At 37.0% G+C, this 144,179-nt stretch overlaps 1 long non-coding RNA gene across 1 annotated transcript; it reads left to right on the top strand.

The window, feature by feature from the left end:
• The first annotated feature begins 45,707 nt into the window (after positions 1–45,707).
• Positions 45,708–111,274, top strand: LOC126945313 (uncharacterized). The gene is made up of 6 exons (XR_007722399.1): positions 45,708–45,779; positions 60,354–60,423; positions 90,921–90,965; positions 98,583–98,628; positions 109,076–109,174; positions 111,116–111,274. It is a non-coding gene; the product is annotated as an uncharacterized LOC126945313 (long non-coding RNA).
• Positions 111,275–144,179: the final 32,905 nt, after the last annotated feature.

Genomic DNA, 144,179 nt, shown 5'->3' with positions numbered 1-144,179 from the left:
TGAGGGAGTGTGGTACAGAAATATGTGTCTAAGTATTTGTGTGTATATATGAAAATGTTACATTTGTTGGGCTGCTTTTTCTACACCAAGGGTGATAGATCACTACCTAGTGCAGCTGATGGTGCATGCAGCCGATGGTGCATGCAGCCTGGCACTTATGGAGTACTGGCATGAATTTGGTGCTCTCTCTTAAAGCTACAGTAACCATACTTCAAAGAACTGCAGGTGGCATCCACACAGACTGCTAGAATTTTTAAGTGAGAAAGGATGAGTCAGGAATTTGTTTATTTTAGTTTAATAACTTTGTTTTCAATTAAAATAAAGGACTTGAAGAGAATTACAGGGGCACAGAACGAACTGTCAATAAAATTATTCTACTTTTGTCACTATTAAATATTTTGTGATATTCTATTTTCTATTACTTTATGAAATTTGAATAAAAGTGGACTTAATGATCTGTAGGGCCTTGCCTAATTCTGGTACTTGGTGACTATTAGATAATTAGATCTATAATTATTAGTGTAATCATTAGCATTATCAATATTATAAATAGCAACCCCATTCAGATACATATACACAAAAAATTAATGGATTTGAATTATCCAGATTACACTCTTACCTCATCCTGGAAATGTGGAAATAGTTTTTGTATTTCAAATGGGTAAACAAGATCTTAGATATTATATTTTGAGTGACTATAATGGACAGTAGACAGTAAGAATTAAGACTCTGAAAATGACATTTACTACATATTGAAAATTATTTGTACACAATATTTCAATCATTTTATGTCAGCATTTAAAAATAAATTTTCTCTATAATAATCTAGATAGCATTTTAAAAATAAATCCTTCTCTGTGACTTTGCAGTAGATAATTCCCTTTTATTTTCTCCATAAACAGTTCAAGAAAAGGGCACTCTTCACTTAGGCTTTATGATAATAATCCAGGTCGAAATATTAGTTAACTACTCCTCTATCTTTTCTAATTCTATATAGTTTTCAATGTGTGTGGTGAATGATTAAAATTCTCCACTCAGTATCCACTGTTTATCTTTCTTAAATCCTATTTTGAGTAATCCTTTCTATAGGCAAAACTACTTTATTCCTTGGGTAAAGTTTACCATTTAAAACTTTCATTGGCATGACATTTTCCCCAGTTTAGGTTTTGCTCATCTATTACACAGAGCAAACTTTCTAATTTCAAAATAATCTACTCTTGTGATGCTTCTTCTTTAATACAAAGCTTTAATAACTGCTATTACTTTTTTGCATTCTCAGACTAGTGAGTCTTTCAAATCGTGTAAAACATTTGAGATGCATTTATATGTAAACTAACTTTGGGGGGGGCATGTGCAATCAAGTATATGTCACAGAGGCTTTACAACTAGACTTTGCATGTAGAAACAGAAAAAGAAAAAGTCCATTTAGTTTTCAAATAAGTTATAGAACTTTAAGAGTTAACTATGTACGAATACCTTTATAATGCAAAATACATGCTCACACAAGAGTGCAAATATTAGAATAAACATTTTCGTCTATTTGAAAACATATCCTTTCTACAAATGATCATGTGACAGCAAAAGCTGAGTGATAATATCTGGGGAATAATAGGCAAGGCAAATGTTATTTTTTCTCTAAAGTGTTAGACATTGGATTAGGTAGAGAACTATGTGGATGACTAATGATGTTTTTTAAAAGTTGTATGCACATGTTTTGATCATGTAGGCATTATTTCAGCAAATGCTCTACTTTTAAAGAAGGCAACATTTCCACTTTAAAATCAATAACAAACTTTAAAGTCTATTCAAATAAAAGGCTGAGGTATCAGTATATGAGCTGAAGTCAGTTTTCCACACTCAGCAGGAGACAATGTTATAAAAATGAAATAAACAAGAACTAAAAAAAAAATTGTCATGCCCTTTATTGTTCACTGTCAACTTAAGATCATTTTTAAACTTCCAGTTAAGAAACTTCCTTGGAATACATTGAATCACTAGGAAGAGTAACATGGAAAATACCAACCTCGGATGTTTGCTTGGGTTGATTTTAAGCCTCTTCCATTAACATGGAGGTACACTAAACTGCTGAAATTCACTTTAACTGGATGCTTATCTATTGACTAACACAACTACAGTTTTAAAAGGATCTGTTTATGTTCCTACAAAACATTGATAATATTGTTTTAATTTGTTAAGTATTTGTTAAGTTTGGTGTAGTCAGATACAGCACAGTAAGGGAAACTTGGACCAGAAAGGCAAAAAGACTAAGTGTGTTACTCACGAACTCCAGAGAGGAGAGGGAAGCATGCTTTGCAGGGTCAATGGGAATGAGTAGGGGGCATTCAGGAATTCAGGATGTGTACTCAGCCAGCAGGTAGACAGTAAGAGTGAGAGGGAGGGACCTGTGGGCCCATGCCTTTTTTGAGGTCTGGGTCCTTATCTATGTAGATTTTTTGTGACAGGTTGTATTGGTTAATTTGAAAGGAGCGAGAGGCTAAGCAAGGGAATTTGGGCTTAAATTGTCAGTTTCTCCAGGCTTGCTTACAAGCAGAAATAAGATGGTCAAGCACTTCAGTGTATGGAGCCTTATCTATCTGGAACACAAAAACAGGAACTGAGAGGACTGTCTCAAAATATGTAGGTCAAGGGTGACAAGCTAGGAACAAAGCAATAAGATGGATGTCAATGCAGCATTCATATTAATGAGATTTTTGACAATCACTATTTGTCATCAAATGTGTAGTATCACACTAATGAATTGGTTCATTTTGTTTGTATTTTCTATTTAATTTTTAAAAATATTATAATGTCTTGGTTTTTGTTTTTGATTGATAATATATACTTGAATTAAATATTCTGTTGTTTCCTAGCTTCTCTACTTTTTGTCTGAAGAAAATTTTATGTTCACAAAAAAATGCTTAACTTAAAAATCCTTAGTAATGATTTTAATGTCTTTACTTTTTGCTGAAAGAGAACTTGATGTTTAACAAAAGGTTTAAATTTTAGAAACTTACATTTGAGAAAGGTTCAAGATGACTGACTAGAAGCAGCTAGTGTGCACCACTCTCACAGAGGAGACAGAGTGGGGAATACACATTAGCTCTTAAAGTGGATTGTCCAGGAGACCACATTGGGATTCATTAAGGAACAGTGACAACCCATGGAGAGCAGAGAAGAGGAAAGCACCTACCCAGGATTGGCATGGAGCCAGGAGAGACGTCCTATCCCTATAAAATGGTGAGTGACGGTCCCTGGGGACCTACACTTCTGTCATGGACCTTTGCAACCTGAGAATGGGAGAGCCCACCTGACCACTGTGGGCCTCCAGAGTGACGCAGAAAGCTGCCTGGAGTCTGAGCAGAGCCAGCACTCAAGCCCACACTGAGCCCCATGGGCCTTGGATCCCTGAACACTTTGGCACCAGCTTCTGTAGCCCTGCCAGCAAGGGAAGCCTGACCCTTTCACATGCCCCTAGGACAGGGGCTGCATCCACAGTGCTAAGAAGTGGACAGATTTTAGGCCTCACATCTGCTGCTCATTGCCAGGCAAGGGCCACTGGCCTAGACCCCAGCATAGCCACCCTACCACAGCTGAGGACTCCAGATGGTCACAACTCTCCATTTCTCTGAGCCAGAACTCCCACTGTGATTGTCATTGTCAAGGTCCCTGCCTCTGCTTATCTCAGGCTGGGGAGGGAGCAAACAGCTTGAAAACTGTCACAAGGCCTCCAGCACTCTGCAGCTGCTGTATTGAAAGGAAGCCAAACTGTTTTCTATGTGGGTCCTTGCCCCTGCTGTTACTCACTGGGCAAGGCCTCCCAGCCTGGGACCCCAGCACAGCTACCCTATCCCCACCTAATCACTTTAGTCAGTGGCCCTGCTTTCTCTGGGGTGGAGCTCCCAAAGACAACAGAAAGGCCTTAGCATGTACCTGCACTTGCTGCCCTGCGGCTAAGGAGGAAACAAATAGGCTCATTTCTTTGCTCACACCTCTAGCATGCCACAGCTGCCCTATAGAGAGGAGGACAGTCTTCTCTGTGTGACCACACCCCTGCTCTTCTTCCAACAGGGTCCCCTGGCTTGGGCCTGCAGCGCAGCCACCCCACTCCTGTCTGATCATTCTAATTGTCAGTGGCACTGTGTTTCTCCTGGAACATCTAACAAAAGAAATGCAGGCATAGTGCCAGCGATCAGAGGGTGCTTCCCCAAAACCCAGGAGTGGACCTGATGAGGGAGTGACCTCTTTCACCATCACATCACAGAGCATGGCTGCAAATGTGAGGAAATACAAAGGAGCCACACAGCTGAGTAAGAGTCTACCTACTAGTCATTACTCTTAAGCACAATCTACTGTATCGCAGCCCAAACTACAAAACCAAAAATGCTTTGAAAGTATATACCCCTCTGAAAGCAAGGGCAATAATTCAGCCACAAATAAAGACCCTGCACAGAGCTTTGGCCCTCTGAAAACATCCAGAAATGAAGTCAACTGACACCACAATTAAAGAAACACCAACACTCCCAGATAAGAAAGAATCGACACAAGAACTCCGGCAATTAAAAAATCCAGACTGTCCCCATACCTCCAAATGAGTCCAACAATGGTTCTTATCCAATCAGAAATGACTGAAATGACAGGCGGAATTCAGAATCTGGATGGCAAGGAAGCTTACTGAGATTTAGGAGGAAGTTGAATCTTAGTCCAAGGAATCCAGTAAAATGATCCAAGAGCTGAAAGACAAACTAGCCATTTTAATGAAGAACCAAAATGAACTTCTGGAGCTAAAAAATTAACTACAATAATTTCGTAATAAAAATAGAAGTATTAACAGAATAGACCAAGCTGAGGAAAGAACCTGTGAGCTCAAAGATGTGTTATTTGAGTCAATTACATCAGATAAAAACAAAGATAAGATTTTTAAAAAATGAACAAAACTCTGAGAAATATAGAATTATTTAAAGAGAGCAAATCTATGACCCATTAGCATTGGCATTCTGAGAGAGAAAGAGGGTGAACAAACAACTTGGAAGATATATTTGAGGACATAGTCCATGACAATTTTCATAAACTTGCTATAGAGGTTGAAATGCAGAACCAAGAAATACAGAGAACCCTGACTATATACCATACAATACAACTATCCTCAATGCACACAGTCATCAGATTCACCAAGGTCAATGCAAAAACAAAACAAAACAAACAAAAAAACCAAAAATCCCAAAAATCTTAATGGCAGCTAGAGAGAAGGGACAGGTCATGTACTGAAGGATCCCCATCAGGCTAGCACCAGACCTTCCAACAGAAACCTTACAAGCCAGAAGTAATTGAAGGCCTATTTTCAGCATTTTTAAAGAAAAAACATTTTGAATTTTTAGGATTTTATGTCCTGCCAAACTAAACTTCATAAGTGAAAGATAAATCTTTCTCAAAAAAGCAAATGCTGGCCGGGCACATTGGCTCACGCCTGTAATCCCAGCACTTTGGGAGGCCTAGATGGGTGAATTATCTGAGGTCAGGAGTTTGAGACCAGCCTGACCAACATGGTGAAACCCAGTCTCTACTAAAAGTACAAAATTAGCCAGGCGTGGTGGTGCATACCTGTAATCCCAGCTACTTGGGAGGCTGAGGCAGGAGAATTGCTTGAACCCAGGAGGCGGAGGTTGCAGTGAGCCAAGACTGCACCATTGCACTCCAACCTGGGCGACAGAGCGAAACTCCATCTCAAAAAAAAAAAAAAATGCTCAGGGAATTAATTTCAACTAGACCAACCTTACAAGAGGTCCTTAGTGGAGTGCTAGACACAGAATCAAAAGAATGACACTGCTATCACAAAAACACACTTAAGCACATAGCCCCCAGGCACTATAAAGACTATCAGACAATCAACTCTACATAACCAGCTAGCAACATGATGACAGGATCAAAATCTCACATAATAACACTAGCCCTGAATGTAAATGAGCTAAACCTCCACTTAAAAGGCATAGAGTGGCAAGCTAGATAAAAAGCCAAGACTCAACCATCTTCTGTCTTCAGGTGATCCATCTCACATGTAATGGCACACACAAGCTCAAAGTAAAGGGATCGAGTAAGAGCTACAATGCAAACAGAAAACACGAAAGAGCAGGAGTTGCTATTCTTTTATCAGATAAAATGGATTTTAAACCAATAATAAGTAGGAAGAAGAAGGGCATTACATAATGATAAAGGGTTCAATGCAAAAAGACAATGTAATTATTCAAGGTATATATGCACCCAACAATGGAGCACCCAGATTCATAAAAACAAGTTCTTCTTGGCCTATGAAAAGACTTAGACAGCCACACAATAATAGTGAGTAGAATACTTCAACACCCCACTGACAGTATTAGATCATCAGGGAAAAAAATCTAACAAGGGAACTCTGGACTTAAACTTGACACTTGACCAATTTGACCTAATAGACATCTACAGAGCACTCAACAACTGCAGAAATACAGTATTCTTACGTGCACATGGAAGATAGTCTAAGATCAACCCCATTCTCAGTCAAAGCAAGTCTCAATAAGTTTTAAAAACCTGAAATTATACCAAGCATACTCTCAGACAACAGTGTAATATAGAAATTAACATCAACAGAACTGCTTAAAACTATACAAATACAGGGAAATTAAACAACGTACTCCTAAATAAACCCTAGATGGGCATTAAAATTAAGGCAGATATTTTGAAAAATGTCTTCTAAATTAATGACAATAGGAATACATCTTACCAAAATCTCTGGGATGCAGCTAAAGTAATGTTAACAGGAAAGTTTATAGTCCTAAACACCTTCATAGAAAAGGTAGAAAAACATCAAATTAACAATCTAACTTTGAACCTGAAGGAACTAGAAAATAAATAACAAACAAATCTCAAAGGGGAAAAGAAAGTAGAGATGAACTGAATGAAATTGAGATCCAAAAATCCATACAAAAGATAAATGAAACCAAAAGTTGGTTATTTGAAAAAATAAACAAGATTGATAGACCAGTAGCTAGATTCACAAAGTAAAATTTGTGAAGATATAAATAAGTAAAATCAGAAATGACACAGATGACATTACAATTGATCTCTCAGAAATACAAAAGATGCTCAGAGAATACTAAGAACTGTATGTATATGAATTAGAAATTCTAGAGGCATTGGATAAATTCCTGGAAAGACACAATCTCCCAGAATTTAATCATGAAGAGATTGAAATCCTGAGTAGACTAATATCGAGCTCTGAAATTGAATCAGTAATAAAAATCCCACCAACCAGAAAAAAAGCATGGACCAGATGGATTCACAGCTGAATTCTATCAAACATACAAATAAGATTTGATAGCAATCCTATGGAAACTATTCCAAAAACTTGAATAGAAGGGGCTCCTCCCTAATTCACTCTATGAAGCCAGCATCAGCCTAATACCAAAATCTGGCATAGACACAATGAAAAAAGAAAACTTTAGGCCAATATCTGTGATGAATATAGACACAAAAATCCTCAACAAAATACTAGCAAACCAAGTACTGCACTACATCAAAAATTAATACAGCACAATCAAGTAGGCTATAATCCTGGAATGCAAGGTTCAAAATACACAAATTAGTAAATTTAGTTCCTCACATAAACAGAATTAAAAGCAAAAATCATGTGATCATCTCAATAGATGCAGAAAAAGCTGTTGATAAAATCCAACAATCCTTCATAATAACCCTCAATAGACTAGGCATCAAAAGAACATACCAAAAATAATAAGAGCCATCTATGAAAAACCCACAGCCAACATCATACTGAATGGCAAAAAGCTGGAACCTTTTTCCTTGCAAACTGGAACAAGAAAAGGATGCTCTCTCTCACCACTCCTATTCAACATAGTACTGGAAGACCTAGCAGGAACAATCAGGGAAGAGAAAGAAAAGGAATCCAAATAGGAAATGAAGAAGCCAAAATGTGTCTTTTCGCAGATTATATGATTCTATACCTAGAAAATGCTAAACTCTGCCAAAAGGCTCCTAGAGCTGATAAACTATTTTAGTAAGGTTTCAGAATACAAAAATACATGTACAAAAATCAGTGGCATTTCTATACACCAATAATATCCAGACTGAGAGTCAAATCAGGAACATAATCCCATTTACAACAGTGACAAAGCAAATGAAATTCTGGAATTATATTTCACCAAGGAGGTGAAAGATCTCTACAAGGAGAACTACAAAACACTGCTAAAAGAAATCAGAGATGGCACAAATAAATGAAAAAATATTCCAGGCTCATGGAATAAATATATACGAATAAATATCATTAAAATGGCCTTACTGCCCAAAATTATCTATGAATTCAAAGGTATTCCTATCAAACTATGAGCATCAATTTTCACAGAATTAGAAAATAAAAACTATTTAAAATTTCATATGTAATTTAAAAAGACCCCAAATAGCCAAAGCAACCCTAGCAAAAGGAAAAAAAAAAAAAGCTTGAGGCATCACACTACCCGATTTCAAACTATACCGTAAGATTATAGTAACCAAAATAGCATGGGACTGTGTGCAAAAACAGACACATACACCAGTGGAACAAAATAGAAAACTCAGACATAAATCCATACATCTATAACCATCTGATCTTTAAAAAGGCCAACAAAAACAAGCAATGTGGAAATGACGCCCTATTCAATAAATGGTGCTGGGATAACTGGATAGTCATATTCAGAAAAATAAAACTAGACCTTTGCCTTTGCCCATATACAAAAATTAACTCAAAGTGAATTAAAAGTTTGAATACAAGACCTCAAAGTATAAAAATCCTAGAACAAAACATAGGAAATACCCTTTTAGACACTGGCCTTGGCAAAGAATTTTTGACTGAGTCCTCAAAAGCAATTGCAACCAAAACTAAAATTGACACGTGGTACCTAATTAAACTGGAGCCATTCGGCAAAGCAAAATAATCCAACAGAGTAAACAGATAACCTATTGAATGGGAGAAAAGGTTCAGAAACTCTATATCTGACAAAGGGCTAATATCCAGAATCTATAAGGATCTTAGACAAATTAAGAAGCAAAAAATAAAAACCCATTAAAAATAGGCCAAAGACATGAACAGATGCTTCTCAAGAGAAGACACACAAGTGTCCAACAAACATATGAAAAAGTGGTCCACATCAATTATCACTGGAGAAATGCGAATCAAAACCACAATGAGATAACATCTCACACCAGTTAGAAGGGCTATTACTAAAAAGTTAAAAAACAACAGATGCTAACATGGCTGTGGAGGAAAACGAATGCTTATACATTTTGGTGGGAATGTAAATGAGTTCAGTGATTGTGGAAAGCAGTTTGGATATTTCTCAAAGAAATTAAATCAGAGCTACCATTTAACACAGCAATCCTATTACTAAGTATATACCCGAAGGAAAATAGATCATTATACTAAAAGGACACATGTACTCGTATGTTCATTTCCACACTACTCACAATGGAAAGACATGACGCCTACCTAGGTGCCCATAATGGTAGATTGGATAAAGAAAATGTGGCACATATACACCAGGGAATACTACACAGCCATAAAAAAATGAAATCATGTCCTTTGCAGCAGCATAAATGGGTCTGAAGGCCATAATTCTAAGTGATTTAAAGCATAAGCAGAAAATCAAATACTACACGTTCTTACTTACAAGTGGGAGGTAAATATTGAGCACACATGGACATAAACATAGGAACAATAGACATTGCAGACTACTAAAGGAGGGAGGGAGATGAGGAGATGGGTGCAAAAACTACCTGTTGGGTACTGTGCTCATTACCTGGGTACCAAATACCCATTTAACAAACTTGCACATGTAGCCATGTATCCTTGTATCTAAAATAAAAGTTGAAATTAAAACTTACAACAATTTTAAAAACACAAAAACAGCGTCACAGATAATTTCTTTTCAGTCAAGTTCCACATTTGTTAATGTCTGTTTTTCTTTCAGTGTCTCTCGAATTCATCCCATGATCTGAATTTCAGTAGATCCCAGTCCACTGACTCTTTATGCAGATAATTTTACCTCGGAAAAAGTATGGCTTTTGTTCTGTTTTTCTCTGGATACAGTTTTCACTATCTTCTATTACTTAAAAAAACGTAGACAATGTCTTTTTCTGTTTCTTTTTACTTTGTATCTTTTTTATGGAACTAAGATTCACAGAATTGATTACATCATAATCATTTGTTGTTCCTGATACAACATTATTTTTCTATAAGTGTTTCTATTTTCTTCAACATTTTATTATTGTATTCATTTATATGTTTATGTAAAAATTTGGTTACTCAACGTCTCCTATGTGTCAGTCTGTTAAGGTCATTATTAACAAGGACTAATATTACATCTTCAAGGTTAATAGTCCTTGAGCCTGGGATGTTAAGACCAGTAATTCCCATTGAGAGAAACCTGGTTGGGGGTGGGGGCGAAGTATGCTGAGTAAAGAAAATAGAGTCAGGAAAGAAGGCATGACATGTACATAGAAAATGAGTAGTTTGTTTTGACTATAGCATAAAACAGGTTAAGGGAAGTAGGAAGAGGTCAGATTGTTAATGGCTTTGAATTCCAATCCAAAGAGTTCGTAGTTTATTACATGGGAAGAACTTTTGTGCAAATAAATAACTTGTCACTTTTGAAATTTAGAAGACTCTCATATCTGAAGCCAGGCCATGGTAGATGTATATGTGAGAGAGAAAAAAATAGGGATGGAGATCCTGGAAGTGGCAAGATCTTAGCTGTTCAGAATTTTAAACACACATCTTTTTATGTTAGCTTCTGTTACCGTTTATCCCATTGCCTGTAGAATACTTTTTTTATTTTTATCACAGTTATCCCAACACCTTCTTTTTTGATCTTTGTAAGCTCGTAGATATTTACTTAGGTAAGAGTAAACTTATTCCCCAGTGTTTGCTGATTATAAACATGTATCCGGAAGGGCAAGAACACACTGCATCTGCGTAAGTCTGCTGCAGCATCAGCAAGCTATTGGTATTCGGAATACTCTGCTAGAACATTTCAAATGAAGTTATTTGTCTGTTGCTGCTTTTTAATGTTTTAATTGTCTTAAAATGCTTAATAGTTTGAATACCAAACTGCCTGGAGAGCACTGGCAAGGATTGGTAAATATAACATACTTCCTTCCCTACCATGATTTATGGGAGTCAGGGCAAGTTTTTTGTTTGTTTATTATCAGAAAAAAATGGAGGTTATCCAAAAATGGATGCTATCAAGCAGCACCTGAAGATTATTATTTTGGTAAATCCAGCATGGAAAGGTAGTTATCAATCTTTTTATTAATAAAATTCTTTTTTGTAAAACAGAAATATATTTATTTCTGTAAATATTTATTTCTGTAAAACAGAAATATATAAGTATATTTATATAGGAACATCACATTGTGCATCAAATATATACAATTATTAAAATAAAATAAAAGTAGTTAAAATTAAATTAAATATTTTAATATTTTAATATTTTAATTTTAATAATTAATATTTAAATATTAAAAAATATTTAAAAGATTAAAAATAAATATAGTTTTGAAAGTTTAATGTTGGGTGCTGACAACTTAAACTTTCATATTTCTCACACTCTTACATGTTCAATTCTTTATTGTATTCTCTTCATTACTTAGAGAATATAACTAAGTTAATTAAGCAAGGAAGAAGAATTTTATATTAGTCATGATGGGGTAGGTCATGCTGTCGTAAGAACTCAAAGATCTCAGAGACTTAAACAAAAGTTTATTTATTGCTTCTGATACACAGATATCTTGACTTTATTGTGTGTTCAGCTTCCCTTTATCCTCACTTGGGAATCCTGGTTGATGGACTCTTTCTTCTTTGAAACATCGCTTCTTATTCTGGCCAGCAGGAAGGGAACATGGCGATTTGTTCATGATATCTTTAAAAAGGTGTTGGCACCTATGGCCTGTGGACCAAGTCGAGTTCACCATCTGCTTTATTAAAACACAGCCACACTTTTTCACTTATGTCTTGTCTGTGACTGTATTTTAACTGGAAGGGCACAATGGAATTTTTGTGAGAGAGACTATGTGTGGCTCAGAAAGCCTTCAATACTTATTATCTGGTCCGTCACAGAAAAATAAGTTTGCTAATCCCTTTCTTAAATGGTTCTTTCTAGAAGTAAAGACACCATATTTAATCACATTCCCACATACCACTGGCCAAATTAAGTCATGTGGCCAGGGCTCACTTCAATGAGGAAAGGAAGAACAATCATATTATGTGCCCTGCACAATGTGGACAGAACTGACTACTGTACATCCTTGCTTTCTATATTTCATTCTCTCATTTTCTACCCTTCACACACTCTCTCACCTTATTTCACTGGCAGTTAATTCTTGTGTTGCCCTACTTTAGAATTTATTATACAGTATTGGAGTGATCTATTTGCTTTCCTGTATTCCTTCACTGTATTACACTATAAACTCCATGAAGGCAGGACTCCTGTTTGCCTCATTTACCACCTGCCTTATTTCTCAGCACCTATAGAAGAGCATTGCATTAGGCCCTCTATCAGAGCACCTTATTCCATTTCTTCAGTTTTACTACAATTATTATCAGTGTAATAATTTTGTGTTTAGTATTTTAGAGGAAAATAAATTTTGGGACCCCCAAATCACTAAGCCAAAGGGAAAGTCAAACTGGGAACTGGGTCAGGCAAACCTGCCTCCCACCTTATTCCTAAGTAAGATAGCTACAAAGATAAAAAAGCTACATACCTTCCTCACAATTTGCCCACAAGGAAATTCCTTGCGGTCCTCAAGACCTTTACACTGAAACAGTTCTGTTTAATTTCACATTGGGAATGTAAATTAATAACTTACCTTTACAGGTGTGGGACAAAGGACAGAACTCAAAACCATCCGTCTGCTCACCTGAGACGAATGCATATCTGAATACTTCCTCTGCCCTATTGTTTATGTAAAAATGCAGATTCATTGAGCCAGACTAAGGTGTAAGTGACTATTCCTCTTTCCCTGACTCACATGCAAATTGTGTATTTACTGAAAAGCTGATCAAAGGCCTGAAAGAATGCCACATTTTGTCTCTTATCTACCTATGACCTGGAATCCCTCCCCCTACTTCAGGATGTCCTGCCCATCCAGACCCAACCAATGTACACGTTCCACATGTTGATAGATGTTTCATGTCTCCCTAAAGTGTATAAAACCAAGCTGTACCCCAACCACCTTGGGCGCATGTTGTCAGGACCTCCTGCGGCTATATCATGACATGTCCTTGACCTCGGCAAAATAAACATTCTAAAATGATTGAGACCTGTCTCAGATACTTCTGGGTTCATGAGTAATTGATATTTGTACCCCCCACTAAACTCTAAGCTTTCGGTGGACAGGAACCATATTTATCTTGCTTGCTATGCATACCCAGTACCCTGCATATTGCCTGGCATATAATAGGCACTAGACATTTTTTAAATGAATGAGTGAATCCCTCTATAAATGAATATCCTATGCTGCTTTTGATTTAAAGGTATGATGTTCTAATGAACCATTGAGGCAGGAGAATAGGGTCTGGAGGCAGGGAAACTAAAGACTTCCTAGAACTCAATCAAATGGAAAAATCCTAACTTTCTAAGACCAAGTAAATAACTTGGTAACTCTACTTCAGGTATGATAGGAAACATCCTCTTCATTTGCGTGGGGTGTACACCAAGTAAATAACTTTGAACTTTACTTTATCCTTGATATGGTTTGGATCTGTGTTCCCACCTAAATCTCATCTTGTAGCTGCCACAATTTCCACATGTTGTCAGAGGGACCTGGTGGGATATGATTGAATCATGGTGGCGGGTCTTTCCCGTGCCATTCTTGTGATAGTGAATGGGTCTCACGAGATCTGATGGTTTTGAAAACAGGAGTTTCTCTGCACAAGCTCTCTCTTTGCCTGACGCTATCCACGTAAGATGTGACTTGCTCCTCCTTGCCTTCCACCATGATTGTGAGGCCTCCCCACCCATGTGGAACTAAGTCCAATAAACCTCTTTCTTTTGTAAACTGCCCGGTCTTGGGTATATTTTTATCAGCTGCATGAAAATTGACTAATCCTCTTCATTTGCATAGGGTGTACACCAAGTAAATAACTTTGTAACTTCAGCCCCTTCATTTACATAGGACATATGCCATGTAACCAATGGGAAATATTTACAGGATATTTAAACCCTAGAAAATTCTGTAACCAGGCCGTTGAGCTGCCTGCTTGGGCCCTCTCCCACTCTGTGGAGTGTGCTTCCGTTTTCAACATTCACTGCTTTTGTTGCTTCATTCTTTCCTTGCTTTGTGTGTTTTGTCCAATTCTTTCTTCAAAATGCCAAGGACCTGGACACCTTCCACCAGTAACACTATGAGGCCCTGTGTCATGTTGTCCCTACCTACTTCTCAAGATCTGTTCAGCACATTTCCAGCCTACTTTCACTTTCCTGCCAAATAGTCTTTACAAATGATTTCCCTTTTGCTTATAATGCCACCACTTCAGATAGATAAATTATACCTATCCTTCTTTTCTCAGTTCCTATATCGCTTGCTCATGCAACCCAGTCATTGCTAATTAGGCCAAGTGTCTCTAAGGGCTTCTACAACATAATGTATTTCTTCTATACAAGGACTTATCACAATTGCATATTTTCTTCACATATTTTTTCACATAATTGTTCCTTTTATGGTTAATGCTTGTGTTCCTCCACTAAACTGTACTATGCCTCATTTTGCTAATCATTGCATCTATAGTATCTAGCAGAGAATTTTGCACATAGCACTTTTTCAATACCTTTTCTTAAATAAGTACATGTATGCAAATTTATAAAAGAATCTTACATGTTTTGAAAAACAGGAAGTTTTAATATTCCCCTCAGGGGAATAGTTGTGAGGATTATGAAAAATCTATGTTAGATACCTGGCACATAGTATGCATTCAGTTAATGATAGCTGCTTTACTATTACTGTTTTTCATTGTCCCTTTTACATATTCAATAATATTAGTTGGATATGAAACTCTGCAGAGTACAAATGAAGAGGAGGAGGAGGAACAGAAAAGGGGAGAGGAGGAAGAAGAAACAGTAAAATTTTCTGCAAAGTAAAGTAAAGAAAGCCTGGTCTTGATCACTCACAGAACACACCAGAATCTTCCAGTTCAGCTGAAGGGCATAGTTAGCTGTATTTTGCTCTCTTCATATTTAGGCAGGATAAACCTAAGAGATTTACCTATAGAATAAGGTATATGTATAATAAAATCTATTCTATCTATTCATTGGGTGCCATTGATGGAAGAAATTAAAATTTTTCTTGTAAATAGGCATGTGGGGAAAATGTATCATATTTGGGAGCAGTGGGTTTAAATCACAAATCTATGAGTTTCTGTTCTTGCTTTAACTCCAGTACTGATTAAGCTGTGTGTGGCAGACACTCTTGGCTGCCAACTCATGACCATTTCCCCCCACTCCCTTGCTACTAGAAGTCTGACTTTGTTATGACAGCACCTTTTCTCTTTCTCTGTGCTATTATTGCCTTACTGATTTGATCATTTTCCTGTGATGATGTGATATTTGGAGATAAAACAGCTATGTTGTGACCATTAGGTGACAAAGTTGAGGACAAAAAGCTCACACACTAAGAGGAACATGACAGAATCATGGAAATAATATGGGTTCCTAATGACATGATTGAATGGCCATACTAACCCTGCAATCACCAACCCTCAGACTTCTTGGTGAAAAAATTAAATGCTTCCCATGTATACACTTTCTTAAATTTGTGTTTTGTTCATTGTATCCCCTCAAATATGAATTTACAAATCCTGCTCTTGGCACATACAAGTATTAATCATTTTCTCTTTCAGGTCTTCTATTGGTAACAAAGAGATAATAATAGTATCTTCTTCTGAAGATTAATTTGTGCAATGTCTTTGTAGAGGAATGACTCCACCATGGCATGCTAGTGACCTTGCATTCTTCTACATAGCTCACGTAGGCAAAGCCAACTGCAGTTTAACCTGAGTCTTGGCAGAACAATCTGTAGTCCTCCCAGGAACATGGAGACATGGGCATCTTGTGAACGCTGTCCTAAGTTCATTTCTCGTCCTCCTCCGTTCTTGTGGGAGTCTGCAATAAGACAGCTTGTCATCTGTCTCTCTGGTTCCAATGAGGTATGGGACTTTCCACCTTGCTCTGCCTTCTTAGGGCACAGCTGCAAACTTCTGTGTAAGTTTAGAGAACTGCTTGCTTCCTTAATGATAGAGTGAACCATCCCTTGGGTCATCTGGCCCTTCAGGTTCAGTGTCATCTCATGGGTACAGGAATGTAATGCACTGAATCTATTTAGGCTCGTTGTATTCTTACTGTTCAGATCTATGGAAATGTGCAGGCCAACTAGCAGCAGTGCTTATGCTGCTGTTTTGGGGTGCTTGCCTGGCACAGAGTAAGAACTCAGTGTTAGCTAGGTGTAGAGCAGTACTAATAACATTATCGCTGTGTTACTGAAACTGTTTCTCATCTGTAAGTGAGGATCACACGGAAAGTGTCTTAAATTCTTAAGTGCCATATGCATATAAGATAGTAATATTTAATTAACTCTTAGGTTACTAGAGACATAGTTTTTTTTTGTTCGGTTTGTGACTTAAGGAAATGCTATATAATTTAAATATTAAACACTATCTGATTTTATCACTGAAGATAACTTCGTACCATTCCATAAAGTCCCACGTCATGTGCCTTATGATTGTAGTCACATTGAAAGCTTTTATTATAACTATTGACCTTTCTTCTGACATCAGCAATGCATAGGTGTTCTGGTTTGTTGAAATTGACTCAAGTTAAGAAACAATCCTATATGAGAAAGCAGTTGATCCTTCTAACCTGCGTTTCTAGTTCTAACACTGAATCCAAGTTTCAGGGGAAAAAAAAAAAATACATATATATATATATATATATATATATATATATATATAGTAGACTGTCTACACCAAGGCTATGTACAGAGCAGAAATTGAAAAATTCTTTCAAAGTAAGTGATTATTATGACAAAATTACCATGGAACATCTTTTAGATGAAAGTTCAGTGTCCTTTGAAACAAAACCTTGGTTTGAAAGATGATATTACCTATCAGAATATTGGGTTAAGAGTGTTTACTTTTTTCTTATTGGAACAAAGAATCTATAAATCTACTTTAAAGAACAATGTCTATTTTTTCTAATATTCAGAATGATACCTTTTATTTACATGTTTTGCATACTTATGCTTTTATTTAAAGTGGAAAGCTAACCTTGTAGGCAAGAATGAAGAGAGCAATGGATAAAAATAGAATAACAGGTGGCTGCTTTTTTGTACACTGCTCTGTGTTTTCTGGGAAATTTGTGTTAATCAGTTATTTCAGCAATGTGTTATCTTTATCAAATGTGTTTTACTTGGAGACAAATGTTTGTATCTTTAAGGATGTTTCTTTTCTTTGATTAAAAAGTCCCTTTCAGTCCAAGAATGAAAAAAAAATCTTATCACTAGGAATTTGATGTTCTGCAAAGAATACAGTTTTGTCAGCAATAAAATGGTGCATTTCATATAAGTGTATCTTTTGCAGCTCACAAAGCAAACACAATGGTTTTTTTCAGTGAGACCAAGGTGAGTGAGGTTCATAAATTTTTAATTCACTAATTCATTAACTATTATTTTTACACCACTAAGTGACTAACAGCAATTAGTCCAAATTTAATATTAATGGTGGGGAGAGGTATGAATACAGACAATAAAGCACCTGCTATGAAGTTAGAATCATATCTTTTTATGTCTGTGTGATTATTATTTGAGTTTTCTCTATTTATTAATACGGAGTATAATATTAACAGATTTTCTAATGTTACAACTATCCTTGTACTCTCTGGATATGTACAGCATGTGTGTGTGTGTATATATATAATTAGTTTAGAATTTTAAAGGTAACTTTCATTTAATATGTTTAATACATTATGTTTAGGTAAGAATTTTGTTTTTTTTTGTGTTGTTTTTTTTTTTTTGTTTTGTTTATTTTTTTTGTTTTTTGGTTGATTTTTTTTTTTTTTTTTTGTTTGTTTTTGTTTGTTGTTTGTTGTGTTTTTTTTTTTTATGTTTGTTGTTCTTCTATGTTTGAAAGATCGACCTGGGATCCTGTGATTTTTCTTCTGCTGTCTTGTTAGGTTTTGGTATTAAGTTTATGTTACCGTCATTAAATTGTTCCCCATTTTTGAGTTCTCTACAAAAGAAGTTATATAATATGGGAATCAAATGTTCTTTGAATATATATAGTTTACACCTGTATAACTATCCAAGTGTGTGTGAGCGTGTATGTGAAAGACACAGAAATAAAAAGAATATAATTTTTCAGGACTGATTCAATTTAATGCTTATAGGTATATTTAAGTTTTTGTCTTTTCTTGTCAGTGTTGAATTATATTGTTCAAGAAGATGGCCTATTTATATAAGGTTTTGACAGTTACAGGCCTACAGTTGATTATAATATCTGATCATTATTTTTTCAACAACTGCTGTATTTGTAGTCACATCTTCTTTACATGTTTAATACTGTTTTGTTAGTGATGGCAGAGATTTTTCTATTTCATTAGTCTTTCCAAAAAATCTGTTGTTGGCTTTCTTGATCCTATTTTATCATTTTTTCTATTTCATTATTTCTGTCCCCTTTGTTTCACTGCATTCTTTTGGGGATGATTTGATTGATATTTAATAAACCTTAAGTTAGATAAAAGGCTTGTGAGTCTTCAGCATTTCTTTCCTTTCAGATAATTAGTTAATATTTTCTCCTGGATATTTGCTTTAGCTTCATTCCTTTCCACAAGTTTTGAAATGTAGTATTTTCATTTGATGTGTAGTATTTTTATTAAGCTCTAATGATTATCTGATTTCCATTTTAATTTTTTTTTTTTTTTTTTTTTTTTTTTTGCACAGGAGGCATTTAGAAGCATATTTAAAAATTACCTAATGTCTTGAGTGTTTTATTAGGCCTTTTTTGTTGATCTTTAACCCAATTGCATTTTGATGAAGGAATGTGGTCTGTATAATGATCCATGAAAATTTGTTGGGACTTACTTTATTCCCTCTTGCCTGGTCAATTATTATATGTGCTCTATGTGTACAAGAGAACAATGTAGTTTGTCTAATATAATTGGGGCACAGTTTTACATATGTTCCTTGGTTTAACCTTTTAAACTCTTATTTCAAAACTGCACTCTTAATAAATACCAGACAATATCTAGTGTTGGTGTAAATTTGCACTGATGGGGATTCTCATATATGGCCCATGTGATTGTATAAACTGGTAAATCCATCTTGAACGACAGTTTATATATTCAGTAAAGTTGAAGAGATACATATGTGTGTGTGTGTGTGTGTGTGTGTGTGTGTGTGTGTATATATAGGAAGAGAGAGAGTTTAGAAATTTCACTCTAGAGAAATTTCACTGTACATAAATACATAAATATGTAATATGTGTATTTATGGGTGCAAATGAGTTTTGTTGCATACATAGAATGTGTAATGATCAAGCCAGGGTATTTAGGGTATCCATCACCTTGAGTGTTTATCATTTTTATATGTTGGCATCATTTCAAGTCCTTCCTTCTAGTTACTTTGAAATATACATAATATTGTGGATCAGGTAGTGCATGGCATGCCGTGCGGTCTTTCTTCCTGGAGCAATGCCTTTTTGTGGTCTCCAGACAGCTTCTTATGGTAGTCTTGGGACTCCTACGGATCTAGGACCTTTCCTGAGGCTAGAATGCAGGAGTCTGCAGCAGGAATGTAGACCACTGGAAATCACTCACTTACCTTTTCCTCATCGTGAGGAGCTCCCAGCTGATTCCAGCCCAAAAGGCTGTCTCACTTCCCCACTTCCCTTTTCTTCCTTGTTTTAGGTGCTCCCTGTCATTTCTCTGTTGAATTCCAGTGTTCACTCTTAGATGATCTATTTAACGTATGATTATCTGCTCACTATTTTGGTTCTTCTTTGTGGAGGAGGGAAGTGCCAGACACCTCTACTCAGCCATCTTGAAGCACCTCCAATTTGAATCATTCTTATAAATAAATAAATAAATAAATAAATATATTGAAAGAGAGAAACCAGATACAATACAAACATAGAATGTGATTAGGTTTATAAAAGATAGTACATGCAAAACTAAACTATTGTTTATTGAAATATATTTATGTTAAAAAGCTAAATAAAGGTAATAAGTAGGTTTTTGTAAGCATTAACATAGTTGTTAGTAAAGAGAAATTTGGAGAAATTTGAAAGGATTGTGATTTTTAAGAAATAGATGGAGTCTTCTGGGATACTGGTAAGGTTCTATGTATTGATTTGGGTGGTGATTACATTGATGTTTATACCATTTGCTTAATATTACATAGTATGCATCATTAGCATTTTGTTATATGTCACAGTATAATAAAATTAAATATATAATGAGACAGAGAATGAGATGTATGACAAAATTAAAGCAGTATGTGAGTAACATGAAGGACTGTGTATGTACATGTATACTATGTGACACAGAGTGGTCAACCCAGGTGTCTATTGATTGGTGAATAGGAAAACAAAATGCAGTCTACACCTTCAATTGGATATTACTGAGCATTAAAAAGAAACGAAATTTTTACACATGCCACAACACACATTAAGCTTGAATATATTAGCCAGTCACAGGAGCAAAAACATACGATTCCACTATGAAGTACCTACAGTAGTCAAATTCATACAGTAAGAAAGTAGAAGAATGGGGGCCTGGGGCTAGAGGGAGGAGGCTATGGGGGATTTAGTTTTTAATGGGTACAGAGTTTTTTTTGGAAGATAAAAATGTTCCGAAGATGGATGGTGGTGACAGTTGCACAGTAATGTGTATGTATTTAATGCCAAGAAAATGTAGACTTAAAAGTTTATTTCTTTTTTTTTTCTTTTTTCTTTTCTTTTCTATTTTTGCTTTTTTTTTTTTTTTTTTTTTTTTTTTGAGATGGAGTCTCGCTCCGTTGCCCAGGCTGGAGTGTAGTGACACGATCTCAGCTCACTGCAAGCTCTGCCTCCCGGGTTCAAGCAATTCTAGTGCCTCAGCCTCCCGAGTAGCCAGGACTACAGGCATGTGCCACCATGGCCAGCTAAGTTTTGTATTTTCAGTATTTTTAGTGAGTCACCATGCTTGGCTCACTTAAAATGTTTTAAATCATAAATTTTATGTTAGGTATATTTTACCACAATAAAAATAAGCAAACAAAAAAGGTGAGTTTTTATCAGAGACCTATAGAAAGTGAAGGATGGAACCAAGTGGATAGGTATAGAAAGGACATTTCAGGCAGAGAGAATTGTGAATATAAATACTGAGGAGAAGATGAGAGTGTGTTTGGCATATCCAAGAATAGATACCAAAGATATCACTGGAGCTGGAAAAGAGTAAAGAAAGGATAAAATGATATGGGATTAGGTCAGAGGGGTAACAAGGTGCAAGGACAAGCAGGGCCTTGATGGTCCTTGTAGATGAGAAGACATTGAAGGGTATCAGGTAAGGAATTGGTGTGACTTGACTTAATTTTTAGAAAGATTACCCTGGATGCATGTTGAGGAAAGATTATAGCAGGAAAGTCAGAAGCAGAAAGACCAGTGGTGATGGTCATTTTTTTTGTTGGTGGTGGTAGGTTGTTTTTTGTTTTGTATTGTAGACGATTATTACAGTGTTTTTATGTTGGTAAGGATGAGTGATATTCTGTGTAATTTATAATCCGTCTTCAGAAATCTTCCGTTTGTTTTAGTTCAGCTGTCCATTGAAACTTGGCCCTTTATTTTCAAAGATGTATAAGATGTAATTTCCTTCCTGTGTTATTCCTTTTTAATTTCTTCAAATAATTTAATTATACTACTTTTTGTGTTTGTTTTCTGACTCTTGTTCATGGTGGCTTTGTTATAAATATGCTTTGTAAATATGAGTTGTGATCTTATATTTAGCAGGGAGTTATAGCAACCCCAAGAGCACTGGCTTGAAGATGTTTTCATTCATGGAGAATTTGAATTTGCTTCTACTAACTACTCTAGTATCAAAAACAATCAATCTAGACTCCTTAAGTTGATTATTAGCTTGGAGTCTCCAAAACTGCAAGAATTTCCCATTTAAGTATCATAAATATAAAGGTTTCCCTTATTATATTTTTCCCTGCATATTTTGTTTGCCATATTGATTTTTATATAAATTTAAAATAAAGACTGGGCAATTAGTATAACCATCACCCAAATAGTATACATTGTACCTATTAAGTAATATCTCATGTGTCACTCCCTCCTACGCTCCTACTTTTCTGAGTCTCCAATGACTATTATTCAACTCTGTATGCCCATGCGTACACATTATTTAACTCACAGTTACAAGTGAGAACATATGGTAACTGACATTCTGAGTTGTTTCACTTCAGATAATGGCCTCCCCTTCCATTCATGTTGCTGCAAAAGACAGCATTTCCTTCTTTTTTTATGGCTAAATAGGACTCAATTGTGTATGTATACTGTATTTTCTTTATCCAATTTTCTATTGATGGATACTTAAGTTGATTCCATATCTTTGCTATTATGAATAGTACTGCTAAAAACATATGAGAGCAGGTATCTTTTTGATATATTAATTTTTATTCCTTTGGGTACATATCCAATAATGGTATTGCTAGATCAAATGGTAGTGCTATTTTTAGTTCTTTGAGACATTTTTATGCTGTTTTCCATAGAGGTTGTACTAATTTACATTCCCAGTAACAGTTTGTATGTGTTCTCACACTACTAATAAAGACATATCTGAGACTGGGTAATTTGTAAAGAATAAAAGGTTTAATGAACTCATAGTTCCATATGGCTGCCGAGGCCTCACAATCATGGCAGAAGGCAAAGGAGAAGCAAAATCACATCTTACATGGTAGCAGAGAAGAGAGAAAGTGAGAGCCAAGCGAAAAGGGAAACCCCTTATAAAATCATCAGACCTTGTGAGACTTATTCACTACCATGAGAATAGTATGGGGAAAACTATCCCTATGATTCAATTATCTCCCACCTGGTCCCTCCTACAACATGTGGGAATTATGGGAGCTACAATTCAAGATGAGATTTGGGTAGGGGCACAGTCAGATTATATCACAGTATATAATCATTCCCTTTTTCTCCGTATCCTCATCAATATCTGTTATTTTCATCTTTTTAATATTATCTATTCTGACTGGTATAAGATGCTATCTCACTGTGGCTTTAATTTGTATTTTACTAATCATTACTGGTGTGCATTTTCTCACATGCTTTTTGGGTGTTTGTATATCTTCTTTTGAAAAAATGTCTATTCATGTCCTTTTACCCACTTTGTAATGGAACTATTTGGTTTTTCTGTTGAGATGTTCGATTTCCTTTTAAATTGTGTATATCAATACCCAGTCAGATGCATAGTTTGCAGATATTTTTCTCATTCTGCCAGCTGTCTGTTTACTCTGTTAATTTTTTTGCTTTGCAGAAAATTTTTAGTTTAAGTACTATTTGTCCATTGTTATTTTTGTTCCTTGTGCTTTTGAGGTCTTAGTTATTAATTCTTTACCTATACCAGCGTCCAGAAGAGCTTTCTCTACATTTTCTTCTAGTATTCTTATAGTTTCTTATCTTATGTTTAAGTCTTTGATCCATCTTGAGTAGATTTTTGTATGTGGTGGGAGAGAGGAGTCCGTTCTTCTACATATGGCTATCCAATTTTCCTACAACCTTTTATTCAAAAGGGCATCCTTTCCCTAGTGTATGTTTTTGTCAACTTTGGCAAAGATCATGTGATTGTAGATATGTGGCTTTGTTTGTTTTTTCTCTATTCTTGTCCATTGATCTATATGTCTGTTTTTATACAAGTACCATGTTCTTTTGGTTACCATAGCATTGTAATGTAATTTGAAATCAGGTAATGTGATGCCACCAGCTTTGTTCTTTATGCTTAGGATCATTTTGGCTGTTCAGGCTCTTTCACACAGTTGCGTACTAATTTTAGGATTTTTTTTTCTAATCTTGTGAAAAATAATGTTGGTATATTAACAGGGAGTACAAAGAATCTCTATGTTACCTGGGACAATATGATCGTTTTGACAGTATTAATTCTTCCAATGCATACATATGAAACATTTTTTCATTTGTTTTATCTACAAATTTTTTCATCACTTTTGTGTAGTTTTCTTGTAGAGATCTTTCATTATCTTGGTTAAATATATTTCTAGGTATTTTTCATTGCTATTATAAATGATGTTACCTTCTTGATTTGCTTCTAAGCTTGATAGCTATTAGTGTATAGAAATGCCAAAAATTTTTGTACATTAATTTTGTATTCTGAAAGTTGACTGAATTCAATTTTTAAATTTTTATTTTAAGTTCCCGAGTACATATGCAGGATGTGCCAGTTTGTTATGTAGGTACACGTGTGCCATGGTGGTTTGCTGCACCTATCAACCCATCACCTAGGCATTAAGCCTGGCATGCATTAGCTAGTGTTTCTGATACTCTCCACCACCTCGGCCTCCCCCAACCAGCCCCAGTGTGTGTTGTTGCCCTCCCTGTGTCCATATGTTCTCGTTGTTCAGTTCCCATTTGTAAGTGAGAACTTGTGGTGTTTGATTTTCTGTTCCTGCATTAGTTTGCTGAAGATAATGGCTTCCATCTCCATTCATGTACATCCAAAGGACATAATCTCATTCCTTTTTATGGCTGCATAGTATTGCATGGTGTATATGTAGCACATTTTCTTTATCCAGTCTACCATTGATGAACATTTGGGTTGATTCCATGTCTTTGCTATTGTGAATAGTGCTGCAATGAACATACCCATGCATGCATTTTTATAAGAGAATGATTTATATTCCTTTGGGTATATACCCAGTCATAGGATTGCTGGGTCAAATGGTATTTCCAGTTCTAAGTCTTTGGGGAATCGCTACACTGTCTTCCACAATGGTTGAATTAATCTACATTCCCACCAACAGTGTAAAAGCACTCCTATTTCTCTGCAACCTCTCTAGCATCTGTTGTTTCTTGACTTTTTAATAATCACTGTTCTGACTGGTGTGAGATGGTATCTCATTGTGGTTTTGATTTGCATTTCTTTGATGAACGGTAATGCTGAGCTTTTTAAATGTTTGTTGGCTGCATGTATGTCTTCTTTTAAAAAGTGTCTGTTCATATTCTTTGCCCACTTTTTGATGGGGTTGTTTTTTTCTTACAAATTTGCTCAAGTTCCTTGTAGATTCTGGATATTAGACCTTTGTCAGATAGGTAGATTGCAAAAATTTTCTCCCATTCTGTAGGTTGTATGTTCACTCTCATGATAGTTTCTTTTGCTGTGCAGAAGCTCTTTAGTTTAATTAGATCCCATTTATCTATTTTTGCTTTTGTTATAATTGCTTTTGGTGATTTCATCATAAAGTCTTTGCACATGATCATGTCCTGAGTGGTATTGCCTAGATTTTTTTCTAGGGTTTTTGTAGTTTTGGGTTTTACACTTTCCTTAATCCATCTTGAGTGAATTTTTGTATAAAGTGTAAGGAAGGGGTCTAGTTTTAATTTTCTGCATATAGTTAGCCAGTTTTCCCAGCACCATTTGTTAAATAGGAAATCCTTTCCACATTGCTTGTTTTTGTCAGGTTTGTCGAAGATCAGATGGTTGTAGATGTGCAGTCTTATTTCTGAGTTCTCTATTCTGTTCCGTTGGTCTATGTGCCTGTTTTTTGTACCACTACCATGCTGTTTTGGTCACTGTAGACTTGTAATATAGTTGGGTAGTGTGATGCCTCCAGCTTTGTCCTTTTTTCTTAGGATTGTCCTGGCTATACAAGCTCTTTTTTTGCTCCATATGTATTTTAAAACAGTTATTTTCTAATTCTGCAAAGAATGTCAATGGTAGTTTAATGGGAATAGCATTGAATCTATAAGTAGCTTTGGGCAATATTGGCCATTTTACAATATTTATTCTTCCTATCTATGAGCATGGATTTTTTTCCATCTGTCTGTCCTCTCTGATTTCCTCAAGCAGTGGTTTGTAGCTCTCTTTGAACAGATCCTTCACTTCCCTAATTAGCTGTATTCCTAGGTATTTTATTCTGTTGGTAGCAATTGTGAATGAGAGTTAATTCATGATTTGGCCCTCTGCTTGTCTGTTGTTGGTGTATAGAAATGCTTGTAATTTTTGCACATTGATTTTGGATCCTTAGACTTTGCTGAAGTTGCTTATCAACTTAAAACACCTTTGGACTGAGTCTATGGGGATTTCTAGATATAGGATCATGTTATCTGCAAAGACAATTTGACTTCCTCTATTCCTATTTGAATACCCTTTATTTCTTTCTCTTGCCTGATTGTCCTTTCTAGAACTTCCAATACATTGTTGAATAAGAGCGGTGAGAGAGGGCATCCTAGTCTTGTGCCAGTTTTCCAAGAAGAATGCTTCTAGCTTTTGCCCATTCAATATAATATTGGCTGTCAGTTTGTCATAAATGTTTCTTATTATTTTGAGCTATGTTCCTTCAATACCTAGTTTATTGAGAGTTTTTAACATGAGGAAATGCTGAATTTTTTTGAAGGCCTTTTCTGCATTTATTGAGATAATCATGTGGCTTTTGTCTTTAGTTCGGATTAGGTGATGAATTATGTTTATTGATTTGCATATGTTGAACCAGTCTTGCATCTCCAGGATGAAGTTGACTTGATCATGGTGGATAAGCTTTTTGATGTGCTACTGAATTTGGTTTGCCAGTTTTTTATTGAGGATTTTCTCATCGATACTCATCAGGGATATTGACCTGAAGTTTTCTCTTTTTGTTGCATCTCTGCCAGATTTTGGTATCAGGATGACACTGGCCTTATAATATGAGTTAGGGAGGCGTCCCTCCTTTTCAATTGTTGGAATAGTTTCAGAAGAAATGGTCCTACTTCTCCTTGTACCTCTGGTAGAATTCAGGTGTAAACCCATCTGGTCCTGGGCTTTTTTTGGTTGGTAGGCTATTTATTATTGCCTCAATTTCAGAACTTGTTATTGTTCTATTCAGGGATTCAACTTCTTTCTGACTCAGTCCTGGGAGGGTGTATGTGTCCAGGAATTTATCATTTTTTTCCACATTTTTTGTTTATGTGCATAGAAGTGTTTATAATATTCTGTGATAGTTGCTTGTATTTCTGTGAGGTCAGTGGTGGTATCCCCCATTATCATTTCTTATTGTGGTGTTTTTTAACCTTCTCTCTTTTCTTCTTTATTCGTCTAGCAAGTAGTCCATGTATTTTATTGATATTTTTTTCACAAGAAAACAGCTCCTAGATTTGTTTTTTTTTTTTTTGAAGGATTTTTCATGTCTATATTCTTCAGTTTCGATCTGAGCTTAGTTATTTCTTGTCTTCTGATAACTCTGGAGTTTGTTTGCTTTTAGTTCTCTAGTTCTTTTAGTTATGATGTGAAGATATTGATTTGAGATCTTTCCAGCTTTCTGATTTGGGCATTTAGTGATATAAATTTTCCTCTTAACATTGTTTTAGCTGCATCCCAGAAATTCTGGTATGTTGTCGCTTTGTTCTCATTAGTTTCAAAGAACTTCTTGATTTCTGCCTTAATTTCATTATTCACCCAGAAGTCATTCAGGAGTAGGTTGTTCAATTTCCATGTCGTGGTGTGGTTTTGAGTGAGTTTCTTAATCTTGAGTTCTAATTTGATTGTGCTGTGGTCTGAGAGATGGTTTATTATAATTTCAGGTCTTTTTGCATTTGCTGAGGCATGTTTTAAGACAAGTAATGAGTATGCCTGCAGAGTTAGTGAAGGCAATACTAGGCAGAACTCTAAACCAGGCTCAACATTACAGCAGCAGGGCATGGATGGGAAAGAAGAATGTTGGATAGTTTGTGGGATCCAGATCCCAGTCTGTTAGTGCACTAGTGTGAACACTCAAAATGGGTCTCCAACACTACCTTTAACATTTTCTTGACCTAGACAACATTTGATGCTGTCCTCATTGGTTTTTATCATGGGCAGTCATTTCAGTTCGAAAATGGAAACACTATCCCAACTAACTAAAAGCTTCCAAAGCAACAAAGAAATTGCACACTTTATTCACGTTGAGGTCATAGCCTAGATATCACTTCCATGGAGTGGACTCTTTGACCTTTTGACCAACTATCAAGCGTCAGTGAAGAGGGTTAGATAAAAATATCAAGAACCCTAGTTCAGACCGGAAAACTGTGAGGTTTCACTTTTGCCTATCACTCCAGCCTCATATGCCACTACTCTTCCACTTGTTCATTGTGATGAGCCTTTGTGACTCCTTTCAGTTCCTTAAGCGTACCAAGTTGTTTCCCAACTCAGGACTTTCCTATGCTATTCTATCTGACTGAAGCACTCTTTCTTCCATTTTTGTTTTCCAAACTCTTCATCGTATAAGTCTCAACGTCAGTGTCATTTATTCACTAACGAATAACCTGACTACCTAATTTCAAGTGTGCTCCCCAATTCCATGATTCTCTGTCAGAGAACCCTGTCTCATTCATTTACAGCATGTCTAGCAATTCATAACAATCTGTTTGTGTAGATATTTGCTAAATGACCATCTCCTCTACTAGACTCTAAGCTTCCTGAGGGCAGTGGTAATATCTATTTTATCACTCTGCATCTAACACACACAGTGCCTGGTAGGTGCTGAATAAATATTTCTTTTTTTGTTTGTTTGTTTTGTTTCATTTTGCTTTGTTTCATTTTGTTTTGTTTTGTTTTGTTTCGTTTGAGATGGAGTTTCACTCTTGTTACCCAGGCTGGAGTGCAGTGGCATGATCTTGGCCCACAGCAACCTCTGCCTCCTGGATTCAAGCAATTCTCCTGCCTCAACCTACCAAGTAGCTGGGATTAGAGGCACCCACTACCATGCCTAGCTAATTTTTTGTATTTTAAGCAGAGACAGGGTTTCACCATGTTAGCCAGGCTGGTCTCGAACTCCTGACCTCAGGTGACCCACCCACCTCGGCCTCCCAAAGTGTTGGGATTACAGGCATGAGCCACTGTGCCCAGCAAATATTTGTTAAATGAGGGAACTTTTAATTTAGTTCAGTGATAAAGCTCATTGATGTTTGTTTGACTCCAACTGTTGCTCCTCTCCTACTTCCTAAAGAAAAGAGGCCCTCAGATTTGGAAAAATAAAATTATAATACAATAAATTAAAATGTATCCTTTTCCTTTGACCTAGATCCAATATATTGGAGAAAGTGCTCATAAAATCTGATACAGAATCTAGCACGAGAAATATTTCCCACCCCTTAAATTTGTCCCCTTAATTGAGAAGCTGACTTCATGGTGAATTACTCCAAATAGGTAAATGTCTAAAAGTTCTAATACTATTTAAACTGTCCTAAAGCATTAAAATTGGAAGGAGAGCTGCCAGTTTCTTTAGTAATTGTCAAAATGCTGAGAATCCCCCCAAAAAAGCTAACAACAAGAAAATCCCAGAAGATATTAATGTATAAATCCTAAATAAAGTATTAGTAGCACAATCCAGTGGTACATTAAAAGATTAATATACCACAACTAGGATTACTCAATTCTGAGAAAGCATTAACATATTTATATAATTTACCATACTAATAGATCAGTTCACATTTTTTTTCATTGGTGGTGACATAGAAATAGATGGACACTTCCTAATATGCTGAACTGTGCAATGTGAAATACTGGAAATGTTCTCACTAACATCAGAAATGAGACACTAATGACAGCTATCATGTTTTTGTAATAGCAAATAGATAAGAGAATTAAATAAATAGACATATTAAAAAGAGATTAGAAAACAATCATCATATACACATGATAGAAATATATACCATTGTAGGCTGGGTGTGGTGGCTCACGCCTGTAATCCCAGCACTTTGGGAGGTCAAGGCAGGTGGATCACCTGAGGTCGGGAGTTTGAGACCAGCCTGACCAACATCGAGAAACCCTGTCTCTACTAAAAATACAAAATTAGCCAGGTGTGGTGGCGCATGCCTGTAATCCCAGCTACTCGGAGGCTGAGGCAGGAGAATCACTTGAACCCGAGAGGCAAAGGTTGCAGTGAGCCGAGATTGTGCCATTGTATTCCAGCCTGGGCAACAAGAGCTAAAACTCCGTCTCAAAAATAAAAAATAATAAAAAAAAAGAAAACAAATATGTATCATGTATACATAAAAATCCAAAATAGAAACCAACTGGAAAGCTGAAAGAGAAAGAGAGAATTTTGTATGTTGATTGATTACAAAGTTAATATATGAAAATCTATGGCTTTGCTACATATAAATGGTAAGTATTTAGAAAATACAATGGATCAAAAAATGCTCATTCCCATAGCAGCAAAATGATAAAATAAAAAGGAATAAGCCCCCAAATAAACGCAGTGTACAGAAACTATAGAGAAAATGCAAGTAGCAACATATTTTCTAGTAAGAAATTGGCAAAAATTAAACAGTATCATTTGGAAATTTTGAAATGCTTTTTGTGTAATTCCTAGAATAAAGGAGTAACCCAAACTATTCTTTGACTTTGTAAGATACCACAAGAATTAATTACACTGCAGTTTAAAACATAAACCATTTCATATATTCTGTAGTTAGAGAGAAATCAATAGCTTTAAGTACTCTTATTTTAATACAAGAAGACATGAAAATAAACATCTAATTCAGGAAGCCAGGAAAAAATAAGGATAGCAGGAAGTAAGATTTGAAAAATACCAGAGCAATACATTAAATTGAATGATCAATAGGAAAAAACTGTGGCATCAGTAAATGGTAGGATTTGAGTTTTGCAAGGAGCAATAAAAACAAGTTAATGAATAAGTTTAAGCACTAACAGTGAAAGAATAGAGATATATAAGATTACGTATTTTTAAAGTTTGATTTTGTAGCCATAAATAAAATACAATAATAATTATACATTAATTATTCATCACTTTTTGAAGTGACATGATGGAAATTGGACATATAAACAGTTTAAGAGAATGTAACTGGTATTTGCTTACATTAAAATATCTTGATTTAAGGATAGAGAAAAAGTAAAGTGTTTGCCTTTCTGTGACTGGCTGATTTCACATCACATTATATATATATCTCCCATTTTCTTTATTCATTTAGGCTATTTACTTTTTGGCTATGTTGAATAATGCTGCAATGAATACAAGACAGCAGATATCTCTTTAAGATTTTGATTTCAAGTATTTTTGGTATATACTCATAAATGAAATTGCTGTGTCATATGTGATATGGTTTGGCTGTGTCCTCACCCAAATCTCATCTTGAATTCCCACGTGTTGTGGGAGGGACCCGGTGGGAGGTAATTGAATCATGGGGGCAGGTGTTTCCAGTGCTGTTCTCATGATAGTAAGTAAGTCTCGCAAGATCTGATGGTTTTAAAAATGGGAGTCTCCCTGCACAAGCTCTCTTCTCTTGTCTACCACCATGTGAGCCATGCCTTTCACCTTCCACCATGATAGTGAAGCCTTCCCAGCCACAGTGGAACTGTAAGTCCATTCAATCTCTTCTTTTGTAAATTGCCCAGTCTCGGGTATGTCTTTATCAGCAGCATGAAAATGGACAAATATAACATGGTAATTCTATTTTTAATTTTTTGAGAAACCTCCACACTGTTTTCTGTAGAGGACTGACAAATCATTGTGCTCTGACTCACCCCTTAATTCTTTCTTTTCTCAGACTCCCCCTCTCTTCCTCCACACAGACAAAAAGGCCATTTGTGGTCTGAATAAATGAAAGAATTGGACTGTTTGTTGTCACAGTCATCCATACCATATTGACATATCCATTCGAATATATAGATAATCTTACTTTAAATAATGTATCATTTGTTGGAAAAATTCATAAACATATAATACAGAGACTATGTGGTAGCCAGAATAATGACTTCCCAAAGATGTCTACACATAATACCTAGAACCTATAAATATGTTAATCTGTGTAGCAAAAGGGACTTCACAGATGTAATTAAGTTTACAAACATTAAAATAGAAAGGTTAGATAATCCTATTGGGTCTACGAACTTTCTCCCACTGGTGGCAGAAGACATGAGGCTAAAGAAGTCACAGAGATTCTAAGCAGGAGAAGGACTTAATCCACTTTAAAGATAGTGGAAGGGGGCCACAGCCAAGATGTACGGTTGACCTTTTGAAGCTGAAAGCCACTCCCGGCTAAGAGACAGCATTGAATTGGGGATTCAGTTCTATAAGCACAAATAACTAAATTCTGCCCATAGCCCCAAGGAATTTGGAAGCAGAATTTTCCCCATAGCCTCAAGTAGTGAACAGGGTTCTGTTGACATCTTAAATTTTTTTTTTTTTTAAGACAGAGTCTTACTATGTCCCCCAGGCTGGAGTGCAGTGGTGCCATCCTGGCTTACTGCAACCTTTGCCTTCTCAGTTCAGTTGCTTCTCATGCCTCAGCCTCTTGAGTAGCTTGTATTACAGGTGCGTGCCACCAAACTCGCCTAATTTTTTGTATTTTTAGTAGAGACAGGAGTTTCACCATGTTGGCCAGGCTGGTCTTGAACTCCTGGCCTCAAGTGATCTGCTCACCTCGGCCTCCCAAAGTGCCGGAATTACAGGTGTGAGCCACCGCACCTGGATGACATTTTGATTTTTAGCTCAGCGAGATTCCTATCAAACTTCTGTCCTACAGAATTGTCAATATAATAGCTGGATGTTATTTCAAGCTAATTTGTTACAGCAATAGAAAACTAATCTACACTGCATCCTATTACACTTCTGTGAATAACAACCAGACAAAAAAATATTGAACCTATTTGTGCACTCAATAAGGAATGCAGAACTTTGCTCTTTCTTCTTTTCCCAGAGTGGTTTGTGATGTTCATATGCTAGCAATTGCCCCAGTAGAAAAACCAGGAAGTGGGAGAAGGCTCTCAGAACAAGGGTAGAGGTGGTAGAGGCATTTTAGAGTTTACTAACACCTCATTTATAAAATATACTCAGAATAATAGTATATCTAGAGATGTTTTTGCCCCTGAGCCAGATATGTAGAATATCTAATGTTAGTTCTGTAATTAAGATGCCCCCCCCAACTTTTTTTTTTGTTGGGGGTGGGAGATGGAGTTTCGCTCTTGTTGTCCAGGCTGGAGTGCAATGACATGATCTCAGCTCACTGCAACCTCCACCTCCCGGGCTCAAGCAATTCTCCGCCTCAGCCTCCCAAGCAGCTGGGATTACAGGCACACACCACCACACCCAGTTATTTTTTGAATATTTAGTAGAGACGGGGTTTCACCATATTGACCAGGCTGGTCTCAAACTCCTGACCTCAGGTGATCCACCCACCTCGGCCTCCCTGTGTGCTGGGATTACAGGTATGAGCCACCGCACCCAGCCAAAATGCCCTTATCTTGAGTCATTGGATTAATTCACAAATTGCGCAATTTATAATTAGTAACAAGTTTATATTTGATATCCTTTTTGGTTCTCCTAATAACTTTGGGAGATAGGTCAGACATATAGAAACCCCCTTTTAGAGATAAAGTAACATGCAGATAGTTTAAATGTTTTAATTTTTATCCCTATTTATTTTTATTTTTATGACATAATAGTTGTACACATTTATGGGGCACATGTGTTTTTTTGATATATGCATGCAATCTGTAATGTTTTGTAGCTGGTCACATAAATAGTGTCAGGGCAAGGATTTAGACTGCCTTCTACCTCTATTCAATAGTCTTTATTTCCCTTAGAAAAGATTTGACAAGCACTAAAAAAGGCAGCTTGAATTTCTCAGTAATCTAGCTTGAAGCTGTTCTCTTGTTCCCCTCCTTTTCATTTTTGTACTTTACCCATTATTCTTTTATCAATCCATTTAATGGCAAGTTTAATCCCTTTCCAAATGCATAGCTCCACATTTTCTGAAAGAGAAACAATTGAAGTTCCAAAGGAATTAAAGTATTGTTTTCCAAATTTTCTAAAAATAAAAATTAAAATGTATTAAATTTTTTGTCACTCAGGCCGGGTGTGGTGGCTCATGCCTATAATCCCAGCATTTTGAGAGCCAAGGCAGGCAGATCACTTGAAGTCAGGAGTTCAAGACCAGACTGACTAATATGGTGAAACCCCATCTCGACCAAAAATACAAAAATTAGCTGGGCATGGTCGCATGCACCTGTAATCCCAGCTACTTGGGAGGCTGAGGCCGGAGAATCATTTGAACACAGGAGGCTGATGTTGCAGTGAGCCGAGATCACGCCACTGCACTCCTGCCTGGGCAACAGAGCAAGACTCCATCTCAAAAATAAAACATTGTTAATTAGTTTTGCAAAGTGATTTTGATCAGCAACGTGTGAGAGTTCCTATTTCTCCACTTTCAGCAGAGCTTGCTATTGTCAGTTTTTTTCAATTGTAGCCATTGTGAAGTAGTGTATTACTGTGGTTTACTTTGTATTTCCCTGAAAACTAATAATGTTTAGCATCTTTTCATGTGTTTATTGGCCATTTGTATTATCTTCTTTTGTGAAGCATCTGTTCAAATCTTTTCCCTGTTTTTATTCAGTTGCTTGTTTTTCCTTTATTGAGTCATAAAAATCTGTATTATATTTCTGATGTTTGCTTCAGGATTTAGGCTGAGACTTTTATGGGTGGTTCAGGTATAATTTCAGTTCTCTTTGCTTTTGCTTCATTGCTTTGGATTTATATTACACGTACATAATTTAGGGTTAATCATGACACTTGTGTGATTTCATGCACACAGTAAGGGTTCCCATTATTCTGACTCTCTCTCCCATATGTCTCCTTTATGGCCCTACTGTGTTGGGGCTCCTGTTCCTGGTTTCTCTAAGAAGTTCTTTTAGTTTGGAGTATCAGTTCCCAGCCCTGAATTACTCCATGAATGAGGTCCACATTTGACAGAATTTCCAGTTAAAGAGAGATATAAATAATATTTAGGAAATAAAATCAAATGTAAAATGCCTGTTTCTAAAGTCATATCTTATTGGTAAATTTTGCTGAAATAGAAAATACTGGAAGATTTCCAATTCTAAAGGGAGGCAGATCAAGAGTTCTATTTGTTTACTGATGTATTTTAATCTGTAAGACTATACCAGCTGGTTCTGACTAGGAATTATTACATCAAACTTTTTGTGTATAAATGTCATTATATTAATGAATTTTAGTTGTGTTTATTAGCATTTCGCATTTGTTTGTGAATATATTCTACATGATCACTGATATTTCAAACATTTCAAATATAAATTGAACAACTTACTAATTTAAAATATGACACTTTGGGAAAATTTGCTTCTTTTTATCTCTGAGGACTGAGGCAAATAGTGACTTTTATCTTGAACTATTAATCATTCCATTAAATTTTATTGAGCCAATATTAGAGTCATGTGCATAAAAAATTAGAACAGATATAGATTATATCCTCGAGGAAATTATTGTCCATCCCCCACCACACACCAGCTTTTAAGCTCCAGGAGGACAGGAACTGTGTTATGTTCACCATCTCCAGCACTTGGTACATTGTCAGGTACATTGTGCGTGATAAATAAATGTTGCATAAATGTATGAACAGTAGTGAAAATAATATGGAGGTATGTAGACTAGTGATTATTTATTGAATAATGTGTATTTCTTGAATAATGTGGTCTGTAACTTAACATAGGCACATATAATTTATCAATGAAGGCTTAGAGAGGCTGAAAGTATTTCAGAGTAGTAGAGTCAAAACATATTTTCTGAAGAGATAACATATAACCTTGAAATTGAAGGAAAAGGGTCATCTTCTCATCCATTTATTCATTCTTCCTTAAGGAAGGTGGGTGACTTACTAATGGGTTTTGGAATAAGAACAGGGTGTGTATAGGCTTTTCCTTCTCTTCTGATTCTTCTTCAGAGCCAGGCTGGTTATAGAGAAGGCAGTTTGTCCCACTTTCTTCCATGACATATATTTTTCATTATACCTCTTATAGGAAGAAGCCTATAATTGTCAGTGCTACCTGGGACTGGTTAAGTAAGTCTGCCTAATTCCAGAGTAGAGTATTAGAAAGCTCATTGTTGTCAAACATTTCAGCCACATTCTTCAATATTATTATTATCAGTAATAAGGGCTTTTTGTTACCCATCTTTTGACTCCTTAGTTTCTTTCAATGATTGGTTGAGTAATTGCATGTGAAAAGAAGTAGTGCTATATCCTGGCACCCTATGACACCATTGCTATTTATTAGACATCTATTATATGTGAGATATTGTGCTACATGATTAATTTATAGTCTTGCTCAGTCTTCATACCAATGCTAGAAAGGGGTACTAATAATAATTTTCATTTTACATGTGAAGATGTCAAAGCCAGGCATGGTGTCTTATGCCTATAATCCCAGCAGTTTGAGAGGCCAAGGCAAGAAGACTGCATGAGGTCAGGAGTTCAAGGCCAACTTGAGCAACATAGTGAGACTCTGTCCCTACAGAAAATAAAATAAAATAAAATAAAACAATTAACCAGGCATAGCGGCTTGAGTCTGTAGTCCCATCTACTTGGGGAATTGAGGCAAGAGAATTGCCTTAGCTCACGAGGTCAAGGCTGCAATGAGCCGTGATTGCACCACTGCACTCCAGCCTGAGCAACAGAGTGAGACCATGTCTCAAACAGAAAAGAAAAGGAAAGAAGGAAAGAAAGAGAGAGAAAGAGAGAAAGAGAAAGGGAGGGAGGGAGGAAGGGAAGGAGAGAGGGAGGAAGGAAGGAAGGAAGAAAAAGAAGAGAAGGAGAGAAAAAAAGGAAAAAGAGGAAGGAAATGAGGGAGGGAGGAAAGAAAGGGAAGGAAGGAGAAAAAGAGAAAGAGGACGAACTAAAAAGAAAAGAAAGAGTAATAGAGTTTATGGGAGAAAGGCCACTTGTGCAAGGTTACACATCTATGTAAGTGATAAAGCTGGGTCTCAAACATAAATCTGTCCGGGTCCATTCAGAACTGGAGTAGAGGTGAATGGCACAGGAAGTCACAAGCAAAGAGTCAGGAAAATGGACAGGGGAGAGAATGTACAGTAAGTCTTTCAATTTGTTGATGCACAGTATCTGAAAAGGTAGTCTGTGGACATATGGTTGAGTTCTCAGTGTAATGTGCACATATAGTTGAGCATAAAAGGATAAAATTACAAAAAAATGAAAATGATTGGTGCTATACATAGAACGGTTTGAGAGAGTTACTACTATTTGGTGAAGGGCGGGTTACATGTCATAGGGAGTAATCATAGTGTAAGTTATTTCAGGATAGAGACTGATTATTCAGTTTATCATTACAATTGGAAAATGTTAAATGTTATCTTTGTTGATAAAGGAACAGAGGTCTGTGAAATCTCTTCCACTGCAGCAGTACAAAAGAGAAGGTGATATATAGTAAGGCATCTCTGGACAATTAGAGGTAGCTGCTGCAAATATTTTACAGGATTGGAAAATAATTCATTTGTACATTGGGATGATAGTGAGGAATTTTCTATAATTTTCAAATAAATTTTCCTCTACGAGTTAAACTAGTCAAATTTCATATGATAGGAAAATGAAAATTTGTTGTTTTTGATTACTCAGTGAGAATGACATATCAAAAGACAATAAACTTAAATATGATAAAATGCAGAGGAAGTAAACCAGGATGAGCAAGGAAACATTTCCTATGCCTGTTCTGGCTAAGGAGTTTGTCCACACTGAGGAATGGAGAGCTTGGTGTTGAAAAACAGAAATTATACCTTCATCCTGATCACCTTTATTCTCATGATTGGGTGTGGATTCAGTTATTTTCAATTAATCTTTGATGTCTTAATGAATACAACAATAGAAAACAAATAACAAGAGCAATAAACTGCTAATACTACCCTAGGAGGGAAAATGGAATTGGATGAGTCTAGAAAACACTTGGACTTATTATCTCGCTGCCAAGCATGGACAAGCTAGGTGAGCTGAACCACTCCAGAGTGGCAACATAATAGGACTGCTTCATGTCAACTTAGCACAAAAGGTTTCAATTTTACAGAAAATCATCATCATTATAATGATAACTTACTAAGTAAAACTTGAGTATTTTTAAAGCATTATCATATGCATTATCTCATTTTATAATGAAGATTGCTTGTTCTTAAATATTTTTTTTAAATTTATTTATTATTATTATACTTTAAGTTGTAGGATACATGTGCATAACATGCAGGTTTGTTACATATGTATACTTGTGCCATGTTGGTGTGCTGCACCCATCGGAGGGGGGAGGGGGGAGGGATTGCATTGGGAGTTATACCTGATGTTCTTAAATATTTTAATTTGGTAAATAACATGGACAATAATGCAGTTTATACAGAACAGTTTCAATTTTAGTACAATACTACTTGATTTTAGTGAAAATCCAGGTTATTTCCACTCCAAAAGTGGGTCAAAAAGAGACATTGTGTCCTTTTAGAGGAGTGTGAACACATTTAATCCTCTTTTTTTTTATTCACTCATTGAATAAAATAAATACAAAATACATCCAATTACAGTACAATGGGATTAAATACAGAAAGTTGCTATGATGCAGGATTTCAAATATCAATCCTTTTAACTTTCAGTTTTCAAAACCATAATCCACATTACCTGAAAGAACTGTGAGCAGTATTATTTGGTCAAATGTATTATGAAGGGATTGAATTTTTGTGAGTGTATTATATTTATAAAATTCTTATGTTTAAATCCAGTACTTAATAAAAAGTTATATCATTCTTAAGAAAAAAACATATTTACTAAAATCATAATTGGAAATGTGTAAAATGACAAATGAAAATGCAGCTGAGAGGTCGAGACCCTATTACATTTCTGCAGTTTCCATTGACTTTAACATGGAGGCAGCTGGTGAATTTAGCAAGAGCTGTTTTAGTGGACTGATTGGGCAGAAATCATACTGAGTGGATTTAGGAATGAGGGAAAAGTCAAGAAGAAGAAGAAGCCATTGTAAACAGATTTTGAAAAGTTGTCAACAAAAGAGAAGAGAGAGAGAGGATACTAGCTAGATACAGCAAGGCAGTAAGGGAAGTTTATCTAAATTTTTATTTTTAATTCATCAAAGACCGAACTACGTTTCAATGTATATGAGAAGATGAAGGTAAAGAGGGAAGGGATGATTTTGTAGGGTGTTTTTTAAGGAGGTTACATTGAATGGGTACAGAGAATAAGCATGGGAATGAATCTTGGGCAAGAAAAGTGACAGTATGGGTGCAGTCAGTTAGCATGTGGAGTGGCAAAAGTTGAAAGTGCTTCATTTGATGACTTCTGTTTTTTTCAGGTGGGATGGGAGGTGTAAAGGTATGTTAAAGTTCTAATATTCAGAAGAATTGAAAAAGAGATCAAGAGCTTAGTTAAAGTTACATAAGAAACATTAGTAGAGATCACTGAAGATCAAGTTGTTGATAGAGAACATGTATTTGTAGCAGGAACAATTTGTGAGGTTGTGTGATTTTCTTCAGCCTTGGCACAAAAAATGTTGACAGTTGAATTAATAAAAGGTTGTAATATTGCTATAAGGGTGAAAAAAAGAATAGGCAAAGGAGTTAAAGGATAATATTAATATTAAAAGTGTATGTTATGAGACTTTGTTTGATAGATTTTATATTTAGACTACCATTTGAGTATAAAATTCTTGAATCACTTTTTCATTCCCTGGAACTTTGTAGCTATTGCTTGTCTTCTGTCGTTGTGTGATGTAGTGGAAAATTCTGGAACCTGCATGCTTTCTCTGTTTTGTAACTTTTTAGTGGTTGCTATAAGATTTTAAAATATGAATCTTTACAGATTACCTTAAATAATATACAGTTTCACATATAATGTAAGAACCTTACAGTTCTATCCTCCTATGTTCTGATTCTGTTTCTTTGTGCTACTCTTTTCATATGGTTTACTTCAATATGTTCTATTAGCCTCAATATAAACTTTTTTATTTATACTGTGAATTATTATTTTTCACTTTTGATCAGGTTTATGAAGGTAAAATTTGCATCCAGTAAAATTCACCTTTTTAAAGTATGTAGTTCAATAAATCTTCAAAATGCATACAGTCATTTAAGCATCACCAAAATCAAAATACAGGACATTTCCATTACACCAAAAACTTTCCATTTTTCCTTTACAGAGAATTCCCTCCTTCCATGTACAGACACAAATCTAATTTCCATCCCTATCAGTATTCATTATCCAGAATGTCATATAAATGGAATAATAATGTCTTGCATCTACCTTCTTTAGTAATATTCCATTATAAAGATAATTCACAATGTGTTTTCCATTTACCACCTGATAAACATTTTTCATGGTTTGTGGTGATTACAAATAACTGTAATAACATGCACATATATGACTTTATGTGAACATATGTTTTAATTTCAGTTGAGCAAATACCTACAATTATAATTGGGAGATCATGTGGTGAATGTATTTTTAGCTTTATAAAAATATACCAAACCATTTTCCAAAAATGCTGTGCCATGTTTGCATTCCTACATTCTACTTGCTATGCATTCTCACCAAAACTTTATATTGGCAGTCTTTTCAATTTATTAATTTCCATAGGTGTGTAGGGAAATCACACTGTGATTTTAATTTGATTTTTCCTAAAAATAAACTATTCTGAGAAGTGTTTCACATGCTTATTTGTCGCCTCTAGACCTTCTTTGGTAAAGTATTCAAATCTATTGTCCACTTCCATTTATTGCTTTTAAAAATAACAGCCTTATTGAGATGTAATTTACATAGCAAAGAAGTAACCAGCTTAAAGTTGGTTGTTAATATGTTCACAAAGGTATGCAAACATCATCACTAATTTCAGAACATTTTCATCACCTCAAAAAGAACCCCCCCAAAAAGAAACTTCATACCCATTATTAATCACTCCCTGTTCTAACCTTGTCCAGTCTCCATTATTTACTAATCTACTTTCTGTCTATATAGATTTATCTATCTTGAATATATCATATAAATAAAATTTTAAAACGCTTGTTTTCTGTGACTAGCTTTTTTCACTTGGCATGATGCTTTTGGGGTTCATTCATGTTGTGATATGAATCTGTACTTCATTCCTTTTTGTGGCTGCATACTGCATAGTATTCCACTGTATGAATATACCACATTTTACTAATACATTCATTGGTTGATGGAAATGTGAATTGTTTCCACTTTTTGGCTAATATCGTCAGTACTTTTATGAACATTCAAATAAAACTTTTTGTTTAGACACATTTTCAAATATCTTGGTTATATGCCTAGGAGTAGAATTGCTGGGCCATGTAGCATAAGGTTGGTGCAAAAGTAATTGTAGGTTTTGCCACTAAAAGTAATGGCAAAAGTGGTTGTTAATATGTTACACAGAGGTATATAACCTTTAAACCTTTTTGCCATTATGAGTAATGGCAAAAACTGCAATCACTTTTCCACCAGCCTAATACTTCTTTATACAACATTTTGAAGAACCGCAAAACTGCATTCCATACTGATCACAGTTCAATCTTGGCTCACTGCAACCTCCGCCTTCCAGGTTCAAGAGATTCCTATTTATTTATTTATTTATTTATTTTGATATGAAGTCTTGCCCTTGTCCCCTAGGCTGGAGTGCAATGGTGTGACCTTGGCTCACTGCCACCTCTGCCTCCCGGGTTCAAGTGATTCTCTTGCCTCAGTCTCCCCAATAGCTGGGATTACAGGTGTTCGCCATCACGCCTGGCTAATTTTTGTATTTTGGGTAGAGACGGGGTTTCACCATGTTGGCCAGGCTGGTCTCAAACTCCTGACCTCAGGTGATCCGCCCGCCTTGGCCTCCCAAAGTCCTGGGATTACAGGCATAAGTGACCACTCCTGGCCAGGTTCAAGAGATTCTTGTGCCTCAGCCTCCTGAGTAGCTGGGATTATGGGCACGTGCTACCATGCCCAGCGAATTTTTGTATTTTTTTAGTAGAAACAGGTTTTCACCATGTTGGCCCAGCTGGTCTCAAACTCCTGGCCTCAAGTGATCCACCCACTCTGGCCTCCCAAAGTGCTGGGATTAGAGGTGTGAGCCACTGCCCCTGGCCTGTTACTGGTTTATATCAATTTGACTGGGAAGTGCCTAGTTGTGGATTTCTTTGAGTTTATTCTACTTAGACATATTTTAGCTTCTTTAATGTGTAGATGCTTCATATATTCTTTATTAATTTTCTCTCTTTCTCTTCTCCTCTTCTGACACTCCCAGTACACATATATGTGTATGATTGATGGTGTCTCAGAGCTTTCTGAGACTATGTTATGTTTTCACCAGATTTTTTTCTGTTTCTTAGACTGGCTAATTGCAATTGATGCATCTTCAAAGTCACTGATTTATTATTTTGCGAGTTCAAATTTACTGTTGTGCCCATCTAGTATATTTTTATTTTAGTTATTGTAGTTATCAAACCCATAATTTCTATATTTTTCAAAATAATTTTTATCTTTTTGTAGTGTCTCTTTGGTGACACATTGATTATATATTTCAATTATTTATCCCTGGTTTTATTTAATTGTATTATATAATAGGTGATTTTAAGTCTGTCTAGTAGGTTTAATGTCTTAGCTTTCTCTGGGAGAGGTTCTATTCACTGATTTTATTTTCATATATATGGGGCTGTATTTTCTTTTTCTTTGTGAGTCTCATAATTTTTGGTTAAAACATAGACATTTCAATATTATAATATGTAAAAGCTGGAAATCATATTTTCCGTCCTTTGTTTTTGTTTGTTGTTATTTGTTGTTTTTGTTGTTGCTGTTTGTTTAGTGACTGTCCTTGACTAATTTTATAAAATCAGTATTCTTTGTCATATTCAAGCACTGAAGTCTCTGCTTGAATTGTTAGTGGTCAACTCATGATTGTGCAGAAAATTTATTTATTTGTTTATTTTGAGACAGGGTCTCCCTCTGTTGCCCAGGCTGGAGTACAGTGGTGCGATCTTGGATCACTGCAACCTCTGCCTCCTGGGCTCAAGCAATCCTCTCACCTCAGTCTCCCAAGTACCTGGGACTACAGGTACAAGCCACCATGGCTGGCTAATTTTTTTTTTTTTTTTTTCCATAGAGACGGAGTTTTGCCATGCTGCCCAGCCTGGTCTCGAACTCCTGAGCTCAAGCAATTCGCCCACCTCATCCTCCCAAAGTGCTGGGATTACAGGCATGAGCCAATGATTTGGCAAAAATTTTAAATGGCATGAACCAATAAGTCTCACTGCCCCTTCCTTGGGGATCACTATGGGTGCTGGAGCATGTGTTCAATGCACCGGTGTTTATAGTTCTCCCTATGCAAAACCTCAATGTCAGCCACAGGTAAATGACTCAGCTTTTTTCATGTCTTTTCTGGGGATTTACATGGCTCTGCACATGTACATGGCCTTCGAAATTCCCAGTAATATACTGGAGCTTTTCAGTGACCTCATATGGAACCTCATTCTGCAATTTTTACTTTTATTTGTTTTTGTCAGTCTTTTGTTAGCTCTAACGTGAATAGACATCCTAGCTCCTTGCAATGCCAAACAATTAATATAGATATTTTTAACACCTTAAGGTCACTATTATTTGCACTGAGTGAGCTCTAAAACAGGCCAAATAAGAATATATCCTGAAAATTGAGTTATTTAGGGAGCTGACAGACATGTGAAATAGTAAAAATTATCTGAGAACAGGGCTATCTTACAGCTCCAAGTGCATTCAGTTCCTTCTTGCAGCCTCGAGACTGCTGGTTCCCACAAAGACTGCTAGTTCTCATAGAGATCTTTTCAAGGCTACCATACAGCTGAGATAAGTGCTGTGGGAATAGAGCAAGTATAAATGCTAAAGATTGCTTATCTTACCAATATTATACTATGTTTTTTGAAGAATGTTCCTCAGATTTTTGCAAGCCTTTGGTTAATTTCCAGATTTATTCACAATTGAATTTGTCTGCTTTTTTATCAGTTTTTTTGGCCAGTGTCTATATTGTTTTTGTGAAGGAGTAGTCTTACAGAGTTTCAGAAATGTTTCTTTAATAAATGCTCCCCAGATTGCTGCAAATCTTTTATTAGTTTCCAGAGTTTGGGAAATGTTTATTCTGACATTATTTTTTTGGAACTTTTCTTACTCATTTTATGGAAAAGAACATTTTGCTAGGTTCTGATTCTACTATTTTTGCTAACGTCCCAGCCTTGACTTCTTTAATAAATTTTCTGACTCTAACCCTTAGTTAGATCGCGATCTACAATTATGCATATGTTAGAAATGCATATTTTTCTATACATTGTTGATATTTTCATAGTATTAACATTTTTTCAATCTGTAGTTTACATTCAATAGTTTTTATTGCCACCATATTGTTACTTTTTTTGTTGTTGTTGTTGTTGTGCAGTCTGTTGTTTTAAGTCCATTCTATGAGATTTTCATTTCAAGAATTATATTTATTGGGCTCTAGAAATTCAGTTTTGTTTATATTAATATATTTCTTGACTTGCTATATTTGTGCTTTTCTCGAAATACTTACAGTTTGTTGTAAGTGTTTCAATTAATTTTTCTGGTGTTTTCATTATGTTTTTAATTTCTGTGTGGATTTCTTCATGGTTTTTTGTTTTTGTTTTTGTTTTTTTGCTTCTCAGCATGCGTAGAAAGTTGTTCTTGTTACTAGACTTTGCCATTTTACATTGTTGTGTGTCTCGGTTTTGATGTCTTCCTAAAGGAGTGTTGATGTTAACGTGTTTATTTAGGACAGTAATTTGTAGTTGAAAACTTGCTCAATGTGTCAGAGATTGCTGTGCAGGCTTTCTTACACTATATTTGGAGTTAACTTTACTCTAGGGCTATTCTACATCTATTCAAAGCACAATCCTTCTGGGGCTTCTACTTAATGCTGTGAGTGTTTATCATAATCTCTCCATTCTGGCAGGTTAGAATTCAGAAGTGTTCATGTCTTTTGTAAACTCGAGAAGTTGTTAAATTTATCAATCTCCAGAATTTGTTATCTATTATCTTAAAGTTTCATGCAACACAGGTACAGTGTAATATTCAACCAAAAACTCAAGGGGATCCCTCTGAGGAAATCTGCAGTTCTTCTTCTGCATATCTCCTGTCTCTGTGGTTGTCTGCTTTATTATTTCTACATGCTTCATCTTTCCCAAACTCTGATACTTGCTTTCTTAACTCAGCAAGACCACTGTACAAGTTTCTTTGCTCCCTGCCTGTTCCGTGGTCCAGAAATGCCTCCAGGTATACTATAGTGGTCTTAGTGCTCCACTTAATTTTCTTTATTTGGTGGATCACAGTACTGAACTGTTTGTTGCCCATTGTCTGCAAACAATTATTTCTTATATTTTGTACAGTTTTCTAGTTTTCGGTTTTTGTTTCTATTTTGTTTCTTTTTTGGAACAGGAGAGGAACCTTAGCCTCAGTTAATCTGTCCTGGCAAGTAGAGAATAGAACCCTTTTTGTAAAAGACTTGTTCTTTCTTCCTGACTCCCCACATGTATCTTTATTTATCCTTGAAATTCAGCAACTTTTTCCAGATAGGTCCACATGCTGAAGGTTCTGTACCTTTTTTTCTTTTTTTCAGAGATACAATATCTCTTTTTATCCCTATATTAAAGACTTAACCTTCATGTAGTTTGCTTCATTCTTCTGGAACAGCAGTTCTGTGTGAGTTGAACATCTTTTGTCAAGGTTTCAGGTATTGCTTTTAATATTTTAATATCTTTTCCTTCTTTTGCTTTATTTTGTGTAATTTCTTCATGCCTTTCCATCAGGCCTTACAGTTTTCAGCAATGCTTATGTGTAATTTTGTTGCTTCTAATATGATCTTATATCTCTGCTGTTTAATTTTCTCTTTTCCACTTATTTTCTGAGTTCTGTTAGCTTTTATCTCCCTCTATCACCATGTAATCTAAGTTTCGAACCTCTGTTTTATCGTAGCTCTCCTTCATGCCATCCAACTCATGCCATTTGTAATTTTTTGAGACTATGGAGAAATAATTATCTGTTTTTTAACTCCTTGGAGAATTCTTGTGATACGTGCTGTTAATTGACCTTTTGTTCCTTTATTTTTTTTTAATTAAAGTAATGTTTGAAATTTATTTTGATAATTTAATATTTTCTGTTTTGAGATAATTACTCATCTTTTAATAATGCCAGCCGTATTTTGGGGTTGGGAAAAAATAATGATATGAGGATGTCAGTATCTTTAATTTGCGTTTATTTTCTGGGGCAAATTTTCAAAACAAATGTCTGTCCTTTTCACCTGGTGGCATGTCTTCTCTTAGTTATTGGCATTCAAGTTGTTGATCATTCACAGAGGTGAAGTGGAATAAACGACAGAGGGGAAACACATTTATTCCATTTCACCTCTGACAGTTCCAGCTGGATATAAGGTTAGATAATAGATAAACAAGTTGTATTAGTATGGTTTCTTCTTCAACGCCATCTCTCGGACCACTCTGTAGTGCCAAGCTGGGTTTCTGCACGGGTATTCTCTCCTTCTCTGGTTGTCTGCCCATTCCTCAAAAGTGTTGTTGAATTCAATACTAAACATAGTAGTAGTTATTTTGAAGCAACTGAATACTTCTTGAGGTGTAAAGTGTGTACTTTGAGTCTTCTGCCTTATTTTGTTTTATGTTTCATAGTGTTTTGTAGACATGTCTCAAAAATTTTGTATTATGGTTGTGGTCATTTTATTTTGCCTTTGAAGACACATCCACTTCCCACCCCCAGAACAAAACACACTACACAGTCTACTTTGCTCGTTCTGTGATACTGGTGAGTTTTGAGAGTGGGTAGTGTAAGGTCAGCCAAGAGAAAGGATGAGGAGACCCAAAGTCAGGCAAGCAAGCTTTATTGAGCTGCTTGGCTGCCTCACCACAATTAGAGGAGGCAGCACCGCTTACAGACTATAGCAGGGTTTTATAGGGCCAGAACTGGGTCAGGGTGGGGGAGCTGAGTTGGGGGTGCAGGAGGACTGGGTCGGGGTTGGGGAGCTGAGTCAGAGGTGTAGGTGTCCTGACCGCCTCCTGGAGATGGTTTTTTGCCAGCTTTGTTATGAGAGGTTAACAGACATGTTAACTCTATCCTGTAACTGTCTGGACAAACAGGGTCCGTGAAGTGGCTGGGGTGGGGGGTGTGTGTCTTTTGCCCTGGGGTAGCTGTGCGAAGAGTGGAAGTGACTCTATTGTAAGGCCTGTGGGAGGGGAAGGGAACAGTCTGGTCGGGGTGACCTTAACAGGCAGTAGAACAGTAGCATAAAATTTCTCTTTAATTTTTAGTAGAATAATTAGCTTATTATTTAGGGAGAATAAATTGTTGCCTATTTTGTTGAAGAAATAGAATATGCTTTGGTACTATTCTACTCCTAAAACAATGACTACAAATCATTTATGTCGACGTTTTCAAGAGCTTGGTTTCACCACCAATAACTAAAGAATTTTTTTTTTAAAAAGCAGCCTCCTCCGCCCGCTCCAAGAGGGCCTTATTCCGCTGAAGGAAATTAATTAGATGTACTATAGCTTCTTGCTACTCACGTGATACTTAGGCCAGCATAGGTGTCACTGGGGACAGTACAAAAAACAAATAATCCCAGGTCCCAATGTAGATTTATTGAATCAGGAATTTCATTTCAATGAATCTTCTGGTTATTTTTATGCACATTAAAGTGAGAAGCACTACCACTAGCAAAAGTGTTCCCAGATTTTAAAGAAAGCTTTGCCTACTGTCTCAATCCCAGTAAGGATGTGTATCTCCACATTTCTTCCCATAGCCATAGTGTGAGAAACTGTGGTCAAGAACTAATGATATGCTGATGACGCTCTGGAAATAAAAATCGTGATTTCTATAATTTTCCAATTTCCTTGGTGTGAATACTTCACCATGAATAATTTCAAGCTAACTGCATGATGTCACTGAATGTGGAATTGGGAAAAGATTTGCACAGTCTGTTCTCACATGACTATGCAAGCTGGCTCCAGCACATCACTGCTCAGAATCTACCTATTGTTGCTATTGCACAAACACAAGTTATCTTACCAACTTCTATGATATTTTGGGGTTTTCTGGATGCGATTTTTTTTTTTATTAACAAGTACATTTGTAAAATGAAATAAAATGCAATGTAAAGATAAACTTGAAACTTATAAAATTTTTCTTTATCTCCTCTCACCCCTTTAACATAAACTATATTTTCTTAAAAATTTGTTTTATAAACCAAACTCTTCATATATCTAGAGTTTTGCATCAGTTACATAATATATCTTATTTTGGTCTTCAAAATAACCTTTTTTCACAATGTATTTTATTATTTTATATAATAATTTGAATACAGTTGTGGTACAGTGTGGTCATTTTATAAAGAAAGTGGTTGACTTGGACAAGGTCACAAAATAAAGACAGAGATAAAACAAAATGAGACGCCAGTTTTCCTGCATCCCACTCTCAGTGTTTGTGTCAAATACATTTTACAGGGAGAATGGAATAAGGGGATTCCTAGAAACTGTACCTGACCTTCTCCTGGGTCTAAAATTTCTGAGCATTTTGAAAGAGAATGAATGGCAAGTAAGGCTATGCAATATTGGACCTGATTGAGAAAGATTTGGATGACCAAGCTTATCACTGACTTATCTGCCTTACTTAATAGACTAATTGATTCATGAAGATCACTTTGGGTATTTTCTCTTTTACAGTCATCAGCAACTTCATTCATTATGCAGATAATGAAAGAGACATTCAGAGAGGTTAAATAATTTGTTCATGTATACACAACCAGTAAATTGCAGAGCCAGGCGAAATCTAGTTCCACGTGAATTTCCAAACCCTCATTTTTCTTTATTCCATTACACTTGATATATTTAATTGTTCTTTGTTACTTGTATTATATTGAGTCTGAATTTGTTATTCTAGTGATATGATAGTATTAATATCCACATTCAGTTGAAAGTGTTGGTCAAACAGCAACCATGTATAATTAGTATCCAGAGCTGTATCAAGCAGTCTGTTTCCATCTTTATCTGTAAAAAATCCTCAGATAACTCTGATTGCAAAAACATTTCACACATAGAATAGACACATTCATAAAAACGAAGTAGATTAGAGGTTATCAGAGGCTGGAGGAAGGGAGAAGTGGTAAGTTATTGCTTCATTATTACATAGTTTGTTTAGGGTGATGAAAAAGTTTTGGAAATAAATAATGGTAGTAATTATATATCATTGTGCATATAGTTAAAATTCCACTCAATTGTACACTAAAAATTGTTAAAATGGAAAATCTTAAATTCTGTTTATTTTACCAAAATCTACTAAAAACAGACATGAGGCCTCAAAAAACAAAAATTCATATGCTGGCCATAGGTTTTTCAGTTGTAGAAAGTAATATTTTTGGGGAAAGCTCCAAATGACTTGTTCATAGCCTAGAGACTCTAAGAGAAAGTTTTTCACAAACACAGCCAATCATAATTAAAATTTCTATATTTGAATAGACTTTTTTAACCATAGAAAAATTAATTTACAATGGGAATTTTAACCAGATAGGGAGCCTTTTGACTAACATCAGTCAATGTATTCTTTTTCTGTGAGAAGCCAGAATGACTATTATCAAAAACACAAAAAGTAACAGATGCTGGCAAGGATGCAGAGAAAAGGGAACTTTTACACACTGTTGGTGGGAATGTAAATTGGCACACCTCTATGGAGAAGAGTATGGAGATTTCTGAAAAAACTTAAAATAGGACTACCATATGATCCAGCAATCTCACTACTGGGTATATATTTAAAAAGAAAGGAAATCAGTATGTCAAAGAGATATCGGTACTTGCATGTTTATTGCAGCACTATTCACAACAGCCAAGATATGAAATCCACCTAAGTGTTCATTAGTGAATGAATGAATTTAAAAAAGGTGGCCTACATACACAGGAGCATAGCCTAGAACTAAGCACACGGTTGACACAATAAACATATATTGCCTGTTTGTCTAGTTAGGATAATTTTTAGAAGAAAATGTGGATATAAGTGTTAAATAAAAGTGAAAACATAATATAGAAAGTCCATTTGCATAATGGTGATGATGTACATATGTGTGCGTATATATATGTTTATATATAAATTTCTTTGTCTGAATGGCATTCTGTAGACCTAGGCTAATAATAATTCCTATTTAAGTTTAAAATGAACTACAGCACATGGTCAAAAAAATGGTTCTCTAATGAGAAAATTTACTATATGCACCTTCCTACAATAGTGCTTTAAAAGTGTTGAAATATAGATATCAACATCATATTGCATTTTTCTAAAGACCAAGGACTCTTGAAGGTTTTGGAGCAACAAGTGGATACTCCTCTATTAGTCAATAAAATATTCTGGATATATGCATATGCATTAATTAATATTTTTTCTTTCTTATCGCTTTACATGTTCAGAGCCGATATGTTTTGCTCAAAGTATTGATTTTTGATTATATATTGCAAAAGGTTTACTTCTGATGTTGAGGTTTTCTACTTAAATCATTCATCCTTATCTCTAAGAGCTAAATAATATTTTAGAGTTTTTCCTGTAAGTGGCAATAAAATACACTTACTAAATGGAATCTTTTGTCTCCATGGAGTAGAGATTAAGTTTCAGGAAGCAGAGACACAGCTGCAGTGTGCTGAGCTCAGAGCTCGTTTTTCTAAGTCTTTGTCTTATAAGTTTGGTCAGATAAAATGTTTGATCTGAATAAACTGAAAATGAAAAAAAAATAAGATACATAAATGCATTTAGAGATTCGTTTTTCTGTAACAATCCCCTGCAGTTTCTAAGAAAGATATCTTAGAATCCTTAAAAGTTTAATATAATATGAATGGGAACAGAATAATTTTCTCTGAGGTGCTGTAAATGGAAGAGGTCCAACGCAATGATATGATAAATGTTTGAAGTGATGAATATCCAGTTACCCAGATTTGATCATTACACATTTATGCTTATATCAAAATTTCACATGTACCCCATAAATATGCACAACTACTTTGTATTCATAAAATGTTTTTAAAAGATGTTCAAATATGCCCATAATAGTATTTAGAACTTAAAAAATTCACAGAGCTCAATTCGTAAAACCCTTCGGCATACACAGAGGGGCAGGTAATTGCCTAAACTCATAGTGAGGGAACCAGCAGAGTCAGCCCTTGAATCCAGTAAACCTGATCTCCTCTATAGGCTCTCCCATTAAACATTCATATATAGGAAAAGTCCTCATTGCAGTTGTTCTATTTGAAACGGTAATATGTAATATAAGCCTGGGTAAAACATTTACAATTAAATTGGATGCTTTGAGCAATTAAAATCAACAACTGAGGTCCCAAGGTCATTTTAATCTTGAGTATGTTTTTCTTTCATTATCTATTCTTTGATAATTAAAATGTTCCAAAATAACGATAAGAACAAACATGCATACTTACTTTATCACACATTGAATACATGCTATTACGGGTTTTAAAAAACTTAAAAATGTTTCCACATGCTATAGATAATAGGTTGCTCATGTTTCCATGGTATTTTAGGTTTACAAAATGCTTTCATGTTCATCACCTCTATGCTGTCTGCAAGATAAATAACATCTATCTTCTTTTAGACATGATGGACTTGAAATTCCATAAGGATGTGATTTGTGTAAATAACTCAGCTTGGTGATGACAGAGGCAGGATTAAAACCTTTGTTCTCAAACTTTAATATACAACAGAATCCTCTTTTTAAAGCACCCTCATCTGGGTCAGAATTTCTGATTTAGTATGTCTAGGTGGACACCTAAGAATTTGCATTTCTAACAAGTTCTCCTGTGATACTGACTTTGCCAGTCGAAAGACCCAAACACTGATGTAGTTAATGCTGAGGCAGATATCCGTATTCTCATGTAGTCGCTGTTATAGAATTGGAAACATTTCAAGAACAAGTGGTTTGCCTAACCTCTTTTCTTAAATGTATTAGTAAGTCCTCTTTATATTTAGCAAGTTATTAAAGTAGTATCTTATATTTTTGGTTTGCCCATATCAATGACATTTTAAAATAAGAACTATATTTCAACATATATGTATCAAGTACATTGAAAGAAGTGTGAATCTATTACTAATTTTTTGCAGTTACAGTTATTCTTAATGTTTTTAAAATTATTATGTTAGGGTTATTGATAATATGCATACCACTATTGTGATGTTATATTGTTCTGTATTATTTGATCATATATTTACCTTTGCCTGTGAGATTTATACTTTGATATGCTTTCATATTGTTCTTCAGTGTGTTTCTTGAATGTGGAACCTTATGTCCTAAACTAGAAGCTTTGTGCTCAATGTGATTATAAAATCATTAGACATTGAATTTAAAATATAAGTCCATAAATAAAATTCTTATTATAAACTGTAAGACGAATGTTAAAAGATAACATCTAAGGATATAAGAGAAAAAGAAAAAATATAACATCTAATCAGTAATGTAACCATTATTTAATGTTTATTATTATTTTTACTTTTCTGCTTTTTAGTTTAAAGACATTTGCATGGGCAGCAGTTTCAAGTTGCAGGATAAAATATAGTATGTCCAGTTACATTTAAATTTCAAAGAAACAATAGCTGGTTTTGTATTAGTTTTCATTTTGTGTTTTTTGAGTATAAATATGCCCCAAATATTTCACAGAGCATACTTACACTAATAATTATTTGTTGTTCATTTGAACTTAAAATATAATTGAGAGTCTTTTCTGTTTCTTTTGCTGCTAAATCTGACAATTCTAGATTAATGACCAAAGTAGAGGATCACTGACTGCTAGGTGAAAATATAGAAAGTAAATATGAGCACCCCTATTTAATCCTTAGCAGTATGAAAAGTAAAATTTAGAGTTTCAGAATAAATGCATTACGTTGACATCATAAACTTATAACTAATGTTATTAGTATCTACCAATACATATAGTATACATGATATGTAAAAACATATATGTATATATATGTGTATATATATATACACACACACATAATATATGATATTTTATCAGTCATGATTTCAGGATAGTATATTTATATATTAAACTTCCTGTACCCTCAATATGGCAAGATCTTCAAATACAGTCATGCATGAAATACTTTCTGAGCACTCCATCTGAATCAGAATTCACTGTGTTCAGTCGAAAATGAGTTAAAGGCCGGGCGCGGTGGCTCAAGCCTGTAATCCCAGCACTTTGGGAGGCCGAGATGGGCGGATCACGAGGTCAGGAGATCGAGACCATCCTGGCTAACACAATGAAACCCCGTCTCTACTAAAAAATACAGAAAACTAGCCGGGCGAAGTGGCGGGCGCCTGTAGTCCCAGCTACTCGGGAGGCTGAGGCAGGAAAATGGCGTGAACCCGGGAGGAGGAGCTTGCAGTGAGCTGAGATCCGGCCACTGCACTCCAGCCTGGGCAAGAGAGCCAGACTCTGCCTCAAAAAAAAAAAAAAAAAAAAAAAAAACCAAAAAAAAGAAAATGAGTTAAAAAGGTCAACAAATAGTTGTCCTCTGTTCTCCTCTGATCTTAAGTGCAAAGAAAATCGCATGAAAAGGCACTAAAGCCAAAACAGTGATTCTCAACCCTCGCTTCCCATCAGAATTACCTAGAGAGCTTTAAATTCTATGCTTGGGTCCCACCCTCAGATATTTTTAATTAATTTGTTTGAAATCTATCTTGGACATTGAGGAGTTTTAAAAGCTTTCTCAATTATTTCTAATTTGCGGCCAACATTTCTTAAATTAATGGTTCTCAAACTTGTTTGCATATTTTAATGACACAGGGAGCTTTTACATAAGTATGTTCACGACCAGACTACATCCCACCTAAAAGGGGTTGGGTGGAGGAGGTGAGGTTGAACAGTCTTAAAGCTCCCCAACTATTACTGGAAAGGGGTCCAATCCACAGCCTAAGAGAGAGGGCTCTTGGGCCTCACAAAGAATTCACGGTGAGTCCACAGAGTAAAGTGAAAGCAAGTTTCTTAAGAAAGTAAAGGAATACAGAGTAGCTACTCCATAGGCAGGCCCACAGCATGGGCTGTTTGACGGAGTATACTTATAGTTATTTCTTGATTATATGCTAAACGGGGTGAATTATTCATGAGTTTTCTGGGAAAGGGGCAGGCAATTCCCTGAACTGAGGGTTCCTCCCCCTTTTAGACCATATAGGGTAACTTCTGAACGTTGCCATGGCATTTGCAAGCTGTCATGGCACTGGTGGGAGTGCCTTTTATCATGCTAATGATTATAATTAACATACAATGAGCAGTAAGGACAACTAAAGGTCACTTTCATCACCACGTTGATTTTGCTGGGTTTTGGCCAGCTTCTTTATTGATTCCTGTTTTATCAACTGGGTCTTTGTGACCTGTATTTTGTGCCAACCTCCTATCTTGTCCTGTGACTATGAATGTGTAGGGATGGGTGCAGTAGCTCACACCTGTAACCCTAGCACTTTGGGAGGCCAAGGTGGGTGGATTGCCTGAGGTCAGGAGTTCAAGACCAGCCTGGCCAACTTAGTGAAACCCCATTTCTACTAAAGATACAAAAAATTAGCTGGGCATGGTGGCAGGCGCCTGTAATCCTAGCTACTCGGGAGGCTGAGGCAGGAGAATCTCTTGAACCTGGGAGATGGAGGTTGCAGTGAGTTGAGATCACGCCATTGCACTCCAGCCTGGGAAACGAGAGTGAAACTCTGTCTCAAAAAAAATAATAATAATAAATAATAAAAAAAAAAAGAGAAGAAAGTGTAACCTACTGGGAATGCAGCTGAGCAAGTCTCAGCATTATTTCACTCAGCCCCTACTCAAGATGGAGTTGCTCTAGTTTAAATGCCTCTGATACAACTTATTTCAATATGCAGGTAAGCTGGAAGGTCATTATTCTGTAGGATTTGTATGCTCTTTACACAGCTGTTCATTCAGGTATGTACTAGACTTTGAATATTTGTCTTATTAGAACTTAAGAGAAATTAAAGGAAAAAACGGAGCTTTAGGAGGTATTGACAATATTGGTTCTCTTAAGGCTTGAGGAGGTATCTTTCATGAGATAATTATATGAATATCACATGTACTCCATAAGTATGTATAATTATTATATATTCATAACAATTAAAATTTTAAAGAAAAAAAAATACTAAAGACAATGACAATAAATCCAGCATGTACTTGATACTTCCCTGTGGAACACTCCACCATAGCTTGAAATCCTATTTCATACCTTGAAATAGGGCTTTTTAGTTTCTTTTTTTTATGTACAAGGGTAACTAAAAATTCCATACTGAGTCAACAACATCCAAAAAAGCTTTGGGAACACAAATGTAACAGCTTTTTACTATGCTGAGTACTGAAAACCCTGCTGTTAGTTGTTTTTTCTTCTGCATGCATGGATGAACATCCCATATGAATAAGTTGGGTATGCTTAATGAGTCATGGAAAAGCTTGGATGCCCTCAAGTGGAGCTTGGAATCTTCAGGATGCAGCAACTAGAATGGATGGCTTTGTTTTACCTTCAGCCATTATATCAGGTGTCATCAATTTCTTCATTCAATTAGTTCTCATTTATACATAGTAATGCCTATTGACTTCTTAATTCACTTCTTCCAGTGTGACCAGATAACAACTCCTTTTTTCCCCTTCCTTCTGGTGGTGGCTGTGATCAGGGTATCAGGGGTTGGAGTGGCAATGTGTGTAGAAGGGAATGAGGTCTGGGTAAAGATTCAAGAAAAGGCACTTAGTTCTTGCTCAGCCCCATATTGCCTACGTCACTTAATTTTCAGTGTTTTAGCTTCTTTATAGTTTCAATCAGCATAGTGTAACACCTGCCTGAAGGTCTCACAATATGGCTGTGAGGAACAACATTAGTTTAGTATGTCATCATATGTGAGACAGCTGAAAATGAAAGATTCATGGTAACAGTAGGGGCAAAGGAAGAACTCTGGAAATTAGACGTGTCTATTGAGGTGGTATAAGTGCTGTGGGTATTGGCCTAGGCTAAGGAACATTTTTTTCCATGATGTGGGAGAAGAACTTGTTCACTTGCAAGAGTTAGGGGCCAGGGGTTGCAGAAGGGTCTAAAGGTTTAAGGAAAGTGGAAATATTGAGTCATTTCTAGGAAGTTCTTGGATAGAGTTACCAGATAAATCACAGGATATAGGGTTAAATTTGAATTTGAGGTAAATCGTGAATAAAATGTTCATTATATGTATATCCCAACTATTGCACGTGAAATACACTAAAAATTATTTGTTGTTCATCTGAAATTTGTGTTTGTGCATTCTGTATTTTCATTTGTTGAATCTGCCAACACTAATCTTGGGAGAGTTGGGGATGTCAGCTTTGCCCCTTTCAGTTATTTTTGTGGAGGAGAAAGTTTCAGGTATTAGTAACTTGCTATGTGCCTTAATACATTGTTGATTGACACATGATATTTAAATATTGATAGCATTTTATAGTTTATGAAGCAGATTTGTATGTATTGTTTAGGAAGTGGATTTATATATATATATATATATATTATTTACAAAAATCTTATAAGTTAGGCATTATAATTCCCACTTTACAGATAAGAAAACTGAAAATTCGAGTTTTCAGGTTATGATGCTTGTTCAAGTTTATATGGCTATTTAGTGAAATATTTAGCAATTAGAAACAGTTCTTTGATTATATGTGCAATGTTATTTCAACTATGACCAAGCTGTCTCTTAGACTGATTAGATCTCAGGGTTTTACGTTTTACCAGAAGCAGATTCTCTTTTTGTTTTCCATTATCTAAAACTAGTCCCAGCAGGCATTACTTCTAATCCAGTTGTTTTGCTTGTATGATTCCATTGAAGATTTAGTATTAATGAGATCGCTGTGAGTAAAATATACAGCACATTGAATTTGTCACTGTAGCTTCTCTTAACAAATGAATTGAACAAATGTAGTGTTACAGGAATTTACATTTTCTGCCCAGTTGGAAACCCAACAATTTATTTGCTCCGCAATTTTAAATAGCTACTTTTTACAAACAGTGTCCCAAATTGACTTCAAATAACGTAATTATAGTACAATATGTTCTTCTAAAATCTTCTCTAGATTTGTATGAATGGTCATTGCATGGCGAATTGTAACTAAGTTTCTCCAGTGCAGCACATTTTCAAAGAGAACGTTAGCAAGGAAGTGTTTAATAGCAATAACACACATGTAGTGATACTATAGAGTAGTGGTTCTCAGAATGTGGTCTCCTCAACCAGCAGCACCAACATCCCCTGGGGACTTGTTATTGAGCTGGAAACTCCTAGATCTCAACCTAGACCTACAGAACCAGAAACTCTGAGGCAGGGTTCAGCAATTTGTATTTAACAAGCCCTTCAGGAGATTCTGATAGACGCAAAAGTGTGAGAACCATTACAGGACTAGCATCCTGCTGTACCTCCTGAGGGTGAAGAGTGAATCCTGGCTTGGAAAAGCTAATTGAGACACATTTCTGTTCTAAGAATACTTCTGTGGACAGCATTTGATGGTAAGTCCACCCCTTGGTTACCTAAAATCTTTACATGTCAGAACTTTCTCAGCAGATAGGGGAGTGGACACGGTCAAAATAATGGAGAGATAGTTATGAAATTCAGTGAACAGAATTAATTGTTAAATGCAACAGTAAGCATTCTTCCGTTGTTAGGGGAAAACAGACATTTACCAAACTATTGTTATATGTAGGGTACCATCATAAGCATTTTGCACACGTCTCATTTATTTCTCATAACCATCCTATAGTAGAGTCATTATTATGACCGTTTAATAGATGACAGAAATATCAAGTACTTTGTTCAAAGATGCACTGCTGGTGAGTGACCTTGGTTTGGTTTATAACTTAATTATAGTTCATCTCTTTAATGAGTGTCCCCGGCCTCTCCACAGTATAAGGGGCGTCTCCTGTTGCCACCTACCTTGAAATTGGTTCTCATCATCTTACAATGCAGTTTTCTATTAACTTGACAGATATCTTGAAACCAGAGGGTAAATACCAAAAGACACATCTAGAGGATTGTATGAAAGTGTTTCAGTTTCTCACTCTTGGCCCACCCAGGCCTTTTAAGAATTCCCTATAATAAAGCAGATCAATATGTTAATGTCGCAGTTTTATACTTTTAAAAGAAAATTCATCAGTAACACATATAAGGAAAGTTGGTGTGTATCAGAGTTAGTATTAGAGATTAGTAGAGAAACAAATGACTATTTAACATGTGGTGGTTTTGGATAATTGGTTACCAGAGAAGTGAAAAACAAAACCCTAAATTAAATCCCTGTTTCAAACCCACCATATATTTTTTAAAAAATTCCAAATGCATTAAAATCTAAATGTGAACCACAAAAGATGAAATATGTTTAAAATATGTATATGAAAGAGTTATCTTGTGAGTAAAGAGAGTTTATTTTAAAAGATTTCTTTAAAAAGATACTACATCAAAATTTAAAACATTAATATGACAAAAAGAAGATACCATGAAAAAGTTGAAAGACATATGACAGATTAGAAGATATTTCCAACATATGCAATGAAGATAGGACTAGAAACCAAAATATATGACAACATTCTACAAGTGAATAAGAAGAGTATGAACAATTTAGGAGAAAAATAGGCACTAAACACAAATAGGTAATTTATAATAGAGAAAATTGTGGAATAAGTATGTGAAAATATGCTATACCTGTATATTAATTAGGAAAAGGAAAATATAAGCATCAGTGAAACACTATTTTATAGTTTTCATGTTGGCAAAACTATAAAATCTGTCAATAACCAGTATATACTTCTAATAAGTGCATAAATTAGGCCAATTTTTTTGGCAGAGGACAATTTGGAAATAGCTAGAAAATCTAAATATGTGCATACACTAAAACCCAGCAATTCTACTTCTAGATATGATTTCTGTGGAAGTTTTCCTATTTGAGTGCAAAGAGGTACACATCATAAGTTCACTGCAGTGCAGTATGTACTAGTTAAAGATTGGATATGATTTAAATGTCCATCAATAGGAAAATGGACAGAGAAAGTTTGGTATATTTTTGAGGTATGATGTTATGTAGCAGTTAAAAATAATGAATTAGATCTATGCATCAACAATGATAGATTTCTAAAATCTAATTTGGGGGTAATAGGTAATTTGTAGGAAGATATACATAGTATGGAAGCATTTGTGTAATTTAAAAATATGTGTGACCGTTTTATATATATGTGTGTGTGTGTGTGTGTGTGTGTGTGTGTGTGTGTATGGATTGGTAGGATAAACATAAAATTCAGTTGTTTCCTCCAGGGAAAAGCTAAGGTAGGAGAATGGGATTGAGGAAGGAATTCTAGAGACAATTTTTATCAGGAATATTTAGTGGCTTATATTTTTAAAATATGACGTAAGTATGTAAGTACGGAAAAATATTAACCTAAGTCTTTGCTGTTATAGTCTCTGCATTTTTTGTATTATTAATCTTATTTTTTCCAAAATAGAAAAAAATGCCCTGAAGCTCAGGGAGGTATGTAAATTGCATGAGACAAACAAGGTAAAAAAATATATCGCTGTGTAAAGGCCAATTCAAATGTAATAGAAAGGCTAATTACATCAACAGAAAAGTGAAGTATTTCAAATGGGTCTAGAGATTTTTCAAGTCTTTTTTTAGTAAAACATTACTGACTAATCCCAGCCCTGTTGGGAAGGGTTTCAATAGATGTAATTGTTTTCACTAACTTTGTTATTTTTCTTTTTTCCTTTTTTTTTTTCTTTTAAGACGTAGTCTTGCTCTTTCACCCAGGCTAGAGTGCAGTGGCACAATCTCGGCTCACTGCAATCTCCATCTCCCGGGTTCAGATAGTTCTTCTGCCTCAGCCTCCGCAGTAGCTGGGATTACAGGCACGTACCACCATACCCTGCTGATTTTAGTATTTTTAGTAGAGATAGAGTTTCACCATGTTGGCCAGACTGGTCTCAAACTCCTGACCTCAAGTGATCTGCTCATCTTGGCCTCCCAAAGTGCTGGGATTACAGGCATAAGCCACTGTGCCAGGCCAATTTTTATTTTTCACGTTGGAATTACAAAATCTGTGTTGGAGCACTATCTCCTTGGTGTCTGTAGGTTGGTAACTATGTTAGAGCTGACACTAACACCTACTTTCACCATCTTGACAGTATCACCAGATGATACTCCCTGCTCAAAAAAAAAAAAAAAAAAAAAAAAAAGATGTAACGTGGTTAATTAATGTTTTCTCTTTTTATTTTTAGAATTGCTTTTTGTAATCCACTGCACCCTGGTCTTCTGGCTATCTGGTGTTATGAGATTTCAGATGATCTAGTAAGTATCTTTCTACTTCTTAAGGAGGGCTTTTTATGAAAGCCCTCTGTAGATTTAAATTAGCAGTGTTAAAAGTAGACATAATCATTCATATTGACTAAAGATTTTATAGTTTTGGATATATCAACTTGTTAATTCAAAACTTCTTAGGATGGAAAGCTGGTGGATTGAATACTGAAGATTAATGAGAAACAACAGCAGCTTGAGATCAGGATTAAGGTGACATGAGCGCTAACACTAGGCCTGCCTTTAGCTCTGAGATGCTGAAACGATTTCTTGCATTCTCGGGGGTTCAGTTTCTCCATCTGTACATTGGTGAGATGGACTAGTAGATTTTATTTGATGTAGGTATCAGTAGCATTTGTCATAGGTGGTGATTACTTCCTCCTCCTGGAAACATTTTCTTCCAGTAACTTCTAAGGCATTCTAAGGCATCTTACTCTCAATTTGCCCTTGTTTCACTAGCCCCCCTTCTTAGTTTTCTTTATTTGGAGTGACTCAAGATTACTCCTTGGATCTCTTATTAGCATACATTCCTTTTATCCCCTTGGTGATTTCATCTAGCATTATAATTTTAAAGCCATACATTTATTTACATTGCCCAAATATAGGTATATCTTCAGCCTTGATAGCTTCTCTGAATTTCATATCAGTTTTTAATTTGGTATCTCCACTTTTATGTCTAATGTATTGTTCAAAATTTATATGCCTAAATGTTCACTTCCAATCCCTGCCCCTCCTCCACTCTAACTTGCTCTTCAGTTCATCTCTCACACACTCATTAAAGGAAACGGTCTTTCCACTGCTCAGGACAAATCCCTTGGCATCTTCATTAATCCTCTCTTTCTTTTACACCCTATACCTAATGAGTAGTAAGTTTTTTAAAGAAGTTCCCAAATGGTAGTGTTTTATTTTTAATTATAATCTGTTTTTCCATTTTGCTCAAATAATTATTTCTGTATATTCCTACATTTGTAGTTTAAGATTTTTCTTCTGTTCATTATTAGCAAATCTTGCTGGATATAACTTAAAAATACATCCATAATGTATCAATCAGTCCAAAACCCTAGATTGAAGAGCAATCCCTGGGAGTGGTATCCCAATTCAGAAAAACAGGGACACCAGAGACAAAGGAAGCAGGTAGTTAATATAGCAGGGAAGAGAGTCAGGGAAGAGAGTCAGGAGATCATAGTAAGTATATGGTCATTTTTTTTGGAATACATTGCAAAAATCAAAGAAAGGGAACTTTATAGCCATGAAGCAAGGTAATCTAATCTACCACCTTCCTACAAGTTTAAGAAAATGAATTTCACATAAAAACAAACAGCAGATTATCATGAGAGAGTATTATAGAAATGTATTATTTAATAAACAGAGGCCAGGCGAAGTGGCTTACGCCTGTAATCCTAGCACTTTGGGAGGCCAAGGTGAGTGGATCACCTGAGGTCAGGGAATCGAGACCAGCCATGGCAAAACCCCATATCTACTAAAAATACTAAAATTAACTGAGTGTGAGAGCACATGCCTGTAATCCCAGCTACTTGGGAGGCTGAGGCAGGAGAATCGATTGAACCCAGGACTCGGAGGTTGCAGTGATCCGAGATGGTGCCACTGCACTCCAGCCTGGGCGACACAGAGAGACTCCGTCTCAAAAAACAATAATAATAATAATAATAGAATAATAAATTTATGTAATACATGAACAGAATAGTATCAGTATAGGCAATAAAAGCTTTCAGAGAAAGGCACAACCACAAAACAAATATGTTACCTAAGATTTCAAAACAAGGTAAAAGGAATTAACAAAATAATATAAGATATATAAAAATAATGTAAATGTGAATTGCACAAATTTAGGGTGATGTGATTATACCCTGAAAGTAATTAAGTAATTTTAGAAATAAAGACTATATTAAAAGGATTATAAGATTAATTAAACATGGAATAATGCTTCTTAAGGAAAATAAAATTTGAGAAGAATAAACTTTAAAAAGACGCAAAGAAAAAGATAAAGATTCAGAAGAAAGTTCAGCGGGTTAGTTTTGAGAGTTAATAGGACCCTGACTGCTTTATTCATTTCTGACCTTAAAACAAGCTCCTTGAACTTACCCACAAAGTGGACTGTGCAAAAATCCCTTCTAGTTTCAGCTGCTGTTTGCAAATAGACTCTGCATATTTCCCAAGCAACTTCAGGATTTGCCTTTTCTTAGGTATTAGGAAATATGCTTAGCAAAGAGCCCCTCACTTTCTTCCGTTTCCTTTGACTCAATATAAAATTCTTGATTCATATTTCTTGAGTTTTTAAAATTAGTTGCTCCATTGTGTTCTGATATAAAATTTTGCTACTGAAAATATACATACAACAAAATCCCAAAGGAAAAATTGATTAATAAGGTTAAATTGTAGGCCAGGTGAGATGGCTCATGCCTGTAATTCCAGCACTTTGGGAGGCTGAGGCAGGCGGGTCACGTAAGGTCAGGAGTTCAAGACCACTTATACTTACTAAGTAACATAAAAGACCTAAGCTATGTTATGAATAGAGTAGAAATTCATTTATATATAGCACTTAGAACTCCATTAACAGGAGTTCACTTTACTTTCAACTAATGTAGACATTGTCTACAACTGACTATATCTGAAGCCAAAAAACCCCCAATAAGTTAAAAAATATATATAAATTATATATCATAATTCTCTCACCATAATGCAATATAATTAGAAAATAACAAATCAGAAAATAATATAATCCATCTGGAAATTTTAAAACATATTCCTAAATTAAGTATCAAAACAATGTTAAATAGTAGTGTAGATAGTGGGCTTCTCATCTTGTTCCTGATGTTAGTGAAAAAGTTTCTGATTTTTCCCCCAATGGTAAGTAAGATGTTGGACAAATATGTATATGTATACGTATTATGTGAGTGTGTGCATGTGTGTGTGTATATACAAACATATATACATATATGTACACATACATATACATATATACATATATGCATATCTGTGTATGTATATATACACATAGGTATCATTAATATATATGAAAATATATAGGTTAATGTATAGGTTTCCCATCTATCTTATCTTTTTTATTGTAACCCCATCCATTGTTCTTTTATTGACAGTTTTCAGAATGAATGGGTGTATCAAAACCATTCATGTATATATGATGATTATATATTTTTTCATTAGCTGTTTTAAAATGCTGTGCTATCTTAATGCATTTTCTAATATTGAATTATTAATATATTTGCATATCTGCAATAATACCCATTTGGAAATGATGTATTTAATGTACAGTACTAGTGAATTCTTTGTTGTGTTATTTGCCTGGCTAATGTTAAAACACATCAGGAAACAAATCTGGAAGTTTTTCTTCTTTTATAAACTCTGGAATATTTTTAATAATGTTGGAATAATCTAATCATTACATGTTTGACAGAATTTCCCTGTAAAAACATCTTGTTTTCATGCCAGAGAAGCTCTTCTGATACTTTCTCTATTTCCTCTGTGGTAGTTGGTTTGTTTAGATTTTCTGTTCCTACTGAGACCAATTTTAAAAACTTTTATTTGCCTAGAAACATACCCACATAATCTAGTTTTTCAAATGATTTGCAGAGGGTTTTTCAAAGTAGCCTCTTAGGATCCTTAAACTGTCCTCCGTTTCAACCCCCTTGTAATTGTTCTCAGATGGAAAGTTGATGTGAATGAGCCATTACCAGATTCACAGCCAGTAGATGCTGTTTTCTAAAGGGAAGTGTAAAGGATGTAAATCAATACAACCCTTTTGGAAATTTGCACATTTCTCTTTAGGAAAGGGTTGTATTGATTTAAATAATTATAGTTATATAATGTATAACTATAATTATGCATGTAACTTAAAGTTATATAAAGTAACACGTATATAACTTCAAATTTTATTTTTATTATAGAACACTTTAAATATACACAGAAGTAAAGAGAATAATACAGTGAACTCAAATGCAACCATAACCCAGCTTCAACAGATAACAATTTATGACCAATCTTGTTTAATCTATAATCCCACCTATTTCTCTGCCCCACATATCATTTTGAGGAAAATTCTATAAATCATATAATGTTACCCATAAATGTCTCAATATATGCCTTTATGGAGATAAACCCTCCTTTTCTTAGTAAACTTTTATTTTGCAATAATTTTTGATTTACAGAAAAGATGACAAATAGTACACAGATTTTCCGTATACTAACTCGGTTTCTTACATTGTTAATATAATATATATGGTTATATATATAAATTATATATCATATTACCATATTATACAATAATTACCATATATTATATATATTATATTATATATATATGGTCATATATCTTACCATAATGCAGTTGTCAAAACTGAGAAGCTAACGTTAATACATCACTCCTAAACTCCAGACTTCGGATTCCACTAGATTTTTATTTTTGTGTTCCATGATACCACATCACATTTAGTTAATACTTTTTATAAACGTAACTGCAATACGATTAGCATGCTTTAAAATAATAATTCTTTAATATCATTAAATATCCACTTAGGATCCAAATTTAAACTTTTCTCACAAATGGCATGTGTTTTTGAAATGTTTATTTGAATCAGGATCCAAAGAAGATCCACAACTGTGGTTGGCTAATACCTCTTATGTGTGCTTTAATGTATAGGTTTCACTTCCATCTCATTTTTATTGCAATGGATTTATTTTATTTATTTTATTGCAATGTATTTAATTTAAAAATTGAGTCATATGTCCTGCAGAATTGCCTAAAATTTGAGTATTGCTGATGGATTCTTCATGGAGACATTTACAATATCCATCTGTCATACATGTTCACATACAGAAGTCTGATCAACAATTAAAAATACCCACACATTTGAGGGCAAAATTTTGAAATTAAAAAATGTAAAAAATCGGCCGGGCGTGGTGGCTCAAGCCTGTAATCCCAACACTTTGGGAGGCCGAGACGGGCGGATCACGAGGTCAGGAGATCGAGACCATCCTGTCTAACCCGGTGAAACCCCGTCTCTACTAAAAAAATACAAAAAACTAGCCGGGCAAGGTGGCGGGCGCCTGTAGTCCCAGCTACTCAGGAGGCTGAGGCAGGAGAATGGCGTGAACCCGGGAGGCGGAGCTTGCAGTGAGCTGAGATCCGGCCACTGCACTCCAGCCTGGGCGACAGAGCGAGACTCTGTCTCAAAAAATAAATAAATAAATAAATAAATAAATAAATAAATAAATAAATAAAAAATGTAAAAAATCAAGAGAAAACGAAAGACATTAGATCACTGGAGAATCCAGAGAAAAACTCAAAGATACTCCTCGCAATTGTCTGGCCACGTTTTCTTAGAGCATCTGTGATGTGCTGGGGCTCCATGTCAGCCCCCAGTTGCCTTGGAAACTCCGAAGCCAGAAGGCTATTATGGCTGAGTCGTACAAACAGCAAAGATGGCAGCCCACCCCTCCCTCTGGGAGCTCTGTTCCAGGGAGTCCTGAAACCTTTGTCAGCTGGTGAACACTGGTGGGGTTAGCTGGAGACCCCAGTTGGGATGCTCCACCCAGTGATGAGGAAGGAGATCAGGCACCTGCTTCAAAAAGCAGTCTGGCCACGTTTCATAGGGCAGCTTTGCTGTGCTGGGGTACCACTTCTGCCCCCAGTCTGCTTGGACTCTCCAGAGCCCAAAGGCTAGAACAGCTAAGGCACCCAAATAGCAAAGCTGGCAGCCTGCCATCCGATAAAATTCTGAGCTCTGTTCCAGGGAGATTTCAAATATCTGACAGATGGAGAACACTGGTAGGGTGGCTGGAGGCTCTGTTTGGGAGGTTCTGCCCAGTGAGGAGGAACGGGATCAGGGACTCACTTAAAGAAGTAGTCTGGCCACGTTTTTGTAGAGTAGTTGTGCTATGCTGGGGCATCGCTTTCACCCCCTGTTGGTTAGGACTCTCCCAAACAGCAGAGGTGGTGGCCTGCCCCTCTCCCCAGCAGCTTTGTCCCAGGTAGGTGCAACACTGCTACTGGTTGCTGGCTGGAATTCCAAGCCAGTGGTTCTTATCCTGTGAGGTGCCGCAAAAGTGGGGCCCACAGATCCTCACTATTCAGCCCTCTGGATTCAGCCTTTTTCCTAGGGGTATGAACAGGGATCTAACCTCCTGCTTTTCCAGAGTTGCAGTTGCTTTTGCTAGGACTCCCAGAAAGCCAGGGTATCTAAAGCTCCTGGATCTCTGTGCATTCCTGAGCGGCTGCTCTATGAAGACTCCATGTAGCTGTGTGTGTCAGACTGAACGCCCTCGTGGAATGGGTTCATGAGGCAATCTCCTGGCCCAAGGGCTGCAAAAATCTATTGGGAAAGTATGGGATCCTGGAGTCACACATTCTCTCACAGGTTCTCTGGGTGGAGGAGTTTCCCTTGGCTCCCTGTCACTCTTGGGTGGGCTGTCATCCTGCCTTTTCTCCTTTCTCCATGGTTTGAGTTGTTTCCTTGATTAGTCCAAATGTGAGTACCTGGATGTTTAATTGAAGGTGCTGTATTTACTTGCCTGTTCACTTCCTCTCTGTAAGAGCCATGCATATTAGCTGCTTCTAGTCAGCAATCTTGGCCACTCTTCACATGCTTAGTTTCAAAAGAAATTGCCAAACTGTTTTCCAGAGTCGCTGTAACATTTTCTATTTCCAGAAGCAATGTATGAGTGACTCAGTTATTCCACATCCTCGCTAGCATTTGGTATTTTCTCTATTTTTATAGCCATTCTGAAAAAATGTGTTATGATATATCATTGTAGTTTAATTTGAAATTCCCTGACAGCTAAAGATGTTGATCATCTTGTGTTTTTTGCCATCTCTATATATCTTCTTGGTGAAATGTTTGTTCGATGTATATGGCACATTTTCTAATATTCTTTTCTGTTGAATTATTTTTAATTTTTAATTATTATGGGTACATAGTAGATGTATATATTTATAGGGTACGTGAAATATTTTGGTAGTGGCATGGAAAGCATGATAATCACCTCATGGAAAATTGGGTATCCATTCCTTCAAGCACTTATCCTTTATGTTACAAACAACCCAATCTGGTTACTTGTTATTGGTCTGTTCAGGTTTTGGATTTATTTATGGTTCTATCTTGGTAGGTTGCATGTGTCTAGGAATTTATCTATTTCTTGTATGTTTTCCAGTTTATTGGCATGCTGTTTGTTGCTCATAGTAGCCGCTAATGATCTCTTCAATTTCTTCATTATCAGTTGTAATGTCTCTTTTTTAATTTCTGATTTTATTTATGTGAGTCTTCTTTTTTTTTCTTAGTCTAGCTAAGGGTTTGTCAATTTTGTTTATCTTATCAAAAAGCCAACTTCTCTTTCATTGATCTTTTGTATTGCTTTATTCATTTGAAATTTATTTGTGATCTGATCCTTATTATTTCTTTTCTTGTCTTAATGTTGGGTTCAGTTTGCTCTTGCTTTTCTGTTTCTTTAAGATGCATCATTAGGTCATTTATTTTAGGTTTTTCTTCTTTTATAATGTAGATAATAATAGCTATACATTTCCTTCTTAGTACTGCTTTCACTGTATACCACAAGTTTATACATATTGTGTTTTCATTATCATTTGTTTCAACTTGCTTTTCAATTTTCTTCTTGATTCTCTCATCGACCCTCTGCTTTTTGGTAGTCTTTTTGGGTTCAGCCTGCTTAATGTTCTATAACCTCCTTGAATGTTGATGCCTGAAGATGTTTGTTGGTATCTGGGCATTGAAGAGTTAAGTATTTATTATAGTTTTCACAGCCTGGGCTTGTTTGTGCCTGTCCTTCTTTAGAAGGCTTTCCAGGTATTTGAAGGGAGTTGGGCCTCAAGCCTAATATCTGTAGTTATTGCAGACTCATAGATGTACCACCTTGGTGGTCTCGAATTAAATCCAAAAGAATTATTTGAATTATCAGGCATATACTCTTGTTCTTTTCTCTTACTTCTCTTAAACAAATGAAGTATCTTTCTCTGTGCTGAGCCACCTGGAGTTGGAAGTGTGCTGACACAAGCAACACTGTAGCCACAACTGGGACTGTACTGGGTGAGACCTAAAGCCAACACAACACTGGGTCTTGCCCGAGGCCCTTCCCTTTAGGATGTCAATTTCCCTCAGTCCCCAGGCATGTCCAGAGATGCTGTCTGGGAGCCAGTGGTTGGAGTAAAAAAACCACAGCAGTTTACCTGATGTTCTATTCTACTGTGGCTAAGCTGACACCCGCACCACAATACAAAGGCCTTCCTGCTTTTCCCTCCACATTTCACAGGCAGAAGAACCTCTCTCTGTGGCAACTACCACCACCAGTCCACAGGTTTCTGACAGGCAACTTCCGATGTTCACTTAAAGTCCAAGGGTTCTTCTGTCAGCTTGTGGTGAATGCTGCCAGGCCTAGGACTTACCCTTTAAGGCAGTGTGCTCCCCTCTGGCCCGGGGCAGGTGCAGAAATGCCATCCAAGGGCCTAAGCCTGGACTCCTGGACCCTATGGGCCTGCTTGTTGCTCTACCCTACTGCAGTTGAGCTGTGATATAGTTTGGATATTTGTCCCCAGCCAAATACCATGTTGAATTGTAATCTCCAGTGTTGGAAGTGGGGCCTGATGGGGATGTGTTTGAGTCATGGGGGCAGATCCCTCATGGCTTGGTACTGTCTTTGATAGTGAGTGAGTTCTCATGATGTTACAGGACCCCACCACTTACCCATAGGTACCTGTTGGGTCAGGGTTTTCACACTATAGTCCTTTCTGTTGTTCGCCAGACATGTGTTACAGGAAAAGGAGTCCTGATCCAGACCCCAAGGGAAGGTTCTTGGATTTCACGCAAGAAAGAATTCAGGGAGAGTCTGCAGTGCAAAGTAAAAGCAAGTTTATTAAGAGTCAAGTAGTGCAACAATAGCTACTCCATAGACAGAGTAGGACGTTCCTGAAAGTAAGAGGAGGAACGCATCCGCCCTAGGTACCATGCTTGTACATATTGGGAGTTGTGCTCTGCTACAAGGGTTTGTGATAAAGGATAAATTTTCTTAATTACTGTATTTTGCAAGAATTGATATTATTATCTTTAAAGCAAAATTAGGAATGCCTTTGTTCTCCAGATATTGGAATATCTGGACACTCCCAAGTCTGGGTCTGTTGAGTAAACATTTTTCATTTGTTCCCTTAACCGTAAACATCTAGAGGCTAAGAGTGCCTGACTTTCTGAGAATGCAGCCAGGCAAGTCCCAGCCTCATTTTCCTACCCCTCACTCAAGATGGAGTTGCTCTGGTTCAAACACCTCTGACAATGAGCTTTGGTTGTTTAAAAGTGTGTGGCACCTCCCCTTCACCCAACTCTTTCTCTCACTTGCTCCTGCTTCCCTGCTTTCACCATGTAACATGGTTTTTCCCTCTTTGCCTTGCCCTGTGATTGAAAGCTCAATGAGGCTTCACCAGAAGCCAGGCAGATGCCAGCAACATGACTTCCTATAAAGTCTGAAGATCTGTGAGCCAGTTAAACCACCTATCTTTATAAATTACCCAATCTTAGGTATTTCTTTATAACAATGCAAAAATGGCCTAATATAAAAAAATTGGTACCAGTAGTGGAGTATTGCTATAAAGTTACCTGAAAATGAGGAAGCAACTTTGGAATCAGGTAATGAGCAGAGTTTGGAAGAGTTTGGAGGGCTCAGAAGCAGACATGAAGGTAAAGGAAAGTTTAGATCTTCTTCAAGACTGCTGCAGTGGTTGTGCCCCACATGCCCAAACTGATATAGACAGTGAAGTCCAGGCTGAAGAGATCTCAGATGGAAATAAGGGACCCAATGGGAACTGGAGCAAAGGCCATGTGTGTTATAGGGACAAAGAGCTTGGCTGCATTCTGTTCATGCCCTAGGGGTTTGAGGGCTTTGTGGAAGTATGAACTTTATAGCGTTAATTTAGAACATCTGGTGGAAGAAATTTCTAGGCAGTAAAGCATTGAAGATGTGGTCTGGCAACTTCTAACAGCCTGCACTCAGATGTGAGAGCAGAGGAATGACTTAAAGTTGGAACTTATCATTGAAAGAGGAGCAGAACGTAAAAGTTTGAAAAATTTGCAGCCTAGCCATGTGGCAGAGAAAGAAAAAGCGTTTTGGGGAGAGGAATTCAAGCAAGCTATGGAACAACCAGTTGCTAGATAAATTTGAATAATAAAAAAGAAGTAAGTGCTACTATCCAAGAGAATAGAGAAAAAGCCTCCTAGGCATTTCAGAGAGCTTCACAGCAGCCACTTCCATCACAGACCTGGAGGCCTATGAGGGAAGAATGGTTTCATGGCCCAGGCTTAGGTCCCCACTGTTCTGCTTCCCACATCCCAGCAACTCTGGCTCCAACCTCAGCTCAAGCGCCCCAGATACTGCTCATACCACCACATTGGCAGTCGCAAGCTGTAAGCCTTGGCAGCTTCCACATGGTGTTAAGCCTGTAGGTACACAGGAGACAAGAGTGAATGAGGCTTGGCAGCCAATGCCTAAATTTCAGAGGATATATGAGAAGGTCTGAGTTCCCAAGCAGAAGGGAACTCTCTTGCTTGTTTCTGCTTTCACTATGTGACGTGCCCGTTCTCTCTTCACTTTCTGTCATGACTGAAAGCTCCCTGATGCTTCCCCAGGGAAGGCTGTGAAGAAGGGATTTGTGGGTTTGGAGCCCCCACATAGAGTCCCCATTTGGAACAGTTCCTAATGGAGCTGTGAGAAGGGGGACACCATTCTCCAGACCCCAGAATGGTAGATCCACCAGACTTGCAACCTCAGTGTGGAAAAGCCACAAACTCTCAACCTGCAAGAGCAGCCATGGAACCTGAACCCTGAAAAGCCACAAGAGTGGAGTTGCCCAAGGCCTTGGGAGCCCACCCCTTGCACCAGTGTGTCCTGGATGTGGGACGTGGAAACAAAAGGGATTATATTTTGAAGATTTAATATGTAATGACTGCCCTGCTGAGATTCAGACATGCATGGGGCCTGTATCCTCCCACTTTTTTAAATCCAATTTATCCCTTTCAGAATGGGAATCCTTACCCAATGCAAATACTCCCATTGTAACTTGAAAGTAAATAACTTGTTTTGATTTTACAGGCTCATAGGTGAAAATAACTCATTTCCAGATAAGACTTCAGATTTGGAACTTGGGGCTTTCGAGTTAATGCTGGAATGAGTTAAGACTTTAAAGGGACTGTTGAGAAAGCATGATTGTATTTTTTTAATGTGAGAAGGAAATGAGATTTAGGAGCAGCCGGGGCAGAATGATGTAGTTTGGATATTTGTCCTCGCCCAAATGTCATGGTGAATTCTAATCCTCATTGTTGGAGGTGGGACTTGGTGGTAGATGTTTGGGTCATAGGGGAGGATCTCTAATGGTTTGGTACTCTTTTTGTGATAGTGAATGAGTTTTTGCAAGATTGGATCATTTAAAAGTGTGAGGCACCTTCCCCCTCAACTCTGCTTGTTTCTGCTTTCACTATGTGACGTGCCTGTTTTCTCTTCACTGTCTGCCATGACTGAAAACTCCCTGAGGCTTCCCCAGAAGCCAAGCAGACGCCAGCCCCATGCTTCCTGTAAAGTCTGCAGAACCATTAGCCAATTAAACTGTTTTTTCTTTATAAATTACCTAGTCTCACACATTTTTTTTTTTTTTTTTATAGCAACACAAGAACAGCCTAATACAAGCTGGTAACTAAGGTACAAGACAAATCCTCTTTACTTTTTCCTGTGCTTTTCTCAATCAGATGGAGTCTTTGGCCATAACTTCCTCAGCTGGGAATGTGCTTGGTCATACTTGAAGCTACCATCCTTCAGAGGCCAAAGTCCACAGCATGCTCCTTGGGTATCACTCCTGGTTATTAGGGCCTAAGGACTCTAATGATGGTGATGAATGCTGGCAGGACTGGGTCTTTTCTTTCAAGGCAGTAGGTTCCCTTCTGGCCCAGGGTGCGTCTAGAAATGTCATCTTGGAGGTAGAGCCCGGAATGGTGTCCTCACAACTCTGCCCAGTGTCCTATCCTACTGTGGCTGAGCTGGTATCCAAGATGCAAGACAAAGTCCTCTTTACTCTTCCCTCTCCTCTCTTCAAGTAGAAGGAAAGGGTCACTTTTTTATTGCTGTGGGCTTCACTGCCTGGGGTTGGGGAAAGGATGGCACAGTAACTCCCTCAGCTGCCTATCTGGTGTCTCCTTAGGTCAAATGCCACCCTGGCTCTTAGCCCAGCTCAGCACTAGGATTTTCCTAGGAGTTGCAATCCTTGTGTCCTAGGCTGTCTTTCAAGTTTAGCTAGAACCCAAGAACGCTTCAGCCCACTGTGGCAAGGCTTCCTGAGAAACTCGAGTTCTGACTGATGGGGTGGGCTATTCTCTGGCTAGGTCTGGTCCAAATGCTTCTTTTGTACATGGGCCGTGGTTGCATCCAGGATGGCTTTATTCTCGGTTGTGACAGGGAAGCACTGAGTTCAATGTAAAGTCCCCCAGTCACTGCACTGTCCTTCTCCAAGTGCACAGCTATTGTTGGGGTATGGGGGAGGGTTGGCATCAGCAATTCAAGACTGTCTCTTCTCCCCTCCTTAATGCCTTTTTCTGTGATACAGATTTAAAACTAGGTACTGTAATTGCTCATCTGATTTTTGGTTCTTGTGATGGTGCTTTCCTACATGCAGATAGTTGTTAAAATGAGGTGTTCGGCAGGGGCGATGAACAGTGTAAGCTTCTATTCCACCATCTTGCTCCACCTCCTTCTGTTGATTTTGATAATTCTTTATATATTCTATACACAGGTATTTGTTGAATATACAGTTTGCAAGTATTTTCTCCCAGTTTCTAGCTTGCTATTTCATCCTCTTCAAATAAACTTTCAGAGAGAAAAATATGCTTTTAAAAAAATGTTGGTAAGTTCCAATTTATTTACTTTGCATTTTATGAATTACTCTTTTGATATCAAGCCTATTAACTCTTTTGCCTTGTCTTAAATCTCAAAGATTTTCTCCTAAGAGATATATATATGCACGTATATATGTACGAATATATAAATATACCTAAGAGATATATATATATGTATATATATGTGTGTATATATACGTATATATACACATACATATATGTGTGTGTGTATATATGGTTTTGCATGGTATACTGAAGACTGTGATCTATTGTTGGTTAAATATGTGAGGTACTGCTCAGTTAATCCTTGGGAGGTGATTTATGGGTGTCCAATTACTCCAGCATTATTTGTTGAAAAGGTTTCCTCAGTTGAATTGCCCTTGCAACTTCATCCAAAATTTGTTGGGTATATTGTGTGAGCATACTTCTGGGTTCTCTATTCTGCTCTATTGATCTATGTGTCTATCCCTCTGCCCATACCACACTGTCTTGGTTAACGTATCTGTAAAATAATCTTTAATATGATAGATTGATTCTTCTTAGTTTATGCTTCTTTATTAGGATAGTAGGTGATAGCTGTTGGAGGACCTATGTCTTCTCATATTAAGTTTAGAATATGCTTATATATATCTACAACAGGGGTGTCCAATCTTTTGGCTTCCCTGGGCCACGTGGAAAGAATTGTCTTGGGCCACACATGAAATACACTAACACTAACAATAGCTAATGAACTAAAAAAAAAGAAAAAAAAAATCACCAAAAGTGTCTCATAATGTTTTTAAAAAGCTTAAGAATTTCTGTTGGGCCACATTCAAAGCTGTCCTGGGCTACCTGTGCCCTGGGGGCTGTGGGTTGGACAAGCTTGATCTACAGCAAACCTTACTTTGATTTGGATAGAAATTTAATTAAGCCTTTACGTAAATGTGGAGAAAGGTAACATCCTTACTATGTTGTCTTCCAATTCATAAACACAATGTACCACCTCTCTACTTGTTCATGTCTTCTTTGCTTTCTTTCATTAACATATGTAATTTTAAATATTCAGATGTGCATGTTTGCTAAATGTCAATGTAAAAGAGACCATGTTTTACATTTCAGTTTATAAATATTCCTTGTTAGTATATAGAAATATGATTGATTCTTAGGTGTTGAACTTGTATCTGCAACCCTGCTATAGTCTAAACTCTTCTAATGTTCTAAGATCTGATTGGTGTTGACCTAAAGCCATTTTGTTATTGTTAATATAAGTTTATTACCATATTTAGAGTTTGTGTCAAAAAAACTTGTAAATAATATTCCTGCTACCTTTGTATCTGGAAGTGCAGGAAAAAGAAAAAAACATCATTATTCTTGTGACTTTTCTCAGTGGCTTAAATATATGCTACGTAACAGGCACATGAGCCATATAATTGGTTAGGTTAAGTAAGCTTTCATTTAATCAAATCAACAAATATTTAGTGAGAGTCTGCCATGTGTAATGTACTGTAACAGCTTCGTGTAATTTTTTCTTCAATTATCTAATATTCTCCTCTCTTCTAAATGGTGTTGTAGTTTGATTTGGGGAAACTTAGCAGGACAAATAAGGCTTTATGTAAAGCTTTCAGGTAATCTGCATGTATCTACACCAGTGTTCCCATGACGTACCTCAAAAAGGATTTATAATCTCTTAAAACATTGGAAAAAATAAATTCCACCACGATATACATAATGTAAACCAGGTATCTAAATATAACGTATATTGCTATTACAAGTCTGCATAAAGTATACAACCAAACAAAAACAATTGCAGATGAAAATAAGTAAAAGGATAATTTTAGAATAGTAATATTTAGAGAATAATTCCTCAATTCAAATTGCTAGTATATTTTCTTGTCTGCATGTATGCACTGGCATTAACTATGTGTCCACTTTTATCAGTGAATTAGAACAGAAATGAATTTCAGATAATAAAGTCATAAACATCTGGGTTTTGCAGCACATGGTCTGCTGAAGTTTGAATATGAAATAATCTTGATTTGATTTCCAATAATAAAAGGAAACAGGATAGAACGAGATAATTTATGGTATTGTGCACTGAGAAATAGTCTCACTTACACAATTGCTTACAGTCTCCTTTATGGTCACATACTGTTCCATGTCTTCAGTGTCCTTGAGAACTGAGTTATATCAGTTTCTATAAGACAGTGCTTGGCACACAATAGGCACTCGATAATAGTTTTACGAATGAAAGAATAAATTGCAGTGTGCAACATTTCAGCATCAAATTTGAGAACCCACTTCAGGCAAATATTGAGAATTTATCAACATCATCTTAACATCATTTTAATAGTCACAGACTTGTAAAATAAGTAAAGTGACAAAACTGCTAACAGTACTTGCCCTCACCCACAGACAGATACAGACCAGCCAAAGATAAAAACTTACTAAATGTTTACAATTCTAGTGCCGGTGACTGAGACTGCAGATGAGTGAGAAGGCCCAGATCGTGGTGGTATAGCCTAGATCTAATTCACACAGCTGTTGAGTACTGGAATACTGGATGGCAGGATAGGAGAGATAGTATTCCTGCTCTTCCAAAGCTGCCAGCAATATCAATAAATAATTTCAAGAACCCTCCTTCTGTATGTAATTTGTATAGCCTTGCTGTATCATCAGTGTTTTGCATGCTGTAGGCAGTCAATGAAAATCTGCCAAGAAATACATAAATCAGAGGAGTTTGACAGAGTTATGAAGGCAAAGAGCAGCAATAACAGGAATCCTAGTTTTAAGTGATGACCAAAATGGCATGACACAATTGGTATGCAAAAACAGGTTCCAAAAGTCTATTGAAGGATGAAAGGACATAGGAAGTGGATTCCTGGCAAACGAAGGGGAAAGTTTCAGAGAGGACCAAAGTTGCTCCAATTACTGGGGTTCCCAGTGAGGTGAGGAGAGAATTAGGTTTGAATTGCAAAGGAATATTTAGTCTCAAATTTTGTTAGTGGATGATGATTTGCACATAGATACCACCTAGGAATTCCATGTCTATTTGCTGTCTACACGCTTAAGGCTGAATCGGTGTCATATATTATGTTAAAATTATAAAAATAACATCATAATTACAGTGTTTTTCCTATTTTACATATTGCTAGAGGTTTAAGAAATGAAAACATAACTCTTTAATGCAATTTACCTAAGAAAATTCGTGAAAATATGCACAAGGGGATATACTATACACATTCCCATTTTTTCTTTATTGCATTTTAATCTATAAACACTTATTTTCTGTCTATACGGAAAATCTTTTAGAATATTTCACTTTAATTAGTAGTAACTCTAATAAGTATATCTAAGAAAATATTCGATACTGGTGAAACCAGTAGAATTTTGACCACACAGACAAGGTTTTAAATCTTTTATGTGCCTCTTACTTTAATTGTACTATCTTTCCCTCTACTTGGAATACTCTACTCAGACTTTAGCACAGCTGTCCCCTTCAGGTCATTCAAATCTCAACTCAACCATTCACTCCTTAGGGAGATGTCCCTTGATCATCTTTATTTAAAGCATCTTATTTCCCCATAACTCAGTTTCATATAACTCTTATTATCGTTACACTATATCTTTATGTGGATGATGTTATGTATCATACACTTTATGTCTTCCCTCCACCAGAGTTTAAGTTTCTTGAATCTCAATTCAAATTCTTAGTATATTGTATTTTCCTGTCTGCATGTACAAAAGCATTGACAGGAAAAAAAAAAAAAAAAAAAAAGAGAGAGAGAGAGAGGACTCATGGAGGCATTGTAGGCCAGAGTTAGTGTTTTCAATTTTGTTCCATGTGTAAAAAAAAGTTGGTGAGGAGTGATATATGTTTTGATTTTTGTTTATAAAAGATTACTGTGTTTATTCTGTGGATATGACTAGAAAGAGGAAATGTGATAAGAAAGATACCTTGTTTGGAGGGTGTTGTAGAAGTGCAAGTAACAGACCACATCTCCTTGAATGAGAATGGTAGTGGTGGAGATGGAGAGAAGTGGATACATTGAGCTTTAATTTGGAAATAGAGATAAAAGAACTTGCTTATGGATTGGATATGTCTGTTAGTCAAGGTAACACAAATTGAAGATTCAAGAATGACTCCTAGTTTTTCTGACTTGAATGACTGAATAATGTTAGTGCCATTTACTGCAACTGGGAAAGTGGGTAGGGAATATGTTCTAGTAGAACGTGAGGTAGGAGAGATAGAATAAAAATTTTCTCTGGAAATAACTCCTACAGCAGACACCATGATGGAGATCTGGAAAAGGAACAAGAAAATAATGAAAGGAAGACAGCATATGGTATCTAAAGAGGATTTATAAAACATTTTTAAAATGCTAATAACCCCAAAAGTGATTGGAGGTTTCTTTTGTATGTGAAGAGCTATGGTCTCATAATAGTGGGTAATAGACCTCTCTTTCCCAATTTGTTCTGTATGTGTGTGTGTGTCTGTGTGTGTGTGTGTGTGTATAGTTTTTGAGAAAGGGTCTCACTGTCACCCAGGCTGGAGTGCGGTGGCACAATCATGGCTCACTGCAGCCTCAGCCTCCCTGGGTTCAGGTGATTCGCTCACCTCAACCTCCCAAGTAGCTGGGGCTATAGGCATGTGTTGCCACACCTGCCTAATTTTTTGCGCTGTGTGTGTGTGTGTGTGTGTGTGTGTGTGTGTGTGTGTGTAGAGATGGGATTTTACCATGTTGTCCAGGCTGGCCTCGAACTCCTGAGCCCAAGTGATTCTCCTGCTTCGACCTTCCAAAGTCCTGGGATTACAGGTATGAGCCACCACACCCAGCAGAATTAATATTTGAAATAGTAGTAGCAGACAAATGAAGTAACAAAGTCGAAAAATTTTACATAGGTATATACTTGGAGACAATAAAAAGCAAGACAGGTTTAACAAATATGGACGCTATGCATTCTGTGTCCTTTACAGGTGTAACTAATCAAAAAAGTACCTTTTTGAAGTCATTATATGAAAAAGCCACTTGCACGCATGTGTTTATAGCAGTCCAGTTCACAATTGCCCAGATGTGGAACCAACCTAAGTGCCCATCAACTAATGAGTGGATAAAGAAAATGTGGTGTGTATATACCATGGAATACTATTTATCCTTTAAAAGGAATACTATTTATCCTTTTGCAGCAACTTGGATGGAGCTGAAGGCCATTATTTTAAGTGAGGTAGCTCAGGAGTGTAAAACCAAAAGCTGTATTTTCTCACTTATAAGTGGGAGTTAAGCTATGAGTATGCAAAGGCATAGAGAATGATATACTAGACTTTAGAGACTTGGGGGGAGAGTGGGAGGGAGACTCTGGATAAAAAACTACACATTATATAAAATGTATACTACTCAGGTGACAGGTGCACTAAAATCTCAGAATTCACCACTATAGAATTCATTTATAACAAAAATCTACTTGTACCCCAAAAGCTATTGAAATAAGAATTTTAAAAATAAAAAATAAAAAGTACATTTTTTTCTTCTAAGTTTGAACACATCATCAGATATTTTGGACTGAACATTGCAGAGAAGCAGTTTAAAATCACTGGGGGACTTTGGAGTAAACAATTGTAGTGGAACTGTGTGGGACTAAACCTAATTGAAGTCAGTAGTTATGGATAAAATGGAGATAGCAAATATAGACAATGTTTTCAAGAAGTTTGGCTATCAAGGCTGGGAGAAATAGAGACATATACTGGAGGATGACTTGTGTTGTTTATCTCTAATTTGGTATTAAGGCCTCTCTCTGCGATGGGAGTATACATTCTAGCCCTTCCCTGACAGGACTCCAGAGGATTTGGTCGTAGATGCTTACACTGTGACTACCATGGAAAAATTGTTTATCCTGGTATATCATCTAATGCTTACGTGTCCAACTTGTTTCCTTCTTACAGGCAACTTGTTTACACTGGCAGATGCTCTTGTGCCTCTTGTCTGACACATGACCAGGTTAATCCTGACAAGATAGGCGCTCTCTTTGGGAGGAAAGTTAGGTCTGGGTGTGTCAGTTGCGTAAGTCACAAAAAAGACAGCATAACAAAAACACAGGAAATAACAGGAGCACTTCATTACTCATAGATCAAAAACAGGGGGGTACCCATGAGGGCTGATGTGCAGGTTGCAGGGGCTATGTGCTTAACCCACAGGTGGGCAACCAGAGAAAGGGATGGTCCTGTAGGCTCAGGCTTTGATTGGGGTCCAGGATGTTACCCAAGCAGGTTTCCCATGGGGAGTTCTAATTGATGGAGTTAGAGGAAGCAGGTGTGACTTCTGTTGGGTCACTCTGTGACTGAGAGGTGGTCACTGGAGCATATCTCAACCATATCTGCACCATCCATGCAGGATGACGGGGTCACTGGGGAGAGTCAAGTAGGTTGTATCTATATGTCCCAAAGAGAGCTCATCATCAGAATGCAGTTTTATAAGGCAGATACCTGGATTGACCACATTGAGAAACTTGGAGGAGATGGAGAACTGGAAACGGGGGCATAGGTAACTCAACCTTACTTCTGATATTGGAAAGTCAAATTTATATTCAAAAAGAACGGTGAGGCAACATAAAATTATAAGAATCACTACAACATTAGATCAATGAAAATTTTTCAGATGGGAAATTAGAATATACAAGTTTTCAGAAATGAGTCATTAAAACATGTAACAATTATTGAACGTTCACTCAGTGATAAGCACTGTCCTTGGTAGTTTATATATATGTGCTACTTAGTTCAACTCATAATAAGGGTATGAGCATCTTATTCCAGATGAGAAAAATGAGGAAGTTGGAACAGGACAAGAGGGTTATAGAATTTGTCCTAAATCATTCAGCTAGTAAATAGCTGAATGTGTGCAAGTTTATGAGTCCATCCTCTAAATCATTGTACTGTCATACTGGTTCTTACTAAGCATTGAGCTAAAGGGTGAAAATAGTGGAAAGAGAAAAGAGCATGTTGCTGAATGGTCTCTGATTATGAGAGCTTTAGTACATGGGAGAAAAAGTAGTTCCCATTGCAAAAGATACAGGGGTAAGATAATCCTTGGAGGAAAGCCAGGTGTCAGTTATTGTGGGAATAGAGGCAGTGTTTGGTAAAATGGAACCGGATCTAGAGAATTTTACTGCTAACAGAAGAAACAGAGGGCACAGTATTTAGGAAAGAGATGATAATCATCGGTTGGGTACAAGGAAAGGAATTGCAGATAATTATACTAATAAAAAAGTGCAAGAGGAATTACAGACAATTATACTAATAAAAATGTGCAAGAGGAAAGATAACCAATGTAATGTTCTTGGACCTGGGTGTTAGAACATGTGGCTTTGCGGCATGGTTAGACTAATGAGTGGTAAGTTGGTGGGGACTTACTTCTTAAGATACCAGCCATAAGACTAGGAGGTGGTACAGAGAAGGAGGTTTCAGCGTGCTGTCAATAATGTCCAAAACGTCTCCCAGAAGCTAGTTGTTGAAGAATTTCCTCATCCTGTATTTCTTTTGATTCTTATTCTGTTTTCTTTATGCTACCTGTGTCTTCACAGTGACCATAATTTATTGAACCCATGCTAGGTATCAACACTATACTAGGCAGTTTACATCTTATTGAATCCTATATATTATTTATTGAAATAATGATTCCCTGTATATTATGAGTTATATTATTTTCTTTTTCAGGAAGAGTTCTTTTCCTTTATTTTTATTATAATAAAAATACAAGTTATCCCATAACTTTTACCATGCTGTATTATTTTGTTTCATATTAATATAATATAAATGGTCATGACTTAAAGAGCTACTGTTATTCCCTCCTTCTTGACAAGTACTTTCCTTTTTCATTTGAATTAGAAATCTCTAACTTTATTGAAAGTCAACAGAGTTAAACGCAAAGAAAGCTGTCATTCACTGGCTTCTTTGATTTTTACTGTTTGGCAGACATTGTGGTAGGATCTACAAATACAGCAGTGAAGAAAATCAAGTCACTGCCTTCATGAGATTTACATTCTGCACACTATTAAATATTTCAGTAGAAAGCATCTCATCCACTCAAATCTTGGTGGCACAGACTTTTATGAAACATGAAAAAGTGTCCTATTTTATACATAATTATTTTCAGAATACTCTGTTCTGATATTTTGTTTTTAATTACTTTCCCATAGTATATTAATATTTATTCAAGGACCTTAACTCAGCTTACTCAGAAAGGTAAAACAATCCTATAAATATCGCTCTGGTAAACAAATGATTTCATAAACTTTCTTTGAGATGATAGAATTTCCTATAATTTTACATAAAAGTCATTAAAGAAGCATTTGAATTTCCATTTTTCTTGAGAGTATGAGTTCAAAGTCAGGTAAACACTATGCTTAGGTTTGAACCCCACTAAGTCTATACATATTAATAAATGTCAATAATTTTCATTTAATTGTCCTGAGGGTCAAAAACGTACTTCTTCTGACTAAAGGTTAGTGAAAGGCTTAGAAAGTAAAAAGTATGTGTAAGCCAATGTTTATAAGGCATGAGGTGTAAGCCAATGTTTATAAGGCATGAGGTTAACAACAAGTTTATATTTTTGTCAAATGTAAAGACATGAAAACTTCAAGATTAATCTCCTAGGAAAAGGTATAACAAAGGTATATCCCTATTTGAACTAAAATATAGTAGCTAAAGTAGCCTAAATAATGCCCATTTTGGGGTGCTATTGTAAGTGGCCTTATTTTTCACATTTTCAACTGTTCATTGCCAGCACAGAGGAATACAAGTGATTTTTCTATGCTTTCTATTCTGCCAACATGATAAAGTCACTTGCTAGTTCTAGTAACTTTTTGGTACATGCCCTAGGTTTTCCACATGGGCTATTAATGCCATCTCCAAATACAGCTTTACTTCCTCCTTAATCATTAATGTACCTTTATTAATACATTTATTTATTTTGAATTATTACTCTAGCTAAGACCTACAGTATCATATTAAATGTAATCAACCAGTCTGGCCAACATGGTGAAAACACATCTCTACTGAAAATACAAAAAATTAGCTGGGTGTGGTGGCATGCACCTGTAATCCCAGCTACTCAGGAAGCTGAGTCAGGAGAATCACTTGAACCCGGGAGGTGGAGGTTTCAGTGAGCCAAAATCGTGACACTGGACTCCAGCCTGGGCGACATAGTGAGACTCCATTTCAAAAAAATATAATAAATACATTAAAAAAAGTGTAATCAATGAGTGTAGATATCCTTATTTTCTCTCAAATACTAAGGAAGAGAACATTTTTTTCTACCACAAAGTATGATATTTGTATTGTTTTGTTGTCAGTTTTGTTTTTTGTTGTTCTCCTTTATCAGGAAGAAGTTACCTCTTATTCATAGTTTACTGAGGAATTTCTTCATAGGGAATGATTTTTTCAAATACTTTTCAGTACCATTCAAGATGATTCTCTGGCTTTTCTCATTTCTTTTATGAGTTAAACTGCATCAGTATTTGGATGTTATACCTGCCCTACATTCCTGGAACAAACCTCATCGGGCTGTAATGCATTATCCTTTTATATATTGCTTGATCGGTTTGCTATAAATTGTTTTTTAAAATATGTGTGCTGATGTTTCTGGAAAATATCAATTTATGGTTCACTTTTCTTTTCAGTCATTTGTCTGGTTTCAGAACCAAGATAATAGCAGCTTCAAAAATGAGTTGAAAATGTTATTTCTCTTTATTTTCTGTAAGAGATTGAGCAGATTTGATATTATTTCTTTAATGTGTGATAGAATATGCTAGTGGAGCTATATAGGTCCTTTAGGACATATATATTATATTAATAGAATTGTTTCAGGGAATATAAGTAGGGCGTGCACGTGTGTGTGTGTGTGTGTGTGTGTGTGTGTGTGTGTGTTGCAAAGAATTGACTTATGCAATTGTTGCAGATAACTAGACAAGTCTGAAATTCATAGGCCAAGTCATCAGGAAGGGCATGCTGTAACCCTTGGACCCAAGCTGAAGCTAATATCCACAGGTAGAATTTCTTCTTCTTCATGCAGTCATTGGCTCTGCTCTTAAAACATTCTGTTGATGAATCTAGTCCATCCAGATTACCTAGGATAATCTCCCTTACCTAAAGTCAACTCTTATAAACTTTAGTCACATCTACAAAATATTTTCAAACCAATGCCTGGATTAGCATATGAATATCTGGAACCTGTAACCTAGCCAAGTTTATACATCAAAAAGACCATCGTTTGTTTTGTTGGAAGGTTACCTTTTTCCCAAAGACTCTATACATTTAATAAAAAAGGAGTTATTCAGATTATCTTTTTTTCCTGATCTTTGGTAGTTTTTGTATTTCAAATAATTTGTATATTTTATGCAAGATGTCAAATTTAATAGTGTATTCATAAAATCATTGTATTATCTTTTTAAGTAAAAATATATGTGTACGCTAACCCATGTACATACAGGTATCTATATGTTGTTTACAATAGATCTTTTACTTTTTCTTATGAAGTTTAAAATCAGTTTGGTTATATATGCAAGATAGTTTCTATATGTGATTATCTCTTTCCGTGTTAAGCTAAACACAAGTTCATAGTGATATCTCCAACTGTGGAGATATGGAAAATGGACACCAACGCTGAGATGAGTCATATGTTGCCCGAGGGTTAATCGCTACTATGTATAATTTTACATGATGTTATGTCTGCTATTATATATCTGGTATTACTGTATTTTTTAAAATTTTATCATTACGTTGTGCTAGACAATCCTTATTACTTGAATCTCCATGTTCAGTTAATAATTCCTTTTATCAGATATTTCCTATTCAAATGACTGTGTTGTTTCTCTCCTCTGATTGGATCCTGCATACTATGGAAATGGAGAATAGTTGTGTTTTGGGGGCTTCTCTGAGCCCTTAGGTTCAGCACCCTCTTATATATACCGTGCTGTGGTCATGATTCCTTTGAAGTTAATCAAAAGAGGAGACGGGGAAGAGAAGAAGAAATAGCACTTGGGTTGGTGGTTGACAGATAGAGATATTTGTTTTATTATTGGGTATCTGGATTTCATTGGAGTGATTGATGTGGTAGTTGAAGGAAGAACTTTGGCATGTGAGAGATGTATACAGAAAGAGAAGGTAGTATATTTAAATGTTACGGTATAATGCAACTTTGATTCCTTTAATTAGTATTAAGGAATTCAACTGAAGGATTTGAGATATTTTGAATAATTTTATTGGCTAGACAATGTTTACTTGACAATGTTTTAATACTAAATGCTATGTTGAAGTTGTCAAAGCAACCTGCTTGACTGATGGAGTCTGGACATAGGAATGAATAGAAGAGAGAAACTTTCTTGCTCTCTTAAATGAAGTACATGGCCAGAGGATGCCCAAGTCAGGCCCATGTAATAGTATGAGGAATATTCAAGGTGGGAATAAGCAGATAATTCTGTTCTGCTGTCTTCCAGTAGAGCTTTTTCTGGCCTGCAATACATAGATGTGATGGGTGAGTTGAGAGGTTTGTTCTACTTAATAACTGACTTCTGGGAAATGCGAACTAGTTTTTCATGTGTCAGCTATATTAAGTTTAAACTTAACAGAATAATTTAGGTAGATACTGTAAGTACCAAAGGAAGAAGGAAGTTGAGGAAAGTTCATTCTCTTTAAGTCCTAAAATCTGTCCCATTACTTACACAGCATGTAGAAGGTACACACTCAGGAAATGGTGAAAGAAGGAAGTGGGATGATTGTTTTCCATGTGGTTTGAGTATATCCTGTGGATCCCTCGTACGTTGACAGTGTTGGGATATTGATTGAAACGGCATGGTGAAAAGTGTTGGAGTTTGGGTAGAACTGACACTTTGGCCATGCTGTATGCAGTACCTCATCCCAGCAAGTGCCATCTGTGTGGCTAAAAACATAATATGCACCTCTTAGAGTGAGGTAATATACAACAGGTACAACATCAGTAGTGGCCCTGGAGGAAGAAGTATGGCAATGTCCTCACAGCTGCCCTTCCTTGAGTCAAGGTGCCAAACTTTTAGTGCTGAGACACATCAGGGGACCCTACTAAGTGCCTTCTAAGGAAGTAGGTATAGAGAATGAAGGCCCATAGGAAAATTTTTACATACATGTTCTTCAGGAATTTATATAACTTTTTAAAAAGTGGTCTGAGCAGTTGAGACTACAGTATGAGGTGTGGTTAACATGCGTCTCTGTCTTCCTGTTGATTTTCCTCTGTTTAACACCAAAATTTCCTCTTTTTAAGACTCACCTTGAATCATATTTTCAGTTACCAAGTTATTAGGAGTTAAGCGTGGTTGAGCTAGATGATACTCTTACACAGTTTCAATTCCTATTTATTAATGTATTATTAGCATGTGTTACTTATTACTTACTTTTTAGTTATGTCAGTGATGCATGGGCAAGAAGAACCACAGTTTAGGACTTCGGGTAATGATAAAATATTATATTGCCTTTTCCCCCCCCTCTTATTTACCTTTGGCTTTTTATTCTTAACTCCGTACACTGAAGGACAGAGAGAAGATAGCCAACTCTTGAAGAATTTCTGAGGAACTGAAGCAGTGCATGGGAAGCAAGTTTTATATTCTTTTGTGGGAACTAGGCCACCAGGAAAGCCCCCTTTAACCAAATTATTGGTTATGGAAAATTAGGCTTTCTGGTATTCCTTCATCTCAAACCATGACAGATTACATCCCTACTTCAATCCTTGGCGAAAATTTCAGTTGTGATCAAAACAAAGGAAGTTTCTATTTTATCTCCAAACATTACTTATCATGAACAATCTGTGTCTACTGATAGGGTGTCTTCTCCCTTTCTTTATAAGCTTTAATGTTTGCACTGGACAAAAGCTCTCACTATGCCTGATATGCATAGCCAATAGCAGTGACATCATTAAAGATCGTTCTCAAATTTAATTGTATATTTATTTCTGAAAAGGTGGAGAGAGACAGAGAGAGAATGAGTGAGTGAGTGAGTGAGTGTAATTATTCTGGAATATGTAGAGATTCTGATTTGAGGCCAATGTGGCCTTAGATGGTTTTCGGGAGACTTTGTCTCATGGAAGATATGTGGAGAAAGCTGACACACATGATATACTCATTCCAAGCATGGCTACAGTACAGTTTCTAAATAGAATTATGCCCCAGGCAATGAGGAAAATTTACTGCTGAACATTGCTTTTGGATTTGATCATGGACCAAGATATCATAGAAATCATCTCAGTTTGATTGGAAATAGGTTCTGGAGGACATAACCCATTTTAAAGGACCCGTTGAGCAAAGGATCCAATTTTAATTATTTAAAACTATTTTAGAGACTTAGCTATTGAATGGCCTATGTGATTCATTTGGGGGCAGCAGAGGGAGCATTTGAGAGGAAGAGTAAGTGAGCATGTGGGGAATGGATCTCCCATGAGTGAAAGGGCAATGGGGATGTGTGTTTAGGGAAATGCTATTTAGTTCTACATTTACCATATCATAAAGACATTAAACCACAAGTGAGGGGTATAACAGACATAGTCTGGTTCTTGTGGACACCATTTCAGAAAAGTCAAAGATGAGAGCTAGCTAGGGTCAACAGTGGGTTTGAGAGGTACAGGTAGGCACCCTTTGACTCCACGAAGACAAGGGGAACAGTTAGTCCAGGGAATTAGAAACCTGTGAATATATTACTTTAGTCTTTCATCCCATGTCTTTAAAAGACCCCAAGCAACCAAGTCTATGATACAGTTGGGTTTAGTTCTTAACTGCCCACTTCAAGTAACCCTCTGAGTTCTTACTTTCCTTCCTAAAGGCAAACATGAAGAGATACAACTGTCTTTGTTCTCCAGGTGGGAGATTTCTCTCTCCCCCATTACACTTCCATACAATCGGCTGCAGGATACAGCTGAAGTAGAAATGAGTACCAGTCAGAAGACTGTCAGAGCTAAAAAAAAAAAAAAAAAAAAAAAAAAAAAAAAAGAGTATGAAGGTTTTGCCCATAACAAACTTCTTACAGATTAGATACTTCGGTCACAGGTGGCTCAGGCATACTTACTGAATTTGTGAAAGTTCTAACAGTTTTATGAGATGAGAACTTTACTCATTTTTTAGCCTATTGAAAGAAAAAAATGACTTAGGGAAGTCTGGTTTAAACGTTTCTACCTTGAGCCTTTCTTTCTCTCTCCATGGCAAATAACATAGCCAGACGTGTGTTTCCAAATCCTTTTTTTTTCTCTCTCTCTGCAGAGTGTTCCATAATCCTGTTCCTATTCTGCTTGACTATGACTGATTTGTAACCTCTGTCTCCTTCACACACTCTCTTTGATCTATCAGGTTCAGCTGGTCATAGGAAAGTTAGACTGTTGATGGCCAGTGGTGCAGAATGGAAAAACATATTGTCAACAGCTAGACTTCTGATCAAGGGCTGAGAGGAGAAAAATAAGACAACTCTTGGATTTAAGCTCATCTCTCTCTCTCTCTCTCTCTCTCTCTCTCTCTCTTCTCGGAATTGAACAGTTATAAATTTAAAAGTTAGTTTCCTTTCAGTAGATTCAGGAAATGGAGTTTATGCCCACTCAATATTTGCACCCTTTGACTAACCTTTTCTTCTTAAATGTCTTAGTGTGTTTTGATTACTTTTATGTAGATTTGAAATGAATGAATTTTTGGATACTGAGTATGGGAGTATATTGGAAATATTTTGTTGTTGCTGTTTTGTTTTCTTTTGGTTGAGTTTGGTTTACTTTGTGGTAAAGCAAATATTTTCAATGCTTACTTCCTAATAATATTGTAAAACAACAAGTTAGAGAGGAAGAATATATTTATTACATAAGGAAGAAAAAACAGAAAGAGGTTTATTCTTTCTTGGGCATGAAAATTGTACAAGAATTCAAAGAGCAAGCAAGGGGACTTTTACTCAGGGACAAGTGAAAGTGGGAGGGCAATAGAGTGGGTAATGCCATGTCTTATGAAAAAATGATGAATGTCATGCCATGGATTGGGGGGATTGGGTAGGAACAAGAAGTCTCACATTGTTGTAGGGTGGATTGGGCAGAGAAGCAACCTTGGTTATGCTGTGTGCAGTGTCCTAACTTAGGAAAGTACCATTCACATATACTGCATTACAAAATGTACTTTTCTGAGTATAGTAATGCTCAACAAGTACAACTTTTGTAGTGATTGAAGTCCTTAAGGAAAATTTGTCCCAAATAATACCTTTAGTGATTTGTAACACTTTAGTCTAAGGAGGTGTGGCCAAAGAGTGGCAGACTTGCACTGGAGATACAGCCTTTCTTAAATTCGATGAAGTGAAACTCCCCGATTTAGACAATATTGAGACTCTGTCAAGTTAGCACTTTCTATACGCAGCAAGTTGAATCCCATTTGCTTTGCAGGAGCATCAGAGTTCCCTGGTGGACTCTTTGTTGGGATTTCAACATGATTTTAGACTGGTCATCTGAAAACTCCAGATTATACATGAAACTAACAGCTGAGAGTAAATGAAATTATACACTGATTCGTTCAAGAGAAAATCATTAAGCACATCATATTGTATATCAGTGCTGCAAATACAGTAGTGTAACAGGAGAGGCAAAACTTTCTTCAAAAAGCTGATATGCTATTGGTACAAATATATAAAAAGTAAGAAATGAATAGAATGTTAACTATGTGTTATAGCTTTAAGCACTATAGAGAAACAGTAAAGTGAATTGAGGTTTGGGCATTATGGCAGAGAGGAAGAGGTATGCAATTTCAAATGGGGTGGTCAGAGAAGACTACTCTGGGAAAGCACTATGGAGCAAAGTTTTGTATTTATTAAGGAGTCTAACCAATCTCTAATCTCTCAATGCTTCTAAGACATTTCTTCTTCCCTAGCAATGAAAGGGAATCTCAGTTTTTCCTGTCTATCTTTTCTTGATGTCCATACCCATCTGCAGCCCACTACAGTTGCATCCTCTTCCAAGGGATTTTATGTCACAAATTCAGGGGACTGTTAAGACACTTTGGTTTTAGAGGTGAAAAGGAAAGAACAACATCCAAAGACTCTGTCAAGCTATGTAACATAGTCTCAAGGCACTGGAATATGAGGTGAAGAGAAGAAGAAGACAGTGACTGTTAGCATGATGTTTTAGGTGGAGGGGTTCTTCTCTCCCTGGAAGGTTTCAAAAAAATGCCAGTAAGAAATTCAAGACATGTTAATGTATTATTTTGCCAGTACTGATTATCCTTGACCATGAAGAAAACGGATCAGAGACTGAAACATGAGTTTCTTGTCTTAAAAAGTTGCAGCTGCCTGTTAAACTGATAGTGGCTGTACACAGGTATGTCTGAAAGAATGAATCTAAATTCCTATCCTCTACCAGCTTAAAGCCAGCACATGGCTATGATGACTGATGTATGTGCTTCTGCATGTTTGCTGGATGGAATAGAGAATGGCCCAGCACAAGACGACATGGTGGTAAGAGAGGAGAGAAAGGTGAATTGGACAGGCAGATTACAGTCAAGCTTTCTGATAACAAAACTAATCAGTGTCCACAGGAGATTGGGCCTTCCTCTACTATAACCTATTTTATCTCCCTTGAGAAATGGAGGAGAAGGTGGTGTTTCTTAATTTTGGGTAAGCTTCACAGAGAAAATAGAGGCAAAAAGTGGCCAGTGGGCCTTAAGGCATTCAGTTAAGATGAGGAATATGGGGGTTAATAATGCTGAGGAGAGTTGACGTCTTCTTAGAAATACTAGTACTTTTTAGAAAAATGTTGGGCCTCCTGCAACTATAAATATAGGCTTCGTGTTTTTCTTATTAAAGAAGGAAGATTTCAAGATGTTCAGGCATTGAGATGATTTCCTTTAGTATTCATTGTTGTTTCAATAAAAACTTTATAAACTAGAGATGATGTTTCTCAGACTTTCCCACTTCCATATTTAAAAATACATTCAGCCTGTAGCTACTAAGTTCTAAAACAAACTCCAGTTTAAGGCTGTGAATGTTTTTACTTGAATTTCCTTCTAACCCCTTAATGCCAATTACGTATATACATGTCATTAACATGTAAATACATATGCATATACATAATATATATGCAATTACATATATGTGTAATTAACATGCATGATACATATGCATATACATAATACAGCTGCTTTTTAGTGCACACTTCTGTGAGTTTAGATGAATATGAAATTTGTATAACAATAAAATTTCAATTTTTAATAAGCCTGTAAGATTTGTTGGAGTCAAAACTTCTTTCAGACCCCAGACTCTAGAAATATTTGTTCTTCTGTATTTTGTTGTACCAGGTTCAGTAGACCTAGGGAAATGCAGACACCAAATAGCATGTGTGTTAGATAAAAAATGCAAAAACATGCTCAAAACAACCTTGCTCCAGGAATAGACTAAGAAAATTTATGAACTGCGAGTTATATAAGGGCATCTCTGGACCACAAGCTCATATCTATCTTGTAGATCACTTCCAGTAAGTATAATGGGCTTCTTTTTACTCCCGAGTCTAAGGAAGAAAATCAATTTCTACTATCTCCACCACAGTAATCACAGATTATTTTCCTTCTTTTTGCTTTCAGGATCTTGTGTGTTTTCACCACTTACTTTGTGATTCCAGAGTAGAGGTAAGTAACTTATGTAAAGGGTCTCAGATCTTTTAAGACTGGAGTTAGGCATTTTCTGCTTAACTATTGGATCTGAGGACTGCATACTGCTGATTCTTTGCAAGAAAAGCACGCAAGGATGTTTCTTTCATGAGCAAGAGAACCTAGACCAAAAGGCGTAATGGTTCTAAGTTCTGAAAACTGCCATGTAAAACCCATGACACATGAGAAGATAGCACTCAAGAGGGATGAATGAAGAAAGACAAGTGGAGTGGGTATTGCATAGGTTATTTGTACAACTGCCAGCAGCTACTCACAGCCTGAAAACATTGAGAAGTTGTTTCAAAAGTACACAAATGGGTGCTTAGGGAGGGCTTCCATCCTTCAACATGTTGTCTGTGGTACCCTACTCTGGAGAGTGACAATCATGTATAATTAAATTTGATTGACACTTCTGTGAGTAGAGTAATGCATGACACGTGCGACAGACAATGGCACTGTGGGTGCATTGAAGGTGTTTTATTGCACACAGAGGGAAGCTTTCTCTAAAGTGCAGGTATAATACCTCTTCAAACCCCTAGTGCTGGCCTCCCTCAAGGGAAGCCTCTGAAGTGCCTTTCAGAGGCAAGTCTAGGAACTCCCATGGTTCTTCTCTGAGTCATATTCCTCTTCCCAGGTTGCTTGATGGAAATGAGAAAAAGACTTTCAGTGTGATGACAGTGAGACTCATTGCCTCTGTGGTAGTTTTTTTTTTTTTTTTTTTTTTCTTTTTGTAAAATCTTTTGCCTATGTTATCCCTCAAATCCTTTAACCTGTTCTTCCGTAACTGTTCCCCTCAGGATTTTAAAGGCTTCTCCTTTAGCCCTCCCCAAATGCCCTCCCACTTTTAAGTAATCTATTCTGCTGAAGCTCAGATTTTTTGGCTTTCTGATATTGAATGGGCTTTCTTCATTGGCCCAAAAGATGGTAGTTCTTTTGAAAATATCTTTGAATCCTCTACAAGTCATCAGTTTATTAGGGCTTATGCATAGTACCCAAATAATTTTACTGTTTGATATAATTTTATTTGTTTCTCCACAAAAAGTTCTATATCTTTTAGTTTTGTACAGAGGAGAGAGTTGGGGATGCTAAGCACCATATGTCAGGTGGACTGGAAAAGTGTCTAAGAAGCAAGACACAAATCTTACCTCTTCATGTTGGAAAAAAGGAAATAAGTTGGTGCATCTTTCCTTTAATTCTGATGAGAGTTGAGTTGGAAATGGCTCTTTGTGATATTTTGTCTGCATCAATAAGGCATATGTATCACCATACTTCAATCCTTTGTGATTGAAGTATGGTGATATTTACTTATCAAATCAGGATAAATTTCTCTTTTATTTCTTATCATGGCCACACTGCAAATATCTTCTCACAGTTCATTAATTGTGATCAGATTTTGTGTTGTTTTCTTTCATTTATTGTCTTCTGATTTATTTTTTGCTGCGCGTTATTGGGGACACAAAGTTTTTTGGATGTTTTATGATGGCTTTTGGTGAAATTTTTAAAATGCGTTTTTTTATTTAGTTGCTGTTGATTTCTCTGATCTTTAAAACATAAAATGTCCCATGCCCTGATGCTCTCCCTGAATTCCAGAGAGTGTCAGAGAGAAAATTGTGTTGTTGGGACATTGATTGTGAGAAATAAGCATTTAAAAAAAAATAAGACTCTTCAATGGTGGTGGAGTGTTCTATGGGTTTTAAAAAATACTTGTAGTTCTGTATATATTACTATGATCATTATAGAAAAAAGTTACATTGCCCCCAAAATTACCTCCTTCTGCCTTTTGGGTAGTAAATCCCGAGCGCAGCCTAACATCTGGCAACCACTGCTCTGTTTTCCACCTTTATCATCTTTTTCCACACTGCATAATTGCAGTCTCATGATATGTTGGTCTTTGGTCTGGTTCCTTTCACTTAAAATGCATTCAAAATTCATCCATGTTTCTATAAGAACTAATATTCTCTTGTAACTGCTAAATAGTATTACAGTCAAATGTGAATGAAATGAGTTGTTTCCAGTCGTTGGTGATTATGCATAAAACTACTGTAAAGTTTGCATACAGACATATGTGAGAAGACAAGTTTCATTTCACATTTATAAATAGCTAGAGTGGGATTGCTAGGTCTGTGAAAAGTTTGTTTAAATTGATTTTTTAAAAAAACCTAAAAAGACGAATTTCCAGAATGGCTTTACCATTTTGTGTTTCTATGAACAATGCATCATAATTACAGTTGCCTAAATCATCATCAAAACTTGGTATTGACAAATATTCATAACCATTCTCTATGGCTTATTGATTTATTATATTGTTGTTTAAACTTGCATTTTTTTAATTGACTAATGATGTTGATCAATTTTTCATGTACTTATTGGCCATCCACAATCTCCTATGATGAAGTGTCTATTGAGATTTTTTTTATTTTGTTGGATTTTTTGATTTCTTATTGTGGAATTTTTGGTTTATTATGTATTCTAATTACAAATCCTTTGGCAGAAATGTGATTTGTATATATTTTCTCCCAGTCTCTAATTTCTTATTTGAATTCTCTCAAGTTTGTCTTTATTTACAGAGCAAATATTTTCAATACTGATAGTGAAATGCTGTGTGTGGTACCTTGCTCTAGACAGTGATAATCATGCATAATTAAATATGATTGACACCTCTACAAGTGGAGTAACACATATCACGTACAACATATGTGATGACACTGTGGGTGAATTTAGAGGTATTTAGTTGCATGCAGAGAGATGGTTTCCCTAGAGTATATATATGCCACCCCATAACACCTCTCTGTCCCTCTTGCTGGCCTACTTTTGATAATCCAGTTAAGTGAATTCTCTGAGGCAAGTCTGAGGAATACAAGAAACTGAGAAAAAATTCTCCCGTTGAGGTTTCTTGTTTTTGTTCCCCCCCGCCCCCAGGATTTGTACACATTTTCCCAAAATTGCCTGACTAAAATACAAACAGTCTTTCAGTGTGGTTATGTGATTCTTCTCTTCATAAAGAGTATGATTAATTTTGCAGAACCTATTTCCTGCCCCTACATCCAGATCTGTTAACCCATTCTCACTTTTCAGTTGCCCTCATTATCTTCAAAGCTTCTCCATGGTTCTTCCCAAATTCCTTCCTGCTTCCCACGTCCTAATCTACTTGAAGCTCAGTGTCTCTTCTTTCTGTGGTATTGGAAGTCCTTCTTTTTCAGGGACCTGGAAAATGCTCATTCTTTTGAAAGCATGCTTTTGAATATAATGAAAATTACCAATTTATTACAGCTTGCGTATCATACTGAGAAATTTATACTCTTTGATATGATTTTGTCACTTTTTTTTTTTTTTAAAAAAAGGGATATAGTTTTATTTTCCTTTTGGTGTCCCTTCCTAATGCAGTGAGGTGAGAAAGAGAGAGAGTCAAACAGAGACAGAGAGACATACATAGAGTTACAAGGACATAGAGAAAGACAGAAAAACAGAGGGAGGAGTCAGGAAGAGAATCAATAGCCTGCTTATTTTTATTACTGAGTAGAATATTAGTCATAAGTGAAGGACATTTGGATTGTTTCCTATTGTTAGTGATTATGAATAATGCTAGGGTATATGTTTGCATACAGATATATGTGCAAACACAAGTTTTATTTTGTGTTAATAGCCCAAAGTGGGATTTATGTTAACTCTAAGTTAAATTTAAGAGAAATAGAAAAAAATTCTTCAAGAATGGCATTAATTACTATGTTGTACTGTCATGAACAATGTATCAGTGATCCACTTGCCCAAATACTTATCTGCACTTGGCATGAGCATGGGTTTTGAGTGTTTTTATTTTTATAGGCTATTCTAATACGGGTGTTTTGTCAATATAGTTTCAGCTTGCATCTCTTCGATGACTGAAATTTTAAGCATCTCTTCATATACTTATTTGCCATTCATATATCTGCTTTGTTGGATTGTCTGTTAAGGTATTTTCCTCATATTTATTGAGTTTGGAGTTTTATTCATTCTGAATTCAATTTATTTGTCAGATATTTGATTTTTTTTTTTTTTTTTTTTTTTTTTTGAGATGGAGTCTCACTCTGTCACCAGGCTGGAGTGCAGTGGCACAATCTCGGCTCACTGCAACCTCTGACTCCTGGGTTCAAGCAATTCTCCTGCCTCAGCCTCCTGAGTAGCTGGGATTACAGGCACGTGCCACCCTGCCCGGCTAATTTTTTGTATTTTTAGTAGAGAACGGGGTTTCACCATGTTGGCCAGGATGGTCTCAATCTCCTGACCTCATGATCCGCCCGCCTTGGCCTCCCAATGTGCTGGGATTACAGGCATGAGCCACCACGCCTAGCCCAGATATGTGATTTTCAAATATTTTTTTCTTAGTCTGTGGTTTACTTCTTCATTCCCTTAACCATGTGTTGTACAGAGCAAACTTTTTTTTCATAAAGGATGATTCACCATTTGTTATTTTATGAATTATATTTTAATGCCATATCTTAGAGTGTCTAAATTTAGGTATATGATTCTTGGTTGACTGTTTTCCTTTTAGCACTATAAATGTTATTCCAGTGTCTTCTGGCCTCTATGGTTTCTGATGAAAAGTCAGCAAAATATCTTGTAGAGGCTCTCTTGTATGCATTAAGTTTCTTTTTTCTAGTATATTTCAATATTCTCTTTTTTTGTTACCAAAAAGTAAATATGTCTCTCAGCTTGGATTTCTTTTGTTTTTGCTACCTGTAGTGTTTTGCACTATCTTTCACTTCTGCTGCCCTATTATGCATATTTTGGTGTCCATGCTAGTGTTCTGCCTTTCTCTGAGGCACTGTTCATTTTCTTCACTCATTTTATTCTTTTATTTTTATAGAATTATCACTTTCAAGCTGTCTTAAACTTTACTGATTCTTTTTTCTCCTAGTTGGTTTTTACTCTTGAGCCCTTCTAGTGAATTTTTCACTTCAATTATTTTACTTTTATACTCCATAAATTCCTTTTCTTTAAATATTTCTGCCTCTTTATTGATAGACTCTTTTGATGAGGCATTGTCAACATAGCTACCTTTACACTTCCCAGCGCTGTTTGTTTAGTGTTTTGAAAATACTTACAGTGGATGCTTCACGGTTGTTGTTTATTAAGTATAACATTAGGCTCTGTTGCAATCATTTTCTGTAATCTACTTTTGTCCTGTGTGTTATATTTTTATTTTCTCTGTATGTGTCAGAATGTCCAGTTGAGAACTGCATATTTTATTAATATATTAGAGAAATTTTGGATGCAGATCTTGCTTCTGGGGATTGTTGTTGTCTGATTTTTTCATTTGTTGATTTACTTGGCTGTGCTGTTTTAGTAAAATCTATATTCTTTTTATTGTGGAAAACCTAATGTTGTTCTTTGCAAGGCATAACTTTGTATATGTACATAGTCACTCTAAACTGTCATGGTTTTAGTAGAGTTCTTTGTTCTTTTGCTGATGTTTCTGTTAAGCTGCCTGCCTCTGCGGTATCACACACAGGTAATAAACTTCAGTGTTTGCAGATGGATTATTTTGTAGCTTTTGAGAATACCATGGGCAAAATTGCTTTAGAGTCTGATCCAAATACTTTGCAGATAGTTTTGGGGGCAGGTCTCTAAAGGCTGTTCTACCAGAAAGGCTCTTATTAACTGTCTGTTTCCTGATTCCAGTTCTATCTTAATTACTTGGCACCACAATCTACATTATTTGTGAGACCTTTCTCATCTTCCGTTAGAACTGAAGTCATTTTCTTTTTTGAGGAGGAAACCTTTAATGCTTTGTTCTCTTAGGGCTAGTCTCTCTCAATGGACAAATCCCTGAGCAATTGCCCCAAGCTGAGAATAAAGCAGTGTCCTGCTTCTTGTACACTGATACCACTGCTTTATAACCAGGGTGATGAGTAATAGCAGTGGATTCTGGTTTTCTGGTTTGCCTCTCCCAACGTGGAAGCTCCCCCTGATGACTGAGCTGAGATGAGGAATATTACGTACTTAATACTCTCAGCCAGCTGCACCTGGTATAGAGCCTAAACCCTGTGATGAGGAATGGCTATAGTAGCAGGCCTCTGACCTCTAACCTCACATGCCTAGTATTTAGCCTCTGAAACACTAAACTGGGTTTGTGGAGTGGATGAGAAATTCTGGAGGTTTCTTAAACCCACAAGTATATTGTTGCTCTTGATTAGGAGATAGGGGAACAGGTAATTTTGTAAGCCACAGTCACCTTAAATTCTCAGTTCTCAGTCTCTGAAATCCAGTCACCAAAATTGTGTCCATATTTTTTGGTGTGCTAATTTTAGTTTTGCAGGGAAACATAGTCACCTAGTAGCATGTGTCTCAGATTGGAAAAATGCAAACACATGCTAAAAAGAACCTTGCTCTAAGAAAACCCAGACACTGAAAAATCTCTAGGAGTGTCTGGGTGCCTAGCACAATTTCTGTTTTGTAGATCACTCCTGGTAAGTAAAATGAGATTTTTTTCTCACTTCAAAGTTTGATGAGGATAAAAGAAATTCTACTCTCTCCATCTCATCACCCACTGATTATTCTCTCTTCTTTGCTTCCAGGATCCTGTGTGATATCCTTGCTTATTCTGTAGTGAGGAGTTGTAGTAAGGCACTCAGGTAGAAGAACTCAGATCTTTGGATGATAGGCACAGATTGGTGAGATAAGTGTAATGTCTGGGTAGCTACTAAATCTGGGGAACGCAATTTACTTGTTAATGTTTTATATAAAACAATGGGAAAAGAAATAGAATAAGGCATCCAATGATATTTTTCCCATTAGCAGGAGAGCCTAGCAGGAAGGTTCTTGGTCCTGAAAACTGCCATGTGAAAACTCCAAACCATGAGTGGACAACACTCAAGGGGGAATAAGTGAATAAAAAATGGTGTAGGTTCTTCAGGGATCATTTAAATAAATGCCAATGGCCACTTACAGACTGAAAACATTTGAGGGGTTGTTTGAAAAGTATGTGATTGAATATTTAGGCTGTGCTCCCATTTTCAGGAATGCTGTGTGTGTGTGGTATCCTACTCCGGAGAGTGGCAATCACATATAATTAAGTGTGATTGAAACCTCTAAGAGTGGAGTAACACATGACATGTACTACAAATGAAATGATATTGCAGGTATTTAGTTGCATGCTGAGGCATGCTTTTCGTAGAGCATAGATAGTCCACCCGGCACCCTCCTCAGTACTAACCTAGCTCGGGAGTTTCTACATAAACTTCTGAAGACAAGACATAGGAAATAAATGTCTTGGGAAAAAGTGTTTCACTGAATTCTTATGGGCTTCATATCCTTCTTTACAAAATTGCAAGACTAAAATGGGAAAAAAAGCCTTTTAGTATGATCATTTTTTTTTTTTTTTATAACCCTTACCTGCCGAGTCTGTCCTGCAGACCGTGGCCAAGTGACGGATGAAAGGAGTACTCAGACACAGGCATGCAGTGTAAGAGCAATTCGGGGAATGCCTAGCACTACTGGCTGAAGAGTGAGCAGTCTCGAACAGCTGGAGCTGCTTGCTTTTATTCAGTACAGACAAAATAGTGAAAGCCCGAGCCAACACAATCTGTGGGTAATTAACATTATTATTTCCCCTTTCAGGAAGCAGTCTCCTGTGCTGATGGTCAAAAGTCGGTTTCCAGACAATGTAAGTAAACAAGCCTGTTTACACCAAATTCCCCTACACTTCCTTGTACCTACCCCTTGCCCTCTGCCTCAGGTTAAGAGAACAGCTGCCTTCAGCTTATTCATCCCCGAAGCTATCCAGAGCCTTCCGACCTTTCAGAAGGCCTCCTCCTTTCCCTATACCTTCTCCTACCACTCTAACCAATCTCCCACATCTCCCCCCTTTCTGTTTTTAGCATCAGGTTTTGTTGATTGAATAGTGCAGATGTGTGCAGCAACAGGTTTGACAGGCACAGCGGTTACAGCTCGTGTTCTGGCTTTGCATCCTAGAATCAGTAAATAACATAAGTCAAACATGAGTATAGTCAGTATTATTCTTTTCTAATCAAGGAGAGATATGTAGTGTTACTTGGCACCTCAGTTCAATGTGTGCCGTTACTAAGGAACCCCACTGGGGGTATGTTAACCCCTCCCAGCCAGGCGGTTACGTTATTAGAGGATGGGAAGGGGGTGTCTGCCAAGGTAACAGGTTGGAAGAAAGGCAAATCTAGAAGATGGGCCCAATAGAGTGTAGCAGGTATGGGTTGCAGGCAAAGTGAGAGAATAAGAAAGGTTAATACCCTATGAGAGTTGCAATGTACAACAGCGAGCATAGCAAGGAATAGATTATCTGGAGTGAATGGTGTCTGTGTCCGGAGAAGGATTCACTCGGCCTCCTGAGTTGTCTTCTTCAGCATCCCCCAGGTAATGTCCAGGGCCTGTGTCATTGGAGGAAGCCACATCATCTGGGGCTGCAGGTCCTGCAGTGTCATTTCCTTTATTTTTGATACCGGGTTGGGCCTTAGCCACGCCATGGTATGGTTTGATGTGTCTGTCACACTGGAATCCAAAGAGGACTTGAGTGGGGTGTGAACACAAGCATATTCTCTTCCCCAGGTTAGCAGATAATTTGGACCACACCATACATGACTATTAGCATCTTTCCATAACACCACCGGTTTTGTGCCTTGAGGGGCTTTTGCAAACTACTTTTCTATGGTTGATTGAAATTTATCATCTAAATTAAAAAAATTAAGAGTAAATAAGACTTGTGCTAGTAGTGTTGCAGCATCCTTACTCATATCCTCCCTTTTTTGTTTACTGAGCATATTTTTAAGGGTGGAATGGGCATGTTCTGTGGCTTGTCCTTGGGGTTTGTACAGGATGCCTATGGAATGTTGGACATTCCGTGTGTGACAAAATTGGTGAAACTGGGAGCTGGTGTAAGCCAGACCATTGTAAGTTTTAATTTTTGTGGGCCACCCCATAAATGCAAAAGTTAAGAGAAGACGTTTAATGACATACTGGGCAAACTCTCTGGGAAGAGCATGAGTGCTAATTAGGTGGGAATTGGTATCAATGTATATATGTACATATTTTAGTTTTCCAAATTCAGGGATGTGCATAACATCTGTTTGTCATAACTGATTAGGTTCTAGTCCTCTAGGGTTAACACCTGTTGATGGAGGGGACATGCCTCTGAGCTGGCCTTTCATTAATGATGGCTGGTATTGTAAACGCAAATTTTTCTCTTGAATATTGAAAGTATATTCATACTTTCAATCATTTTACAGAAATGTCAATTGCATATATTTTCACAGGTTGTCTTTGTTTTTCACTCTTATTAGTATTGTGCTACACAGAACAAAGGTTATGTTTATTTTGATATATTGTAATTGGTAATTCTTTTTCCTTTCTGAATTGTGCTTTTAATGTCCCAGCTAAGAGCTTTTAGTCTTAGATATAAGAATCTTGGTTGACATATTATTTTTTTGGCACTTTGAATATGTCATCTCACTGTCTTCTGGCCTCCATGGTTTCTGATGAAATGTTCATTGTTAATCTTAGTGAGGATTTATTTTATGCAATGAACTGTTTTTCTGTTATAGCTTTCAAAATTCCCTTTTATCATCACCTACAGATTAAATATAATATCTGTCCATTTGGACCTCCTTACATTTATTCTACTTTGAATTTGTTGCATGTCTTTGATGCGTAGGTTATTGCTTTTTACTACATTTGGGACATTTTTAGCCATTATTTTGAAGATTTTTCACTGCTCTTTTTCCTTTTCTCTCTCCTTCTGTTACTCTCAATACATATTTTATTGTGTCTTCTCCTGTTCCACTTTTATCTAACGCTCTGCTTTTTACTCTTATTCACTTTACTGTGTATTCTTTGTAAACAATAATCATTATCAATCTGTTTTCTAGTCTGTCTTCTGCTAGTTCAAATCTACTGTTGAACCTCTTTGTTGAATTTTTCATTTCAGATGTTATGCTTTTAAACTCCAGAATATTCTATTTAAAACATTTCTACCTCTTTTTTGATATGTGTGTCTGATGAGACATTGTCACAATAACTTCTATTGCTTCTCAAATAATGGTTTATTTCTTTGTAAGTATTTATACTTGCTTTAGCGTATTTATCCATGACAGTGATATTTGGACCTTCTCACAGGAATGCTTTGGATTCTAGTGTCTGTTTTTCTCCTGTGTATTGGATACATTTTCCTTTTCTTTTCATGTCTTAGAAATTTTATTGAAAGCTAGACATTTTAGATAATTTACTGAAGCAATTCCAGATAATGTTCTCCCCTTCCAGAGATTGTTTTGTTTTTGTCTTTTGTTTAATTGCATATTAAATTTAAAATACTATACTAGTAAAGATTTGTCTGCAGTATGAAGCCTCTTATGTTGTTCTTCATAGGGCATAGCCTTCAATATGCACTTAGTCATTCTAAGAAGACAGCAGGGGTTTTTCGTTTGCTTTTTTGTGTGTATTTGTTTTGTAGAGATGGGGCCTCACTGTGTTGCCCAGGCTTGTCTTGAACTCCTAGCCTCAAGCAATCCTCCCACCTCAGTCTCTCAATGTACTGGGATTATAGGTGAGAGCCACCATTCCCAGCCAAAGGCAGCAGTTTTATTGGGATTCTTTTTGAATGTTTTTGTTCCTGCTCTCTTTGTCAAGCTGTCTGCCTTTGAGTTTATTACACACAGCCCTTAGGCTCCCTAATTTTAGATAATTATTATATATTTCTTAAATGCTATGGACAAAAATTGTTCCAGAGTTTTATTCAAATAATTTAGATGCCTTTCCATAGGTAGTTTTGGAGAAACGTTTTTAAGGTTTTTGCGGATAGCAAGAGGGCTTTCATTATTTAGCTCTTTCCCCGGTTCACTCTGGTTTCTTGCTCTCAGGGAGCATCATCTTATTTACTAATCACCAAAATCTACATTGCTTTTGAGAATGCATTAGGATTGACCTTTCCCATGCTCTGTTACAAATAAAGTCAGATTCTTTAGGGCAGTGGTCCCCAACCTTCCTGGCACCAGGGACTGGTTTCGTGGAAGACAGTTTTTCCACAGACCAGGTTGGAGGGGATGGTTTTGGGATGAAACTGTTTCATCTCAGATCATCAGGCATTAGATTCTCATAAGCAGCATGCAATCTAGATCTTTCACATGGGCAGTTCACAATAGGGTCCTTGCTTCTATGAGAATCTAATGCTATCACTGAACTAACAGTAGGTAGAGCTCAGGCAGTAATGCTGGCTTGCTTGCCCATCACTCACCTCCTGCTGTGTGGCCTGGTTCCTAACAGGTCATGGACTGGTACTGGTCCACAACCTGGGGGTTGGGGACCCCTACTTTAGGGAGAGCTTTAATATTCTATATTAGGCCAGCATCTCACACTAGGCAAAATGTTAGAACCACTGAGCTGGAGCTGGCATTAAGGGCAGTGGCTTGCTTCCCTCACAGTGACATTTCTGCTTTATGAGCATGTTGCTTATCAGTGGTTGTAGACCATGTTTTCATATGCTTCATCTGCAGTACACTCTAGAATAGTGGTCTGAGCATTGGAACAGTGCCCCTGACTTCTTACCACATAGACATGGTGTTTTGTCTCCAAGCCATTAAGCTGGGTGTGTGGGATGGTTGAGAAATGCCAAAGGCCTATAACTTCCATGAATATACCATAGCAATTATTGGGTGCTACAGAGGAAATTCCTTTTGTAGGCCACAGTCACCTAAACTCCTCAGTCCTCATCCTCTGGCATTCATTCACCATATTTGTATACCTGTAGCTTGATGTACCAGGTTCAGTTTTTCCAGGGAGATGCATATGCTATATAGTATATCTCAGAATGGAAAAATACAACAGCATGCTCAAAACAAACTTGTTCCAAGAAAAGACCCTGAAAACCTAGGAAAGAATTTGAGGGCATCCTTAGGCAACAGGTATAGTTTTAATCTTGTAGATTACTCCTGATAAGTAAAATGGGCTTTTTATATATTACTGACTGAGGAAGAAAGGAAATTTCTGCTCTCTTTATCTTATCATTCACTGATTATTCTCCTATTCTTTAATTCTAGGATCATGTGTGTTTTTCTTGTTTATTCTGTATCTCAGGAGTTGAGGTGCATAACTCAAGACTTAGAGGGACTCATATCTTCAGGTGACAAGTATGGTGTATTAGTCAGTTTTCACACTGCTGATAAAGACATACCCAAGACTAAGCAATTTACAAAGGAAAGGGGTTTAATGGAGAACTCACAGTTCCATTAAACAGTTCCACAGAACTCACAGTGGCTGGGGGAACCTCACAATCATGTTAGAAGGCAAGGAGGAGCAAGTCACATCTTACGTGGATGGCAGCAGGCCAAGAGAGAGAGCTTGCACTAGAAAACTCCTTTTTTTTTTTTTTTTTTTTTGAGACAGAGTCTCGCTCTGTCACCCAGGCTGGAGTGCAGTGGCACGATCTCGGCTCACTGCAAGCTCCACCTCCTGGGTTCACGCCATTCTCCTTCCTCAGCCTCCTGAGTAGCTGGGACTACAGGCACCCTCCACCACGTCTGGCTAATTTTTTTGTATTTTTAGTAGAGACAGTGTTTCACTGTGTTAGGCAGGATGGTCTCGATCTCCTGACCTCATGATCTGCCCACCTTGGCCTCCCAAAGTGCTGGAATTACAGGCATGAGCCACCATGCCTGGCTGAAAACTCCCATTTTTAAAACCATCAAATCTTGTGAAACTTAGTCACAATCACAAGAACAGCACAGGGAAGACCCGCCCCCATGATTCAGTCTTCCACTGGGTCCTTCCCACAACACATGGGAATCAGGGGAGCTTCAAGATGAGATCTGGTTGGGGACACAGAGCCAAACCATGTCATTCCACCCCAGCCCCTCCCAAATCTCATGTTATCATATTTCAAAACACAATCATTCCTTCCCAACAGTCCCCCAAAGTCTTAACTCATTTCAGCATTAACTAAAAAGTCCACAATCCAAGGTTTTGTCTGAGACAAGGCAAGTCCCTTCAACCTATAAGCCTGTAAAATCAAAAGCAGGTTAGTTACTTCCTAGATATATTGGGGGTACAGGCATTGGAAAAATACAACAAATTCCAATGGAAGAAATTGGCCAAAACAAAGGGGTTACAGGCTCCATGCAAGTCCAAAATCCAGAGGGGCAGTCAAATCTTAAAGCTCCCAAATGATCTTCTTTGACTCCATTTCTCACATCTAGGTCATGCTGATGCAAGAGGTGGGTTTCCACAGCCTTGGGCAGCTCCACCCCTATGGCTTTGCAGGGTACAGCCTCCTTCTTGGTTGTCTTCATGGGCCAGTGTTGAGTGTCTGTCACTTTTCCAGGGACACAGTGCAAGCTGTCAGTGAATCTACCATTCTGGGGTCTGGAGGATGGTGGCCTTCCTCTCATAGCTCTACTAGGCAGTTCTCAGTAGGGACTCTGTGTCAGGGCTGTGATCCCACATTTCTCTTCTGCACTGCCATAGCAGAGGTTCTCTGTGAGAGGCCTGCCTCTGCAGCAAACTTCTGCCTGTAGATCCAGGCATTTCTATTCATCCTCTGAAATCTAGGTGGAGTTTCCCAAACCTCAATTCTTGACTTCTGTGAACCCACAGGCTCAACAGCTTATGGAAGCTGCCAAGGCTTGGGGCTTGCACCCTCCAAAGCCACGGCCTGATCTATACCTTGACCCCTTTTTGCCACGGTTGGAGTGGATGGGATGCAGGGCACCAAGTCGCTGGACTGCACATAGCATAGGAACCCTGGGCCTGGCCCACAAAACCACTTTTTCCCCTTAGGCCTCCAGGCCTGTGATGGGAGGGGCTGCCACAAAGACCTCTGACATGCCATGGAGATACTTCCCCCATTGTCTTGGGGATTAACATTTGGCTCCTCATTACTTATGCAATTATCTGCAGATGGCTTGGATTTTCCTCAGAAAGTGGGTTTTCCTTTTCTATTGCATTGTCTGGCTGCAAATTTTCCAAACTTTTATGCTCTGCCTCCCTTATAAAATGGAATGCCTTTAACTGTATGCAAGTTACCTCTTGAATGCTTTGCTGCTTAGAAATTTCTTCTGCCAGATACCCTAAATCATCTCTCTCAAGTTCAAAGTTCCACAGATCTCTAGGGCAGGTGCAAGATTCTGTCAGTCTCTTTGCTAAAACATAACAAGAGTCACCTTTGCTCCAGTTTCCAACAAGTTCCTCATCTCCATCTGAGACTACCTCAACCTGGATTTCATTGTCCATATCATTGTCAACATTTTGGGCAAAGCCATTCAACAAGTCTCTAGGGAGTTCCAAACTTTCCCACATTTTCCTGTCTTCTTAGCTCTCCAAAGTGTTTCAACCCATGCCTGTTACCCAGTTCGAAACTCGCTTCCACATTTTCAGGTATCTTTCCAGCTGTGTCCCACTCTACTGGTACGAATTTACTGTATTAGTCCGTTTTCACATTGCTGATAAAGACATATCCAACACTGGGCAATTTACAAAGGAAAGAGGTTTAATGGAGAGCTCACAGTTCCATGTGGGTGGGGAAGCCTCACAATCATGTTAGAAGGCAAGGAGGAGCATGTTACATCTTACGTGGATGGTTACAAGGAAAGATAAAGAGCTTGTGCAGGAAAACTCCCATATTTAAAACCATCAGATCTCATGAGACTTAGTCACTATTATGAGAACAGCACAGGAAAGACCTGCCCCCATGATTCAATCATCTTCCACTGGGTCCCTCCCACAACACCTGGGAATCATGGGAGCTACGAGATGAAATTTAGGTGGGGACACACCTGATATGAGATTGATGAGATGGAGGATTATTTACTACTTAATTAATGGATTTAAAGAATGCAAACTGGTAGTAAATGCTTTGCAAGTAGCAATGTGAAAAGGGACAGGATAAGACATGCAAGGATATTTCTTCTGTGGGTAACAGAACCTAGCAGAAATGTTTAATATTTCTCAGTTCTGAAAACTGTCAGGTGAAAGCTGCAGCATGGGAGTGGACGGCACTCAAAGCGGGAAATATAAGGAAAGATAGTGGATTGGATGCTATAGAAGTCCTTTGTCCAAATTCCAATGGCCACTCACAGCTTGTAAATACTGAATGGTTGTTTCAAAGGTGAATGGGTGGGTATTAAAGCAAAACTGCCATCCTCAGACATGCTGTGTGTGGTACCCTACTACAGGCAGTGGCAATCATGTATAGTTAAAAATGATTGGTATGTCTGTGGGTAGAGTAATGCATGACACATGCAACATACATGATGACACTGTGTGTGTGTTAGAGGCATTTAGTTGCATGCAGAGCGATGCTTTCCTTACAGTGCAGGTATTTTCCCCTCGCAAACCCTCCACTTCCATGCTGGACTACCTCAGAAAACTCTCTCAGGTGCCTGATCAGAGGCGTGATCTAGGAATTTAAGGTCCTCGCAAAAAGCCTCCCATTGAGTTCTTCTGAGATTGATTTCCATTTCTATAATGTTGCCTGATTGAATCAAGGTTTATCTTGCCATTATGTAGTTTCTTTCTGCCTTAAGAGTGTTATTCATTTTGCAGAAACTATTTCCTACTCCAACATCCCAATCTGTTAACTGTTAGCTTCCTTTCTCATTCAAGTCTTCTTAAGCCTTCCAAAATTCCCTCCTGCTTCTTAAACACTTAACCTTCAGAAAAACAAAATATTTTCTATCTCAGATATAAAAAGTCCTCTTTCCTCATGTGCTAATAAAGTACATATTCATTTTTTTGCAAATATATTTTAATCTATTGTAAGGAACAGGATAAGACATGCAAGGATATTTCTTCTGTAAGTAACAGACCTAACAGAAATGTTTACTATTTCTCAGTTCTGAAAACTGTCAGGTGAAAGCTGCAGCATGGGAGTGGACGGCACTCAAAGCGGGAAATATAAGGAAAGATAGTGGATTGGATGCTATAGAAGTCCTTTGTCCAAATTCCAATGGCCACTCACAGCTTGTAAATATTGAGTGGTTGTTTTAAAGGTGAATGGGTAGGTATTAAAGCAAAACTGCCATCCTCAGACATGTTGTGTGTGGTACCCTACTGCAGGCAGTGGCAATCATGTATAGTTAAAAATGATTGGTATGTCTGTGGGTAGAGTAATGCATGACACATGCAACATACATGACGACACTATGTGTGTGTTAGAGGCATTTAGTTGCATGCAGAGGGATGCTTTCCTTACAGTGCAGGTATTTTCCCCTCGCAAACCCTCCACTTCCATGCTGGACTACCTCAGAAAACTCTCTCAGGTGCCTGATCAGAGGCGTGATCTAGGAATTTAAGGTCCTCGCAAAAAGCCTCCCATTGAGTTCTTCTGAGATTGATTTCCATTTCTATAATGTTGCCTGATCGAATCAAGGTTTATCTTGCCATTATGTAGTTTCTTTCTGCCTTAAGAGTGTTATTCATTTTGCAGAAACTATTTCCTACTCCAACATCCCAATCTGTTAACTGTTAGCTTCCTTTCTCATTCAAGTCTTCTTAAGCCTTCCAAAATTCCCTCCTGCTTCTTAAACACTTAACCTTCTGAAAAACAAAATATTTTCTATCTCAGATATAAAATGTTCTGTTTCTTCATGTGCTAATAAAGTACATATTCGTTCTTTTGTAAATATATTTTAATCTATTATTAGTAACTAATATATCAGGAGTTGTGAATTATACTGAGAAATTTTTATTGTTTGATTTTTTTTTGCATTTAAAAACATTTTTGTATCTCTAGTTTTTAATTTACTTCCTTTATGGTATTTCTTTCTGATTCAGTGATGAGGGAGGGTAGATGGAAGCAGAAAATGGGGAAAGGAGAGAATGAGAGTCAGAATTAGGGTAAGATCAAGAACAAGAATAATCTTTTTTTTTTTTTTTTTTTTTTTTTTTAAATCAAGTAGGGTAGAAGTCACAGGTGGACATCTAGGTTTTATTCCAGTTATTCATGGCTATAAATAAAGCTACTTTTTATATTTGCATACAGATGTATATATGAACACAAGTTTCATTTTCCTTGTGTAAATTGCTACTAGTAGGATTTGAAGGTCATGTGGCAAGTGTAAGTTTAAATTTCTAATTAATTAAAAAATAATTTCCAGAATGGTTTTACCATTTTGTGCTGCTTTAAGCAATGTATTAGTGATCCAGTTACCCAACTCCTCGTCAGCATTTTGTATTGAGAAGCTTTTGTTTTTTATTAGCAGTTTTAATATGTGTATAGTTCCCTTGTCAGTTGTGGTTTTAATTTGCATCACCTTATCGACTGAAAATGTTGAGCACCTGTACATGTACTTACTTATCGTTCATGTATCTTCTTTGATGAAGTGCCTTTGGGACTTTTCTCACCTTTATTGAGTTGTTCACTTATTTTTCAGGTTTACTATATACATGTAGATAGAGATATATAGGTATACTGCATACAATTTCTTGGCCAGAATTATGATTTACATATATTATCTCTCAATCTGTTTTGTTTTTTTTTATTTTCAACAGTATTTTGTGCAGAGCAAATGTTTTCAATTTTGATAAAGTACAACTTATCAGTTTTTCAATTTATGTGTTATGCTTTTAATGCTGCATCTAACAACTTTTAGCCTTAGACGTGAGATTCATGGTTAACTATGTTTTTCTTTCAGCATTTTGAATATGTTCTACAACTGATTCTAGCTTCCATGGTTTCTCAAAAAAAGTCAGTGTTAAATCTTGGAAGAATCACTTGTATGACATATGCTCCCTTTCTCTTGCAGCTGTAAAGGTATTCTTTCTTGTACACATTCTCTTTCTCTCTCTGTCTCTCTCTCCATTAACAGATTGAATACAATGTCTTTAACTCTGGATATCTTCATGTTTATCTCACTTTTCTGATGTATAAATTTATGTTTTTATGAAAGTTGAAGTTTTTAGCATTATATCTTTCAACACTATTTTTTTCTGGTTTTCTCTCTCCTTTCCTGATGCTATTTCCATTAGGCATATTTTAGTATGACTCTGGCGTTTCACCTTTCTGAGGCCCTTCTCATGCTATGTTACTCAATGGAAAAGGGTAAAAAACCAAACAAACAAACAAACAAAAAAAACAACTGTAAACTATCTTGTTCCAGGAAAATGCTCAGAAAACTCAGGAACATAACAGGAACAAAAAGAAATATAAGAACATCCCAAGATACCAAGACCATTTTCTGTCTCGTTGATCACTCCTGGTATGTAAAATGAGCTTTTTCAATTCCCGAGTCTGGAAAGAAAAATGAATTTTTACTCTTTCCATTCCACTACCTACTGAACCTACTGATTATACTGATTATTATCTTGTTATTTACTTAGTTGATCTGGCTTTTTTTTTTTTTTTTTTTTTTGAGACGGAGTGTTACTCTGTCACCCAGGCTGGAGTGCAGTGGCATGATCTCGGCTCACTGCAAACTCCGCCTCCTGGATTCACACCATTCTCCTGCCTCAGCCTCCCCAGCAGCTGGGACTACAGGCGCCCGCCACCACACTAATTTTTTTGTATGTAGAGATGGGGTTTCACCATGTTAGCCAGTATGGTCTTGATCTCCTGACCTCATGATCCACCCGCCTCGGCCTCCCAAAGTGCTGGGATTACAGGCGTGAGCCACCGCGCCCAGCCAATCTGGTCTTTTTTATCTGCTCATTCTGTGATTCAGAAACTGAGGAACATAACGCGGATAAAAGGACTCAGATCTTTGGGTGACAAGGCAAGAGTGGTGAGATGGAGTATATTTACTGCTTAATTATTGGATCTAAAGAAGACAAATGATTTGTTAATGCTTTATATATAATAATGGAAAAAAAATCAGGACAAGACACTCAGGGGTACCTCTTATATATGCAAGAGAACATAAGAGAAAGGCTTAATGATTCCAGCACTTTGGGAGGCCAAGGCGGGTGGATCACTTGAGGTCAGGAGTTCGAAACCAGCCTAGCCAACATAGTGAAACCTAGTCTCTACTAAAAATACAAAAATTAGCTGGGTGTGGTGGTGGGTGCCTGTAATCCCAGCCACTCGGGAGGCTGAGGCAGGAGAATTGCTTGAACCTGGGAAGTGGAAGTTGCTGTGGGCCAAGATTGCACCACCACACTCGAGCCTGGGCAACAGAGTGAGACTTCATCTCAAACAAACAAACAAAAAAGAGGCTTATTGCTCCTCAGTTCTGAAAACTACCATGTGAAAACTTCAACACACGAGTGGATAACATTTCAGGGAAGAATGGATGAGGAAAAAAACAGTGGAGTGTTCACTGTAGAGGTACTTTGAACCAATACTGGTAGCCACTCACAGCCTGAAAACATTGAGTAGCTTTTAAAAAGGTACATGAATGGGTGTTTAAGCAGGACTTCCATCCTTAGACATGCTGTCTGTGGTACCTTACTCGAGAGAGTAGCAATCACATATGGTAATCACATATGATTGAAACCTCTACGAGTAGTGTAACGCATGACATATGCAGCACATGTAATATAACTATGGGTGCACTTGAGGGAAGATTAGTTGCATGCAGAGAGCTGTTTTCCATGGAGTACATCTATGCTGTTCACACACCTCCCCCACCTTGCTGGACTATCTCATGGAATCATCTTATGTAAATTTGCAGAGGCAAATCCTAGGAACTAAAGGTCCTGGAAAAACGCCTTTTCTTGTTTTTATTTTTTCCCGCGATATTTTATCCTGGCATTTCTATCTATTTTTGTGAAGTTGCCTGACGAAAATGAAAACCAGGTTTTCAGTGTGGCTATGTTTTTATTCTCTGCTACAGAGTATTAATTTTTACGGAACCTTTTTCTCTCTTGATGCTTATATCAGTTTACAAGTTATTATTTATCATTCCCCCTCCTCATTTTCAAGCCTTCTTTTTAGGCCTTTCCAAATCCCCTTCTACTACTCAGATCCCAACCTGCTGACAACATATTTTCTGTCTTAAATATAAAAGCTCATTTTTTTTCTTCATTGGCTGAAGAAGTACTCATTCTTTGAAAAGCATTTGAATCCTTTATAAGCCACCAATTTATAAGAGGTTGTACATAGCACACAGAAACTTGTACTCTCTGATTTATTTCATTTTGTTTTGCTGTTACTATTTATTTTAACTTACATGTCTTTCATTTTCCCTTTATTTTTCACACAGTGTCATTTCCTAACACTGTGATGAGTGAGAGTGATTGAAAAAAAAAGAGAGAGAGAAACGGGGAGAGAGAAAGCAAGAAAAAGCAACAAGACTCAATTGCGTCAGTGTTTTTATTACTGAGTTGGGTACAAGTCAGGTGATGGACAATCTTTTTTTCAACTTGTTGGACATTACAAATAATTGTACCATGCACAGTTGCACACAGATATGTGTGTAAATACAAGTTTTATTTTACTTGCACAAGTAGTCAGCAGTGTAACTTGCAGGTCTTATGGTAAATGTAATTTTAAATTTAAAAGCAGTAGAAAAATAACTTATTCCAGAACTGCTTTAACATTTTTTGCTGCCATGAAAAATGTCTAACATCTCCAGTTACTCATATTCTTATCAGTGTATTTTGTTGGCAATTTTTGTGTTGTTTTGTGTTTTTATTAGCCATTGTAATATTTGTATAGATTTTTGTCATTGTAGTTTTAATTTGCACATTCATATTGACCACAAGTATTGAGTGTCTCTTAATATATTTATTTGCCATTCATACATCTTCTTAATGAAGTATCCATTGAGGAATGTTTACAAATTTTATTGCACTGAGTTATTATTAATGATATTTAAGAGTTCTTATAGGTTCTGAATACAACTCCTTTAAAAATGTGATTTGCATACATATCTCAATCCACAATCTGGTTTTTCATTCTCTTAACTGTTTCATACAAAGCAAGCATTTTCAATTTTAATAAAATGCAATTTATTGATTTTTTATGTTACAAGTTGTGCTTTTAGTACCATAGTAAACAGCTGTTAGCCTTAAATATATTATTCTTGTTTGACTGTTTTTGTTTTAGCATGTTGAATATAACCTCCCACTGCTTTCTGGCCTGTATACTTTCTTGTGAAAAGTCAGCTATTAATCTTACAAAAATTACTGCATACAATGAGTTGCTCTTCTCCTGCAGCTGTCAATAATAACTATTTTTCATAGGTATCAACAGATTGCATATAATGTCTGTTAATCTGAGTTTCTTTGTATCTGTTGTACTTGAAATTTGTTTTACTTCTTCAATGTGTAACATTTTTCATCAAATTTAGGAAGTGTTCCTTCCTAAGAATATCTATTTGGGCAGATTTCTTTTTCCTTTACTCTCTCTTCTGATTCTGGTAATTCCATAACGAAGATCTTTTGCCCTTTCTGTTCTTTTACTTCCTTGATGCTCTGTTCATTTTTCCTTATTCATTTTCTTCTGCATTCTTCATAAGGCATTAGTACTATTAATGTGCAATTTGTTATATTATTTATTCTGATACTTGAAATATACTGTTGAGATTCTCTATTGATTTTTTATTTAAGCTGTTGTACTTTTAAAATCCATATTTTTCTTTTTAATAAATGTTTTCCCCAGCACTTTGGGAGGCCGAGGCAGGCAGATCACCTGAGGTCAGGAGTTCAAGACCAGCCTGGCCAACATAGCGAAACCCCCATCTCTACAAAAATACAAAAATTAGCTGGGTATGATGGTAGGTGCCTGTAGTCCTAGCTACTTGGGAGGCTGAGACAGGAGAATCACTGGAATCCGGGAGGTGGAGGTTGTAGTGAGTCGAGATTGCACCATTGCACTCCAGCCTGGGTGACAGAGGAGACACCATATCAAAAAAAGAAAAAAGTGTTTTCTACATTTTCATTATTGTAAACTTTCAGTGAGACATTGCCGTCATAACTTCCTTTACATCTAATTTTCTTTTTATTTCTTCGAAGTCTTTAATTGCTGCGATAAAGGCTTTATCTATTAGTATGACTTCTGTGCCCTCACATGGGCATTTTCTGTCACATATTTTTGTTGTCTGTAAAGATTACATTACCTTTTTTTTTTTTGCACATATTATGATTTTCTGTAAAACAGGACAGTTAAGATCAAATAGTGTATTCTGGATAATAACCATTTCCTCTGAGGAATTATATTTTTGTTTCTTTGTTTTATTTTTGAGATGGAGTCTTGCTCTGTTGCCCAGGTTGGAATGCAGTGGCGTGATCGCGGCTCACTGCAACCTCTGCCTCCTGGGTTCGAGCGATTCTCCTGCCTCAGCCTCCTGAGTAGCTGGGACTACAGGCGCCTGCCACCACGCCCGGCTAATTTTTATATTTTTAGTAGAGACGGGGTTTCACCGTGTTAGCCAGGATGGTCTCGATCTCCCGACCTCGTGATCTACCCACCTCAGCCTCCCAAAGTGCTGGGATTACAGACGTGAGCCACCACTCCCGGCTTTTATTGTTGTTGTTGTCTGTTTTTAATTTGTTTATTGAATTGGCTGGAGTTTATTTACTTATCTGCTGTGAATTTTCTTATACTGTTCTTTAGAGAGCACAGCCTATGTATGCACATAGTAACTCAAAGATGACAGTGGTTTCAGTAGCATTCTTTTTGTTTCTTTTCCTGATCTCTCTGTCCAGCTAGTGGTCTCTGTGTATCACACAGAGATGTTAGGTGTTCTCATTCAGTGCTGATTTTCTCTATCTTTTTTGGAATTTTAAAGGAAAAATGTATCAGAGTTTGATCAAAATAATTTGAGCCACTTTGAACACATTGTTTTAAAGGTAAGTCTTTCATGTTTGTTCTGATACAGGAAGGCTCTTATTAGCTGTCAGTTTATCGGATACTCTCTGGTAAATAAGCTGGCCTGTGGTTTAGCTTGTTGCTCTCATACAGCTGCCAAATCCATCTTATTTACTTACCTCCAAAATCTGTGTTGTTATCTGGACCACCGTGAAGCCTGAGCTTTCCCTGACTCTGCTATGAAGTCATATTATTTTTAGGAGAGCTATAATACCATCTTTTATTCAAACTCCTCACACTGGGAAAAAGAATTTCTGACTCACTGCTCTGAAGCTTTGGGTAGGTGCAGTGACCTGCTTCTTTCACAACACTCCTGCTTTATGTATAGAGTGAAGATTGGTAGTCGTACATTTTGGTCTTCTCAGCCTGCTCATTCCAGGGTTGAAACTCTGTCTTATAATCATTCTGGGATGAAGATGATCAGAGACCCCATATTCTCAACTTGCCAAAACCACAGTAAAGCCTCCACCCTACAAAAGTGAGCTGAGTGTAGAAACAGTGTCCCTAACAGCTGCACCTGTTGCTTAGCCACAGCAACACAACACAACATTTCAGGGGTAGGGTACATGAGAAAGGCTGGGAACTTGTTTCTTCCATTAAGATACCATAATTTTTGACTGGTAGCAACTTCACATTTTAGGCTACTTACAATCACCTCTTTCTTCCATCTCAATTCTCTGACATCCATTTACCATATTTGTGTTACTATATTTTGGTCTCCCAGATTTAGTTCATCCAGGAAAATGAAGACACACAGTTGCATGTTTCCAAATGGAGAAAAATGCAAACAAAAATGCTTGAAAAGGCCATGCTCAAGGGAAAGACTCAGAAATCTCACAAACTGGAAGAAGGTGAATGGCATCCATAGATGCCAAGAACGTTTTCTGTGTTGCAGTTCATTCCTGGTAAGTAAAATATTTTTATTTTTGCCCTAGGTTTAAGGAGAAACAGACATTACTCTCCATCACACCAACCAGTGATTACCATCCTATCCTAGAATGTTGTGTGTTTTCCCTGCTTATTCTGTGGTTCAGGAGTTGAGCGACGTAACTCAGGTAGAGGGACTCATCTTCAGGTGACAAGCATAGATGACATAGAGTATATTTTCCTGTTAACTACTAGACCTGAGGAATATAAACTGCTAACTCTTTATAATAATGGAAAAATAAACAGGATAAGATATGCAAGGATTTTTCTTCCATGCACATGAGAATCTAGCAGAAAAGCTTAATGGTTCATAGTTCTGAAAATTGCCATATCATAACTCCAAACCATGATTGGACAACACAGGAAAGGATGGATGAAGAAAGACAGGGTAGTGCATGCTACAGAGGCCCTTCGTATGCACACCAGTCACCATTCAGATTGAAAACAGTGACGTGTTTTTGAAAGATGCATGTTGGTCAAAGAGTACAAACTTTGAGTTATGTGATAAATAAGCTCTGACTATCTAATGTATAGCATGGTGACTATATTTAATAATGCTGTATTGTTTACTGGAAATTTGATAAGAGAGCAGATTTTAAGTGTCCTCACCACACCCCCACAACACACACAAATGGTAACTAAGGGTGGTGAATGATGTGTTAATTCATTTTACTATGGTAATCAGTACACAGTGTATATATATATAATCACCACATTGCACACCTTGAATACATACAAATTTTGTTTATCAATTACGTATTTTAAAATATAAAAAGAAAGGTGCATGAGTCAATGATCAGACTGAGCTGCCATCCTTAAATGTTCTATTCTTCATGTGGTACTCTTCTCAAGAGGGAGGCAATCATGTGTAATTAGATATGATTGACACCTCTGTGAGTAGAGTAACACATGGTATTTCCATCATCTGACATGGCACGGTGGATACATGGGGGATGTTAAGTTGCAGACAGTATAATACTTTCCCCAGAGTGCAGACATTTCTGCTGACACCCTCCCTGTTCTGGACTAGCTCAGGTAAATCTCTAAATTAATTATCAGATGTGAGACCTAGAAACTGAAAGTCTGAGGAAAAACTTTCTATTGAGTTTCTTCTGGGATTCAGATCCCTTTTGACAAAGTTGCTTGACCAAAATGGTAACAAGCCTTTCAGTGTCTTCATGGTGTTCCTGTCATCTATAAAGTATTTTTTTCTTTTGTAAGAACCTATTCCCAACCATAACCTGCAAATCTCTTAACGTATCACCTATTGACATTCCTCTTCAAGATTTTCCCCTTAGGCATCCAGCAGTTCCCTCCCTTCTCAGATCCTTACCCTGCTGAAGACCAAAGTATTTTATTCTCCCAGGTATTAAAGCTCCTTTTATTTCTTTCTTTTTTTTTTTTTTTTTTTTTTTTTTTTTTTTTTTTTTTTTAGTAATTATTTCTGGTCTTTTTTTTAAACTTTCATTAAAGTTCAGTTGTACATGTGCAGGATGTGCAGGTTTGTTATATAGGTAAACTTGGGTCATGCAGGGTTGTTGTACAGATTATTTTATCACCCAGGTATTAAGTCTAGCATCCATTAGTTATTTTTCCGGATCCTACCCTTCCTCCCACCTTCCACCCTTTGATAGGCTCCAGTGTGAGTTGTTCCCCTCTATGTGTCCATGTGTTCTCATCATTTAGCTCCCACTTATGCATGAGAACATACCATACTTGGTTGTCCGGTCCTGTGCTAGTTTGCTGAAGATAATAGTCTCCAGCTCCATCTATTTCACTGTAAAGGACATGATCTCATTCTTTGTTTATGGCTGAATAGTATTTCATGATGCATATGTACCACATTTTCTTTATCCAGTCTATCATTTATGGGCATTTAAGTGAATTCCATGTGTTTGCCATTGTGACTAGTGCTGCAGTGAACATACTCGTGCATGTATCTTTATAATAGAACAATTGATATTCTTTTGGGTATAATATACCCAGTAATGGGATTGCTTGGTTGAATGGTCTTTCTGTCTTTAGGTCTTTGAGGAATCGCCACACTGTCTTCCACAATGGTTGAACTAATTTATACTCCCACCAACAGTGTAGAAGCATTCATGTAGTTTTTGTTTTTATTCTGTTTATGTGATGAATTGTAAGCTCTTAATGCACAGGAATTCAGTGAATCTTTACAAGAACCTTATGAAGTAGGAGATGTTATATCCACTCTCATTTTACTAATGAGAAAAGAGAAGAAAAATAATTTTAATAAATGCCTTATGATCACACAGCTCTCAAGAAGCAGAGCTTGTATTTGAACCCAGGCAGCCACTCTCTAGTGTCCCTTCTTTACATCAACTCACTGCCCTCCCTTAGTTTCTTTTCTTCTAAATCCAGCACTAGAATGTATTAAACATTGGAGTCAGCTCACAGTTCCTTATGTAGGCTTTGATAATGGCCCTGATCACAAAACAAAGGGGCTCTGACAAAACACACAAGTACTCACATTGGAAGGGTGAAAAGGATCTGGACTGGAGTCCACTGCACTTGCATCCAGGATCTTCAGCCCTCATCAGAGGACATCACGATGTCTGGTTATGTTTGTCTACTAATGTCTCCTTGAGGTTGAACCATCGGGTATTATAAAATTAGATAGCAGGTTGAAATTTTTGAACATACATATAGATACTTAAATTATTTTCATTTACTGGACCACATCCAGGTTTGAGGCTAAAGTATATCCCATTTTTACATGGTTACGTTATTATGAGGGTTAAAACCAGAATAATGTTCTGGTTGTTGGTTGACACTAAGACAGTAGCAGTTCTCATATCAAAAAATAGGAAAACCCACCTTTCTCTGGATTGCTGTACAACATGTATCTACTTAGAGTGGTTTTATTTCGCTTCGTGGTTGTATTTTTTTGCTTTACTGCTGATTGTTTTAGTTTTGGTATCTGTTTTGGGGGTGGGTTCTTATATTTTCAGAAGTATTTGGAATTATTTGGAGGTTAATTTTTTTGAATTGTAAAATGTATATAACATAAAATTTACCATTTTAATCATTTTAAGTGTAAAATTCAGTGAAATTAAGTAAATTCACAGTGGTGTTCAATGATCACGACAATCCATCTCCAGAAATGATTCATTATCCCAAACTAAAACTCTGTAACCGTTAAACACTGACTCCCCCATTCCTAGCTTTTGGTAACCTTTATTCTACTTTCTGTCTCTACTAGTTTGCCTATTCCAGGGACTGAATAGAAGTAAAAATCATACAGTATTTGTCCTTTTGTGACTGGTTTATTTTACTCAGCATAATGTCTTCAAGGTTGATCCATGTTATAGCATGTGTCAGAATTTTATTTCTAAGCTGGACATGGAGGCACATGCCTGTAGTCCCAGCTACTCAGGAGGCTGAGGCGGGTAATTGCTTGAGTCCAAGAGTTAGATTCTAGCCTGAACAATATAAAGAGGCCCAGTTTAAAATAAAATTATTTCCTTTTGTAGGGCAAATAACATTTCCTTGTATGCATATATCACGTTTGCATATCACTTTATCTGTTGATGAACACTTGTATTGCTTCTACCTTCTGTCTATTATAAATAATGCTGCTTTGAACATGGGGGCACTGTGTCCCTTCGAAATACGGATTTCAGTTCTTTTGGGTATACACCCAGTACTGGAATTGCTGAAATATGGTAATTCTATCTTTAATTTTTTGAAGAACAACCATAGTGTTTTCTGTAGTGACTGCGCCATTTTACTTTCCTACCAGCAATGCACGGGGTTATAATTTCTTCACTTGTCAACACTTGTTATTTTCTGTTTGTTTGCTTGTTGATAATAATGATTCTAATGAATGTGAAGTGGTATCACATTATGGTTTTGGTTGCATTTCCCTAATGATTAGTGATATTGAGCATTGTTTCACTTATTTATGAGGTAGAATTGATTTTAGAAATATTTTTGTTTAAGGTTTGATTTATTGTGTATAGATGTAGACTTGGGCCATTTTGGACTATTGACACTTGTGGAGGTTCCTGAATGCTGGGAGACTTGGACATGTCCAGATTAAATGTCCCACACCATATTCTCCCTTCCTCTTGCTCCATGGCAAGTAATTTAGCTACTCCTTTAATTTATTCAGTACACCTCCCTCTCTCTTTACAGTCTTTTGTTTAACTTGGCTCCCTAGCTCTTAAAATATAACTAGTTTGGGGTCTGTTGATCTCTTACTCCTACCTGCTTCCACGTTTCTTCAGCCTCAGTATTTAAAGGAAACAATAGATTCCTGGGAGGCCTGTGTCTCCAAATGAAAAGTTTGAAAGAGATCCTCTAGACAAGAACTCCAGGAAATGTTGAGAAAGTCCAGGGCTGAGAAGGAAGAATAAGATATATCTAGGTTATAAGCCAATTGCTTTCTTGGAAATGATTCCAGGCAAGATAAATGATCTGTATAATCTCCAGGAATGGTGGAGAAAATGAAGTTTTTGCCCTATGAATCCTGGCACCACCTAAATGATCTACCTCTTTCCCTTGAGTTCTCTGCATGTTTACCTTGTTCTCTCTGTTGTTTTGGTGTTAAGTTAAATAACTCTGAACCAAGGGACTGGGAAGTTTGGGGCACAGAGGGTGTGGAGACCTTTAACAATGGTGGAAAACAAATCATTTTTAATATGCCATTCCTAATGACTTGAAAATAAATAGGAAAATGTTGGTGAGATTATTTGTTACCGACAGAAGAGAAAAAGGCCTCAAAATCAGCACATTAAATATGCAGCAAGTAAGAGTATACTCACGAAGGGATGGTTAGAGAATAGCGGTGGAGTGGCAAACATACTAGAAATTCTTCATTGTATCTAAACTTCGCGTATATATTTGGGCAGTCACCACCTTCAGCTGAGTGTCGTGCTCTACTCCAGAGGGCGTCACTCACATAAACTAAAACATGATTGTCGCCTTTTTGAGTAGAGTAATACACATCACGTAAGGCATATTTGGTGGCCATGGGTGTGAGTGTATACACATGCCATAAGCATGCACGGAGCTGCCCTCCCTTGTGTCCAAGCGCCACCCTCCCCTTGCTGGGCTAACTCAATCAACTCCCATAGGCAGGTCTTGAAAGGCAAATCCTAGGGACTGAGGGTTCCCAGGAAAAATCACCCATGTATGTTTTCCAAGGTTTATATACCCTTGTCCAAAGGAGGCATGCCCACACAGGTAAGACAATTTGTAGTGAGGATGTGGCTTTTCCTCTTTGTATATTCAGAGCTTCTACTGCTACAGCACCCAAGTATTCATTTTGCCTCGAAAAACCTCCAACCTATTTTTTCCTCACAACATTTCTTTTAGCTTCCAAGCCTTTTCATTTCCCAGTGGGCTCTTCAAATTCCCTCCTGCCTCGGAAGCATCCCTCTGCACCAAAAAGCTCTTGCTCTTTCAGGATTGAAGACAAGTCTTTCCTCAAGAGTTTGTATGTTCTTCCTTACTTGGAAAAATACATTATTTCCAAAATTATCTGTAGGTTAAATATATATATATATATATATATTTATAAATATATATATATATATATAAATATATATATATTTAAATATTTATTGAAACTGTGTATATCAGTCCTTTCTAAATTCAAAATATCTATAAAGGGTTAAGAAGTTGCCTAGAATATTTGTTTTGTTAGTTTTCTTTGAATTCTATTTAACATTTTACTTTTAAAATTATGTGAAGGAATAAAAGGAAGTGAAGGTATTCATCTCAGATTATTGAGAATGATAACATGTATATTTGTCTTTTCCCTTCCACTTTCCTTCAGTTGTTCCTTCTTAATCTAAGGTCTTCAGAAAGATTGTGTCTTGACAATCACAGACAAAAGATGGCCAGCACTGGATCCCTGGAGAACATCTTCAGGATTGGAGCAGTGACTAGGAAGCAGGTTGTATACACTACAGTGCTGGAAAAATGGAGGTGGAGTGGGGTTGGAGGGTAATTATCCTGGTGACCCCTTCCGGATTAATTATCATAAAGCACCTTGAGTGGGCCAGTTGAAGTTTATGGAATTTTGTTGGCATCTTGAGTCAGTAACATGTCTCACTCCTATTCCAAATCTCGGCAAACATTTAGATTGTAACCAAGAGGAAGGGTATTCTTCTCTTCTATTACTAATACTACTACATTATCGCCTGTGTACAACCAGTGTCTACTGCTCATGGTTTCTTCCCTATTTCATGAGCTCTAAGAATTTTCCTGGGTAAAAAGTCTCACCACACTAGATGTGTGTCTGGGGCAGTGACGGCGGCACCATTGCAAATTGTTCTCAAATTTGTGCTTATTTTTGAGAAGGTGTGAGTGTGTGTGTGTTGGTTTTTACAAATGAGTTAATTTAGTTAGTTGATTGGTTCATGTGCATATTGTGGTTGAGTTTGGTGGGATCTTTCAAATTGTTTTTCTGTAGTAATTGTTGTTTATCCAGATATTGGTATCTGGTTTTTGTTTTGTTTTTATTTCTTTTGTGATATTACTTTGTTTATAATTGTCCTTTCATTTCCAAAGTCTCTGTGCATTTATTTTTTAAAGTTGGTTTTTGCATTTTTAGGTTTGTTTGCTTGTATTATTTTTAACTGACATATAATTATCGCACGTATTTTGGGGATACAGTGTGATTTTTTATTGTTTGCCTTTCAGTGTTCATGGCACCTCTGCTTGTTTCCTTGCATACTTGAAGTTTTGTTTTTTTGGGTTTTTGTTTTGTTTTGTTTTGTTTTTAAAGTTAGAATTGTGGTTTGTGTTTCAGCAAATGTTTTATTCCTGTTTTGGTGGCGGTGGGGGCTGTCATGATTTAATTACTAGTTTTTGGTTCAAACCTGAGTTTTCTTCTTTGGTTTTGATTTCGTTTTAATTTATGTGTTTGGTTTGATTTGTACTGAGAGGTGCTTGGGAGTTTTAGTTATAGTTCCCTTTGTGTATTTAGACATGTTTGTTTCTTTCCTGCTGTTTTCCTATATTTTCGTTTTATTCCCTAGTGTATTTCTGTTTGCTTTTCAGCTTGACTTTTTGTGTGTGTATATGTGAGTGGGTGGGTGGGTGGATGGATGTGGGTGTGTATGCATGCATTTCTGTGATTGTGTTTTATTTTTGAATGATGTTGACTTTTTAAGAGTATTTTGTTATTTTCCATGTATTTTTAGTTTCAGTTTGTGTTTATTGTTTTATTTTGTGTGTGTATATGTGTGGGTTTCTTCATTTTCCTTGTGTTTTGGGATATTTAAATTTGTATGATTTTTGTTTTGTTGCTGTAGTTATTTTTTCACCTTTAATATTTGTGTGAGGCTCAGAAAGTTTTGTCTTTCATATATACGAGCACTTTATTGGGGATGTGTTTTTTTGTAAGTTGTGGGAGTTTGCTTGGATTTTAAATGTTTTGCCTCGGTATCTGTGTGTATGCTTACATGGTTTGGTATTTGCAGCATGCTTTCTAATTGATAAGTTCATGTATTAATTCTGTTTGGAATTTGGTGTAGTTGATTGATTGATTTATTTGAATCCTGTTTATAGAGCTTTTCTAATTTGGGATTATTGTTGATAGGGGTTTAAAAATATATTATTGGTTTACTTAGTTTTTATTTATTTGTGCCCTGTTTTTCTGATTCGCTTTTCTAAAAATCATCATTTATAGAAGTTGGTACATAAGGCTAAAATTTCTTTTGTTAGGGATAATTTGCATTATTTGTTGAATTTTTTTTTTTTTAGCTTATATGGCTTTCTTTGAATTGCGTGTATGAGTATGTGTTGGTTATTTTGAGATTTTTATATTGTGATAGCTTTAGTTCTTAAAAAGCATTATTGAGATATGACTGACAAAGTTCGCGCTTTGACATATTCTGTTTATATACCCATGAAATCATCACCTAAATCAAAATAGAGAATATTATACATCCTCCCTGAAAGACTCCTCCTGCCCCTTTGTGATCTTCATTTTCGCTCCTCTGCACATAACCACAGAGCCATGCAGTCACTAATCTGCTTTTATGCACTATGGATTAGATTTTATTTTCCAGATTCTTATTTTTTGAGATGATGGAGTCTCTCTCTCTCACTCAGGCTGGAGTGTAGTGGTGCGATTTTGGCTCACTGTAAACTCTGCAACCCAGGTTCAAGCAATTCTCCTACCTCAGCCTCCCGAGTATCTGGGACTACAAGTGCGCACCACCATGCTGAGTTAATTTTTTGTATTCTTAGTAGAGACAAGATTTCACCATGTTGACCAGGCTGGTCTCGAACTCCTGACCTCAAGTGATCCTCTTGTGTCAGCCTCCCAAAGTGCTGGGATTACAGGCATGAGCCATGGTGCCTGGACAACATTTTTATTAAAACGAAATCATACTGTATATACTGTTTATTTTGGCCTAGCTTATTTCCCCCCAGCATAATTATTTTGAAATTTGTCCACATTGTTATTTGCATCAATAGTTAGTTTGTTTTTATGGATGAGTAGTAGTCCACTGTATGGATATTCCAGGTTTTTTAAATGCATTCACCTGCTAATGACCATGTGTCTACAGTTTGTATCTATTTTGGCTATGGCTACTAGAAATAAAGCAGCTATGAACCTTGATATAAAAATATCTGTATGGAGGGGCAGAAGGAGAAAGAGAGGGGAGGGGAAGGAGAGAAAGGGGAGAAGGGAGAGGGTGGAAAAGGGGAAAGAGGAGAAGGGGAGGAAGGGGAGGGAGGGGAGGAGAAATTAGAGGGGGAGGGAGAATCAATTCCCGGAGCCCATAGGAAGCATGACCTGGGAAGCAAGGTGTAAATGTTACATGTCCATATCAGAGGATGGGATAGAATTTGACAATCTGCTGCTGCATTATCTCCCAGGAAAGCTCTTTCAAATCATGTCTTGGTGTCTAGTTGGCAACTGATGTGTATGGATTTTGTTTTCGAAGTGGCCAAATACCTCACTTCACCCAAAGCCATGAAGAAATACAGGCTATAGTGAAGAGGTGGGAAACTGTTCTACTTTGTTTTCTATCATTGTTTATTATGATACCACATCTGTTTACTTCTCAGTGTCCACTCCTCTACTTCCTGCACTCGCAGCATTTCTCAGTGCAGCATCGTCTATCCCTGATACGTGCTAGATTTCCTTTGAACTTTGAACTTTGTTCTCTGTTTTGTTTGGAATTTAAGTTATATTTTAGTGTATTTGTTTTTATGTTTTGGGGGGTTTTGTATTGTGTGTGTTCTTCTTCTTTTTTTTTGTTATTGTTTTGCATGTTTGCTTTATTTGGGTTTTTGTTTCCTGTATAATTTTGTATATTTGCATGTGTTTTGTGTATTTTGTGTGTTCTTTTTATTCTTATTTTGAATGGTGTTTTTCAATGTGTGTTAATTAGAATTTTCAGTAGTATTTTTACGTTCTTAAAAATTGTTACTCCTGGCTGGGCACGGTGGCTCATGCCTGTAATCCTAGCAATTTGGGAGGCCGAGGCTGGTGGATCACCTGAGGCCGGGAGTTCAAGACCAGCCTGGCCAACATGGTGAAACCCCGCCGCTACTAAAAATACAGAAAATTAGCTGGGCCTGGTGGCCCATGCCTGTAATCCCAGCTACTTAGGAGGCCGAGGCAGGAGAATCGCTTGAACCTGGGAGGCAGAGGTTGCAGTGAGCTGAGATTGCACCATTGTTCTCCAGCCTGGGCAACAAGAGCAAAGCTCTGTCTCAAAAAAAAAAAAAAGAAAAAAAAAAAAAAAAAAGTTACTCCTTTATTGTTTTTTTAGTTGACACATAATAATTGTAAATATTGATGGGATATAGTGAGATATTTTGATACATATATGCATTGCATAATCATCAAATCAGGGATTTAGCATTTTCATTACCTCAAACATCCATTTCTTTGTGGGGAGAACATTCAAAACCCTCTCTTCTAGTGATTTTGAAATATACCTTAAAATATTGTTAACTATAATCACTTTTCTGCACAATAACACATCAGAACTTATCCCTCCTGACTGTGACCCTGTACCCATAAACCAATTTTTGTCTAAGCCCCCTTCCCCAGACTCTGGTAACCATCATTCTACTCTCTACTCCTATGAGATCAACTTTTTTAGACTCTTCATATGAGTCAGATCATGCAGTGTTTGTCTTTGTGTTTGCATTGCCCTATTTTGTGTGCATTCATTTTTGGGTTGTTTCATTGTTCACATGTTTATTTGCAGGTGTTCACATGTGTTGCAGATATTTCTTGGTCTAAACACCGATGTGCAAGTACATGACTGTGGTGACTATTGCTTCTGCTGCTGTAGGCCTTCATCTCTGAACAGAGGATGCCAAGCCAAGGCCCAAATGATATAAGGGAGATTCAAATTGGAAAGAAGAGAACTCTCCAGCACTGTTTCAACTGAGCTCTGTCTGGCCTGCAATCGCTAGGTATGATGAGTAACTTGAATGGTCCTTTCTACGTAATGACTGGCTTTTGAGGCATACAAAGTAGTTGTTCATGTGCCAGCTACATTAAATTGAAAATGAGCAGAACAATTCAGTCAAGTATGCTAAGTCTGAGAGGAAGAGGGAAAATTTTCCCTGTCCTAAAATCTGTCTCATTAAATGTGCAGCAGGTAAAGTAATAAGCATTCAGCAAAAGACATAGAAGACAAAAGGGAGAGGGAAAGGGTTTGTTTGTAATCTGTTGAGTATATTCTGCTTATCCTAATGAACTGAGAGTGTTGGGATTCTGACTGAAACGGCAGAGTGGGGGGAGTGATGGACATTTTCAGCTGTGCTGTGTGTAGTGCTTCACTTCAATAAGTGCCATTCATGTGTCTAGAAATATGTTTTGCACCTTTTGGAGTGAAATAATGCACAACAGGTACAACCTCAGTGCTGCCCCTGGAGAAAGGAATATGGCTACATGCATACAGGTGCCATTTCCTAAGTGTCAGAACTACCCACTCAGTGACGGGTCAACTCATGAAACCCTTTGAAGAGAATTCTGTGGGGTAAAACCTAGAGAATGAGCTTCTCTGGAAATAGCCTCATCTGTAGTTTCCCCGTATGACTATTAAGATGGTCAGGGCCACCACCATCAGCCATGCTGTGTCTAGTGCCTTTATGTGTAGTGCCTTATTCAGGAAGGTGTTACTTAATATATTAATATTTGTAAGGCACCCTTCTGAGTAGAGTAATGTGCAACATGGACATCATTTGTGGTGGCATTGGTAATAATGAGTGGACTTTCAGTGATGATACTGCCCTCCCTTGAGCCTTGGTACCCAACCTTTGGTGATGAGCCATTTCCAGGTACTCTCTGAAGCACCTCTTGAGAGATCTGATCCAGAATCTGAGGGTGCCTGGGAAAAGTCTCTCATGTAGATTTTTCAATTATTTATTGCTTTTTCTCCACAAAATGACTGACTACACTGGAAACAAGATGTGAGGTAGGAACATACTTTTTCTCTTGTACCTCCTAGTCTTTACTCTCTATACAACCCAAATACACTTCTTGCCTTATAAACCCCTGAAAAGTTTACACTGATCTTCTTTCCTCACAATATTTAAGCTTTCTTTGTAGGGAGCACAAATACCCTCCTGCCCTTCCCTGCTGAACTCCAAACTCCATGAACCGTCTTACGAAGTGATCTCCTCAATTCCCTTTAATATTCCCGTGTATCCATGATGATATTCTCACATCAGTAGAGTTTGATTTGATACCCCAAATTTGCTTTCATTTGAACTATTTATGTTTTTAGCTGGTCTTAACTATTATGCGAATGGATGAAGTGATGAGAATATATATGTATAAACATGTGTGTACATATACTTGGGGAAACTTTATATATACAAACGGATTTATATATCCCTTTATATATATACATACACACACACACACACACACACACACACATATATGACATTCACAGAAAAAGGAAAAGGATCCAGAAAAAGGATCATGTTCCTACCTCAGATCTTGTTCCCAGTGTTATAGTCCTTTTGTGGAGAAAAAGGAATAAATGCTTAAAAAATCTACAGGAGATACTTTTCACAGGCACCCCAGGCACCCTCAGATTCTGGATCAGGTCTTATAAGACCTTCAAAGAAACACCCAGAAGAATGAGCAAATATATATGTATATAGTCTGTTTTTAAAATAAATCCCTTAAGATATTTATTATAAGGATACTGTAAGGAATTACTTCAGACAATTATGGAGGCTGGTAAGTTCCAAGATCTGCAGAGAGATGGGTCAGCAAGCTGGGGACCCAGGAGAACTGACGATATAGTTGCAGTCCAAGTCCAGAGGCCAAAGAAGCAGTAGAATGAACCATTTTGTAGTTCCAGTCCAAAGGCCAGCAGGCTTGAGACCCAGGAAGAACTAATGTTTTAATTTGAGTACAATGCCAGAAAAAAAGGCGATGCCCCAGTTTGAAGGCAGTCAGGCAGGAGGAATTCTCTCTAACTCAGGGGAGAGTCAGCCTTTTTGTTCCATTTTAAACCTTCATCTGATTGGTGCAGGCCCACCCACATTAGGGAGGGAGGTCTGATTTCCTCATTCTACTGATTTAAATGCTAATCTCACCCAAAAAGACCTTCACAGAAACACCCAGAATAATGATTGACCAAATGTCTGGGCACTCCATGACCCAATCAGGTTGCAACATAGAATTGATATCATCACAAGTTCACCCCTTGTCATTTTGACACTTATACACGTCTCCTGAAATTATATTTAATCATCAAATGAAAAAAATACCAAGGTCATAATTTCATTTAATATGATACAACTACCATTTATACAACCCAGAATTCACAAACCACTTCACCAGAAGAGGAGATAAAGTCCTGGAGTGTTGTTTACTCTTCTCCTTGATATTCCATAACATCACTACTACGATTTAAAGTTAATGATGGTTAATAACTATGATATAATATCGGTACATCTTATGTTACATGGAAAGGGGATAAGAGAGACAAGAAAACACATACAGAAATAGATTAATAAAAATATAAGTAGAAAATAGTCATGAGAACTACCGTTCTCATTTCTGTAACTGTCATCTGGTGTTAGCTGGTATTTACAAGTACTTTTCTTCACTACCTATTTTATATTCCCTTTGCCTTCAGCAAGCATCTCAGCCATTATTTTTTACCTGGTGGAGTGACCCAAACTTTCATTTCTGAAGGGTCTGGGCCATTAGTAGTCCTGCCAGGATTGGGTTGTTATAGTTATCTATTGACCTTAATCACAAGGCATAGTAATACTAAGAGAGATCTTATGTATTTCAGACATATTCTTCCTTACCTCCATTGTGGAGTAGTACTCCAGTTTTACCTTGGTAGTCAGAATCACCTGTGCCAGGCCACATAGTAACTCCCTTCTCTGACCTCTTAAAAAGTTAGGAAATATTGTATTGACTTTTCTCTTTCCATGTTTTCAGGATATCTTTTCTTAAACTATAGCTATTATGAAAGAAAGAGAAAGACAATCAGAGACAGAATGAAAGAGACAGAGAGACAGGACTGGAGCAGTAAGGCTTTTACACTTCTGTGCTGAAAAATGTGAGGATGCCTCCTTTCAGGTAAACTCTATCAAGTGTTGGCAAATACGGATTGTGTAATTTGAATTTGTTTCCCCTCTCCAAACAACCACATGCCCTCCCCCGCAACTCAAAAATTTCATGGGAAATGTAGGTTATAATGAAATAGAAGAAAACTACTCTACTTGCTTTCCTAATAGTATTACCATTCACCTACATGTGGCTACCCTTCATCGTATTTATTTCCATCCTTCTTGCACTCATAGGATTTCCTTGGGCTTTGAGTATCAGATACCCCTGATATATTTGTTGGTGATTGTGACTTTTTAACATTTGTTCTAGGACATTTGTTTGTGTTTATATGGTGATGGGGGAGTAATATATGTATCTGTGTGTGCTTTGGTATATGCGCCCATATATTTGTGTGCATAGGGCATGTAGCGTGGGGATTTTGTTATGTTGTTTTTGTTGTTTGAGGTTGGATCTCTGTTTTGTTTTGCTTTTGGGATTCTTATCAGTTTGTTTCATGTGTACGGTTTTGCTTTGACTTTGGCTCCTTTGGGATTATGTGTTTGAATTTGTTTTCAGATTTGGCATGCTCTTGGTCATTGGTGTTTTGATTGCTATTTCTTTCTTTATGTACATTGCTTGGAATTTTGTATTTTCTTTTTGTTGTTATTTGGATTTCACTGTGTGATTTCTGTTGTATTTTTACTTGCATATTAACTTCTGCATATGTTGTTGGAACTTTGCATTGTGTATTGCTAGAGTTCTTTTGATGGCTTATGAATTCTGTTTATGGTTTTTGTATTTATATTTTGTAGTATTTACATTTTCGTTCTTTTTAATATTGCTTACTTGGGTGTGTATGTGTCTGTGTATGTGGTTTCATGAAGCAGTGGGTCTTAGAATCTCCTGCTATGTGCCAGGTTGCTGGAAACACTCCTTTGAAGCTGCTGAGGGGTGGGTGGTGGAGAGGAAGAGAAGTAGTGCTTGTACTGGTGTCTGAAGGAGGGAGTATTGTGTTGTGGCTGTGTATTTTTTTTCCCTTGAGAACTTTGGAGAGATAGATCAAGGGCCCAAATACTTAAGAGAAAAGGGAATTTCTGTAGACTCTAACTTTGGTTGTTTTTCACGGATTTCAAAAAATTCAATAAAAGGCTTGACATATTTAGAATCATTCTGTTCAGAGAACTATGGTTCCTTGACCGTGACTCAGCACTAAGACTGAGCTATGTGTGTCTCTGTCTTTCAGGGGTTATGTTTAGTAGATGAATGAGAATGGTACATAGAAACAGTTGGTCTTGATGATCATGTGGTCTGACTTCTTCATGCTATCAAGGGCCAGAGCTAGAAGAATCCAGGTCTTTTAATTTTCTTTGCATCATGATTATTTGTGTACATATATATGTATATATATATATTTTTTTGTGTGTGTGTGTGTGACAGAGTCTTGCTCTGTCACCAGGCTGAAGTGCAGTGGCATGATCTTGGCTCACTGCAACCTCCACCTCCCAGGTTCAAGTGATTCTCCTGCCTCAGTCTCCTGAGTAGCTGCACTTACAGTCACCCACCACCACACTTGGCTAATCTTTTGTATTTGTAGTAGAGATGGAGTTTCACCACATTGTCCAGGCTGGTCTCAAACTCCTGACCTCAGATGATCCGCCAGCCTCGGCCTACCAGAGTGATGAGATTACATGCGTGAGCCACTGCGCCTGGCTTGATTTTGAGGATTTTTAATGGGACAAGCAAATTAACATGAAAACTAATGGGATAATCCAGACAAGGATTACTCATCTCTGGGGAAGAGATGAAGTGAAATGTTATATTCTGGCTAAGCCTAAAAACTTGTGTGTTACTTAGCCATGGGTGGTGGTGTGTGCCTTTAATCCCAGCTACTGCGGAGGCTGAAGTGCAGGAGAAGTGCTTCAACCCGGAAGGGGGAGGTGGCAGTGAGCCGAGATCGCATCAGTGCATGCCAGTCTGGGCGACAGAGCCAGACTTCATCTATCTGCATGTTAAAATCTCATTCAGGGTGGCCGGGCGCGGTGGCTCAAGCCTGTAATCCCAGCACTTTGGGAGGCCGAGACGGGTGGATCACGAGGTCAGGAGATCGAGACCATCCTGGCTAACATGGTGAAATCCCGTCTCTACTAAAAAATACAAAAAAACTAGCCGGGCGAGGTGGCGGGCGCCTGTAGTCCCAGCTACTTGGGAGGCTGAGGCAGGAGAATGGCGTAAACCTGGGAGGCGGAGCTTGCAGTGAACCAAGATCCGGCCACTGCACTCTAGCCTGGGTGACAGAGCCAGACTCCATCTCAAAAAATAAAAATCTCATTCAGGGCAGGATGAAAAGGGGAGCGCTGGGGGCTACAAGTTGCACTGTCCCTTGGCATAAATCTTGGTGGCCATGTGAAGGCATACACCTATAGGGACTTGAATACAAATGGCATGAATAGGGAGCATTGGGTCTGGGATGCCACATTCACCCATTTACTGTACATTGCCTTTCACAGGGAGGTGTCATTTATGTGAACTAAACTATAAATGTCACTTTTCTGAGAAGAGTAATGTACAGCATGCACTGCAAAATGTGGTGTCCCTGGGGATGGGGCTGTAGCTGCGAGCATGGTGATGCCTGTTTTGGATCCTCTGCACCCACTCCTCAGTGCTGGGCTACTTCAAGGAACTTTCTGTGCCTTCTAGAAGACTATACATAGGATCTGTGTACTCCTGAGAAAACACATGCACTTAGGTTCCTTAAGAATTTATCTATTTTTGCCAAATGAGGCTTGGCTCAAATAAGAAATGCATTGTAGAGGCCACAGCCATTCTTCATCAGCTGGAAGGTTTTACTCCAGATTCATAAATTCTCTAAACTGTTCTCACATATCAACTAGTCATCATTTGCAAGGCTTCTCCTTATTTGCAAGGATTCTCCTTTAGATCTCCCAAAGGACTCTCCTGCCTTTCAGGTCCCTTTATTGTGGATCCACAGTGTCCATTAAACATTTTCTCATTGACTTTTAAAATTCCTTTCAAAGCGTTAAGTCACCAATTTATGAAGTTTTAAACATAGTCCACCCAAGAATATTTCATCCTTTTTAATTATCTTTTTCCCCGTTTTTTAAGAACATGTATGAACAATGAAAGGGTATGATAGAATTGATACTCGAGAGATACCTCCTAGGCTTCTCTCCTTTCTTTCTTGATGATGGAGTATCGCTCTTTCTCCCAGGCTGGAGTGCAGTGGCGCCATCTCAGCTCACTGCAACCTGTCTCCCAGGTTCAAGGGATTCTCCTGCCTCAGCTTCCCAAGTAGCTGGGATTACAGTCAGTCACATGCCAACACACCTGGCTAGTTTTTGTATTTTTAGTAGAGACAGGGTTTCACCATGTTGGTGAGGCTGGTGTCGAACTGCTGACCTCATGATCCACCCGATTCAGCCTCCCAAATTGCTGGGATTACAGGTTTGAGCCACCGCACCCGGCCCCATATTCTTGTGTTGCCACTTCATAACTCTTAACCTAATGGAGAGAGAGAGAGGGAAATACACAGCGAGTGAGAGAGCACACACAAGAGTAAGACACATGCCAAACAGTGTGAGGCCATCTACAGCACGAAAGTAGTATGCATTTTTGAGAAGTAGGTTATAAATAAGCTAGTTATATTGGGGAAACCTGTTTAAGAATGTTATAAATAGTAAGTTATTAATACAATTTTGATTCCAATGGAAATAGAGGCTATGGCATATACACCGAAAGGGAGAAACTATAAAAAACAATTACTATATGGTTACAGGCAGGATTCTAGTTTGTTTTTTTAGGTTCAGAATGGATGAATATGTATAAGACCATTAATGTCTGGGAGTAAAAAAAGAATCTTTCTCATTGGGAATGGGGGGCGGGGGCATTCTGAACAGTAAAAACATTCTGTCACTCGGAAATACTGTATATGCATAGAAATTGGTAAAGTGATAACTCTTTTTAGTATATAATTTTAGTCTAAAACTGTATTATAGATAATGCATGTGTACATATAACTGGTATCCTAAAATGAAAGAAAAGTAAGATAATTTATTATATCTGTTTTATGATTTCTCAAAAAGAGTACTATAATCACTGTTACTTATGCTTTTTCAGTGAAAATACTTTTTTGTATCATTCATCCGTGTTTCTACCAATTTATTAAGGTTTAACTGACATAAAAATTGTATATATTTAAGGTGTACAACATGATGTTTGGATATATGTATACATTATACAATGATTAAATCAAGCTAATTAAAACATAAAATAATATAAACATAACATATTTAGGTGAAACTCTAAATACAAATTACAAGATCTCTGTGGTAGGCAGAATAACAGTCCCCCTCCAAAAGATGTTTACAGAGTAACCTCTGAACTCGTAAACATCACATTTTATGGTAGAAAGAAATTTGCAGATATGACTAAATTAAATATTTTGAGATTGGGATTATCCTAGGTTATCTAGGTGAGCCCAACATTATCACAAGGTTCCTTATAAGTAGAAGAGAAACACTGGAAAATGCTACAGTAATGACTAGAGTTGGAGGTAAAGTCCATGAGCCAAAGAATGGAGGAAGCAAGTAGAATCTTCTAAAGACAATCAAGCAGATTCTCCTCTAGAGCCAACAGAAGGAACAAAGCCCTGCCAATGCCTTCATTTTATTCAAGGTAAACCTAATTTAGTTTTCTGAACTTTAGATCTAATATAATATATTTGTGTTCTAAACAACTACATTTGTGGTAATTTGTTACAGTATCAATAGAAAACCAAAACCATCTGGATGCTAAAATGTAAATACACTAAAAAAATAATTACTAATTAAGTGGAGAGGAGTATCATACTTATGGATTGAAGGATTCAAATCTATAAATTTAGAGAGTTCTATTGATCTATAGAGTTAATACAATTCCAACCAATGTCCTAGAATTTGTAGACATTACCATGATGATTCTAAAACTGATATAAAAGGTGAATAAACTAGAATATCCAAAACAATCTGAAAAGCTGGAGAATTTACACCTGTAATTTTCAGATTTACTGTCTAACTAGATTAGCCAATATAGTGTGGTACAGAAGAAAGGATGGAAAAATTGAATGGAAAGACCAGAAATATCCATATATGTCACCAATTCATTTTGACTAAGCTGTAAAGTCAGTCTAATGAAGAAATAATATTTAAACAAGATGCTGGGAAATATGATCTACATATGAAAAATATGAACCTTGATACATATTTCAAACCACATACAGAAATTAATTAACACAATCTTAGGCCAAAATGTCAAACTATCAAATTAAAAAAAATGAGAGAAAATATTTTTGACCATAAAATTATTATATATATCAAAATATAAAAAATTGGTTAAAAATAAATTGATAAAATAGACTTTAAAAAAGTTAAAATTTGTCTCCAAATAAGACCATTGAGATAATGAAAATTCAAACTACAGAATACTAAAACTATACATAATATAATAAATAACATATCAGCTTAAATAACTACATATAATTTAACACTCCTGTGTATACTAAGAATTTTACTAATTGTTTAAAAATATCTTTGTTTTTCAATAAAATGTCAGTTCTATCAGCATGTGTTGAGGCTGTTTTGATCTGTGTTGTAGACGCGGCACATTAAAAAACCTGGTTTAATGCTTACATATTCATTCTGGACCTTCCTTGCTATACTATAATTTTGTCACATCATTAATGTGAATATATTAGTTTATCTTCATTTAACATTTATTATGGTTAGTAGTCAGGAACATGGAAAGGCAAGAACTCTAACTGAACAGGCTGAGTATATATAGATTTAGGGAGCAGAAAAGAGGAAAAATAACTGCCAAAAACAAATTTTACATCTTTCCAAGTTATATCAGAATTCTATCAAAGAAAATTACATTTTTATTGATGTCTTTCTTTTTCTGACCATGAGGATAATTCCTATTTATTGAAGAACAACTTGGAAAACATGTACAAGGTATGAAAAAACACGAAAAGCAGTAATGAAATAATACCATAATACCAGTAACATCATAATGTGGTTACAGTGTTTGATAAAATTAAGATGTATATCTTTCCACATATTTATCTATATTTATACTTACATTTTAGGTGTGGTCAACAATTTTGGGCTATTTTCCTATAAATGATTTCAAATAATGCATCATGAATATTTTATGCAAATATTGAGTAGCCAGGTAAGTAGTTATGAGAAATGATTTTATGTACCATGTTTCGTTATATCACACAATTTTTTTCTGATTGATTTCTGACTTTCTTTTATAGCATTTTAAATATTTTAAATGTTTTCTACTTTCTCTTATATTTAATCCCACCACAATTCCAACCCCATGGTCCAACCACCTCCCACCAGGCCCCACCTCCAACATTGGGGATTACAATTCAACCTGAGATTTGGGTGGGGACACAGAGCTAAACCTTACTGTCCTGGTCTCTCCCAAATCTCTTGTCCTTCTCACATTGTAAAATACAATCTCAATAGTACCCCAAAGTCTAAACTCACTCACTGAAGGATTAACTCAAAAGTCAACAGTCCAAACTGTAATCTGAGACATGGCTAATGCCTTCTGCCTATGAGTCTGTAAAATAAAAAAGTTAATTACTTCTAGGATACAATGTAGGTATAAGCAGTGGGTGAATTTCAGAAGAAATCAACCAACAGAAAGGGGCTACAGGTCCTGTGCAAGTCTGAAACACAACAGGGAAGTCATTAAATCTTAAAGCTCCGAAATGATCTCCTTCGATTCCATGTCCCACATCTAGTGCATACTGGCACAAGGAGTGGGCTCCCAAAGCCTTGGGCAGCTCCAATCCTGTCACTTTGCAGGGTTCAGCCCTCAATGGACTTGGCATGGAGTTCCTCTGCTTTTTCAGGCCCAATTACAAGCTGTCGGTGGATATACCCTTCCAGGGTCTGGAGGATGGTTTCCCTCTTCTCACAGCTCCACTAAGCATTGCTACAGTGTGGACTAAGGGTGGGGTCTCCAACCCCACCTTTCCCCTCTGCACTGCCTTAGTGAAGATTCTACATGAGGGCTCTACCCCTGCAGCAGACTTCTGCCTGGACATCCATGCTTTTTTCATACCCTCTGAAATCTAGGCTGAGGCTCCCAAGCCTCAACTCTTTCTCTGTGCATCCATAGGTTTAACATCAAGTGGAAGCCACCAAGGCTCATGTTTGGCACCCTCTGAACCAGTGGCTGAAGCTGTATTTGGGACACTGTGGGCCGAGGCTGGTGCTGGAGCAGCCAGGATATGGGGAGCAGTATTAAGAGGCTACACAGGGCAGTAGGGGCCTGGGTGTGGCCCAGGAAAGCATTTTTCCCTCCTAGGCTTCTCACCCTGTGATGAGAGGAAGGGCTACTGCAGAGGTCTCTGAAATGCCTTTGTGACTTCCCCATTGTCCTAGGTATTAACATTCAGCCCCATTACTTATGCAGATTTCTGCAGCTGGCTGGAATTCCTCATAAGAAAATGAGATTTTCTCTTCTACCATGTGGCCAGGCTGCAAATTTTCAAAAGCTTTACATTCTGCTTTCCTTTTAAATATAAATTTTCTTCTACCAGAAACCCTAAATCATCACTCTCAAATTCAAAAGTTCCACAGATCCCTAGGGCAGGGGCATAAAGCCACCAGTTTCTTTGCCAATCCATAACAAAGGTGACAGTTACTCCACTTCCCAACAAGTACCTCATTTCCATCTGAGACCTCCTCAGCCTGGCCTTCAGTGTCCATATCACTATCAGCAATTTAGTGTCAACCATTTAACAAGTATTTAGGAAATTTCAACTTTTCCTTCATCTTCCTGTCTTCCTCTGAACCCTCCAAATTGTTTCAACTTCTGCCTGTTACCCAATGCAAAAGCCGTTTCCACATTTTTAGGTATCTTTATTTGGCCCATGCTTCTTTAGGCCATACACGAAGCATGGCTGGGAGACCTCAGGAAACTTTCTACTATGGCAGAGGCAAAGGAGGAGCTAGCACCTCACATGGCTAGAAAAGGAGCAAGAGAGAGGTTCGGGGTACTACATACTTTTTAACAACCAGATCTCGTGAGAACTCACTATCATGAGAACAGCAGCAAAAGGATCATGCTGAACCATTCATGAGAATTTCACCCCCATGATCCAAACAACTCCCACCAGGCCCCACCTCCAACATCAGGGATTACAATTCAACGTGAGATTTGGGCGGAAGCACAGATCCAAACCACATCACTATTGGAAAAAGTAGACATCATGGATGAGCAAATAAGGAATTTGAGCACAGAGATAGGAAGTGTAAATTTCTTAGAAATTTACAATTAGAAAAAAGCAAGCAAACTATTCTGAGAGATAAATATGTCTTTGCATGGGCTCACAATTATCTCTATAACAAACACAAAAATGACATAATTTTTTTAGACAAAGAAAATTTAGATGATTCACCTCAGTAGAAATGCATTACAAGATATATTAACACTTTTCCTCAGGCAGAAAAAATACTCTGCAGAAACATCAATCATCTATACAAACAAATTAAAAACCCAGAAAATGGCAAAGAAGAAGATATGGATGTGAAAGGGAAATATCTTGGGCCTGCAAATCACTAAATTAAAGGGAAAATTCAAGCTGGGAACTGCTTAGGACAAACCTGCCTCCCATTCTATTCATAGTCATCTCTCTGTTCACTGAGATAAATGTGTATCTAATTGCTTCCTTTGGAAAGGTTAATCAGTAACTCAAAAGAATGCAACTGTTTGTCTCTCACCTACCTGTGACCTGGAAGCCTACTCCCCACTTTGAGTTGTCCCACTTTTGCTTCCAGTGGTCCCTCCTTTCTGGACCAGACTGAACAAATATTCATCTTACATATGTTGATTGATATCTCATGTCTCCCAGAATGTATAAAACCAACCTGTGCTCTGACCACATTGGGCACATGTCACCAGGACCTCATGAGTCTGTGTCATGGGTGCATATCTTCAACTATGGCAAAATTAACTTTCTAAATTGAGACCTGTCTCAAATTGGGGGGTTCACACAGAGGACGTTTTAGTATTATATTGGTCAATAACTAACAGTGTAAACAAATGTGTGTGGGGATTAGAACATTAATAAAATTAACAAAAATAAGACAAAGGATGGGGTGAACTGTAAGTATTCTGTCATAAGATATTTAAACTATACATAAACCAGTATAATATTATTTGGAGATAGATTGTGATGAATTAAATATGAACTTTGTAAACCCTAGAGCAACCGCTATTTTTTTAAAGTGACCTAATAAGCCAACAGTGGAGAAAACAGGAAAATTAGGAATAAGAAAAGGATGAAACATAGAAAACAACTAGAAAGCCAGTAGATTTAAATGCATGTATATAAATAATTGTATCAATATAATGATGTAAATGCTTCAATTTAAACAGATTGTCAAATTATATAAAAATAAGAAACCACTGTATACTTTTAAATATGAAGACCTATGTGAAAGTTGGGTAAAAGTAAAAGGATGGAAAATATACTAATGCAAACAGTAAACCTTAGAGCTAAATATCTTAGAGCTATATTTACTTTTTAATAACACACACACACACACACGCACACAGAGCCCAAATAAATGAACTATAAAGAACCATGGTGCTAAGAGAATAGAATAGCATTTCCTGTCTTCCAGTCCATTATCTGTCTTGTCTGTCTCTCGTATTAATTTCTATGGGTTTTTCCCACTGCAGAGTCCTGAAGAAGAAATCAAGTCTCTGATCTCTCCAAGCTGGTACCCTCTGACTCATCTCCACTTATTTGCATCCAGGTTGTTGTATTCTATGTTTTTTCCATTGGAATTTGGTCTGTGCAGCACAGCTTGAATTTCAGGACAACAGAAAGCTTTGGTGAGTGGTTGGTCCTTTATATCTAACTAGTAATTTTAATGTTTTGTTTGTTTGTTTTTGTTTTCTGGAGACAGGGTCTCACTCTGTAACCCAGGCTTGAGTACAGTGGCATGATCTCTGCTCACTGCAACCTCTACCTCACAGTTTCAAGCAACTCCTGCTTCAGCCTCCTGACTAGCTGGGATTACAGACTCAAGCCACCATATCAGGCTAATTCTGAATTTTTAGCAGAGACAGGGTTTTACCCTGTTGGCCAGGGTGGTCTCAAACTCCTGGCCTCAAGTGATCTGCCCACTTGGGCCACCCAAAGTGCTGGGATTACAGTCATGAGTCACCATGTCTGGCCGACGTTGAAGATTTTTTTTGACATGGAGTTTTACTCTTTTTGCCCAGGCTGGAGTGCAAGGGCGCAACTTCGGCTCACTGCAACCTCTGACTCCCGGGTTCAAGTGATTTTCCTGCCTCAGCCTCCAGACTAGCTGGCATTACAGGCACCCATCACCACACCTGGCTAATTTTTTGTAGTTTTAGTAGAAATGAGGGTTTCACCATGTTGGTCAAGCTGGTCTCGAACTCCTCACCTCAGATGACCTGCCAGCCTTGGCCTCCCAAAATGCTGGGAAAACAGGCATGAGCCACTGCGCCTAGCCTGATTTTGAGGATTTTTAATGAGATAAGCAAAATAATGTGAAAACCAAAGGGATAATCCAGACAAAGAATAACTCGCCTGTGAGGAAGAGATGAAATGAAAAGCTCTATTCTTGCTCAGCCTAAAAATCAGCGTGTTAATTAGCCATTTGTGGTCATGAGTGCCTTTAATCCCAGATATTCAGGAGGCTGAGGCAGGAGAATCCCTTGGACTCAGGAGGCAGAGGTTGCAGTGAACCTAGAACGTGCCAGTGCATGCCAATCTGGGTGACAGAGTCAGACCCAGTCTCAAAACCAAAACAAACCAAAAGAAAAGAAAAATCTACATGTTAAAATCTCACTCGGGGCAGGATGAAAAGGGGAGCACTAGGGGCTAGAAGTTGCATTGTTCGTTGGCATAAATCTTGGTGGGCATGTGAAGGCATACACCTATAGGGACTTGAATAAAAACGGCATGAATAGGGAGCATTGGGTCTGGGATGCCACATTCAGCCATTCAGTGTACAGTGCCTTTCACAGGGAGGTGTCATTTATGTGAACTAAAATATAAATTTCACCTTTCTGAGAAGAGTAATGTACAACATGCACTGCATATGTGGTGTCCCCGGGCATGGGGCTGTAGCTGCGAGCATGGAGATGCCTGTTTTGGATCCTCTGCACCCACTCCTCAGTGCTGGGCTACTTCAAGGAACTTTTTATAACTTCTAGAAGACTGTACATAGGAACTGTAAACTCCTAAGAAAACATATGCACTTAAGTTCTTTAAGAATTTATCTATTTTTGCCAAATGAGGCTTGGCTCAAATAAGAAATACATTGTATAGAGGCCACAGCCATTCTTCATCAGCTGGAAGGTTTCACTCCAGATTCCTAAATTCTTCTCAACTATCAACTAGTCATCCCTTGCAAGGCTTCTCCTTTAAGGCTCTCCCGCCTCTCAGGTCCCTTCATTGCTGATCCACAGGGTCCATTTTCTGTCAAAGTCTAAAACGTTTTCTGATTGACATTTACATTAACTTTCAAAACTTTACTTCACAAATTTATGAAGGGTTAAGCATAGTCCACCCAAGAATATTTCACTCCTTTTCATTATCTATTTTGCCTATTTTTAAGAATATATTTGAAGAATGGAAGGGTATAATAGAATTGATACTCAAGAAATATCTCCTAGGCTTCTCTCCCCATTTTCTTTTGGTGACATCTCTTAACTCTTAACCTAATGGAAAGAAATAGAGGGAAATACACATACACTCACAGAGAGAGTGAGCGTGCGCACAACAGAAAGACGAGTGTCAGACTGTGTGTGTGATTGAGAGAGAGAGAGCACGCAAGAGAAAGACAAGCCCCAGACAGTGTGAGGTCATCTGCAGCATGAAACTAATATGCATGTTTAGGAAGTAGGTTATAAATAAGCTACTTACATTGTGGAAATGTGTTTTTAAAAAGTTATAAATAGTAAGTTATTAATACAATTTTGATTCCGACTGAATTAGAGGCTGTGGCATATACACCAAAAGGGAGAAACTATAAAAAACAAATACTATATGTTTACAGGCAGGATTCTAGTTTGTGTTTTTAGATTCAGAATGGATGAATATGTGTAAGACCATTAATGTCTGAAAGTGAAAAAAATGAGTTGAAGTATCTTTTCCATAATGAAAACAATTGTTCTAATAGAATACATACAATCTTTTTTGGGGGGGACGGGGTAGCATTCTCGACAGTAAAAAAAAAAATCTGTCAGTTGTAAATATTGTATGTACGTAGAATTTTCCAAACTGGTAACTCTTTATAGTATATAATTTCTACAACTGTATTTTAGTGAATGCATGTGCACTTATATAACTTTAAGTGGTATCTTAAAATGAAAGAAAAGTAAGAGAATTTAGTTGTTATATCTCTTCTATGATTTCTCAAAAAGAATAGTATGTTCACTGGTATTTAGTTTTTTTGTTTCAGGGAAATACTTTGTTGTATTATTCAGTCTTTTGTCTACCAATTTATTAAGGTTTAAGTGACATAAAAATTGTATATATTTATGGTGTACAACATGATGTTTTGATATATTTATACATTATGCAGTGATTAAATCAAGCTAATTAAAACATAATATAAACATAAAATATTTAAGCACAACTCTATGGAAAAATTACAAGATCTCTGGTAGGAAGAATAAAAACCCCTTCCAAAAGATGTTTACAGAATAACACCTGAATGCAAAAACATCACATTTTATAGTAGAAAGAATTTTGCAGATATGATTAAATATTTTTAGATTGGGATTATCCTAGATTATCTAGGTGAGCCAACGTAATTATAAGGGGTCTTATAAGAGAAACACTGGAAAATGCTATAATGTTGACTAGGGGAGGAGAAAATGCTATAATATTGACTAGGGGAGGAGGTAAAGGCCGTGAGCCAAAGAATGAAGGAAGCAAGTAGAATCTTCTAAAGACAATCAAGTAGATTCTCCTCTAGAGCCAACAGAAGGAACAAAGCCCTGCCAATGCCTTCATTTTAGTTGAGATTAACCTAATTTAGATTTCTCACCTTTAGACTCTAATAAAATAAATTTGTATTGTTGTAAACAAGAAAATCTGTGGCAATTTGTTACAGTATCAATAGAAAACCAAAAACATCTGTATGCGAAAATGTAAATACACTAGGAAATCAAATAATTACTAAGTGGAGAGGAGTATCATAGTTATGAATTGAAGGTTTCAAATCTATAGATTTATAGAGTTCTATTGATCCACAGAGTTAATGCAAGTCCAGCCAATGTCCTAGAAGAATATTTGTAGATATTACCATGATGATATATTCTGAAATATAAAAGGCAAATGAACTAGAGTATGCAAAACAATCTGAAACATAATCATAAAGCTGGAAGATTTACACTTGTAATTTCCAGATTTACTGTCTAACTAGATTAGATTAGCCAATATAGTGTGGTACTGAAGAAAGGATGGACAAACAGAATGGAAAGACCAGAAATATCCATATATGTCACCAATTCATTTTGATGAAGTTGTAAAGTCAATCTAATGAAGAAATAATATTTAAACAACAACATGCTGGGAAATGTGACATATATATGAAGAATATGAATCTTGATACATTTTTCCAATCATATACAGAAATTAACACAATCTTAGGCCAAAATGTGAAACTATCATATTTCATTAAAATAAATGAGAGAAAATAATTTTGACCATTAAATTATTATATATATCAAAATATAAAAATAAAATTGATTAAAAATCAATTGATAAAATAGACTTTAAAAAAATGTAACTTTGTCTTCATATAAGACCATTGAGATAACAAAAATGTAAACTAGAGAATACTAAAAATGCATGTAATTTTTTAATATAATAAATAATATATATCAGCATAAATAAGTACATATAATTTAACACTCCTGTGTATAAGAATTTCTCTACTTTTGTGTATACTAAGAATTTCTCTACTTTTAAAAAATTATCTGTGTTTTTCAATAAAATGTCAGTTCTGTTAGCATGTGTTGAGGCTGTTTTGATCTGTGTTGTCTCAACACATGAACAAATCTGGTTTAACGGTTACATATTCATTCTGGACCTTCCTTGCTATACTATAATTTTGTCACATCGTTAATGTGAATATATTAGCTTATCCTCATAATTTATAATAAATGAACATTATGGTTAGTAGTCAGGAACATGGAAAGGCAAGAACTCTAACTGAACAGGCTGAGTATATATAGATTTAGGGAGCAGAAAAGAGGAAAAATAACTGCCAAAAACAAATTTTACATTTTTCCAAGTTATTCCTATATCAGAATTCTGTCAAACAAAATTACATTTTTATTGATGTCTTTCTTTTTCTGACCATGAGGGTAATTCCTATTTGTTGAAGAAAAGCTTGGAAAACACATACAAGGTATGAAAAACATGAAAAGCAGTAATGAAATTATACCATAATACCAGGAACATCATAATGTGGATACAGTGTTTGATAAAATTAAGATGTGTATCTTTCCACATATTTATCTGTATTTATACTTACATTTTAGGTGTGGTCAATAATTTTGTGCTATTTTTCTACAAATGATTTTAAATAATGCATCATGAATATTTTATGAAAAATGATTTTATGTACCATGATTCGTTATATCATACATTTTTTTCTGATTGATTTCTGACTTTCTTTTATAGCATTTTAAATATTTTAAATGTTTTCTAAGTCTTTTCTACTTTCTCTCAGATGCACTAAATGATTCTATTTTAAATAGTGTTTTTTTTTTCCAATATTTAATTCCACCAGAATTCCACCCCCATGAACTAACCACCTTCCACCAGGCTCCACCTCCAATATTGGGGATTACAATTCAACCTGAGATTTGGGTGGGGATACAAAGCCAAACGTAATAATAATGCCCTGACCTCTCCCAAAACTCATGTCCTTCACACATTGCACAATACAATCCCAACAGTCCATAAAAGCTTTAACTCACTCATTGAAGGATTAACTCAAAAGTCCAAGTCCAAAATCTCATCTGAGATAAGGCTAATCCCTTCTGCCTATAGGCCTGTGGGGAAAAAAATGTTAATTACTTCTAAGACACAATGTAGTTGTAAGCACTGGGTAAATAATCGGGATAAATCAGCCAACAGAAAGGGGTTACAGGTCCTGTGCAAGTCTGAAACCCAGCAGGGAAGTCATTAAAGCTCCAAAATGATGTCCTTCAATTCCATGTCCCACATCCAGAGCACACTGGCACAAGGAGTGGGCTCCCAAAGCCTTGGGCAGCTTCAATCCTGTCACTTTGCAGGGTTCAGCCCCCAATGGGCTGGCATTGAGTTCCTATGCTTTTTCCAGGCCCAATTACAAGTTGTCGGTAGATCTACCCTTCTGGGGTCTAGAGGAGGGTGTTCCTCTTCTCACAGTTCCACTAGGTAGTGCTCCAGTGTGGACTCAGCATGGGGGCTCCAACCCCACATTCCCCTCTGCACTAACCTGGTAAAGGTTCTCCATGAGGGCTCCACCACTGCAGCAGCCTTCTGCCTTGACATTCATGCTTTTTCATACATCCCGTAAAATCTAGGCTGAGGATCCCAAGTCTCAACTCTTTCCTGTGCACCACAGGCTTAACACCAGGTGGATGCCACCAAGGCTCACAGTTGGCACCCTCTGAACTAGTGGCTAAAGCTGTATCGGACACTTTGGGCCAAGGCTGGCACTTGAGCACCTAGGATATAGGGAGCAGTGTTCAGAGGCTACACAGGGCAGTGGGGCCCTGGGTGTAACCCGTGAAAGCATTTTCCCCTCCGAGGCTTATTGCCCTATGATGAGAGGAAGGGTTACTACAGAGGTCTCTGAAATGCCTCAGTGACTTCCCTATTGTCCTGGGTATTAACAGTCAGCTCCGTTACTTAAGCAGATTTCTACCA

Source organism: Macaca thibetana, chromosome X (assembly GCF_024542745.1).
Source record: "Macaca thibetana thibetana isolate TM-01 chromosome X, ASM2454274v1, whole genome shotgun sequence".
Classification (NCBI taxonomy): Eukaryota; Metazoa; Chordata; class Mammalia; order Primates; family Cercopithecidae; genus Macaca; species Macaca thibetana.
This window is presented reverse-complemented; position numbering and strand designations above follow the sequence as displayed.